At 43.7% G+C, this 109632-nt stretch overlaps 1 protein-coding gene and 1 long non-coding RNA gene across 2 annotated transcripts; one reads left to right on the top strand and one right to left on the bottom strand.

Annotated features, from left to right (window-relative positions):
- Positions 1 to 814: 814 nt before the first annotated feature.
- Positions 815 to 90986, bottom strand: cachd1 (cache domain containing 1). The gene is made up of 27 exons (XM_030434205.1): positions 90314 to 90986; positions 56538 to 56600; positions 49167 to 49315; positions 41372 to 41478; positions 35145 to 35271; positions 33568 to 33712; positions 33248 to 33464; positions 32962 to 33111; positions 29892 to 30176; positions 28999 to 29148; positions 25536 to 25659; positions 25278 to 25395; positions 23261 to 23429; positions 22968 to 23110; positions 21942 to 22123; positions 20974 to 21084; positions 18966 to 19088; positions 18198 to 18297; positions 17972 to 18088; positions 16831 to 16991; positions 16401 to 16487; positions 14647 to 14763; positions 13639 to 13790; positions 12988 to 13149; positions 12132 to 12209; positions 11172 to 11273; positions 815 to 4651 (listed from the first exon to the last, which is right to left on the bottom strand). Exons 1-27 carry the CDS (start codon positions 90563 to 90565, stop codon positions 4401 to 4403), a joined length of 3942 nt encoding a protein of 1313 aa, XP_030290065.1. The 5' UTR covers positions 90566 to 90986; the 3' UTR covers positions 815 to 4400.
- Positions 90987 to 101999: 11013 nt separating this feature from the next.
- LOC115591045 (uncharacterized) lies at positions 102000 to 108923 on the top strand. Its single transcript, XR_003985887.1, has 3 exons — positions 102000 to 102149; positions 102750 to 102970; positions 107295 to 108923. It is a non-coding gene; the product is annotated as an uncharacterized LOC115591045 (long non-coding RNA).
- The last annotated feature ends 709 nt before the right edge of the window (positions 108924 to 109632 follow it).

The raw sequence follows: 109632 nt of genomic DNA on the forward strand, positions 1-109632 counted from the left end.
AGAAAATGAGTGTTAAAGAACTTTCTTTTTTGACAGTCAGTCATAACGGAAAATATCACAAATATCAACCACTGTAAGTGTGCTGGCAAGCGTGAGGTTGACTAAAGCTGCTTGCCATTTATGGATACCTCATTGGCTACTTGGGCAGGAAAAAAGAAATCTGCTAAATTGCAGACAGGTGTACACAGTAGGCAATATGAAAAGGGGTGCAATCATCCCCTCTTAACAAAATGACCAAAATGCATCCCCCCCTTGTTAACCTTCCTTTGCTCTTCTTCACTGCCTTGTAGCTGAGAGAGAGTAGGTACAGAGGAGTTCTTTATTTGGAAATGTTAGTAAAGTCTGGCTGACTCATTTACCCTTCATCTGACTCTATTTGTTGGTTTGTGCAAATGGATTCTGTAGCCAACCAGTAAAACCCCAAGAGCAAGTCGGGTAAATTAAACAAACCAGGTCAACCCCTTCTGTTTAAGTCTGATCACCTGTCTACTTGGTGTACACCATGCTGCTGGGAAACAGCTTGGTTTTGTTATGGGACTCATATAATATGAGGGATAAATAAGGTGGTATAGCACTTCAGGCTGTATTGGAGGTTTTTCTGATGCTGGTATTGGTGTCAGAACAATCGGAATTACACCTGCGACTTTAATGCTATGACAACTACGTCCACATCTCTGTAGTGACCTGAAGTGCATATTTCTTTTAAATGTAAACCCCCAGTGAGCTTTGCAGAAGCAGTTTGAAGCGCAGCGTCAGTGCAGAGTCACCCTTCGAAAATGACAAAACTAAATGACAGTGAATAAAAGACAGACAGTTTAAGTGTAAAATGGACTTTATCACATTCACATTGCAATAAATCTCAATCTGATAACTTTATATGATACATGAGGGGGGTTGATGTACACATGTTCCTTCAGTATATTAATTAATGCGATTCAGAGTGTTCTGTACACACACACACACACGCACACACAGACAGACACACGCACACACATATACCTGTTTACAACAGCTGGTAAATACTGTTTCAAAGTTCTCCAGAAAAAAAAAAAGGCTTTTACCAACAAAGTCAACTTGGGGAAAAATAAAAAATCTGCCCAAACACACACATCGAAAAAGTACTCACTAGACTGCATTTGATTTTTTTAAATTGCCCTGAAATGCTACAAGACTGCTTCGATGTGGAACTGAACCAAAATGATGCACCATGTGGGGGGAAAACAGGAAACCTTTGATTTGTTTGTGCTACAGATGACTGCAGGTAAAAAAATCTTCCAGCAGAAAAAAGGTCTGATTGCATAATGATGGTGATAAACCTGAATCCACTGCAGTGGTGCCGTTCTGGTCATTACTGAAAATAATGCTTGTAGTACTGTTTGTTTTAAAAATCGAGAAATGGTTCGTGGAGAAATAAGCTTCCTTTTAACATTGTGAAGACACGAGATAAAACTTTAAAAAACTAGAAGTCTCTCAAAAAAAAGTGTGTATTAGTTTTTCCAAGTACTGACTTCCATCCAATATGGACCTAAAACAAAACAAAACAAAAAATCATGTGAACAAACAAAACATCCAAGGCATCAGAAATATAGTGAGACACCGTGAACAGACAATTCAAAAATATCAACCCAAATATCTGAGCATCATGTCTTAGCAACATAAAAAAATATGGAGTGTACAGGACATTAATAGCTATGGTTGATTCTGTATTTACACTTCATAAAGAATTGCCGGAAAACACAATAAAACATTTTCTGCACCCAGAGACAAATGGGTGCCACACGGAAGTGAACAATCAGACGCACGCAGCACGGATCGGGTCGAGCGACTCTTCATCAGAATAAAAATAAGTGGATTTCATCGATCATAATAATTTCACCTATAATTCTCTAATACTATCTTTAAAAAAAATACAATAATGCATTCAATGAAAGGTGGATAATCATTCTCTCTTCACACACACACACACTCTCTCACTCCACACACACACACACACACACACACACACACACACACACACACACACACATTACAGTTAAAGGGTAACTCCACCAGTGTTCACAATAAAGTGTGTTTACAGGTCTTGAGGAGTACTACTGCATATGTAGAGAAACTAGTAGTAGTAGTAGTAGTAGCTCCAGAGGAGGCTATAATAAATTGCCTCCCATTGATGTCAATCCATTGCTAAGTTGCACTGTGGGTAATGTAGGCACCATCTTTTGAAAGGGAAGAAAGAAAGGCGCTATGTCTGCTTCTGCTGTATTAATTCTGATCATTTGTTTTTTGGAGTTTAGGTGTTACAGGACTACAAAACCTCGTGTCTACATTACCCACAATGCAACGTGACCACAAAGTGCCATCACTGAAGGCAATTTATCAGATTTACATGCAGCTACCTCCGGTGATGCCATAAGCCTCGTACTACTTTTTCACAGGAGTACTCCCCCATGACCTGTAAACACACTTTAATGTGTAAAATTGGTGGAGTTCCCTTTTAAACCAGACACATTTGTAGAAAAAGACATTTCGAGTGGTTAACCACAGAGGAGCCGACAGATGGGTGTAACCTCTGTACAACAACAGCAGCATCTCTCCCTCGTTGACTCTCTTTAATGAGAGGGAGACTCCATCTTGGGCATCACTGGAAATTCAGCTCGTTTTGCACCAAATCCAGCACACAACCACAACACACACACACAGTATCTGCTTGGCCTCAGAGGCAAAAAGTTAGGGTAAAAATGTCTCAGATTACGGGGACAACTTTTAGTCTTTGAGAATCTCCCAGGACCTCTGTGAGGGTCCCCAATTATCCTCACACACCAAATCCCCAGCAGGGCCTAAAGCTGGGAATGTGTTGCTGGTGTTAGACTCCTCCATCCCCAGGAGGCCGCCTCCATGTCCAGAGTGAGGACGTTCTGCACAGCAGTTCTTACAAGAACACACAGACCTGAGTGATCAGAACCGTGACAACTTCTTCGTCCGAACTGCTCCGACACAGGATGTGATTAAGGCTCATCTTTTTTGTTTTTTTTTACCGATATTCACCGAAAGATACCTGGATTTCTTTTGAAGGAGCGGATCTGATTTTGACTTTGATTTTCAGGTCTCTGCTCAGACAGCAGTGTTTCCTGCTTGAAGAAGAAACGCTGTCCACCTCACTATACGATAAAAACTCTCTGACGGACAAGATAGCTCTGGTGGTAGAAAACGAAGAAAAAAATGGAAAGAAAATGAGCCGCTGATTATGCACCCAAGTCCTTTATACTTAAACTCTTAAAAATCTTAATAAACACAAGCAGTCACAGACTTCACGGAAACAAAAAACTGAAAATAATGAGCCCTGTGACGCATTAGTTACAGGAAGTTGGTCTGTGTGTTTCATTTATCTTAACTACTTTCTTATTTATGTTAGCTGCAGCTGCTTGCCCGAAAATCTACCTCTTTTAATAAATAGTAGAAAAATAATCTTTTCCTCTTTGAAGTGTGTCTTTCAAGATTTATGCGACTGCTTTGAAGTTCGCAGACACTCGTGAAAATGTCCAAATATTTTCCCAAAACCATGTTGTGTGTAAGGCCAGTAACTACTTTCAGAGAAAACCAACTGTGGATTCTCAGTCTGCAGAACCATGGAGAGTAAAGCTCTGACAGAATCCGTGATAGACTCCAACATTAGACCGCGGCCTGTGTGGAAATACAGCACAGCACTCCTCATCAGAGACCTCACTTCCCCTCGTGCCCCTCCCCATAAGTGGGCTTTAAGAGGTAACGACTTGTGCGAAGGCTGGGAGGAAGCGGCGGAGCTAAAAGGGGGTCTAATCAGCATCTAGATTTCTATGTTAATTGATTATCCTCCGGTCCTATGAAGTGTTTGCTTCGGCCTTCCACATGGAAATGAAGACGTTTGTCCTTTCACAACGCTTATGGGTTCCAGTTGTATCCTGTCTTCGATGAATCGGCTCAAACAGTTTGCTCCCAAAGGTTGATGTGTGCTCTTACAAAAGTTCCTTCAGAAAACAAACAAAATAATCCCATTAGATTTTTTTTTTTTTGGGCCCAGTTCAGGCAATTCTGGTAAAAAAAAAAAAAAAAAAAAAAAAAAACTGTGTACACCTGCCAGATTTTGGACTGGGTTTGGGGAAAAAAGGGGTCGAGATGGAGATGTTGGCACAATGAGACCGTGAGGCTAATACCCATTTTAAGCTAAACATCCATTCATGGCGGAGGTCCCAGCCATGACGCTGTGGGCTTGAGTCCAGCTGGGGCTTCTCCCTCCCTACGTCCATACTCACAGTACCTATGGTGTGCTCTCTAATCCAGCACAAATGTTTATTTTTTTTTAAAAATAGTCTTTGATCAAAAAAAAGCGTCATCCCTGGCAGGAGGGTGAATGTCTGCGCCAGAGATCAGCACTCTGCGTCCACACTGTGCACGGTGACCGCAGCCTGCAGGTGGTGCGAGTGCGTGTGCAGCGGGTGGTGGTGTGTGTGCGTGTGCCGGTAGGGGTGAAACTTGTGGCTGAGCAACGCGGCCGTCTGGGGAGGCGTGTCCAGGTCGAGGTCGTCATCGTGGTTGCCGACGTCGACGCCGGCCGAGAGCGGGTCGTTGTTCCCGGGCGGATTCTCGCTGTCCTCCTGCGGACTCATGGTGCTGTAGCCTGGAGACAAAACAAACACATGCAGAGGTTTGTATCACTGCACTCGCTGTTACTCTTACAACTCAATTCATAAAATGTTCTCATGTTTGATGTACTTCTGTGTCCCCGCAAAGCACTTTGAGTGTGTCTGAATGGTTCTGTATGAATAAAATCACCAACACTTCAGTTGTTAATGCTGCAAGTAGGTTAAGATTATTTTAATTACCAAGTGCCGACTGAATAAGCTCAAAACGTGATAGCCCAATTAAATGTAGAATCTTTCAGTTTATATGATGTGAAAGAAGAGAGTAGAAGATAACTATCACAATAACAAAATACAGCTTCACATTTAAGAGGCTGGAACCAGTGACAGTTTTGCATTTAAGCTTGACAAAACCCTCCATCAATTAACAGTCTATTAACTATGGCTTGAGAGCTGAATCACAAGAAAGAGATTATAGAAACGTCTTATAGTTGAGCTTTCTCCAAACTGAACTGTTAACAAAACATTCTTGATTTACAGATTTCCACTGAAAGCCTACGCCATCGGTGAAAGTGAAAAATGAAAGCGTGACATATTACAACATCATTTTATACACTGTTTTTAAACCGTTATTCTGTCAGCACAGCATCGCTGCGGAACATTTTAAAGAGACGGGATGACACCATGAAAGAAACTGCTCAGCAAATGACGCCTTCCAGTCATACACGTTCAACACAGAGACATCCATGTGAATACAGGCTAACACAATGTTGCTGAAAGCGGTCCAGGTTCTTTGATGGCACATCGACAACTGAATATCCCTACTGGGCATTTTTTCGGCTTTCTCATCAGATATTGAAAAAGAAAAAAAAAAGAGAGCATGCATATTTATGACCGCGTCCCTACACATCCTGCACATACGTTTAGCCCGAGGAGACAGAAACATAAGCCAACACGGCAGTTTGGATACATTGGTAAGTGGAGCAGTGGGAGGGCAGTACTGCTGGCGTAGAGAAAAGGAATTACTGGGTCAGAGAATAAATCAATAAGATGAACATAAAGACACCAATATGTTATGATATTCTACCGATGAAAGACTATTTTAAATGTATACATGGCTGGATTTCCCTCCAGGCTTGTGATGATTAAGCTACACTGGCTTAATTCACTTAATGTATTCACTTGAACCCGAGTTCGACATAAACCATCACCTACTGAGTGGGCCGGGTCACCTTCAGGGCCATGAAATCCATCTGAAGCACACGGTCTCACTATGAAAAAAACATTTGGGTGTTGATCTGGAAATAAGCTCATTTTCTTTAATTCCTTGAGTGCCGTCTTCTTCATAATTCTGAAGTGACACCAGCAACGCGCCTCACGACTGGAACATCAATCTGGTATTACAGTTGAACAAATAAAGCCTGCGAGCCTGAGTGCCTCAATGACTGTGTTTATAGAAAAATCACTGCCATTAAGGATGATGAAACATTAAAAGCTCCACAGATACTCAACCGAGTGGTTTGTGAGTAGGTGTGTGTGTCAGCGGGGGTTCGTGTGTCTGTGGCATGTAGGAAGAAGGTGTCAGGTTGAAGCATGTGCGTACGTTTGTGTCGAATTGATCTCCAACAACCTTTCCCCGACCTCAACATTGAAAAGTTAAACATCTAAACAAGGGACGCAGCGATTAAACGGATTTCATTACTAACTGCGGTTTAAATCATCGCTGATTTGTAACTGTGAAGGCTCAGCTATGTCCCATCACGTCTCGACATATAATAGAGGGTTGAGTATATGTAGTGCAGTGCAAAAGTAGTAAATGTCCTGTATGTCTAACTGAGAAGTTTGCTCGGAAGTCTCCCCTCGCCGATTCTCAGAAGATTAGCCGGGCTTTGATATCGACTGAAATAAAGCTTACAAAGAACAGGAGAGACAGACGAATGAGCAGAGGGGGTGACAGAGAGAGGAAAAGATGGGGGTGGCTGAGGGATGGAGAGGGGAGGAAGGGAGGGATTAAAGGAAAAGGAGGGATGGAGACTTCAAAGAAGTTCCAGACATGGAAGGTGCCGACTTCAGCACAGTTTATCCCCTTTCCCCCCCGCGGACAGCAAGAGCCGGAGTGTGAGGCAGGACTACAGCCAGCCGTGTCCTGTTCCCAGTGTTCACCTGCACCAGGTGAGGAGAGAAAATCCCTCTTAATGTTAAGAGATGCGTAAAGACAGCGTAAACTACCGTGTTGTTGCACCTCGGAGACACTCACTCCCAATTCCCTTATCATGATTGGACCTGTGAGATTTCTGAGACTTTTCATTTTTAACAGCTGGAGACAAAAGACAGAAGTCTACATCCTGGAAACAAATCCCGGACAGTCTGTGAAGCTACAAGACAGAGCAATCGACTGAATGACTTGTTGACTAATATGTCTGTACTTCAAGGAATAGGTTCAACAATTTAAATACACTTACTGGCCTTCTTGTCAAGACTAAGATGAGAAGATCAATGTCAACCTCATGCCTCTGCACTGAGTACCACCAACAGCCAGTTGGCTAATCTAACATAAAGCCCAGAAACAGGCTCTCTAATTAACACGATACATCTCATTTGTTCAACCTGAACAAAAACTTGTGCATGAAAACGTCTGTTTAACGGGTGCTTTGTCCCAGATTACAGCATTTCTTGGCCGGGGGGAGTAACTATATTATCTAAACTAATTGGCTTCTGGCTGTAGCTTCAGATTCTGCATTGAGACCAAGGACACGGGAACTAGAGGGGTGCTGAGGGTGCTGCAGCGATAAATGATAAATGATAAATTATGTGATAAAGACATGTGGACGAGCGAGACGCGTCTGTGTCTTCACGGCGCTGCATCATAAAAAAAACGTTGAAGGCGTCTATCCTTGACACTAACATCCGTCTCCAGCGATCCGATCACAAGGCGACAGCTCAGCATTTCACGCCTGCCACGCCGGGCGTCTTGACACAATGTTTTAACGCGAAGAAAGAAAGAACTTAATGTATAAAATATGCCGAATTTACGAGAAGGCCCACATAATCAAGAATTTGTTGTAGACTGCATTTCCCAACATTTATAAAGTGTCTTCTATCTCAACAACTCACGAAATTGAGCAATTTCATAAGGGAGTCTGGGGAGTTTCTCTCCCTCTTCATCTCCTTGCTGTTGTTGACTGTAGCCGACGTGGCCGCTTTGACTAGCCATGGTAAAATGTAACATCTTGCTGTGTTGTTCTTACTCTATACAAAGTAAATGTTATCTGTGAGGTCTCTAACAGAGTGCCTGAATCACAAACGATACACAATGCCCTATTAACTATCGATTTCCCTTCATATCGATATCATTTGGTGTCAAGATTAACTTTGCTGACTTGGTGCATGTGACTCCTAAACATGAATATGATTTGAAAGCATGAAAGATGAAAGATGGAAATAATTATAATCTTCATGTTCTTCTGCTAACCCCCATCTGCTGCTTCCTGTCTCTAGATGTCAATTACACTGTACACGGCAGTCACAAGTCGAAGCACAAACTGTATAATGTTAGGGTCTGTGCTGATTACATGTATTCGCTGCGTACAGCATTCATCATTAAATGGATACTTTTGGCCACTTCCTGTCATTTAACAGCGCTGCCGAACAGCTCTCTGCAGTGCGTGTGCGTCACTTAACAGATCTGATGTTCTCATCTTCTGCGACCTGCATGCAGCCCGTGTGTGTGTGTGTGTGTGTGTGTGTGTATCATCACCCCCTTCAGCAGCGGTGTGAGTGAGTGCTTTGTGGTAGTAGGAGGCCACCTCTGACCGCGCAGAGAGGAGCAGCAACTTTGAAGCCTCAACTCGGTGATGAATTTGTTTAAATCCCTGACGTACGAACACCCCCTCGCTCCATTATTTCAGACTCGTCTTCCTCCCCGTCCCTGTCCTCTTGGCCTTACATTTCGCTCTCATTTCCCCTCTTTCATCATTTTTGCATCTCTACATCTCTCCACTTGTTCTCGCTTTTTTTTTTTCCTCCCTCGCCGTCCCCAGTTATACAACGCGTGAAACATCTTTCCTGTTCATTTCTCCAGACTGCCCCGATGATTCACCGTGTTTTTTGCGCTTTTAAAAAAAATATATATATTATATCACACCTGAGTGGTGTCCTTCATGATTGATGGACGTAGGGCCTGAAAAAAAGCAACTTATCTGTTTGACACTTTTCCTTGACAAAATTTAGTTGCATAAAATCATTTCTTTGATATCAAGGATCATTTCTAATCACTCTGGATGAGTGCAACTCAATTATTTTCATTGCTGATTGAGCTTTTGAGTACTGTCTCGATTCACTGATTGTTTTGTCTAGAAAAAAATTAAGTGTTTCCCAAACCCGACAACCCGAAAATATTCAGTTTTTTTTTTATCACGGAAGAGTAATGAAACCAGAAAAATATTCATAACTAGGAGCCCGGATGAGAGAATTTTGACTTTTCCTCTTGACAAAAACATCATCACTCAAACTAATTGATTATCAAAATAGTTGGAGATTCTAAGCTAATTGATTAATACTCGCAACTCTGTGGTAAAAAAAAAATATGTTATGCAGGACAGATGGATTACAGAGAACATAACACTAGAGTCATTAAAGATGAACTCTAATTAAAACTCATTTTCCACACAGCTCCATCTCAACTTCCCTGATTTAACGGCTTCACTGTACGCGGCACGCAGCTGACAAGCTCTCGCTCGTGTCTTTGTTTCACTTTAGCCCACTCTCCTCTCTTCGTCCTTGTTTTCCCTGTCATCATCAGTTATGCAACTAGTATTGGGAGGCACTCATTGCCAGGAAGTGGAGTGATGCCATATGTAGGTGGTAAGAGCCCGTGTGGGTGCAAAGCTGTCCGTCCACGCTCGTCGAGTGTCAGACGCACAAGTTCTACAAACGGTTACAGCGAGCATGAGCAACTCTCCCGGAGCTGGAGAGGAGAGGAAACAACGTACTGAGCTGTGATATAATGACACGAACGAGCCAGGAGCTGGAGCCCTGCCAAAGAACTGAGAGAGAACTGGATCGTAAAAAGATGATTCCTACGCTTCAAATATGATTTTTGAACAGCTAAATTAAATGAATAAGGTTTTGTGTTCTGTAATGTAGTCAGCAGATGAGGAAATTAACTTTATTTCATGTCATTTCCTGGATCTGGCGCACTGAGGAAAGACGCTAACAGAGAGTAAAACAGCCGTCTTCCTACATCCAGCAGTTACATCAGGTCCAACATGTACACTTTCCTGGAGGGCTTTTCCATTGGCGCCAGCTGAAACCATGCTGCGCTGATCTGGGTTTCCATTACCAGCTTAAATGTGGCGAGTTGTGCCGAGTCACACCAGAGACGGACCATCTCTGGAGTGTGTCTGACTGCCCCCAAGCGGGTCGAGATGATGTCGGAAAGGCTTCATCATCAATAAGAGGCTAATGGTGGCTTCCTCTCCCCTTTTTTAGATCCACTTTGTCGCCATGTCTTCACCAATAAGTAGCTACAGTAGGGAGCAACTGTAGTGAATAACTACAGGCAGGTAGCCGCGTTGTAATGGAGATGTAAAATCCCTGCCGTGCCGGGCTGACACATCAAGTTGAAACCGGTATGAAATAACTCTACGTTATTGTCTCCTCCTCAGCTTGTCGTGTTATTAAAGCTTTCTGATCTGATGCTGATCGCTTGTTTGCACATGATGTCACGTTTTCAGTTGCTATGACCCAAACAGCAGATGAAGGGCAGGAAGTGTTTTGTGCATGTAACACACAAGGTTCCTCGGTGACACGGATGAAGAAGATCACAAGCTCTCAAACCGCAGATGGCTCGTGTCGTTCGTTTGCTCTGATGTCCGCCATCACGGGCAGCAGAGTCCAATCAGTCTCGTTTGTGCAGTCAACACTTTGTCAAAGAACAAATTGTTTTTATTGTTTTTATTCTTTCCTTAGCTGGAGTTTGTATCTCTGTAACTGATCAACAATATGTAGCGACGATACATAACTAACTTTATTCCTCCTGTCTGATGAGCCCCGTCTGTTACAATGAGCCCCGGCGACCTGCACCTCTCTCCCTGAGAAACTTACTAGGGTAGTGGATAGATTTACATCGTCATTATTTTATTCACAGCAAAGGAGCCATCTTTATGCTGCCCAAGGCTACATTTCAACAGATCTCATGTGGCACATACTTTTATTTTATAGAATGCAAGATGGGGCAGTTTTGTAACCAGCGAATGATTCATTTACAGATTATTTTAGTCTGAACTCTCTGTTGTGTAAGAATGACACAACACAGGGGGAAATAACTGGTCCGTTGTTCTCAACCTACAGAGAAACCACTGCTGAGAAAGAAGCATGTTATAAATAGTTTTTGACACATTATTAGTGACATTTCCGATGCAACCTACTCACTTCCTCATTCCGTCAGAGCTGATTGGCACGTTGGTTGTCAGTATCATCACACTCGTGCTTTTTTTGGCAGCATTTCCGCTATTACTGATCTAAGTGTGCGACACAATTAACGTTATTACTTCTTACCATGGTCACTCTCTGTCCCAGATCGTCCCCAGTACCTCCGTCTCCGCTCGGGAGTGTGAGTGTGCCTCTCAATCACCGCAGCAATAAATCGAGTGTTACTGACTGAGGGGGGGAGAGAACACAAAGAGGCTGCGTTTAGTAATTAGATACGTGCACTGTCACACTGTAAATAAAGACACTTTAATTCAAACGCTTTATTTAAAGCTACAACAAGGAACTTTCATTTTTTGTTTGATTCAGGTGGCTGACATTGGAGAAAAGATGACGAGGCTGAAACAAAAAGTACGTTTCTTCTGCTGTACTGTACCAACAGACTACAGAGCAGCTTCTCTACACGGAGTGTGAGACAGCTTAACCCAGTAAGACCTGTGGTCTGAGGGTGCCCATTAAAATGCACTCCAAGTCACTGTTTGAAAACACCTCCTAAAACCTGAGGGGTTTTCTGACAAACTTGACAGAGTTGTCAACACTCACTAAAACCATTCATTTCTCGGCCTTTCTCGGAACTTGAACTAAAAACATTCAAGGGCTCGAGACATCGGCTTGAATTGGAAATTATCGCCTTTGCTCTGACGGTCATTACAGGATTACTTTTTCTATAGTCACATCACGCAAAACAGGCTCATGTGGCATCAGACTCTGAAGGGGGAACCACACAAATGTTGCATCTGGTCTTAACGGGTTGAATCATCCTCAGCACTCTACCACAAAAAAACTTTTTTTTTTTTTTTTTTTTTGAATTGCGTGACTTATCCAACCTGAAAAAGTCAGAATCAGCCCCTGCCACATTGCATTAAGAGTAACTCCAATAACTGTACAGTCACAGCCACTCAGGATCTTGCCTATTTGTGTGTCATACAGAGGCACCAGTATTAGACTGAGACTGTTTCATAACCAGTTAAAAGTTCCTTGTTGTTGGTTTAAACGTTCCGTGGCGATGAGATATCAAACGACACTCACTGATTCCTCTGTCCTCGTGGCTGTCCTCGTCTCTCTCGTCTCTCTCGTTATCCAGGTTGGACATCCTCACCGACATTTCTGGAGCAGCACGGAGGTAAAGGGAATGAGAAAAAAGGCCAAGATGAGGAATAATATGTGGACAGGGTTTCTCTATCCAAAACCGGGACTTTCTTATGGATTTGAGATCTGTATCAGGGTGACAGCTGAAATTGCCTTTTGCCCAGATAATCATAATAAGTGTGAGTGCATGGGTTCAATTTGTAAAACAGTGCAGAAGAGACTGAACATGCCACACGCACGCACACACACACACACTGCAGTGACTTCTTATGAGCCAATTCCTCAGCCTAATGCCTTGTGATAACGCAGCCACGCTCGCCGCCATCAATCCCAAGTTGTTTACCAAACGATCAGACCGAAAGTGACTTGGTCTAGAGAGCTTTAATGAGGTTGTAATCTTGTTTGATGTTTTTGTCAATACCGCTGAGTGATTACACAAATCACGCAGCAGAAGCAGCCGCCACGTGATGCTAATGTCAGCTGTTTAGCTCAAGCAGCACTTGACACGGCGCTCGCTCATCGCGCCGCTTTAAAAACTTTGTGTCTACTTTTGATATTTAAAGAAATGTCAGCGTGTTCAGATGTGAAGGTTAATACAAGCAGCTGGCTTTTTACAGAGTTACTCCTGTAGTTTACTTGAGGCCAACCAGTGGGAAAATGACTAAATAATCCACCACGAATGCAGAAAACGATGCTCTCGGGTTCCTTTTGAACATGGCGAGGACGTGTGTTACTGTCAAAAATGACTTAATTAGGTGATCAATTAATAAAATTAGCGTCCATCCATCAGTCCTACCCTGTGCTGCCAGCGGTGACATGTGCTGGTGCGATCGCCTGTGGATCTGGTGTCTGTATGCGTACACAGCCAGCACCAACACCATGATGCATCCCATAATGCCCCCAGCGACTGGACCCACAGGGGCGCTCTTGATCATGTTCAGAGACGCCACCTCTTCATCTGTGGAGGAAAGACAGAGGAAGAAAAAAAAAAGAGGCGAAAGGATGGGCAGAAGGTTGTTTAGAGTACAAAGGATTTCAGACCGCTCAAGATGTGACAAGCAAGCTAACATGAGACAGCTCGGACTCTGATCCTAAATCATGCAGCTACTTCACATCTTCTCTTTCATCAGTGTGAAATGCCGAAGAAAAATGATTCAACGGCGGGCGGACGGCCAATTCTCCGTTTGCAAAAGCAGATAACAGAAGCAAAGGAAAGGCAGCAGAAAAGTTTCAATCAATCTGAAATGCTGGTTATCTGTGATCTGCAAAACAGAGCATTTCTACTGCCCCAAAGACCCTAGAAATCTTTTTCCTTCTGCTGCTGGTTTGTTTTACTTTACTCTCGGGCTGATGAGATCCAATAAAGCCACCAAATAAAGGATCTAGTTGTTCCATGTCTTTACAGCGAGCACTTCTGTAGAGCTTGACTAAATCCACAGTCACTCACCCAGCAGTCCCATGCCGTCTGCATAGGGACTCTTGGCGCCGACGATGCCCCCGAAACACTCCTTCTGCAGGGCACAGTACGGCTTGTCCAGATGAGTCTTACCATCGCTGTCCACCATGCACCACTCACAGTCCAACACGCCGAAACAGTCACTGAAACGGATCACAGAATGTAGTGATCAGTATTACATTGATTGCTTTCTTTTATAGTCTAAACAGCATTTAATGGGAAGCTATTTATTTGCTTGTTTTGATTTTGTTCTTATTGAGTTTTTTTGTTATCTTAAATCTTATCTAAAATCTATCTCAAATGGGAACCAACTCTGTGTCAGGATAGTTTTGGAAGTACGTGCAAATGAAAGCGCCCTTTTTCAATGTCCTACTGCAGAAACATCTCAGTTTCATGCAAAAGGCCATCTGTAAAGTACTTCTTTAATGTCTTTTCTTCAGTTTTGATGTATTTGAAGTGCCTTGCGGCTGAATGATGCTTTATACATTCAACCTGCCTTGCCATGTTGAACAGCAAGCTTACACTTAAAGGAACTTTCATTTTCAACATGAGCCAGGTGGTAACAAATCTTTCTGAGACAGAGGGGCACATTTTCATATCAAACTTTCCAACACTGTTTATTTACATGTAAAGGAGAGCATGTGATATCAAAAGCTCGTTAAAGTGAAGTACGGTAGATTTGCCTTCACTCGCAAAAAGCAAATGTGAATTAGCAATAAAAAAAAATGAAATAGGATTTATTCCGACAGTGACCTACAAATAAAAAGATGTGAAGGATGGAAGACTTTTCCCGTTTGTTGCCACTGGGTGGAGCTGTGCTGTTTATAACATCCTCGTGGTTGGCCCTATGACTTATTTGTAAATAGAACCCACACACCTCATGATAGATTCATGTGTGAGTTGTAAACGTCTGTGGTGTACATAAACGTCACACGTGTTGTTTTTATTCATCACACCCGTTAACGTGCACTTTACAGGTGTGTAGTTCAGCGTGGTTACCTGCTGGTGTATCTCTGACTGCAGCGGGTGTTGATGCACTGGGGCAGGGTCTCGTGCAGAGCGGGATCGATCACGTTCAGACTGACGGGTTCCTGATGCACCTCGCAGCTGGGATTCCTGTACGCAACGCACAGAAGGTGAAAGTGCAGCAAGGTGCAGGCACAGTTCATTGCTTTGGTCAGAAACTATTCAGTGGCCGACAACCTCCATCCAGGCCATCCAATCAAACGCAAATACAGCGGAACCGACTTAAAAAAGGAAATCAAAGCACGAGCCCTCAAAAGGAATGTCATCAGCACGTCAATTTATGCAAAGCACCTCTTAAAGGACAAACACCAATGCTGCTTGACACAAAGCACAGAGGAGAAATCTGACAGGGAGGAATGATAATTGCACGTCTTCCTGAAATAAAGAAGAAACTGGCATTTGAAACATTGCCGTGCTGTCAAAGGCTGCTGACGGCTGATGAAAGGAGATGGGAGAGACAAGAGAGAGAGACGCGAGAGACAAGATCAGGACGGGAAGGACAAAAGAGATAGTATGAAAGGAAAAGACGATATGGAAACACCCACAAACATTTACACAGCAGAAAGTGTCTGCAGGAGCAGGAACACATCCGCAGTTAAAATGATAACAACAGGACTGTAACAGGGACTGTTGTCAGCCTGGGCATCTGAATACACTACTATCGTGCTCAAGAGCTAAAGAAAAGAATTTGGCAAATGTGTCATCTGACATTGAATGATGAGTGTTAAATACTGCTGACAGCAAGTTTCAAAAAAACATTTTTTAGAATTTATATTGGAGATATTTCACATATTAACGATGCAAAAGGTAAAAACAGAAATAGTGCTGCATCTTCCTGGGCTGTGACTGATGCTGGTAAGTTATGGCATTATAGTGAACTTTTTGTAATTCAAGTTTTTCCTTTTTTTTTTTGACATGCAGTCTAATTCAGTACGTTATAATAAGTGACCGAGGGACAGGTTTGGACACTAGAGAAAGAAAAAAGAGAAAGGGGGAAAAATAGGGAATAAAGTTCTTCTACAGATAAAAAGGGCAGAATGAGATACAAAGTGTAAATTAACTGAAATATGACATCAGTGCAGGATAAACAAAGTAGCACATGTTCCTAAAGACAGCTGAAAACTTTCCTTTATGTTTCTATCTTTATATACATTTGAAACGAAGAGACCAGACTTTTTATAACCTCCCTTGGTAATCATTAGTCATGGTGATTGATGATTTGAATGAACAAAGATCACTCATCAACTCTAACCATTAATCAAAACAGTGCACTCTTCCACTGGCGGACATCAGTCCTTGAGGCACCAATAAAGACTGCCGGCACCAGTCCAACTTCTTTAAATACACCTGGAGGAAGCACAGACCTGTCTGCCTGTCCGCTAATAAGCTCAGGAGATTCTGACAATCATTTAAGCGACCACTCTCCAGTACGTTTGACTACTTCTTTACAGAAAGAGGAAAACATTATTATTCACATTTAGGCAACAAGCTTAAGCCATTTTTCATTTCACACGGAGTTTGAGCCATTTTAATTGAATCCATTTAAATCCTGATGGATTTCTTCTGGTCTCTGTTATCATATGCAGTGGCGCTATGTGATATGACTACTCTTCACACCAACACTTGGATCAGGCATCAGCTGACTCACTTATATTCAAAAACAATGTAGACTTTGTGGACATAAATGTTATTCATTTACTGCGGCTCAGGTGCGTCTTTGCACTGACCTGTTTTCAGCGTTGGTGAGGTTGCCGGTGCACTCGTTGACCTCCAGGGGGCACTCACATGGACACTCACATTCATTCTGCTCCATCCTGGGAGAAAAAAAACACACAGAGAGTGACGAGAGAGTGAGAAACATTTCTCATGATGACACATAGCGAGCTACATTTAATTTGTTTTCTGATGAAGTAATAACTGTTTTTGCACGTCCACATAATCAGTGTTTCATTGGCTGAGCATTTTTCGGATCAGGATGTGATTGTCAATAAGGTACACACAGCCTGTTATGACTCTGCTGCAGCATTGTAGGTTCAGATCGTAATCTTTTCTGAACAAGTCTGTTCTTCCATTACAGTAGGATCGTGTCATGTTAGATCGCAACACCTCAAAGTAATAACAGTGAATCCCTCATGAGTGTATGGGCGAATGAGAGACCTGTGGCAGTTGAGACAGAGCCGGTCCACGGTGCTGCAGGCGCAGAACGCCAGAGAGTCACACGTCTCGTTGACGATACCAGCGAAGGCGTTGGTGCCGGGGATTCGGGTCAGACGGTACTTAGAACAATGGCTCCCATGGACCAGGTTGGTTAGGTCCCCCTGAAAGAGAGAAAGAGAGAGAGAGAGAGAGAGAGAGGGAGCGTGAGAGAGAGAGAGAGAGAGAGAGAGAGAGAGAGAGAGAGAGAGAGAGAGATCATTAAAAACTTTTTTTTTCCCAACAGAACTTTCTACCAGCCAAGTATTCATACACATAAAAGTATTTTGACTCTTGTTTACATTGCTCTCTGTGTGCTACACAGAAACAGACATACAGCTAGAATCATGTAGTGGAAAACAGAACAAGAACCCAATTTTAGTTGGAATGGTGAATTTTGTGTTTGATTTTCACAGTTTTATTCTTTTTGAGATTATGATGATGTGTTTTTTTCTGGGTACAGTGCCAAACATGCATGTTTCCATCATTTATAGCTTTATCTATATAAAATGTATGTTGTGACACATTTTATCTTTATTTTAAAAAATGCAGCCCTGCTGTTGGGTCTTTTATCAAATATTGCAATGTGATCATAGTTGTAGTGCAACGCTAGTGACCAGCAAGGGCAGGATGTACTTAAACAGATTCGATTTATTGACATTAAACTAAATCTGCTCCTTTTTAAACTAAACGTAGGCACCAATTAAATAGTATGAACATGTTATAAAGTTTACTGTAATAATTTAAAAGCTAATGGGATTTGTATAGGAACAGTTCATGGCTGCAACACCACAGATCACCACAAGGTGGCAGTGTCACCCTGTCACATACTCGTCACTGCTCAGGAAGGCCCTCAGGAGTGTGTTACTTAGTATAACTGTCAGAGTCTGAGTGTCTGTGCAGTCATTCATAAATCCACTTAGTCACATCACAGATCACACTGCCTCGCTGGGCTTTACAATCTGTACAGTGAAGAGCCACAGAGGACAGACATGGAATAAATATCCCGACTACAGAACACCTCAGACTATTACAGATTACATGACAAAATATCTGATGCAAACAGACCATAAAGACATCAGCTATCTGAGTTTTTCCGACTCACCATTATGCTGGTGTTGAACTTGTAGAAGCGCTGCACGGTGCGATCACTGAAGCTGTTGCACAGATTCTTCTTGACAAAGTTGGGATGGTTTAGGATGTCATTGGCCACCAGTGGCTCCTGCCGTCAAAAGAATGGGGAGACGGTGTGAGAAAAAAAGCAAAACAAACGCGACAAAGAGAAGAATGAAGCTCAATTCAATTTTGTATATTCGTTCCTGGTCCTTTACCTTGTGTGTGATGTGCTGCTGCTCTGCAGGGGCATGACCTTTGGGGTCAATCAGAGTAGGGTGAGCGACCAGATACCCTCTGTCCTCCATGATGAAGCACCTGCAATGCGCACACACAAGTATATGTAAAGACAGCAGACACAGAGAGTGAATACATGGAAATTTACATTAGTCATACCAGTTATATCTTATCTACCTTTTTTTTAATCCCTCTTTTTCCCATAGTGCTTAATTCAACTTCACCCTGCATAGCCCTGCATGGCTCCCTTCTACTTCCCTCCATTCCTCAAACACTCTGCCAAATAGTGCTCCTCTCTTCCCCCACACCCACTTTGGGCTAATCCTGTTTCATATGGCTCCTGAGCACCGACAGAGAGAGCATGAAGGAAATGAAGAGAAAGAAAGAGCGAGGGAGAGAGCAAGGGGAGAGAGACGGCGGACTGGGGGGGGGGGGGGGGGGGGAGCAGAAAAAAAGGATGAAGAAAAAAACAAAAAAGGGAGACAAAAAACTGGAGAAGGTATGTAGGACTGAGACAGCAGCGACGTCACATCTCCGGCAGGAATGCCGTGATAATCCTCTTATCTCTCCTTCCCCTTTCATTTTTTTCTTGCATCTCTGCACAAGTTCAAGTCTCGCTCAGTAATACGGAAGTTCATCCGCTCTCCGAATATACCCAAGAGAAAAGGCGAAGGAAGGAAAAGAATAAAGTGGAAGGGAGCGAGAGGTTCAGAAGATTGAAACGGGTCAGCCAACCACCCTCCTCCTACCTGATCTTGTCGCCCTTGTCCTGGTTGCAGATGGGAAGCAGATCCAGCAGGACCTTGTAGAAGTAGCGTAAGGTGAAGTCGATGCCCATCACTGCGATAGCATAACCAGGGGCCATCTGAGAGCTACAGAGAGAGGGGCGAAGAAAAGGAGCGGACAAAAACAAACACAAAGGATTATCTTAAATGACGGAAAATGTTAAACTTTCCTGTTAAACTGTTTGCTGCGACTGTGTGCTAAGCTGTGCGCGGGGAGACGTCACCGTCTTAGAGAGAGCATAAATATTTAGCAATAGCCGTCCAAATAAAAAAAAAATCCCCTTTAAACGCGCAGACAAAATACATCACACACACCGTCTTTGAACCTGTGTTTACACAGGATACAGCCTGCGCAATGTTATGCTCACTGAGCCAGTCATCAACACGCTAATCCAGACTGATACTGACTGTTTATACTGTACATTTGGTAAACAGCTCCCATTGTATTTGTGCAGGCAGCGTTGTGGCGCTAGGTTGCATTTTAAGCTCGCAGAACTACAAACATAAACACGTAGATCGCAGCCATAGTAACTTCTTAAAGCCTTCCGACTCAACGAGGCTGTGTCCAAAACATTCTGCCTGAACGTCCGCGACAATTAACCAAAGCACAGGAGTACAGTGGCTTGCTCAAGGGCACTTCTGACGAGCAGACACTTGAAGATAACCAACACCGTTTGGTTGAGGGAGATTATGTCACTGGCTAGACGGCCCTAAAGTCTCCCGTTAGCCTCCTTTCAAATTATCTCCTGTCTACAGAGACTGCATGCTCTGCTCAAATGACTGCCGGGGCTGACAGCCTAACAGCCCACACTGATGTCTTGGCTCGTGGCTGAATCTGTTGATTAGCAATATCTACAGAGAGCTGATCACTTTATTGTGTTTCTGAACGCTTGGCAAATTACTGCCCATTATTCATTCTGTGTTTTCTTGGTGACTATCAACTCGTGAGGGAAATATCTGGCTCTTTAGCCGCTCGATGTTCCACTGTGTTCACCAGCCGGCCTCCAACTGTGTGAGCCTGCTGTTCGGTGTTGAGAGGGAAGTGTACAGTGGTATTATTGCTCAAATGCGAAATCGTGGCACAAACATTGTTCCTTTTTTTCCTGGGACTCTCTTGAGTCAGCTGCTTTATCCCGAGACAACCTGGCTGCTAATCAAAATCAGCTATCCATTTGTGAGTGGACAATCATGTCATTTCTTCCTTTACAAGTCATATTGCTCTCTTTAAATTAGTACTTTTATTGAAGCTAAATTATGTAGGAGATGGCATTTTGTGGGACTTGGTGCCCCCCGCAGTTTCCGAGTGCAACACCACAGAAGAAGAAGACTCTTTAATTGATCACACAACATACGACATGGTGCAACTGGTACTCCGCAGTTAACAAGGGAGCAGTGGGCGCGGGTTAACCTCAGCACCCGGGGAATGATTCCAGATATTAGCCAGTGCCTTTGGTCAATGACACTGATGGGAGGATCTACCCATTTGTGCAAGTTTCGACGGAGGGAAACACCAGGAGTACCTGGAGGAAAGCCTCGCAAGCACAGAGAGAACATGCACACTTCGCACAGAGAGGTCCCAGGTTGTTTCGATCCCGGGACTTCTTGCTATGAGGCAAGACTGCTAAACACTGCGCCATCACGCTGCACTGTCGCAAATAAAAATCTCAGGTCTGTAACAGTTTGTCAGATGTAATGTAGGTGCTGACTACAAACAAAACTCATTACATCATTACAATGTTAAATGTTGAAAAGCACGTTGCAGTAAACATGTATGGAACACTGTGATCCTGCCAGGAGGGCGGAGTGGCTGAGACAGAAACACCACAAGACAGCCAACCACCAACATGATTCTGAAGCTGATATTCTAAGCTAAAAAAAAAATAAATTACACAGTTTTGATTAAAGATATTTTAGATAGATATAGATAGCAGAGCCGTTTACTCAGATGAAAACACAGTCGTCTTCTTCTTACCTGGATGCGTGGATGGTGTGGCTGATGGTCACAACGTAGCCCGCGCCGCCCACATCCAGGTAGGGACCTGTAAAGGTGATGAGACCAGGGTTTGCCACAGCATGCTGGTACCTGCACAAAACAACAGTCAGTTCACAAAGTTAAGTTTTGATCCATAACAAAGTGAATGAGATGTTTTTTCCAAACAGTCATTACAGAGAGAGAGAGGGGACATAACAACATGGATTATATCGTCACAATAATTAATGATCATGATTAAACTTTACTTTAGAAAAAGGTATTGATTGGACTCTCTGCATATGACCTGAACTCGTGATTTTACTTGGTTATTTTATAGATTTCTTATACATTTATAGATAGATTTTCTGATTTGATTTTATGTGTGAAACGACACATTTCATTTATAGCTGAATGTACCAAATGAAAAAAGCTGTAAGCTCTACAAAGTTTACATACAATCATCATTTCTTTTCTTTTATTATTCTAGTCAGCCTGGCATGTTTGCAGTGTTGCAAATAAGCACCAGTACTGGTAAATAAGTAAAGGTTGCAATCCTTCTTTTTTTTTTTTTTTAATCCAACTGTAAATTACATAAAATAATTGAAAAACTAAAGTTATCAATATCACAAAAACTAGGAAAAACACAAAACCTTCCAGAAGAATATGAGGCTGCTGGAAACTTTTTTTTAATGTTGCGTTTAAGTAAAAAAAAAAAAAAAGTTTAACCTCTGAGTAAACTGTGGGGAGAGAGGTGTTTTTCATAACATTTTATGAGCTCATTAAAATCCCCCAAAAAGTTTGATGAGAAAATCTTCACTTAAATCAGCTCAGAAATGGCTGCAGACCGGTTCAAGCACAGAAATGAACTGCAGTTCGCACATACTCATTACCTTTAAACTCCTACCCACACACACACATCTTCACTCCTGGACCCTCCCCCCCCCCTCCTTCACACCCTCAAGCCTCACCATTGTCGGCGGGTCGGGTCGAAGGCTTTGTCCATCAGTGATCCTGGATAAATCCGGAGCACCCCACTGGGCGTTGCTATGTAACGCCGCACAATGTAGCAGTTGAGGCTACTCATTTCCATTAGTGTCATCCACTCATCCGTGACGTGACTGGTCGCCATAACCTCGTTCCTGACAGAGGACTGCAGAGGGGAGAGAACGAAGGGAAGCAAAGAGAGAGAGAGAGAGGAGAGAGGAGAGGGACGGTGAGGGAAGAGGAGGTAAAAAGAGTTGAGGAAGGAGTGGAGGAGAAGGAGAGAAGAGTCTTAATCTGCGGTTGGGCTGAAATGTGAGTTGGCGAAAACTTTTGGCAAGTTTGCCTCCAGTTTCAATCAACCAAAATCCTCCCTCCACCTCAGCCTGAAGGCTAATTATCATCCTACTGTATCGCTGCTAAAGAAAGTAATTCTTACTTTTTAAGATTTACCATTAAAGTATCTTCAAGAAATCAAAAATAGCACAGCTCAGAACACCATTTTTTTTTTAGGATTGAACGGGACCCGATTAGCCCTGAAGCTCTGAAAAACACCCTGAAAAATCACATCTCAGTACGATTTTTCAGAGAGGCTTCAAAGTTTGAAAGGGGTGATGAGGTCACTGGAGGGGGCCTTTAAGACTAGCCTGGGAATCAGAGCTGGGACCGAGGCTTAGAGTTCAAACTCTAACCCCCTGCTCCCCCCAGGACAGGAATGCACACACACTGCCAAAACCACATTGGGGTTTGTTCCCTTCTTAAAGATGCAGAGCTTCATTCTAAATCTGTGAATTTTAGCTGTTTTGTAAAGCAGCCTGACAAGACGTTTGCCAGATATCACAACTGATAGGTTTTAAATTGCATTTTACACTTCTTCCATCTTGGGACCCATTAAGAGTGTGAATGTGTGTGTACAGGAGGGCTGGATGTGGGCCATGTGTTTGTCAGGTAAACAGCTCCGACTCTGTGTGTCTGCAGGCTGGTCTTAGCCGTGAGTTCCCATGCTTGTGTACCTTGAGGCCGGGGTTGGCGATGAGCCGGGTGTTATCGCTCAGGTAGGCGGTGTAGTGCTCCACCATGCGCTTTGTCTCTGGCTGGCTGAGGTGCTCGTAGGGAGAGGAGAAGCTACCAGCTGCCAACATCACAGTGGGGGACTCTGGGAAAGAGACAGAAAGGGGAGAAAGGGACGGTCAGAGATGCTAATCAATCAATCCGACTCTGGATGAAAATCAAAGTTTGTGGACTGATCTATTTCCTAGATGTATTGTCTTTTACTCCACTGCTGTGGATTTGGTGCGTGTCTTACCAACTGTGGCGAGCTGTTTGAAGTGCAGGCAGGAGCTGGGCTGACCCAGCAGGTCCAAACGATGGTACAGTAGCTTAGAGCTGGGAGCTGTGTTCAGGTTCTTCAGCTGCTTCACCGGGATCTCCGGCTGCACGTACACGATGCACAGGATGAACGACGTGTCCTGAACCTGGAGGACAAGATGGGAGTGGGGGACAAGGCTCATAGATTCAATATTTCATCACTGTTCATGCAATGATGTAAGGAAGGATTGCTAACCGCATAATAGACAGGAAGTTAGCTTAAATGCTCACAGCAGCTTTAACGCTTCTTTTAATTTCGATTTCGAGGGATTATGTTGATGAAAACACCAGAATGTGCTGAAAATACAGCATTTTTCAGATATTATATCTAAAGTCAAGCATATTCCTGACCTTGAAAATATAGCACTTAAATCTAAGCATTTCCCAGTCTTTCAAGACTTTGTGCATATTAGTGGAATCAATTCACCGTAGGCTGAAGTATTTTAATGGAATACTCCAGAGAATGCCGCAGAAAGCAAAGGGGGTCGCTGAGAAAGATGCAAAGTGAGCTTATGAATAAAATACTGGTAGCTGATTTATTAATTTATACACTCCGCTGCTACATACTATTTACAAACTGGAAGCCAGAGTCACTGTGACATTACACACGCTCCCCATTCCTACCAGCCCTCTTGTTCAGTGTTCAGTGTTTTCAAGGGCTGCAGGCGTCTCCCCGAGAAGATAAATGTGTCCGGCCCAACATCTGCTTCCACACCACTGATTCTAAATAAACCACGCAGGGTTAGAGATTTCATTGTTAAATCATGTTACGTGTCAAACAGCTTTCAGAAGGACCCCGGAGCTTCTCGTGACTATTTTCTTACTTCTGGTCACAACCACAAACTTATTAACAGTGTGCGATGGTCACAATGAAGTCCTGGACATTATCTGGGTGTACGAGAAGACAGAATGGTTGTGGGAAAGTAGAAGACTCTTCTCAGTTTTTCTTTCTAGGTCAATTTGCCATTTTTCTGGCTCTGTGGAGTTCATATTAAAAAACAGACAGCTGCCAAACTCATGGCAAAGGTGACGTGTTGGAACTCCTGTGTGAAAAAAAAACAACCCAACCTCAAAATGTCAAAAGCTTTTAAAAAAAGGCAAAAAGTGAAAAGCCTGAATTAAGTGTGATATTTTTGCTCCTGCCAAGAGCCTAAATGTCAGAAGGCTAAAAAGACTCAATACGGCGTGATGTTATTGCTGCTCTGCTGCCATCCGGTCCCTGAACACGACATTTCTGGGCCGCAGAGGAAAAGCAGATTCGAGGGACGGGGATGGTTTCTGGGTGTGGGAGCGCTCGGTTTTTATTACACCGACTAAATTTAAGGTGGCGGAGGTTTGGGGAAGACACAGAGGCCGGGCGCATAAATCTCTGTACTGCTTTCAGACAGCGGCACAGTAATGATAAAGAGTTGGAGACCGAAATGGAATAGATAAAGAGGAGGTATATGTGCTGGTTATCCTCCCACCGCGACAATGGCTGGTGGGCCTGCAGCCAAAGATCACTGTAAGTCTCTGCTCCGACTCAGTGCTTCGCTGTGCTTTAAATACACAATGCCTTCACTTACAGTTACTCTGGACAACTGGCAGTCAAATGAGGGGACAACGAAGCTAGTATTCTGTAGCAACAAATGATTGCAAATCACTCTTGATCAGACCTTAACATTATAGTCATTCATATTCTGCTTACATGTTCTTTTTTTGGTGCATCTCCTAACATATGTCTGTTCATTTTAGATTCATATACTTTATACGTATACTGTGCAATTATCTAATGATGGTGAAAGGTGTATAAACATGTTTTTCTATATATCACTCAACCGCTCTTTTCCTCAGCTTTTGTATCTTGGGCTGCTGTAATAACACATCTGGGGTGGAATCAACAAAGTTTATCTGATGTCATCTGAGGGTGTCCGCATTGTGAAGGTAAATGTCCCCAGTGAACACGTGCCACCTACCAGTTTCCAGGCGTAGCTGACGTTGTATGCGTCTTTGCTGTTGTCTCTGAGCCTGTTGGTGTGCCAGGACAGAGAGGAGTTGACGGGCACGCCAATGACCTGACTGCCCAGAGGGAGGCTGCAAGAAATACACACAATCAAACAAAACAAAATAGACACACTGCACTCAACTACAAGAGTATCCACGGCTGGAGGAATCCTGGTTTAAAACGCTTTTTGAACCCGACAGTTATTTAGGCGTTCCTCATCCTTTCTTACTTGAGAATGTTCTGTCTGACAACAGGGAATCCCGGGATGTTCTCGTAGTGGATGATGTCAGTGTGCAGGGGGGGTTCGGTCATCAGGTAGGGCCGTGTCAGTGACGGATGCATCAGGGTGTAACCTGGAAAATCAGACAAGGGGTTGACAAAAGCAATATCATCAATCAGTGCTTGTGAATATAAAGAAATACGGAGACATCAATCACGGAAAACTGAATCTGCAGAGAGCAACATGAATACAACTGTTACAGACCGACCGGGAACCCTTTGGTCACGAAGTCATGTTGCACATTTAACTCAAGCTGTCATTATCATCACATCACATCAGGTCTGTCATTGTTTTATGCGAGCAAGACACAAAGCTGTAAAAGTTCTGAAATTGTAAATTAACAGTCAATAAACGCAACACAGAATAAGATGATGTTTAATTCCGGGGGACGTCTACTTATGTAGCTGTACGAGCCCACATTTACTAAAAATGCAGGCCTGTGAAATCCTTGTCTCGTCATGGCTGGTATACGCCCCCAATGACATCATGGTATAATGACTTACTGCTACCAATAAGTTAATCATTGTGTCTGAATGTGGCTGAGTCTAAATGCCACTTCATATCCCATTCACCTATTCAGGCAACTAGTGCAGCAACTGCTCTGAAGTTAGTCCAACAGAAAGTCTAGCCAAGACACAGCCGCCTCCTTATCAAACCCTGTTCGGGGAAGCATGAAGGAAAGATAAACAGATTTAAAGTTAGGAAAACACCTCCTGCTTGTGTGCTGCTCTGCAGCATAGAATTGCAAATTTTATCGGCTGTTTGTCAAACTTAAAACATTTGGAATTTTTATGCTTGTAGCCCTTCCAAAAAAACAGCTGAGGGTGGCAGACTCCGCTCACTACCCGAAATCTTCACTTCCGCTGAGAAAGACAACTGCATCGACGGAGGCTCGGTATCAAACAGTATCTGGCGGTGCAGAGGAGTGTGGTGCTGTGATAAATGCAGCTTCTAACAGCAGCGGTAATCATTCCGGGGAGATACTAAAAGCCCTCGGGACGCAGGATTGGGACTGAAAGCCCATTTGTTTTGAAAGAAAGAAAAAAAAAAGAAATAGTGTTTTTTATTTTTACATTGTTCTAGACCTCAAGGAGTGAGTGTGCTGGTTCTGTCAGAGGAGCAGCAGGCGGGAATGTCTCACACTCTTTATTAAGGATCCATCTGCTGTATTACACAAGGCATCGCTGTCCTCATAAAGTGCACAGGGAGGGGACCACAACACTCAGATAAATATTTTCACTTGGCTCATCTGCTGTTTTTAGCTGCAGGTCCAGAAGGCTCTTGCCGTCAGGGTACTCGCCTAATCATATTTACCTACACTCTCATCGGCAGCAGACGATTTAAACGCCAGGTAATAACCTTAATTGGACCCATTTGTCAATGTTGGCCGAGCTGCAGCACTAATAAGCGTGCCGCAGTAATAAGCTGTAATTTGATGGCATATTTATTACAATAACAAACATTTCAGACGCAAGAAAAAGAGACTCATTGAGTGGCGGCGCAGAAGAGCAGAACTCACGCAGCTGCAAAAATTCACGTGGAATAATTAAGTTTAATAGTGAAAATTTCTGATGCGGAAAACTTATCCAAGTAAATATCTGACTCTGTTCTCTGTTTTGCTCCACTGCTCTTCGCCTCACCTCTCACCTCCGTCCTTAAATATTTCCCCTCTCCTCCAGACATCACGCAGACTTTCATTTAGATTTTATCTTGTTCCAGCTTGTTTTAATTATGCCTTCTTCTTGCCTCATGTCAGCATGGCGCTGCCTCCCAGGCCTCCCAATCACAAACAAACCCAGTCTGGTTATTGTGTTGTTTGTTGGCAGTCATGATAGACATACCTGTCTCTCTTAGATTAGACTTAACTTTTTTAGATAAGACTTAAAACTTGAAGGGTTTTCTTTTAAGTTGATGCCGATTACGATATTTGTGTTCCTTTGTTGGAATGATCAAACACTTGATAAAAAACAGATATGGAACAGAGGCAGGATATTTGGCTTTTTCTTTCAATATCTTCCAGGTCATGTGACCCATTGACAGAACTTAAGTGCAGAAATGTCTTTTTATACTGGATGAATTAGACACACCCATTTTAGGGGGATTTTAGTGGAACTTCTATTTTTCATGAATATTTTAAACAAAATCTGGATATTATCATGAAAATCTGATCTTTTTTTCCATTACTTCCAGGTCATGTGACCTTTGTATCAAATTTAATACAGAAATGTCTTCCTATACTGCTCAAACGAGACACGCCTCTTTTTATTGGATTTTAACATCAGAATATTTCTTTTGATACTTAGTTATATTTACCATCAGACAGGTAATATGGTAAAGTGAGACCTTTACTTTGACTCAAGTATGACTGAGTACCACTCAAATGTCTGTGATAGAAAGATGTTAATTTTACCATCATAAAGGAGCAAAGAAACCAGAATGTATTCACATTAAAGAGGCAGGAATCAGAGTATTCTGACTTATTTTCTTAAAAAAACTATTCAATAATAATTGATCAGTACATTCTGCGATTAATTCAATAGTTGACAACTCATGTTGCAGCTCTATTGTAGTTTTCAAGTACTGACAAACGCCACGTTACCCGGTGTAACCTTAAAACATAGCATTAGTGCATTCTAGCAAAACCCAGTTGATGAAAGTCGCTGCTCTCTGGGCCTACAGAGCACAACTTACCTGCTGCACCGCACCAGTGGTTTGAGTCAAGACCCCCTCAGCTCAGGCCAAAACAAACCCAGACCGGACATGAGCACTACCGCCCTGCGCTGTGGCAACGCACTGAGGCATGGCTCAACAGAGGATGAAATGCCAAAGAAGTGCCAGTGCTACCAAGAAGATGTCAATTAAGTCTAATGTGGGATAATGGCTGTGGAGGAAGTTGAGACAGACAAAATAAAGTGGTACTCCGCTCGTCTGTGAAACAAGAACAGCAAAATACTCTTTAGTGCAACCATTTGGTGTGTTGCTCCACAGCCGTGACTAATAAAGACTGATACCCCGAATGTGCAGAGGAATGTTTTGTGGACCACTGGAGTCTGTTTGACCTGCAGCATAATTTTGATTCCTGATTGTTGCTTGTTTTGTTACTGGCTTGGAAATTTAAGCAACAAGGCAATGAGCGACTGATTTGTTCTGCTGTATTTGTTGTCTTACCCAGACGACCTGTTATTACTGAACATGGATTACTGAATTCGGAGAACAGGCCGTCACGGTTTTTAAGACTTGTTTGGTTGTAAACCTGCAAACACTGCTCATGTGGCTGACCACAAGTTGGAACAGGCACCACATCCTGCACTGCTGTTGATATTCCTGCAAATTCCTACGTGATGAACTTGTGGGAAAGTCAGGGGCCCAGCAGAAAACGTTCCAACACCTCGCTTGTCTCTGTGTCACTGACCTTTGTTGTCAATGAGGAATGTGTATGAAGCCAGCGAGTCTTGGTAGTAGGTGACATCCTCCAGGATGTAGGCCAGGTTCACGTCCACCCCGACCACGCCCAGGAGCAGGTTCCCGAAGTAACACGGCCGGCTCACAGTCATGATAAAGCCTGGAGAAAGAAAAAACAAATACATCTAAATTGAGTTCATGCAACATCTCTCTAACCTCTCCGTGTCTCACTGTGCGATTGTAGTTTAGTTCTGTTGAGATGGATCCCTTCATTTTAGTGCAAACTGAACGGTTTTAATAGTCAAAAGAGTTCATCAAAAGGAAGCGTTGGGGAAGATTTGGAGAACTTGGTATTTTTCTCTATAAACTTGGTATTGTGTCTCTGATGGCTGCTTGCATTTTAATCCCATCTGTGATCGTTTCCCAAACCGAACCAAATGCGACTGGAAAATACTCCATAAGCATGAAGACTTGAATCAGGGGGACACAGGTTGCCTGACTCTGTTCAAAGGTAATCTGGTCCTAATTTGACTCAAGATGTTCCTGACACATCGTGTTCACCAGAGAGGGATGGACAGACATCCCAAAAAACTAAATGCTTCTGGCCATGGCTACTGCCGGCACTGAGGCTCAAAAATGTAACAAACAAGGAAGGAAATATTAAAAAGCCTTCATTAAAATGGCTAAATCATTTTTTTAAAGTGTGCATGGATTGCCTTCTTGTTTTGAAGTACTATTTTTTCTGCCAACAGCATCTGACACATTTGATCTACACAGGATTACGCAGAGTTATACATTCATCTGAAACTTCCTCTGGTTGAGCTCCTTCGTTGTTCTGGTCAAAAACGAAAATGTAATTTCATATCCTGCCAGACTCTCTCCAGTTACATCCAAACCACTCACCATCTCCCATGGGGTCAGAGTAGGGCAGGCTGAAGCGGGCCAGGTCGATCATGCGGTTGGGCAGGTTGATGTAGAAGCGGCCCACCGTTGTCTCCAGGTTGCTCAGCTGGTTCAGTACCATCATGCTTCCCTTCACCACCGGCATCATGGAAGCTCCTGCTGATCCGGACGCCGCCGCCGCGAAGGAGCGGTCTCGGTCGGACATTCGGTCGACACCGTATTTCACCGAATTCTGCTCAGCGAGATCCCTCAGGAAGGCCAGCTCCTTCAGGCCCGTCACTCCCTCTGGAAGAAGGAGGGGAAGGGATAGAGAGGGAGTTTAGGACATGATGGAATATGTTTGATTTAATCAAGCAGGGATATTAGAAACAAATCCATGACTGACGGCCTGGCTTAACGGCCTATTGAATAGGGTGACTGTGCAACTGGAAAGAGGAGGGAGCGGTTGAAAGGAGGTAAAAAGAGTAAACAGCTCTTCAGCAAAGAGCACATGACTTAAATTCCTATTATAAAAGGCAACGAACTGCTCTCTTTCCCCTCTAGCTGTAAAAGAAAAACAAAACAATTCCTTCAAGGAGCCGGAAAATAAAAGATCTGCCACCAAACAGGGGCTGAATTCATCAAGCGTCTCTGAAATGAGAGATGTGTTCAAGCTCCCGCAGCTCACACAGTAAAGCACTAAGAGGCTTGCATTAAAGGGGATCATTAATCAAAGTATATTCTATACGTTGCCACATGGATTACTCAATCTTTTATTGCCATCATCAGCAGAGATATTTACTACATGCAGGTCCCGACTTGGGATCCTGCGTCATGATCTCTGTGAGCTTTATTCGCACAATCCCGTGCATCTGCCAAACCCAACTGTCGACCGTGGAGCTCAGAGATCACAACGCAAATAAATCCTTCATTACTTTAAAGAAAATATGCAGCTGAGACATTAATGCACAGCTCAGACTCTATCTTTCCGAGCCTCGTAAGGTCACTTAGAGGAGAATGGATAACCACGGCTCTGCAGCTGTCACCTGGAACATTTGGCATCCAACGACCTATTGGGGAGGCTAGCGCACAGAATGTCTGCCAGCATCCACTCATTGACTGGATTACGGCTGAATCCCGTTTTAATGCCAGGGTCTCACTCTGCTGAACATCACGCTGGGCGACTGACGGGGAGGCAGAGTCGTCATGGGTGGCAATGTCAAACGAGCACAAAGGAGAAATCTTGCCGACGGAACAGGTTCCTGTGCGCTTTCATTTAGGAGGGAGTGTCAATTAGGAAAGGTAAGACGATCCTGGGATATCTAGCTCTCAAAAAGATACAGGTAGTCTTTCTCACTAAAATGTTATATATGTAATATACTTTTGGCTATTTTGTGGTAATTGTGCTGATCTTTGTCATCTTTCCTCATCTCTCCTTACAGCAGCAGGTCATCAAGCATGCGAGGTAATCAGTCCATCATCGACCACTTACTCAATCTTTGCGAGTCTGTGCAGCTACCTTGCCAAGATGACTTCCATTATTATAATAACACAAATGTCTTGATCTACTCCCACCATCGGAGGAAGTGAATAGTCAGTGGATTTGCTTTATTTTAGATGGAAATGCCAATTCAATTAACCACAGTAGCAGGTGACACGTGGGGTTTCTTCAGATTTTAATACTGCAACTCAAGCTCAGCTGGCTCTGTTGTTAAAAGGTCCTTCTGCTCTGTGATCCTCACCAGTATGTGTCTGTTGGTGACATGTATAAATGTACTTGATAGACAGTCTGTGCCACACTGACTATTGTAGTCTATACATGTAATTGTAGCCATAAATAAGTTCATATAAAAACATTTCATAAATGTTTTTCTTTATTAAGTTGTAGAGGCAAAATCATGTTTTAGTATAATATCCCTTAATTTTCTAATACTGTGATTTAATACTCTGACTGTATAAAGAAACAAAACACCGTGATATCGATTTCAAGTCACATCACCCGTACCTAGAGCCCAAGCTTTGTTTCAGCCGCGCATTACATTGCCAAGGGACTGCTGATCTCCTCCAACAATCGGCACTTCACATTTGGCAGGGGATGCAGGGAATAAGACGCACACACCATCAGTGGGCCTTTCAGCTGTGTGCACCAGCATCCGCAAACAAAACAAATGTCTTTTTGGATATGCAATGCTAATACAACTCAGAGGACGGCAGATTTCTGCATCCTTTTCATCATGGGGCTCTTTAATAATAAACAGCCAAGGTCCTCTGTCAGTCACACACACCGAGTGAGCAGTGCAGCCTTTGAAGTCTCACTCTGCCCTCTCTTAGATGTACCTCATTTCCATTCTCAGATGCAAAAATGATTTGTAATAATGGTGGACTAATGCATGCACAGCAGGCGTGAGTGTATGCGTGTGTGTTGCAGAGGGAGGTGGGATTTAGATGGGGCAGATGGATGGACAATGAAAGAAGAAAAGGAAGCATACACACCACAACACACGCGCGCACACGCACACACACGCACGAACGCACACACACACACAAACACACACACGCACACACACACAAAGCCTTTGAGGTTTCTGAGCACCTCTCAACCTTCAGTCTTCTCCTGGGCACATTGTACCCAAGAACATAGAGGAGATGTATCAAAAACACAGAAACAGCAGAGCAAAAAAAGAGAAGCTCTACTACATGTGTGCAAAACTCATAAAAAAATTAATAAATAAAACGTTAACATGGAGAACGAGTGACTCATAAAAGGTTAGAACGGTCCATGTCCGATGGTTTTGTGCTCAACTTCTAAAAGATCTGATTTTTCAGCTGTGATTCTGTTCAAATAATGTTGAAATAACCTGGAAGGCTATAGCTCTTTATTCAGTTTATTTAAAGGGTGACTCCACCAATTTCACACTGTAAAGTGTATGTAGAGGTCTTGGGGTGAAGCCTTTTGTGGCTCCAGAAGATGCTGCATTTAATCTGATGTATTGCCTCCTGTGATGTCCCTCAATGGCGAAGTTGCATTGTGGGTAATGTGGGTGCAAACAAACAAAAACAAAAGGTTTAGTCTTAATGACTAGTGACCTACCATTCATGAGAGCGTAGGTGAGGATCATGACAGAGTTGTTGAGGTGTCGGTTCTCCTCTCTGACCACACTGAGCGTCGCTCTCTTCTCCTGCTCCGACGACTCTCGAGTTGTGATACCAGAGGACAGGTAGATGATCACCATGTCTGTGGCTATAAGAAGACAGAAACAAAAACATTGTTTACATCAATCCATTTAAAGCAAAATATCCCCATAAAACCTTTTTTCACATGAGCTGGAACTGATCACTGAGGCGGGACACATTCCAAATCTGCAGCGTTTTCTTACTGATGCTCTGTTTGCAGAGACTGCTGGTGTTCCGGAGCAGCTGGAAGGCCTTCTGGAAGCCCGCTGCGTGCTGTGTGGCTCCATCGGACGCCTTGATGTTGGAGATGAAGGTGCTCATCTTCCTCTTGGTCTCACTGGTGGCTGGAGAGAGCAGACTCTTATAGCACTGGTCCAGAGAACAGGAGCGAACCGTCTCCGCCACGGACAGGATGGAGATCTGGAGGAGTGACAATGACATTAAATGAGAGAGCGATGAAAGCGTTGAATATGCATTCTTCTTAATAAAGCAAAGAGAGAGAGGAATTGTCCCTTTCACTAACCTTGTCATGTTCATCTACGGCGTTGAGGATGACCAGTGCCGAGTCCCTGGCGATCTGAAGCTGGGTGTCGGTGACAGATGCACCGTGGTCGACCATCACCACGATGTGTTTAGACTGAGGACGTACCGCAGACACATACACAGGCCTGCAGCAACACAAACATGCACGTCGACATCAGACACTTGTTTTTACTGCTCAGTGAATTACGTACATCCTCAACCCACTACAAACACATACTGTGAGAGCGTTCCTACACTGAAAATAAATATAATACAGCGGTTCACATCAGATCTAGGTGAATTAACTGTGGAAACACACAGTTTCCTTTGAGCAAGAGAAAATGGTAACCAAAGCCACAACATCTTTCTTTTGTCACAGTTTCTGTTCGTCCAGTCTGCACGCAGTTAGTCTGCATAAGAGATCTCCTTCCTTTTACTGTAATTTTTGATGGATGTTCAACATTTTCTGCTCCTCACGCCGTCACTGCAGAGTAATTTCAAGAGAATCGTGTGCACAGGGCTTCCTACAGCTATACTGGAAACCTTTAAGTTTCCCTGTTTGTCCTGATTACTGACATGTACAGTGTAGATGATGATAAGGCCATGTTTTATGCACATAGATAGAAAACTATAAATACATTGATGGTTACGCACATCAATGTTTGCCTATTTTCGCACTGTATTTTGTACTAAAGGAAGAAAAAGCAACGTGTCAATTGATGTAACCAAACCCAATCTGAACCCGGAGATCATTTCTAAAACCCAAAGACTGGTTTACTTTTATAAATGACAAAGGAAAGCAGAGAATCCTCACAGATCAGAGTTCGGAACCAGCAAATGTTTGACAAGTTTGCTTAAAAAATGACTGAAACATTTCACCCGTTATCAAAACAAATTGGTGATTAATCTGAATTTGATTCCACTAATCAATTCAATCGACTAATCACGTCAGCTCTAGTGTTCACATACGTATACTATCAGCTTAATGGGGCACTAAGGGGTGCAGAGGGTGGTCCGGGCAGTGCCAGTATGTGTGTGGTCTGCTGGACAAGGAGACACTAACACAAGGCGGAGAAGGGGAGTGATGTACTCACAAAGCCTCATTCACACTCGAAGCGAGCCAAGAAGCGTAATTTCTCTCATGGCTGTGTGCTCGCGCACCGACTTGAACGGCAAGGAGGAAAAAAAATCCCAAATACGTGATAAAAAAAAAAAAAAGCACCGCATTCTCCACAAAAGAATATAGAAAGAGCGGACGGGAGAGAAAGATTTCTGTCAGTCGTGGCCGCAGAAAAAAAAATAAAACCCACAACACTGAAGGTGTGAAATTCCAACGGGCTTTAGTGGTACAGAGCCACATTCCTGCCACGGGCATGTGTGGTCAGGGTGTGTGAGGGCGGCATGCCATCAGCGCCCTCTGAGCCACCCCACAGCAACTGACAGAGGAGGAGGGGTGACGGAGAGGAGCGGGGCAGAGGGGGGGGGGGGGGGAGAGTGTGAGGACAGAGTGAGTCCTATCTGTTGAGAAACTGTGTGTTTGAGCTCGATGATAAAAGAAAACCAAAAGCTGGTCCGTACCTGCTGCGGTGCTCGTAACTGCCCTTGCACTGGAACTTGTGGGCAGGGAAGACTGTGAAGATGCCCTCCTCCGAGCTGAAGTACTGCCACTTTATCCCCGGGTTGGACTTCAGGTTGTCTGCCAACACTGCAGAGGGAAGAGACGGAGAGGGAACAGCAAATATGTTGAAAATGAGGGGAGGATGAAGAGAGAGAGAGGGGGGGGGAAGATCGAGGGAGGCAAAAACAAATGGGGATAGGCAGGAGGGAGAGAAAGGAGGTAAAATGCACGAGTACAGAAAAAGTTCAGCACTTTTGGAGAGTTTCTCTATTTTTAAGATTCAAACTTTAATGTTACCGAGCACCACAATCTCCTCCAGGAGGGAGACCTTTCAAGTTCAGGGGTTAACCGCGATTCATGTTTGAATCAGAGGTGGTGAGAAAAACCTCATGCTCGACAAGATCGGTCCAAAAAACACACTGTCAGTTCGTGCATCATGCTGAGGACGACTGACTCTTTCATTTGACTCTTTCCCTGTTTGCCAAGTTGTATTCAGCAATATGTAACTCTTTTTTTGGGCTATACATATACACATATTACAGTATTAATATCATTATCATTGTCATAGCTTACACCTGACACACTGGCATTTTAACAGTAACATCCGACCACTAATCATGCACTTTCAAGGTACCTATCAACTGTTTATTGCACATGTTGTAGTGAAACAGCAGATTCATTTCAAGCATTTTTCCAGGATGTACATTCAAATTCTAGCATAATCCTAACCTCGAAGTCATAAGGGTTAAAACTAAGCATTTTCTAAACTTTCGAGACTTTTTATGGACACTGTTTTCAGTTTGGTGCCTGATTGGAAATAAAGATAAACTGTTAAAATGTGTCGATTTTGCAAGAAGTTGTCGCAAATCCTGAACCCCGTCCTAAATGTCCCGAAAATTTGACACAACCAGAGTTTTGATTAGTTACAGCCCACTGATCATCGAGAAACACATATTTGCCCTGGCTACACTAGTACATAGCAGTACCAGTGTAGTATTGGAGGGAGCGGGGAGAGAAACACCAGTGGATCGCTGCTATCTAACGCAATGCAAACAAATTGTTTTGCAAAGTCTGCAGGAAAGAATTTGGCATTTCATCGTGGACGCGCCCAACTCCCTTGTCCGGAATTTCATCCAATCGAAAAAAACATGTTTCACTGACATGAATGTCTGCTGCTTACATTGCCGGCTCTCAATCAATCCTGTTTGCGAGCGGCTGCACACAAACTTATGTAACTTCTCCTCTGCTGAACATTAGTGCATTGTTTTCTGTTACTGGCCTGTTAACGCGCACTTCAGCTCTATTCAGGCGTGACAATCACATTCCGAGTGGACATTTACTATACGCATGTAAATCCTTTACCCATTCACACCTCCGGCTGATTAAATGAACTCAGTGGAGAAGAAGAAGAAGTTGGAGCTGTTGGGTGACTGCAGAGCACAGCGCTTTTCTTTCATGTGGATGCCGGATGCAGATCGGTGTGTCACAACTGTGACTGCAGGACAAGCTGAAATAACAGCCTTCGCTGCAGCCTTCTGCAGAGACACTGAGTATTTGCTCAACACTAGCAGAGATTTTTTTTTTCCTCCTTTTAAAAGGGTCGACAGTATCTTCACAGAGATCCCATCACAAAGCCGGCAACTTCCTTTCCGCTCACTGCAACACAAAACGGCCTTTCACAAAGAGATGGGGGGAAGGAGGAGGAGGAGGAGGGAGGAGGGGGTGAGAGGGACACAAATAGAAAGTTTGGGCCCTTTACCAGGTGGAAAACAGAGGAAAGAAACAGAGCGTAGCCTTCCGAGTAGGCTTCATTAGAACACCATGAAGCAATCCATCGATTTTCTATAGGCCTCTCAAACTACATGACCACAACATTCTTCTGGCTTGAATTGAATCCTTATATTCAGCCCCAATATCAGATGTTCTGAGAGGAAGCGTGGTTTGATGTTACCAGGTATTTCAATGTTTAATTCCTTACAGTTAATACATGTTCACTGTGGTTTCCACAGGTCATTAGCAGCTGTACACATCCACCAACTATATTGCCATTTGGCTGACTATTTGTTATTCTTCAGAGGGAGGTTCCCATTGACTAATATCTTGTTAATTAAGTCGACGGTCCTTGCCAGACATGCTAACCGCCATTCTTGCGTGTCAGCTGGGTCTCGAAAGTCCTCAAATGTGGTTTTTGGCTTGTGATCACGTTGAATGAATCGCCTGCTAACGAGAACCTGTTCTGAGCTTTTCCAACCCTCCAGCGATATTACGAGCCACAGACATAGTTCTTCTATGAGAAGGGTAAAAAAAAAAAAACCCCAACAAATTAAATCAAGTGTTATATCATCCAACTGCCAAACATTATAAACAGCTCCGAAATGCCTACGTTTACTTGGCAAACAACCCTGTTGAGACACGACAGGTCCTTCCATCATCCCTGTCCCGTCACTCTATCCGTCCCTGATGCTCACATAAACAGGAAACACTCACTCGTGTTGACAGTGGAAGAAGGGCTCTATATACATCTGTCAGGCTACAGCGCTCCACTCTGCCAACGATGTTTAGACCTCCCCAGAAACAGATGGACAAGCCGAGGAATAGGATCCAAATGACACCCATTTCCTACCACTGTGCTGCTGTGGACTCGTAAATGACCTGCACTGATACATCTGCATCTCCATCCTTATATAAACAAACCATATGTACGGCCGTAAGTACCACACACTGAGACAGAATGATACAGATAATGCAAAGAAACACCAGACAGTATGAATAGACTGTCATTTATAGGGAGTTATGAATCAGTTCTACTTTCAAATATGGTGACATCACGGCATAGTTTTCTTTTTGTTTATCTATTTGGCGGATAAATAGAGGTCTGAGACAAATTTAGTCCCAGTTGGTGCAGTAGATGTCAGCAGATTAGGCAAAAAAATTGACCTGCTGGTGGTTTCACAGCAATCAATAAATCATAGTTGGAATAGTTAGTGTGGATGACAGTGGTGGGCCGAAAGCCAGAGCGACAGACCAATCGACCTGGTCACCCACAGAGTCCCGTTGCTAGCACAAAGATAAAAGTAGACCGCACTTCATAATGAGCATCTGTATTCTGTGTCCCGTGCTTGATTTGTACTTCTATTCACAACACCATTCACTGCCCCAGTCTGTTTGGGTTCAGTCCCTCTCTCACTTCAAGGTCTGTTAGCCTTGCGCAAACGAAGGCGAGGTCTTGTAGTGGTGACAAATCAACTGACTGGACAATAAAAGATTCGGTTTGTTCTTCCGGCCACTCAATTTCAATTTTGTTTCCAAGTTTATCAAGCAAATAACCGAACAGCTTGGCGCGTTGGACGCGAGTCAGCGTGTTCCAACCTGCAAGTGGAGGGGAACTTAAAATATATGTACATTCTTGCTGAATAAAAAAAATGCACCTTTTCGCATCCATCCAAGAAGTGAGGGTTACAGGCGACAAGGACGGAGAGAGTGTCGGAGGAACGACAGCAAATTGTGGGAGACATAAAATCAGAGGGCCAGAGAAATGGTTGAAAATTGCAGGAAAGAGGGCTGCAACTGGAATAAAAATGAATGGAAGAAGGGAGATGGATCAAACCGGTCCTCCAATCACACAGCACTCCAACCAGCTCCCGTCTCATCTATCTGTCTTTCCACTCCCACCTGCTGGTATCGCTACTGAAGCCTCCCACATCCACTATCTCCCCCCCCCCCCACCCCCCACCCAAAAAAATAAATAAATAAAATGGAAGATGAGAGGGGCACAATACAGTCTTGATACAATTACCCCATTTCAATCAGCTCTCACCCCTCCTTTCTTCCTCTTCATTCATCTTTCTCTCCCTCTCAATTATCCCTCCCTCGCTCACCCGCTCGCCCCCCCCCCCCCCCTCTGTAGCTGCTTGTTTAGACTGGGCTGAGACAAATGGGAGAGAATGAATACGCTGGGAACGCAGGGGTCAAGGAGGGCTGAGTGTGAGGGACAGGGAGAGGCGAGGGGAGGCGGTGGGGTAACTTGAACTCGCCGTGACTGGCCTGCAAGGAAAATAAAACCCAGCCGATGGTGACGTGTTATGAATGGCAGTCATTATGAATGGTTTGGAGAGAGAGGAGCAGGCGGGGAAGAGGTTTGGAAGGGGGGCAGCAGCGATGGGATGGCAGAAGAAGAACAAATGATGTTGGACGTTTCCTGTAAAAAAAAAATCAAAAAAAAAGGAGGAAAAAAGGGGCCTTTTGCAATATCCAGGCTGCAATGGAAGAGTAAAGGGTTCAGCACGCTCAAAATAAATTTGTTCGTATCAAATGTCCTCAGTACGCAAGTAAAAAGTGCTGATCTCTATTTTTGAAAGGCCAGACTTGAAAAATGGACACAAATAAAAGTCTAAGAGAGGGACGCATTTCCTAAAAGGCCGTCGTGGTCTCGGAGAAAGAAAGCTTGAAAGCAGGACTTTCAAGAGCTTCACTGGAGCATACTGAGGTCTTCAAGCAGTTGCTCAAGGATTTTTGCAGGGTTTCTTTGTGGCCATTGTTTCCAACATAATCTCATCTGCAGAAATGTTTCTAAACTCGTGAGTTTAAACTCAAAATTTTCAATATTCTTTAGTTTTTTTTGATAATACACTGTGGTAAGTAAGCTAGTCAGATAATTGAGCATGCTGGTGTAACTTATTATTCCCTGAAATCAGTCTATAAGTCAACCTTAATGCTTTCTACCATACCATACAGGACTGACAACAAGCTCTGCAAATCAAATTAGGTTTGGTTTTGGTATAATATATTAGTTCTGTACTTGGAGAAGTTTGCTTAGAGAAATTAGCAAGGGGGGTAAGCACTTTGTGACATGACAAGCTATTGGGAAACCGCCCCCACTATGTAAGAATCTGGATTTTTATTTGACTTTGGTAAAAGTGGTTATGCAATGTTTTTCTTTTGGGCAGAGCACTGCAGTGCCTGGATTCTATTTTGAACTATTTGTTCGAAACATCTTACCTACGACAGTCTTACTTGCAAATCTGTCAGAGTTTGGTAGAAAATTGCTCTAAAAAGGTTGAGTGTGCAAGATTTAGGGGTAAAAATGGAATACAATTGACATAGTAATGCTTTCTTTATCTTATAATAACCTAGAATTAACATCGTAATCTCATTTCTTACCTTACAAAGTTCCTTGAGAAACTGAGGATTTTACAACGCGCTACTGAAACCGGAGGGTCAGAAGACACAGGGAAAGTGTTTCCAATATTCTGGGAACTACAGCTTGTAAGCATCACAAATGCAGACGGAACATACCATGAAGCAAGCAATGGCAACAGAACAGAAGAACCAGCGGGGGAAAGCTGGCCTTTGCCCGGTTTTTGGGCAACTTGGTCCATTTTCTTCCTAATCAGATGCAGACCGACATATGCGGTGCAGGCACATGTGGGTTTTTGCATCGCAATGTCGTGCAATGTGCTGACACAATGTGAAGCAGGGAGCAGCGAGAACACCATCGAACTGTTCTCCAATGTTGTCTCCCGTATGACTTTCGAGGCTGAGGTTGGATGTATGTGCCACAACAACACCGACACACGCCTGGTTTTTGTGACGGCTGATGCGATTTCCATCTGAGGTGACGTGAGGACAGAACTGACAGAGCCCTCCAACAACAAGACGATAAAAAACACATCCCGCCGATTGCAGAAAGGAGTTCAAAGTCAACCGAGCGCATTTGATCTCCGGCTATAAAAATCATTTTGAAATCAAAGGGAGGGAAGAGAGAAAAAACACACGGATGAGAGCCGGAAAGAGAGAGGGAAGAAAGTGTGAGCGAGGAAGCGCAGAAGAGACTGGAAAATCATCTTGTCTAGAAGTGCACAGCTAATTATTTCTATCTCAGATCAGTGTCCTCTCTTTTTTTTTCTTTTTTTTTAAAACATTTCAGATGACGAAGAATAGAAAAGATAACAAAACTTCTAAATTAAAAACTGTTTCCATGGCAAACGCTGGTAAGTTATTCAGCATTTGGCATGCAGTCCACAGATTCCAAAGTTTAAATACCTTTAGCTTTGTGTAGCATGTTACATTTGTTAAACCAGGTCAGTTTGTGTGCCTCATCTGGTGTGTGTGTGTGTGTGTGTGTGTGTGTGTGTGTGTGTGTGTGTGTGTGTGTGTGTGTGTGTGTGTGTGTGTGCGCCTAACAAACCTGAGTTGAGGTCCCGTCCAGGGTTGAACGCTCGGCTGTTGACGGTGGGGGAAAGTCTGTCGCAGCAGATGGTCTTGGAGACGTTGGTATTGAAGTTTCCATCAAACCTACACACACACACACACACACACACACACACACACACACACACACACAACACACAACACACAAACACACAAACAGGCAACATTTGAGAAATTTATAGAGCGTGTCCGGCTCATTTGTTGGTGGAGCGGCGCTGACGTTTCTCTCAGCACTAAACAGGTTTACTATTCCACCGCTTTGTTTCCAATAAAAACCAAAACTGGAATACCTCTGACGTCGTGTTTCTCTTGACTGAGAATGCGATTTACACAACCGTTGAATAAATCTACGTGAAACCGCGAAGCTAATCCAATTACGTGAAACATCTGTTGAAACTAATAGCCCCTGCTTGTTTCATTTGAGCTGAATTGTAATGGCGGCTGTATCATCTGTTGCCCAGACCTCATATAAAAGTCGAAGTTAGGGCAAATGAATAATATTTTCCACAGAAAGCTGCTGGAATTCTGTTTTTCTCCCAGTGAAGCTCATACCCAGTTCCCGGAATACATCTGAATGTGATTGTAGGAAAGGCTGCCTGCTCAATCTCTTAATACACCTATAGTCCAGTTCAGGGTTGTGTCATTCGAGGATGAAATCGGGACCTGGCGACTATGATCAGAGAAAAATTCTAAAAGAGTTGATTTAGACATTTGAATCAGTCACGTCAGCTTCAAAATGATACAACAGGGCTGATGCAGTCAGTCGGATTGCTCATGCTTCATGACTCCCAAGCTTTGTGGCATTGTGATTTATTAAGTATTAATGAGCCATGAAATGTAAATCTTTCACCAAACCTCTTCGTCAACCACACTGTCTCTGTGGTGTGATTATCATAATTCTTAATTTGATTTTGCACTAAACAGCAATACTTTCTAGCACACTCTCTCTTTCATGTAATAAATAATGGGACTGTTAGCACCGAGGAAACGTCTCTGATGGCTGGCAAAGCTTTGACAGAGACAGAGAGGGGATCGGCATCACTCCCTTTATCTGCAATCTGAATGAGCTCGTAATCAACAACGGAATTGTTCAAAAGTGTCATGTTAGTCGTTATCGCAGCAGGGCTGCTTACTTGCACTCCAAGTGGCCCCTGTAAAGAGCCTCTGCCGTGGTGTAGAAGATGCTGCCCAGTAAAGCCCTGCTGTCCTTCAGCACACACACACACACACAAATGTGTTAAAGAGGGGTCAGGAGAACGAGACCAGTGTTGCAATCAGCACATCTTAAAATGCATGGTTTTTACACATGACGTCTCCACACATCTCATCTTGCAGTCAGTTGTTTTAGCGTTAAGGTATTTTAAAATGTCTCGTCTCTTGTGTGCGTGTGTGTGTGCGCATTGATGGTAAAGCCCAGTTTCCTGAGAGCACATATCTCTGGAGTTAAGAGCGGACAAAAGGGGAGGCATGCAGAGGAGCAGCCCGCTCTGCACTGCACCAAGCCTGGGTGCTTTGATCCTTCCATCCCTCCAACTACAGCACCCACCCCTCCCTTCCTCCGGCTAAGCAAAGTACAGACACACATGTGCACGTTTGAACACACACACACACACACACACACACACACACACACACTCGGCACACACTCTTTGGCTCCCTATGCTTGCAGACCTGGCAGTGGGCTGGTTTGATTGACAGGTGCTCTGATGTACAGGCTCCATTTGAACTTCACTCATTTCGAGTCCCATAAGGCCAAAGTCATTACCATTCTCCTTCAACCCGCTTTGCATAGAGGGGCTGGGCAGGACGCTCAGCAAAATGTGTGCCAGATAAAAAATACATTTGCAGCCGCTTTGAATTCCACATCAAAAAAACATATGAGAGAGCGGGAGAGGGGAAGACAGAGAGAGAGAGAGAGAGAGGGAGGGGGGGGAGCAGGGAGGAGGCTGAGGCTGATCAGACATCTTAATGAGGGTGAACAAAAAAAAAGAGACAGACGCATGCAAAATAAACCAACAACACCAGCCTGATCTGATTTACAGAATATAAACTAATAATCGTGTAAATCCAAACTCCTCTCCATAAATGTTCCAACAGGAAAGCTCGCTGCTTTAAATAATTCTCCCAACGAACACGCATATTAATAATGCATTGTAGGAATGATTGCTTGATTACCATACCTCCCAAAAGGGATATTCCTCTATGCAGTGACGATAAAATGATCCTGAAGACAATTGAGCATGCATCATAATTAGGTCTGTGAGTGTCCTTGAGAAAGATACAAATGGCAAATGACTGATGTTTCTATGAATTCTGACTGAAACCTGACATTTTCTCTCTGCTTTTTAACCCAACATGAGACTGAAAAATATACAATTCATCCATTCTTGAGAAACCAAAGGAGGTCTTGCGAGTTTTTTTTTTACAATTCTGCAAATACAAATCTTCAGTCAGACACAGGAGGAAAAACATGACGGCCAGTGTCTTATAGCCCTCTGAATAAGGCAACACCTGCTGTGCTCAGCAGCACCAGCCGTCCACTGTTTATATAAATCCATTATAGTAAGCTGTAACCTGCAGCAGGAGCCATGTATATCCAACTGAGGAGGCAATCATACGCCATTCAAAAAAGCCCACTGTGCACAATTACCTTGAAGAGGCTGGCTGTTGTGCGAGCGCCGACGTCAAGAGTAATACCCTTTCTAAATGTGTTTGCGATCCCTCAGTGAACAGCAGCGGTGCAGCAGGCAGCATGCTAGCGGCAGAATGGAGAGTGCTTAAAGACAGTGCTGTCCAAACAGATTTCATTGTGATATCAACATGCAAAGTGGACTTTATAATCGACACCGGATAAAAAAAAGCTCCACTTGATTCTGATCCTGACTGAACTGAACTGAACTGAACCGAGGGGGGGTTTCTGATATTTTGGCTTCCCTTATCTGCGGAAATGGAGGCAGATGAAATATTAGCAACACCTTTCAATATCATACAATTTAAAACAATGATTTAGCAAGTAACGCAAAATCATGTGGAAGTCAAGGAATAAGTAAGGAATATTATGACGGCTTTTTGTTGTATCAAGGTCCCATAATCACTCAGTGCTCCGTCATCAACAGTCTGTTGCTATTAGCAACCTCTACTAACAGGGTCCAACAGCAGTCAAAGTGACGTTGGGACGACCGCCATTTTGTCAGATTTGTGGCTCAACAAATATTGAAGGACGTATTTTATCTGCTGCCCAAAACGCCATTGTTGGAATTCTGTCTGTAGATAGAGTCTAAAGCTCTACACCGAGAGAGTGTTTGTGGCCGAGTACGCACTGGCACTTGAAGTAACCATCTATGAATGAACCCGTTGTCTTTCTTTGTTCATTTTACTGCTAACCATCAAGTAACAGTTGATTGAACTGTTTATTCCTGTGCACTCTATGTGCATGTTTAGCAGGTTACCTATGTTTCTAGATGTTTTTAGAAAGACTTAATAATGATGTTTAATGGTGATAGCCTGCTGGTTTTCTTCCCGGCATTACTGAAAACGCGACTAGATTTTAAAGCGATCTCGCTGCATAACTGCATGTATGTGCTGAGGGATAATTATACTAGAGACACTATTGAAAATGTATGTATAAGCTTGAATAGAATTGCAAGTACTGAAGACAGGCCAGATAGTGGACACCTGAAGCCCTCCTCACTGCTTATTCTGTCCTTGAATATTAAATCAGGGGGAATAAAGACAGGGAAGGGAGTTTTTCAAGGAGTAAAAAAGCTAGATGCAGGACTAAAGAAATGGAGGCATGGAAGAAAGGGAACAGTTTGAGGGAGGCAAGGAAGGAGCAACAAAAAAAGAGAAGAGTGAACAAGGTAAGAGGAAGAGGTTGACATTAACAGAGGCATGTGGGGAAAGAAAAGAAGGTCTGATCGTGGCAGGACATTTACACCTGCTGAGGTCACTTAAACAAACCCCCCCCCCCCCCCCCCCCCCCCCACCACCCCCAACGCAACCTGCCTGGTATTCTGCCATCTCCATCTCTAATGTGCAAAGAGCGGTATCATCCCCGTGCTGAATGAGCAACCGGAACATCAGCTCGATCTTGAAGCTCTTAACTCTGAGAGGCTGCTCGCTGGTGCCACATATACTCTTGATCTGGACCGTAAATCTGCCAGGAGCTCAGATGGTGAGAATTCCTCCGAAGTAACGGGAGCTCTGCATTAGCACTATGTTGTCTTTAATCTTTATGTTTAATTTACAAGTCAATGCACTGGAACTTCTGCAATATCATCCCTCATATGATATTACCACAGAGCACTCCTGCCGCGCACCGGAGTAGTTAGGCATCTGGTGTTCTGTTTAGCAGCCCGGACGCTTGGAAAATGTTGGCGACTCTGCTGTGTTGGGACACAGCAATGTCGTGCGTCGTGCCGGGCTGCCATCTCAGTCGTCTCAAATACAAACCGTAGTTTTAGTTTATATTTGTAGTTTATATGTAGTTTCATGACGTTGCATCTCGGATGTCTATGGGGTTGGAAAGTCAAGTCCTGATTCATGGAGAGAGATCAGCATCTGCCACAAAAAGGAACGTGGTTGCAATTACTATTTCTTTAAACTGTTCTAGACACAGTAACTGAGGTAGTTATGGCACCGACTGTACGTAAAGCAGCACCATGAGGTTAGTTTTGAGTAAATATTTTAATAACTGTTATATTTCTTCAGGATAATCAGTAACCGTCACAATGGGTCACTTTTCATCTACATCTTGACCTAAAAATGTAAAAATACTGAGGATTTGTTTGAGACCACAGGTGCTATTTGAGACTCACTCATAGGGAAAAACACTGAGGTTTAACAAACTTTGGGTCAAACCCTGTGATGTGGGCTCGCCCGCAGGCGGCTGGACAGGCCCGGTCGTCTTCAGGGACACCTTGCCATGTTTTGTTTCCCACCACATTTCTCGTTTTCTATTTCGGCAGGTGGCTGTGTGTTTGCCTCTCCAGAGGACTCAGGATCGTTTGAATGGCATTTTCCTTGCGCAGTCCATTTACAGTTTATCTCCTCTTGAACTACTGTTGAAATGAGACCGTTAAATGCCATCTGGGCTGCTCCCAAGCACACTTCTCACTTTTACAACTGCATATCAGTGGAACTGTTGAAACGAGCACCTGGAGCATGTTAAAAATATAAACATACAAACACACATGCACAGACACCAACTCTCCCAGTCACATACATTTGCTATTTTCAGGCACAGCCTGTCGTTGAGAGCAGGCAGTGATTAAAGCATACCACCGGGCACTAAGCACTGCCCTCTGTGGCCTCCCTGTGAAATGATAGCCTGCTAGCTTGACAGCTAACAGACATAGACACCCTGTGAACCACCTGATCCCCCTCTAAACTGGCTGACCTGACTGAGACCCCCAGAAGCAGCTGATGCCCGAGACTAATGAAGGACACTCTGAAGAGGACCACAGGGAGGGAAATCCTGTCCCGATTCAGGCATGGATTCCTGATCAACCAGGAACAGGAGGCCTTCCATGTCCATTTTCCTTCGTCTTCTATTCAAACCTTTTTGTTCTGCATGTTATTTCTTTATTAAAGGAACAGATCGCACCAAAACTTGTTCAGGAGAGTGCTGCAGCGCCGTTCTACCGTGAAGCTCTAGAAATGTTTTCATGACAACTAAACTTTGCTCTATTTCTTGTCGCCATGGGGATGAGTAGATGATGACTGGATTTTAATTTTTGGGGTGAGCTGTTCTTTTAACTGCCTTGCAAGCGAGACTGGGAACGTATTCAAAAGAAATCCTTGGGAGGAAATGAACTAGTTACACTGCAGTTGATCACAGCTGTATTGAACTTGACCCATTTGCTCAAAATGTTTAATCATATACAGCACGGCCGATACTGGATGGTTGAGGCTATTACCAGTACTTGCATTTGAGAGTTTAAAAAAATCCGATAATCAAACATCAGCAAACAGCCTTTTTCCCCTCATAACGCACATAATAGAGGATATCTGTGATAAGGATCTCCTGATTTCTGGCCGGGACATGTAAAGAGCAGGGCATCTTACTGCTGAAAGATAAACCTGTCTGTTCTCTCTGGCAGACAAAGTACGTACCAGATTTACTTACAGCCTAGGCATGCCAAAGATGTGCTTTAAGTTCTTATTGTGTGCCAGCCAGCATATTCACAGATGCTGATGGATGTGCAAAAAGCTAAACAATCTGCTGGTAATCAATTGTTCAAGAATTACTGATAATTTTATGTACAGCAACGCTTTTGTTAGCGTTCAATAACTTAAGCAGTTTTAGACATTCGGTCGGAATATATCGAACCCTGTGCATGTTCCTTCAGCTAACTTTCATGATGTGCAGCACTCGGGAAGAGAGAGAGCTGAAATATTCTACATACTGCTCCTGAAAGTTTCTCACTACCCCACATAAACCCAAAAAAATGAAAGCAGGAGAGCTCCGTGTCTTTTTCCTCCCCTGAGGAAGATCCTTTGAAGTTCAGGGATCTGTCAGACTCAGCTTCAGTTTGGTATGTCCATGATCTCCCCACCACCACCCACCACCACCACCACCACTACCCATGCGACTCCCTCTGCATCTTTCCATCCTTCCTTCCACAGTCTTATATAATATCTCTCTTATATAAACTGTCTCTCAAAGCTGTCAATCCAGGGTTTAGACTGCATATGTCTGGGTGTTAAAACAACATGTTTGCGCGTGAACAACTGCTGAACTCATGTACAGTATGTCATGTGCATGATTCGGCTACAGGTGGCCGGTGGCCCCGAGCCAGGCGGCCTCCTCTCTGCTCGACTGGAGAAAGGGCAGGTGACCTTGCAGCCTGTGAAGTCTGCGGCGCCAAAACTTCAGAGAGCAATAACTGGTTACATCGGTTGATAAAGGGGAGGGAGATAGACAGAAATGGAAGGGGGGGGGGTAGAGACAGCTGTGGCTCTGTAGATTAGAACTGAAAGCAGCTCTCTCTCTCTCTGAGCTCAGCTTTGAACTGTGTTTTTGCCTGCTGGAGTTGGCGATTGGCTGAAAAGCTGGGTGTACAGGATGGGGAAATTTTAAACTCTTACAGCATGTGGGCACCCTTTCCACAAAGCCTCATGGAAGGAGAAGGAGAAGGAGAAGAAGAAGAAGAAGAAGAAGAAGAAGAAGAAGAAGAAGAAGAAGAAGAAACAAAACCAGGATAACACGCTAAAATTGAATTTTGTTCATATTGTCATTAGCAACAATGACAAGTTTCATGATGAAATCGAAAAATCTAGTTAATACAAGTGGATGCAGACAGTCATCAAATCCTCCAGGCATCAAAAGACCTCATTATAAACAAAGCCCCAACATCTCCCTGCCTCCCTGGGCTCCAAGCACCATAAAACTTTTTAATATCAAGGGTACACTGCAGCAAAGCAACAACTGGCACGACTACTGACTGCTTGAATAGGTTCTGAAATTAAGGTAGCTGCCAAATATCAGAGCGTGCCAGCACTGCTCAAGGCTGTAAATTACGTGATGTAATCCAATGGTGATCAAAACGTGTTGAAACAAAGGGGAGACGGGGATTTGTGTGTGTGTGCAGTTGAAGCATAAAGCGACGTATGGAGAGCTGGGTGCAGGTGCTAACAGTGGGAGGTGGGCTTACAGAGAGGGAACCTCCAGCAGAGACCATTGTGAGAGTGTTATGAGAGAGACAGAGCGCAAGAGAAGTGTGTGCGTGTGTGTGTGTGTGTGTGTGTGCGTTGAGGAGAAAGGTACTCACTCCATCATGGATGCAGGTATGGAGCAGCAGTCCTGTATGGCAGTGAGCGGAGAGGTGAGGTGGGCGGTGTACGAGGCCTCCACCACCTGTTTGTTCCTGTTCACCACATCCAGGTAGCGGTTGAACTTTTCACGGATCTTCTTGGCCAGCTGCACAAAAGAAACACAAACACAGACTGTTATTAGTGGTGACGCCTAAATGGAAGTCCCGTTTCCTTTTTTTTAGCATCTGCAAGACTGATCAAGAACCCTTTCGCTCTCCAGGCTAGATGGGATATTATCCAGCCCCCACTGAGACCTGACAAACTTTAAAGCTCCAAGGAGACAGTATTTTGTTTTTCCTCTGCTTCTGTGTTTTATACGTGTTCTTGCGCACGTAAAATACAGTTTAAAAAGGTCAACGTCCGCACCAAGAGAAGCCCCTCTCTCCCACAGAAAACATTGCTCCTGAAACGCCTCGTCAGTAGCCCCAGTTTAATCCTGTGACTTTGTGACATCACACAACGCCACCATGTGACCTCTCTTCTGGCGTGTGTGAGCTGACCAATTAGAGCAGACTGGGTATAATAAGTCTCCCAATTATTACTGTTATCTCACACACACACACACACACACACACACCCACACACACACACACACACACACACACACAAAATGTGTGATCATTCTGTGTATTCACTGGTTGCTTCTGTGTCTGCAGTAAAGTGACATTTCTCTCCACCACTGACAGCACGTAACACTGTTTTCTTTTTATCGATCTTGTTCTGCCTGGACCCCCAGAAAGACGAGCTAACACTTTGTGGAAGCTAATGGGGATCGGCTTAAAGAATAAAGTATCTACGCGAGTGAGCGCACACACATCCAAACAAAGGCAGGCGGGTCAATGTTGCTGAAACTTTCATAAGCCTCTTCAAAGACGGCTCATTTGGTATTGTCACCTCGTAAAAGCAGTGATTACAAGTTGGGTTTTGTTAACCGAGGCTGCGAGGTGTTGCACATTAATAGCACATGTTTGTGGGAATAACGCGACCCTGAAGAACAAACACAAACCCACCCCACTGTCTTCCTAACTTTGGTGTGTTATGGGGCTACAATTATGCTTTGTGCAGACAGTAGTACAAGTTTTAAAATTCCCGCTATTGTTTTGTTTGTATTTTTTTGCTGTACGGTTTATCTCCACATCATTTTTTAAAGGTCAAACATCTCAGGAACAATGCTTCACACACTACTGTCACCAATCGCTTCGATATGGAGACGTAACCTCATACACACAAACATTTGTACAGTTCATCACAATGTCAGAATATTTCGGCTGCTTTCATTTGTTCCCCCCCCCCCCCCGTCTTCCCTCCTCTGTTTGCTGGTTTTTAATTGGCTATATGCATAAAAATTGTAAACACAGCTGAATAAATAAAGCTGACCGGGACCTGCTCGTCTCTTACCACATAAAAGCTTTTTCTGTCGCTCCTCTTTACTGTATCTTACTTTCTGCTTATTCAAGTTCTGGTTTTCTCAAACATTTCGCTCAATTTATTTTCTTCGCTGCAGAGAGCTCCCCCCCCCCCCCCCCCCCCCCCCCTCCCCCGTCTATGTTTTATCCTTCCACTGTGATCTCTGCTTTCTCCTCTGTATTTATGTTTTGAATATAAATAGCGAACTTCTAATTTTAGCCCTCTTTTAGCAACAATGACAGCATGGACGTTTACCCCGGGAAGACCAGCTGGACTTCAATGTGTTCCTAAAGGCGGACCCTTAAAATAAACACAAACACGAGACTTCTACATGGGTGCAGGCAGAGCCACCTACGACACCTTCATTACATCTACACTTATACATTTCCCGGCAGCTCTGGTTGAAAAGGTGACTGCAGACACAGGTAGGTGTGAGCCGGATATTTTCATATGCACATTCACTCAGCTCTGAACATCCAGACGAACAAACACAACTTAATAACCACAAATGAAGCAAAGCAAAATCAAAGATGCCCAGAAGTCAGGCTGTACTAAGTGTGAAATCAATCACTGTTAAAGGCACGGCCGAGTGATGGATGCCTGCGGCTGGAAAAACAAACAACAACTCTGCATTTCCACACCGCAGCACGCCCTTCATCGTTCGGCGAGAAGAAGAGACAATAATCGGGTGTGAGGTCCGTGCTTGCTCCTACTGAGCATACGTTGTACTTTGCCATTAAAATGCATGAAAACCAGATCGCCGGAAGGAGAAAGTAAGTGTTTCTAAACAAAGGCAAAACAGCCAATTCAATCAGTGTTTGCTGGGGCCCTTAATGCAGTCGCTGGACATGCATACATTACACTTTGTCTTTCTTCCTCTGGTTCTGGTCGAGCACACGTCTCACAGTGCTCTTTCAAAACAGGGTTCCAGCTCCTCCGGGGAAACCAATAACCAGCTCTGCAGCCGCCTCCCGGGGGGGGGGGGGGGACATTAATAACCAGCGCACCACCACTGGCTCTTCACAACAGGTTCCTGTTCTTGCTTTCTTTTGCCAAAACGCGTCGCATAAAGGAGGTGTTGGAATATAGTGAGGAACTGATATCCACTTAATCTTCAACGTCACGTGCATGTGATCTGTTACGGATTATCCTCTTAACTTGAAAACTGTCACATGATCCACAGGTTTACTCACAATCTGTTAGAGAACCAAACTCTTGCAGTTACTGATTTGTTTTTGGTTTAATGGAGCTTTCAGTCCCCCACTTAGTCTGATCTGTGACCACATAAATATTGAGAAGCAAAGCATATGTTATTAACTCAACAAGAAGACCTTTTCAGTGTGCACAGGTGAGAAAGTAGACAGGGCTTGAACTCTTTCGGTAATATTGGTTATACAGCTGGATGTCTGGGCATTTAACTATCATCACAAAATAATTTTTTTACTCAGACAAAACTTTAGTAAATTGTTTCAGTGAATCTATAAAAGTAGCAGTATTTTCTCTCTGTGCGTTAACGAGTTACACTGTGTGTTTCATGACGTTATCTGATTGGATTCAGGCCGTACAGACCGTTTGTTCAGCAAAACTTATTGGCTTTATTCAACAGTTTCTTGGGGGCAGAAACCAACACTGTTTAAATCGGTCTGACACTCTAAGCTCGCAGGCAAATCAAATTGATTTAAGTTTATAAAAAGAGAGCTTGCAATCATGACCATTCAGCAGATTTTGACACGGGTGAGGTCCGATCAAATTCCTCTTCGTTTCAGATTAGAAAATTCACAGAAATCATCGTTGTGTATTGTGTGTGTGTGTGTGTGTGTGTGTGTGCATCGACGACACAAATAGCACAAAAAAAACCAACCTGTCTATAAATGGCTGCGCTCTGAACACTTTTCCCAAAGCCATTGTAAGTTACCTACCGAGCCTGGTTGAATACAGGAAAAGGCTTCTTTCCACAGTAACTGGACTCCCTTTGTTCTCGTCCCATAATTACCGGTGCCTGCAAAAGGGCCGTGATTCAAGGCAGGAACAGGGAAGCGTACCGCGACCCACTGACCGCCTGTACACCTAATCAGCCGGCCGCTATTCATATTAGGGGTTTTAACAGGGGCCTGAAGCACAGCCCACAATTACTCCTACTCCACCACAAGGAACACACACACACACACACACAAACACACTCACATGCCTAGACACCAACATGCGCGCTCTCACACACGTACATAAAGTTAAACACACAAACGTAGTACTCCCCCCACACACAGTAAAGTCCATGCATTGCAGCGTGGCAATTAGCTGCAGAGGACTTTGCATTAAAAAGGGGAAAATGGGCCAGTGTTCAGCTGAGGAGTGTTTCCATAGCTGGGGGGTGAGGGAGAGAGAGGGAGAGAAAGTAAGCCTCGACTTTTAACAGAGTGACTTAAGAGAAACCAGAAACTTCGAGCCGCGCAAGTTAAAGCTTCAGTTACAGTGCTGCCACAGTGCAGCCAAAGCAAACCTGCGCTCTGCAGATTAACCACACTCTCCAAAACACAGGGCTCCTCTCTCCACCCTCCGACCCATCCAGCCGGCTTTTTAGGGTTTGCAGCACCCAGTGGGATTGGTTTTTCGACCGCATATCTGGAGTGAGCGGAACGGGTGCACCCTGAAATCTTGTGTTTGAGGTTTGCCAGTCAGCCTTCCACCACAGTCACTGCTGGCAGTGGTGATTATGGGAAGACCAACCCTACTTTAGAATTCAGGGTTAAGGTTAGTTTGGGGATACTACACATAACGCACTTCTCCTTAAACTAACTGAATTTATTTGCATTTTCACCAGTGTGTGAAGGTAACGCATTGCTTCCAATGATTGCCTTAAAGGTCTGTTGAACTTCCACAATTCTGACTTTGTTCGCCTCATGCTTACTTCTCTGCTGTGGAAGGCAAAACCTCTATAATGATGCTCAGAGGCGGGATACAGTCAGGGGAAATTACCACTTTTGAAGAGTTGTATTTACAGCCACTATCTTGTGGAATGAACCAAAAAAATGTATCTTGCAGCAAGATAAACTGTCATAGCTAAATGCCTATCTTCTTGTATTTGATGTCAAGCTGAGGCTGTTTACTGACTGTTTATATGCTTTAAATGGCAAGATCTGAAATGGCAAAGACGATTGGCATGTTGGAAGGAGCGATGGTCTTATGCCTGTGAGTGATGTCGTCGATGCAGGAGTAAATGTAGGAACATAATAAAAATGGTTAACACAAACATGTCAGCAGCGTGGAGCTGAAAAGGGGTGAAATCTCATTTTTCACTTGAATGGAAGCATTTCGGGATGTCCTCTCCCCCCCCTATTACTTAAATGTCACTGTTGGAGTGCTACGTCTACCTGGGCTGTAGCTGATAACCTTAACACTGTCAACACACAATGCACAAACTGTGTACCGCTCTGTCAACACCTAATGTGGGGACATGCTTTAATAAACATAGTTGTGTTAAAGCTTTGGCAGATGATGAAATTAAAGGCCACTGAGCCGTGTGAATGGTGGACCAGTGTAAAAACACTGGCCGCCAGTAGTTCCACTCTGACAGCACATGTCAACGAGTAAAACAAGCAGAATAAATTCTTGGTTCTGTCTGGATTGAGAGAATACACAGGAACCGACTCAACACCAGAGAGAGGGGGGAGCTGGTGTCATTACAAAGGGACAGATGTCTGCGTGTCTCCCTGAATAATGTATTTCCAGAGGAGGAACTTGTCTCAGAGGCCGGTGGCTCCTCTCTGCAGCCCCTTGCCCTCTCTTCCTCTGCAGATCCACTCCTAATTGAGCCTCAACTTTGGCTCCGAGATACAGCCCCTCTGCCCGGAGAGAGCACACGAGCCAACTCTGTCAGAGCTGTCATCTGCATCAGTTGGCGTCTGCTTTAGAAGGGTCCCAGCTAGAATGTATGGGTTCTCTATGAACTGGCCTTCAATATAAAATGGTTAAAACTATTCAAACAAAGACCCAAAAATGAGTCAAAGTGGGAGCTGCTCCGTGACCGCTGGTAATTAACATCCACTGAATCCATGTGACACTAATAGAAAACCTAAGACTCAGTAGGCCCTGCGTATTGCAGAGGAGCTTCTTGCCTTATTACAGAAACTGAAAATCCAAACTTATGTCTCTTTTGGGTGACATTTAGTACATTTGATATTACAGAAAGTGATCCTGTGATAAGATGATATACAGCATTTCCCCAATTCAATCATAAATGTCAAAAATGGCTGCACAACTGTTGATGCATGGAAATAACAATGAAGATGACAGACCTACTCAAACAGGTTTAAAAACATTGATGTTAGCACAATTGGTAACTTAACATCAATGTTAGCCTGCTGGGAAGACCGAAACTTAGGTTAGCCTTTTGGAGAAGCTAACAGCGATGTTAGCATGTTGGAGAAGCTAATAACGATGTTAGCATGTTGGAGAAGCTAATAACGATGTTAGCATGTTGGAGAAGCTAATAACGATGTTAGCATGTTGGAGAAGTTAAGAATGATTTTAGCATGTTGGAGAAGCTAAGAATGATTTTAGCATGTTGGAGAAGCTAACACTGGAGAAGCAGTTGGAGAAGCTAACAAAAATGTTAGCCTGCTGGATAAGCTTACAGAATTGCTAGCATGTTGAAGAAGAAAATTACCCAGACACTGTATTAAAGAGTATATATGCTCTTGTCCACCAACAATATTAACTTCTCCGAAAGACTAAAGCTCCAACACCCACCTTTTCTTGTCCATTAAAGTTAGCTGTTGTCATGGATACAGGCAGTCTTGACAAAGATACAGACGTGACAGAGTGCTGATTAACAAATCTAGTTTACAGATGTAGTCAGGATCTCTTGAGTTAAGATACTGGGTCTTTGATATGATACAGTTATGAATTCATGACTGGCTTCAGTAACAGGAAAGCAGGAATTTTCAGATCTCTGTAGGTTAAGGCAAGCCGTGGGGAGATGTTTTTGTAGCGTGGCCCCTGGGCAAAAGGTTACAATTATCGTGACTCTCCATAGCCCTGAAACAATAGGAGTTGTATGCATACTATTTTTTCCATCGAGACAAAGAAACAGCAATGCCTCAGGGCCAATTTGAGCTGTCTCTGGAAGGTGAGCGGTACTATACCTTTCTCACACACACAGTGACACGGATTGATTTACTAGTGCACACACAGAAATACTGTCACAGGAGAAATACAAACAATCATCCGCCTGTCTGTTCTTGCTGGTGGCTGTTTACCAGCCTCGTGTTTATTGTCAGTCTTCCAAGATCCCCGACGCACAAGTGCAAATACACACACACACACACACACACACACACACACACACACAGAGCATGCCTGCATACAATCATGTTTTTGACTCGACGCCGGACGCCAGAAATTCTGTGCATAGTTTTCCTAAGATAGGACCAAAATAATAAAAAAAAAAAAAAGGCGCGCAGACATTTTGACTCGTGGTTTTAAGGTCATATGAAACAAATCTGCCGAATTTTAAAAGATGGCACTCTCTCCTTCGAGCCCTCTTGTTCTTTCTGCCTGCAGCTCTGCACTCACATTACGAGCGGAGAGAGAGAGAGAGAGAGAGAGAGAGAGAGAGAGAGAGAGAGAGACGGCAGACAGACAAGTGGAAAAACAGAAAGAGAACTTCAAAGCCGATGAGACAGCAGCCCTAGAATTTTAATAAACCCCCTCTTTCCCTCTGATGGCGAGTGGATGTGTGAGCGCGTCTGTGGTCCTGCGTTCAATTGAACAGACACCATCCACAGCACATGCATGCACAAGCAGGCACGCGCACACACACACACACACACACACACACACACACACACACACACACACACACACACACACACACACACACACACACACACACACACAGGAAAGGAGAAGCCTTTGTTACTCACCTGCTGCACTTCCGTCTCTCCGTTTGATGTCTTCTCGGTGTACACAAACGAGTTGAAAATCCTCTGCAGGGAGACAAGAGAGAAGAAGGAAGCAGGGACAGTTAGGTTGGATCAGGAGGAATGCTGAAGATTCGGATCCAATAACTGAAAACCATCATCCGAGGATAAGTATTGGCAGACTTTCTTCACAGATAGATTTTGGTTTCAGGTGTTGCCGAGCGGGGACGTTTGTTATCAGCACTCCGGGAGAACATTTGCAGTAACTGTCCAAACCGCAGATTGGTGGAAAAAAGATTTAACAGCGAATGTTCTCTCCCTGTAGAGTCTGCAAAATGTGGCATCATTATCGCAGGTAACCAAAAAAGTTCGAGCATTAAGGCCTTTTTATGTTCAGTGTCACAACTGCGCTTCGCCACATTTGTAAAGAATCCAAACAGGACCTTTATCTTGCCGCTGTGCCATTTGTGCTCATTACCTACACCAGCTATAATGAAGCCGCCGCCGGAGCTGGGGACTGAACTTTGAGTGCAGATCAAAATGTGCTCTGGTAATGGCCGTCGCAAAGACCAAGAGCTAGAAATGAAAGCTTCAGACTCTCAGCCTTCTCTGCCCATTCTTTGCCGTTTGGTTTCCTGATGATTTTCAGCCTGTATGTGATTAGGGGTTTATTATTCTCAGTTCTTTTACAGCCATCAATATCACTCTGAACCATTAGGACATTGACACAGGGCCTCTCTGGTGGTGTCCTGTGGGGTCGGGCACCAGGACGGGATGCTTGAGTCCCGTGGGCTTTGAGGTGGGACCTCTATGGGTTGAATTTGTTCTGGAAGTCCAATGGGTGCTGGATTCATCTGGAGAATTTGGAGGCCTTTAGATCTTTGTCACTTTCCCTAAGGCCATTATTTATCTGTCTCTGCGGTGTGGTGCAGGTGCCGCACTTGCTCTACAACGGTGTTTGGGTGTGTCTTGTGTATCAAGTGGCATCCGCATGAATGACAGTTCCCAAGGTTTCCTGGCAGAGCACTGCAACTACATGATACATATTATTCTCTTCACCTCTTAGTCTTCTCAATGTTGTGGCTTACAGGCACATACGAAACTGGCAACAGGAACCTTAAACCTGTTACACTGACATGTACATCAACACTTGCTTCATAAACACTTGACGGATTTCTAAGTGATTTGGCACGACACAATTAAAGAAACTGTCTTGTCAGCCTCGTCTGCCTTGTTATTGACGTTGAAACAGCTTCTCACGCAAATAAAGGAAGTCTCGACTTTTAAAATTGTGCCCTATTTGTGAGCACTGTCCGTCGTCAAGGTCACAGAATATCAAGAGGTGCTGCAGGCAACAGCAACTCGAAAGACGTGGCTAAATGTCTCCGCGAATCTGGAGAGAGGGCTGCTAATTTTAATAAACTAGCACCATTATTCAGTGGAAAAACATCCAAAATTCACATCATTCAGATAATCCTACTGCAGAATAATCTATGCCAAGTGGTATTAAATATGTAAAAGCAGGTTTTTAGTATTTTCTAATGGCACTGACAGGGCCTTGGTTTTGTGTACTTTGACTCACTGGCGCATCTAAATAAATAAATGTTATATGTGACACCTGCAACCCCTCCTGCTATAACAAGTCAAAATGCAGAGACATCAAACATATATTATTACAAAACACACAGGATATTAATGGTTAATTGCTTGGTGATGTATTTACAGGTTCCCACAGCCGTGGGTGGTGTTGTATCATGATAGCCTGTCAAAATATTGCGTGACTACAGCTGAGAAACACCCAAACCGACTGCAGTGAATGAGGTGGGAAAGGCTCCAAGTCAGCGTCTTGATTCTTGATCCGGAGTGAGACAGACATTAGCATTAGCAGAGATGGATCCCTCTGCTCGAGCAGGTGCATCTGGAGCGAGTTTATTACCAGTCCGGAGAGAAACGATAAACTTGGTTTTCTGCCAAAACAACCAAACCCCTCAGACCCAGACAGCACCGTCCTGTCATTTACATCAGCCTCTGGGTCGGGGAGGAAAATGCGTCACCTGCCGAAGTCTGGAGGTCAGCCACGAGACAAAATGAAGGGTTTCATGAGCCCGGATCACAAGGTGATGTTAAGTTTCCCCCTTCACCTTCCAGACTGAAAACATTTTAATGGCCCCTGATTTATATTGTTAAGTGGATTGGGAGGCGGAGCGCTACATTAAGGCATGGAGAAAATGAGTCCTGGTGTGACCTCAGCCTGAACACACGCTAACAGAGCCCCAGGAAAACATTGTAAGAGCTGCCCAAAAGACACACCCACACACACACACACACACACACACACATACACACACACTATTCAGAGGGTCTCCTGGGTCCCATCAGCCAAACATTCTCTTTCTCTGGCTTCCTGACACACACACGCACACACACTTCCCAAACATAGGCAGCAGGACTATGTGGCAGCTACAAACAAAGTAAAACTAATGTTTGTGTTGAGGCAGCAGGTAGGCAGGTGTTTCACTGTAAGCCACCGCGCTGAGCACAAAGCCTTAAATCACCTGGTTCCACACCGCAACCGTTTCCTGCCGCCTGTCCGCACCTTTTGTTCGACACATTCCAGAGGACGCCAATTACCCACAATGCACCACATCAAAACCAACCTGGATCTGAGCCACTATAGGCCATTGTTGCCCAACCATGGTTACACCTTGACACCTTTCGACAGATCTTTGCGCAGCATAAGAAAGCAAAATGTCACCGGCTTCATACGGTCAAAGGGAAAAGGTGGGCGGTTTCTTCAGGATATTGTTGCCTTTGACACATCGGCACAACTTGACTTTTACCACTGGCTCTCGCAGGGAAATGTAATTTGACAGCACGCTGTTGAAGGCAGGGTGGCACAAATTCTGATTGTAGATACATCCTCGCTGGTTTTTCAAGGTAAAATAAACCCTAATAGAGCCGACAAATATTTCGACACATTTTTGGGGCAGTTTTAATGAAGATATTGGTGGCAGGATATTTTACTGTCGGCAAATATGACATTCAGTAAATGCACTGAAACTGGGAATTTAATTATTATTCTTATAATTTTTTCTATATTGGGATCTCTTAAAAATACATTTTCATATCAGTGTCTATCTGACAACATATGTGCCTACACCGATACATCTGTCAGAAGCCTAAATCAGCCAATAACACTGGCCAACTGATCCATTTTTTATAATAATTATAATGATAATAATATGAATGTGAATATGTTTATTTGTATGGCACTTACTAAAACCAGTGTTACAAAGTGCTTCACATTAAACACAGAAAAACAATAATAAAATAAAAACAAATAAAAGAGAAAAAAAAAAGTACCAAGAATGTGACTGATGATTAAAACCGTCAAAACACCAAAGATAAAAAGTTTAAAAAGCAATGGATGCTTTCAAATAGAGCTGAGCAAGATTTAACTGCAATGACAAGAATAAAGCACAGTGTGATTAAAAAGAAAAAAATGAACCTAATGATGTAAACACCTTTGTAGGAAAGCCTTAGATACAAATAAGTGATTTAAAAAATGACACTGATGTATCGCTAGAGCTACTAGATACTAGATTCATGGAGTTATCCAATGAAACATAAAAAAATGGTGGAAACCATACATCACGTCACGTTCTTGTGTCCGTTTGTGTACAAACCACACAAATGTCCAGTTTCATAATGTAAGTACAGTTGCTAATTTTGACACACAAACAGCCAAATCAGAAACGTCTTTCTGTTATTTTCACTTGGAAATCGACTTAAACACTGATCTGATTATCAAAGAAGTTGTCGGTCAATTTTCTGTTGATCAATTAATGCATTAAGCAACTAAGTGTGTCGCTCTAATTGAAAAAAACCTTCGTACAATAGTCAGGCTGAGACGGACGCAAATAAACAGACGCTGCTACACGCCGACGTCTCCTCACAATGCCGTCTTCTGGACCATAAACGGGCCATTCAGTTGACGCTCTTGTTGATTAAGTATCAAATGTAATTTCTGAAAACTCAATTATGCCTCATACAGCCTATAAAGCAGTCTGGCACAAACAGAAACACTGCCGACTGTCAATCCGTCTTCAACAGAACTTCAACAAAGCGCTCCGTTTTAGTCCTGATTGTCTAAACGGAGTCAGCAGTTCTCGTTACCAATGTTTTTCAGCATATTCTTTTCATTTTACAGTGGCATGAGACTAACAGACAAGTGCTATACAAACAGTGTTGTTATGTTATTATTACACACACACACACACACACGCAGCTGCATACTTCACTACAGAGTTATTTACAAAGTGCAAAACCAAGCCCAGACAGTCTACTGTTCCACACCCTTCTTGGTGGAAAAAAAAAAAAAAGAGAAAGTCCAAGACGTTGAACTGTCAAATAAACACGAACAGGCACACACAAACAGAGCTGCCACTTCTTAGCAGGAAGCATGTGCTCTCAAAACACGACTCCAAAAGAATAGAAGGAAAACGGGGGGAGAAGCGGGCACCGGGACAGACTTTCCATTAAGACGTCAATTCGGGAAAAAAGAGAAAAGACTGGGAACAAATCCTGCGGAGAGAGAGAGAGAAAACTCCTGTTGTTGATTAGCCCACAGGTTAGCCGTCTTTCCCCCAGTGCCTCGAGTGTTTGTTGTTAGAGCTGCTTTGCGGTTTTCACAGCTATGTAGCAGCCAGCGAGGAATGCTCAGCTCTGAAACCTGAGAGGCCTGAGGCCGCCTAGGCCACCGTGGGCCCGTGGCCTCCCCTGACCCATAATCAAACACCGAAATGTACACAGACACGTACACACCAGCGCAAAGTCACACGTGGAGGCGACTACGCAGTGTCAGGGTCATACTCACACTTCACCAGACACCTTACTGGGCTGGGCAGGACAGGAAAAACAAAAGGAGAGCAAAGGAAGAGAAGAATCAACAATAATATTATCAAGAGGATGTCCCGCACACCGATGGGAAGTCAGACGGGGATTGTTCTGGAAGCTTAAAGATTCAAGTTTCTAAAAAAGTGTGATTCACAGCCATCAATGAAATCCCTCATGACATTAAACACAATATGATATACAGTACGTACATGCACACATCCTCCATCTGTGCTGCTGGGAAGAGCAGCAGGAAACAGCCATATTTTCCAGAAGACACTTCATCTTATATGGCGACATAATGAACCGTTTTGGCCTCATTTATCAAGCTGTGGAATAATGCACATACAGCACCAATCCATCTGAATGACGAATGAGATCCAAGCTGCTTTTTTTGTTTTTTTTTAGAATATCCGAAATGCGTGTTTTGTCCAATGCCGAGTCAAAGGGAGGACCTCACAGGTTGAGTTTTAGACTTTGATGCACTATTCCACTGATACAAGATCTATCGATGTCTGCGTATACATGCACAACAATATCCTGGTTGTTTTTTATGTATGTTATCCCAGTTTAGAAAATCCCGAATATTCCAAATGAAGCATGCTCAACATACCCATTAAATGTTTTTTTCCGTCACCTGGCTTCACTAACCCCAACCATCACGATCAGGCCAAGCGGTCACGTGAATGAGCTTAGCGAGTCGTTAAGTCGACCCAGGTTTTCCGCAGATAGCCATGAGCGCACAGAGCGGAATATGTTACAAACTGACAAAGCCCCGAAATCCCCAAAGTAATCGCGCTGACCCCAAATCCTGCTTTAAAGTACAGGCCTGTGGAGTTATCTGATAGAAACCAGACTCCTGGTTTATGAACATGCGGAACAAAGTGGCCAAGGCGTCACGAGACACCTGCAGGCAGACAATCAGAAAACTGGATACTGTTATGATCACATACACAGGGATATGTTCCATGTAAACTCCATATATTTATATTTATGTATATATATATATATATATGAGATCAAAACATGTGTGTTGACTCAATGAGCAAACAAAGGCGGGGAAGAAGAGGACTGACAGGCTGGTAAACATGGACGTAAACACTACAGGATTTAAAGTACTTTTTAAAGAATAAGCTTTGCAAATGTTTTATGAGGAGTCAAATGCACTTGTCGTGTTTGTTGGACCTCGAGTACACACACACACACACACACACACACACACACACACACACCGAGTGCTTTGGTGAGTAACACTGAATGTAAACGCAACTTTTGTTTGTTAACGGGAAAACTGAAGAGGGACATTTAACAGACGCCGGGTCCAAACAGGCAGCTCGCTCGGCACTAATCTCACAAGAAATGCATTCAGACTCGTCTCTCCATTGATCACAGGGCACCGAGCGCTCTCCCATTAGGCCCGTTTTTAAATCCACCCACCTCGGGGATAATCCTAAGCACGGTCGACTGGTTCACATGAATGACTCAACCTCGGTGGCAGGAGATAAACACCAGAACCTGTGTGTTGTTCCATTCCTGTAGCATGTTCGTTATAAAAGACACAGGACTGCTGGCCCGTTGCGGCGGAATCGGTCGGCGTGTGAGACTAAGCAGATTTACAGATAACAAGAAAACGTTTGCAGTCCTGTCCGATTTAGGGTCGACCGTGGGCTTTAGTACCTGCTGCTGTTGTGTTGAGTTCCAGGCTAAACCACACAGCCTTTTCCATTTTGTTTCTCTTTCTTTCTCCTTCCCCAGTCCTCCTTCTCTTATAGCTGCTTAAGTGGAACCTTCCATCTATATGGCATCCATTTAATTAGGCCTGCCTCTTCAGCTCCTCGGTCAGGCTCTCTTGAGGGCGCCATAAACTTCCCCAAGAGGTTCTTCTCTCTTTTGTTCTCAGTGGAGGCAGACAACTGATGATACCAGGCCAAACACTGTGACTTTGAGAGACACCCCTTTATGTTTTGGGGGGAAAGACAGGCTCAGATATACAGATCGGGGGGAAAAAAGTCAACTATTGTGAGAATCGATTGATCATTTCAGTTGTTTTTCAAAATGTCAAACATTCGATGGTTCAATCTTCTTGAATGAGAGATTGAACTTCTTCTCTTTATTTGACAGCACATGAGCAGTCTCTGGGTTTTGGACTGTTGGTTAGGGACAAAAGAAGAAATTTTGAAAACATAACTTTGGGCTCTGGTAAAATTGTGATGAGCAATTTTTCCAAATATGTAGTTATTTTGCCATTTTACAGACTAAATCAGACCTGGTCAACTGGTGGCACATAGGCCCAATGTGCCTCTTTAACGACCTCAGTCTGGCCCTTTGATCGTTTTATTAGTCAGCTAATTGGCCCATCTATTATTTTTGTCTGTTGCCAAGCACAGAAAAACTCTTCTATCATTAAACACTTTTTACCCAGGCTGTTTATTAGAGGGGATTTAGGAAAGTCAAACTGGCAACCTACTTCTAAGATTAAAAACGAGCATTGTTTACTGCACTTTGGTAAATGATGTTTTTGCTTTAGTAGTGAAAACTAATTAATAAAATATGTTAATGCTCATATAAATGAACTTTAGAGGTCAGACATAAGGAAAGTCAATGTCCAGCTCCTTGGCATAATAGTCAGACTAACTGACAACAAAACACAGCGCTAATGCAGAGTAAAAGAGAAGTTAAGGAAAGATGGCACCGACTCTTGAGAGGCGAAGGTATGAGTGAGGAAGGAGAGAAAAAAGGAAGGCAAGGAAAGAGGAGGAGAGGAAGTGGAGGCCAAATGCGGAGGTAGGGCTGAACAGGGAATACACCTATTAACAATTCCCCCGTCTTCAAAGGCCCGCGTGGAGCTGTAAGCCACAGTCATTTGAACTGTTGAGCGTGCACACGAAAAAAAAAACAAAAAAAAAAAAACCCTGAACACAACACCCATTAATCGTGTCCTCAGGGGTTGTTGATCACTGGTGCTAGGTTCAGCGGTGAACACACCGGAGGGAAAGACGGGAGCATGGTTTGGGCGGGGCGCATCTCGAATATGTGTGAACAAGTCGAAGTGACTAAGCGCCGGCGTGCAGAGTGTGTACGCACGCCATCGACCCGCCTTCACTACAGGCTTCTCGTTGTGGGAAAATTTCTGTGAATGTGGACGTGTCGCGCGCGAACAAACGCACGCATTTCACATCCACACACGAGGCTGCAGTGTAGTTGTTTCTGGAGCTGTAGGGCCTGAGAGATTGGTTTCCATACAACTGACAGATAAAAGCCCAAAGCCCCTGGGAGAATAACTGCTGCTTCCTTCATGCTGCTGCTATACAGCTCAGCCTCCTCCTTCCTTCAGTGCTTCATCCCCCCCCCCCCCTTGGCTTTTCCTCTCTCCCTCCCTCCCTGCCCCCAGTCAACTCTCCGCTCATTGCACTACAAAGGGCTGGAGCCAGGGATGCGGCATCAGAGCTTCGCCTCTGATGTCCATGTGTGTTGATTTGTTTTTCTTTCCCATCTTTTTTTTTTTTTTCACTTTATTCTAGACTCTTTGCCATGTCTCCACAACCTCGCCCTCCCATCTCCATTTTTTTTCCCGAACACTACAAAGCAGAGTCAGGAAACAGGCACCTGGGAGGTGGAGGAGTGAGGGAGAGAGAGAGGGGAGAGAGAGCACCGTTTCTGTTTTTTTCCGCAATACATCACAAAAAGTCTGAAATAATTGCACCTGCAGCTCACAGCTCCACAACACACGGGCCAGAACAACAGACGAAAAGAGCATTTGTATTCATCCATTTGTCTGTGGGGAGATGCCTGGTGAACTAAACTCGAAATGCTTTGAACGGCTTCGCCGTGTTTCCTATCAATTATAACTATGCACAGCACAACCTCAGCTCAGTTAGAAACCAGATAACAGAAGCAGTTCTGGTTCTGGGTGAATCTATTCACTGGTCTCAAACGCAACGGTTCTTTTGACTTGTAATTTTTCTTGTAAGATGTGTGATAGGAGGTTGATCATACTTTTTAAAAGGCCTGATTGGCTTCAACATGTCACTGTTCAGTGCTCGTTAGAGGCCTCAGCATAATTTTAAACACTGATCGATATTGTATATGAACTATGGTCAAATGGTTTTATTCAATAAGACACATGTTGCTACTAGTGATGAACCACGACAGAAATGTTAGCTCCACTGAGAGTTTGTTCATCTTTCAGCTTTTCTCTCCTCTCTTGTCATTGTTGTTTCCACATGATACATAAAATGGCAGAGCAACAGGGTTAGAGGGTAGGTAGTTACAGTCAAGCATTCATCAGCTAAAGAGCAATAACAGTTTTATAAGGTGATGATACATGATGTAAACATTAGGAGTGTCAGTTATAGCATACTTAACCAAAGATCTGTTGATCTTTTGGAATCAAGCGGTAAAAGTCAAATTCTCAATCGAAACGTGAACTTATGAACCAAAGTCAAATCAAATCGTGACTGCCCCAGTAAAGGCTGAGTTTAAAGCTGGCTGTGATGAAACCAAGTGGTGAAAAAAAATCAATTAATGCAGCTTTTTATTACTCAAAATTTAAGCTACCAGTCTTTGAAACAACCGACATGGCAAATGACATGGCTTTTCTGCGCTGAGGCCTTTGTTGCTCACATTTACTGTTAGCTACGGATTTGATGGAAACTATACGGAATCTATAACGTTTCCTCCCACGATTTCTGGAAATCTCACCAAAGCTCAATCGCCTGCTCGATGGTCAACACATGGTAAGCAAGATTTCACATCACGCCTTAGTGACAGAGAAACCAAACCGTTGCTAATTAAGAGCGTCTCCATTTCAGCGAAGCCGGGTGGGTTCGCCAATTAAATGACGAGCCGTACGCCAACCGCTGGCTGCTGCGTTCAGAGGGTGCTGGGGGTCAATTAAATTTGCTTGAATCTAACTAACGGACAACCTGAGGCGACGTCTCCAAGGCCCCGGCCCACACACTGTGTTAGTTAGTGTGAGGGGTGCATGCATCAGTGCAGCCTGCTAGTCAAAGGAATACCATGGATCGCTCTGATTTACTGTGCTCCACTCTTAATCCTCTAGACATGTATCTGTGTGCTTTCGACGTTCATGTGCACTTAAAACCTTGGTGAAAATAGGGAGGATTGCTTCTACATTTAGGAGTGACTCCTAGCCTCTATATCTTCACAAAAACATAGCTTGGTTGTCATAGTAACGTGACTTTAGGCCATAATGGATAAAACAGTTCATGGTTCTTTCTAAGGCAGGGTCTAAATCCCAGCATGCACTGGGTGCTTCACAGGAACACTGAGTGTTTAAGCTTTTCCTCCCTCATCCTACTTTTTCTTTTTTTTTTTTTACCGCACTCCCATACTGCTCCGGCTGGACCACGAGTGATGTTGATTTCAGTCATAGTCACACTGAGAATGTTTGGATCGTCTGTAAGCAATCAAAGAATCTGGTGCAGGAATATAAACTCTGGATGTAAGATTTGTAAATTAAAAATAAATAAATAAATAAATCAAAACACAGAAAACTGTGCACATTACAGTTCAGCGGGCCCTGGTCCAAGCACTTAGGGTGTGGTGGTGATCCCAGCCTGCTGTTGTGGTATCCAACTCTGGTCTAGAAATCTTGGACAAAGGTTCCCGGTCTTAACTCATGTCCCAGTGTGTCACGCCGACCACATACATGATGGCTTTTCAATGCGGGGCAACATATAACATTTGATTTCGAACATTTTCCACCACAGTCCCTTATTTCATTTCTCAAAAACAGCCATGATCCAAAGAGGTTGACGACCTCTTGATGAGGCAATAGTTTGTACATTTAGACCTGAACAGTGCGTCTTTAACTATGGTCAACAATATATTGATCAGTATGAGCAATTAATAGTCAATTGGTGTATTAAAAAACAAGGAAAATGTCTTTTGTTGTGTGTCCAACAGTCCAAAATCCCAAAAAACCATAATACCATCATGCAAAGACCACGAAAAGAAAAGATTCTTACATTTGAGAACCTTTGAAACCAACAACTACCAATACCAATCAAAGGCCAAACCGACGTTCTCTTGCTTTACGATCAACTGATTAATCAATTAAAGGTTGCAGCCTTACTCTGTATAGCTCAGTTTTTGCATTTGTTTGGCTTGGCTGAAGATATTTTTTCGCCACTATAAATATTTCCGTTCTGTTCGTCAGATGTTTTGGTTAAAAAACCCCGACAGTGGCCGTGCTCTCAAAGTAGGTCTGAGCAGAACAGATCAGGTGAGTGGTCACAGCACTACCACATGTGACCAGCTGCAATCAGCTCGCTAATGAGACCTACAAGAGTTCTAAACTCACGTCCACAGATGCTGCAGGAATTATTCATGAGAAAAAAATACTAGAGCGCAAAGACCTCTAACTGGGCCTTCCTTTATCTCCCTCTCCCCCATTCAACCGGGGTCCTGTCCAGTCCAATGCGGTGGGAGGGTGAAGCCTGTCAGCTATCGGGTGCTGCGGTTCTGAAATAACAAGACCCCCTTTTGTCCAAACAGCATCAGGGCCAAGAGAGAGAGCGAGAGAGAGAGTCACCGCCATGCAGTTTCCCAACTGCCGCCCCGCCGCCCCCCTACACCTACCCGAGAGGCTCTCGGTGTCGGCCTGGGATGTTTGCTCTCCCTCTCCACCAGACAGGATATAATGCTTTCCACATGTGGGAGAAAAAAGGGAGGGAATGGAGGGTGGAGGAGAGAAAAAAAGGGGGTAGAGGGCGGACTGTGGAAAAGCGGGCGGGGTCAGACAAGAGCCATGAAGAGAAGCAAAAGATAGCAGAACTGTGGTTTGATAACAACTTCTCAAAACCAAATCCAGACATCTTGTTTATTTGAAACTACGGCTGTGTACATTTTTGAAGATCCATCTGTATTTCACCTTTAATTTGATGGCTGGTAATAAAGAAGGGCAGTAAAATCTGAGAGGACAGAGATATAAACCATTAATTATAGCCGATATGACGACTGGCATGGATCCCATATACATTTGGTTGATGCAGCCACACAGCTTTGCCTCGATAAAGAATATTTCGTACTTCCCTTTCTTTATCCATCCCCTTTTCCATACATTCGCAAAAATACATTTAAAACACTATTCTGCAGCCAACTCTTGAAAGAAAAACTGGAATTTAAGTATAAAAGCTGAGTCAAATCGACATAACATGACGGCAGAGGAGCCACACTGGAGGCGTTTCACCCTCTTGCCTCCGGGAAACGAAACGTACTTTCAGCGTGTCGTGTGTTGCCCTAATTTAGCTCTCCTGCAAGACAAAGGATGGTAATGAACCAGCAGAACTGTGGCTTGGCGACAGTCTGAAAATAAGGCATTGGGACTCAAATGAGAGACATAATCTTGCGGCTTAGCGAGAGCAAATGAGGTTTCCGCCTTCCCCTTTCTTCTCTGGGTGTTAAGAAACAATGAGTGTTGTGGGCACTCATCATCAAACGGTCTTAACTGAGGCTAGAAAAGGAGAGCGAAGGACGGGATAACACCACTATGTTAGCTTGCATAGTATAATATGATTAATCTTAGCACAGTATATAGTATGTGTGTGTGTGTGTCCATGAGAGCATGTAGAGGGCATGTGTTTCCGGGCATGGGGTGCAGGTTGTTTTCTCCACACGAGGCCTCTTTGATGTCGAAGCAGTCGAGTCATTAAAACGGGGCTGCAGGCCACAGTAACCGTGCGCTAATCAGACCTGACTAATTAGAAATACTGAAACTCAGTTCTTGATGGCGGCATTCCTAATTCTTTAATGAGAATTTACACAACCTGGTCAGCACTATGGCACACTCACGACAGAGCGGAATTTTACGTGACGGACTGCAACGCTTCACGGCTAATGAGATATCAGACGCCACGTGGACTTTCCCCCGCGTTCTGGATTGAAGCCCGAGAGCAGCAGCTCATTCAGCGTGGCGCGGCAGCAGCGCCAAGCCGGCAGTGCATTATGGGAGTAGCATCTTGCTGTTAAAGTGGAGCCAATGTGAAAACTTTCCAAGGACAGATCAAAGCCGCATACCTGAGCGCCTCCATTAAGCTGATAAAATCTAGTGAGCGAAGTGGGACCAAAAAACAAAACCTCACGCGCTGCCTTGATATGTCCGACGCAGGAATGCGCGATAATGAGAAAATTCTGTGCTTTACGGGCGCTTTGAATGTTGCCGCATATCAAGGAGTCCATAAATCATGGTGTTCGGTTCACACACACAACGTGACGAGGAGCCAAAGGATGAATGTGGTCGAATCGTCATGCGCTGCGTGCAGCCGTGCACTTCTGGGTCATCGATGGTGTGTAAATCTTGCGAATAACTGGGGTGAACAGCAATTAGTTGAGAGAACTGTGCTCATTTCATATGACCAGCTTCACATCAAGGAGGCTTGTAAATGACTGTGAGGATCGAGGGGTCGGAGAGTTCAAACCAGAAAAGAATCTCTGCTGCAAATCAGGGTCGGCTAATGTCTACTACACTTGCCTTAAACTATTACTTTAGGCCTACAGTGGGGTCATGTTCACAATGGATACCGACTCTGACACTGACACTCTGACACTTCGGGCTGAATTTCAAAAAGCGCTGCTCCGACTTTGCTGCTCCTCGCACTAAGAACAGGATTGGTATTTTATCGCAAAATAAATAATACGACTCGGCTTCAAATCAGATGACAAACAACGTGACCGAGGCAAACAGGCGGCACAGCGGTGGAAACTAAACAAGCGTCTCGCAAACATTTAACCTCTGTGCTGGGCTTCAGCCATCTCAGGGCCCGATGCCAGCCTGCCAGCAGCCTCTGGCACCGCGAGTCCCAGTCATACCCTGGTGGTGCACCCTGCCAAGGCCAAAACTTCACACTGACCCCTTAGAAAAGTCAAAAAGATCAGAAAGAGGGTGCGAAAGAACTGAGACTGATAAACTGCGAGCAGAGGGGCAGAGGGCTCATCGCCGCGCACCAATAAATTCAGAAACTTTGAGATGCGCTTCCTGCCAGCAGAGGCCCGCTCGCAGCCAAGTGAGAGGATGTTCAGATGGGGCGCCTGCACTGTCTGCACAAAGTACCCTGGATTATCTTCACATTCCTGCGCCGTGGACTCATTTGTAAGGGTTTCACTTGCAGCCTACAAGCATCCGCACATGTACACAAGAGCCACACGATGGATGAACTGGCACAAGTCTTGTCACCATACTAAAAAGAATAAAAGACAGAGATGATGCATTTTTCAGGATAAAAAAAATAATAAGAAGAACACGGATAGTCAAACAATGGCCACAACAAATACAATGTGTGTCTTTTGGTCTGAGGCAGGTGATTGTGAAGGAGCAGTAGGGTGAAAAAGGCAGACAAAAAGACGAAGAGATAGGAGGGACGTGGAGGAGATAAAGAAGAGTATAGACATAGGGTAGAGCGGAGGAAAAGAAAATCTCCCGGGGTGGTCTCCTTCTCGGGTTTCTGAGCACGATGTGAGATCATGTCTGGCCACTGTTAGAAGGTCTCTGTACAGACAGGGCGCTTTGTTCTACTTCATGTACTCTTAGGGCAGTTACACGCGCTGATTAATAGAGGCACGGGTCGCTCCGGTGACAAGCCGAAAGCCACATGTGATACTGGTTTGTGCCTTTGCCGAGCCAAAAAACAGTGCAGCCTGGTCCTGCTGAGCATCATGTTTACACCTCTAACCTTGAATTAACCATTATAAGCAGTCTGGGAGGAATAGGCTACATGTTGGCGGATGCATGATCATTATCATGTGTTGAGCATGACACTGAACACTTAAAAGGTGGGTTAAGTTGATTGTGGGGAAAGATGGTTGACTGTTGAGTCTCATTCCCGTTTGGTCGACTCAACGATCAACTATTTTCTGCAATCGTACAACCCACCTTTAACGTTTGCTGACCAATGGTGCCTTGGCTGCAACCCCACCCTACCACTCAAATCAAGGAAATTGGATACAACAGGCTTGAGAGCACTGCTGGGTACCAAACCGTACTTTTACCACATTAACTAAATTGGTATCACCGGTCACGTTGAATCAGTCAGTGTGAAATTGCAGTACCTGGAACAAGCCCCAGTGAGTCAGGGCGACACTCACTGCAATATCTGTAACATTTTTGCTAAGCACCAAGCTGACCAGGGCAACACGTGGCCGAATATTGAATACATCTAATTAGCCAATGAGTGAATCCTGATCGATGAGCCTGAAGGCAAGAGCCCTCTACAGGCCGCAGCTGGCATCAGTAAGCCGGCAATCAATGCTGTGCACGTTCTTGAAGAGCTGAACCCTCCAACACGTACAATGAGGCATCAACATCTTCATCTTCATGTAATTAGCTAGTTGGAAACACTGTTGTTGAGCTTTTTCCATTGTTTTGGTTGATTGCCCTCATGTTTTTACCAGCTAGAACTCAGTCGCTGGCTGCATCTGTGTTCTGAAATCCCCAACCAACATGGTCTTTGGTACATTTAAACAGACTTTTAGACATTTTAGTGTGCCAGAAACCTTGGTATGAAGCTAGCAGTTCATGAACTGCACACTGTTTACAAGGGGAAAACTGTGGTGTAGTGAAGACAATATAACAAACAGTGCCGGTGTTTCAGCTTCTTTGAATCAGGATGACTAGATGCTGCAACGGCGTGCTGTTTTAAATGTTCCTTCTGAGCGTTTAAAAAAAATATTTTTTAACATGGACGATATATGGCAGTGAAATTGTTTCTCCAGCTGCATCCAGATCTTCAAAAGAAGGTCATACAGTATCTAGCATAATTTATTGGGGGAAAAAATGACCTGCTCCAAATGCTTGTGTGATTTGATTGTAAGTGTCCAGAAAAACCCAAAAGAAACCTCTTGTATTTGGGGATATTATGGGTTTTACCCGGACGCCAAAAGGTGAGCTTGATGATTGCAAGCTACAGGATGTAAAAGACGTGTGCCTGTAAAAGGACATGCAGATTCTGAATAATCATCTTGTGCGTAGAGTAGACTAATGCATGCCGCAGCTTAACACAGCACAGCACCAATCTTCATGACACGAGATGATTAACTGGACGCAGGATTTGTGTTGGCTACTCAGTGTGCTGAGGGAGGCAACCTGGGAGCTGTGGTGAGGAAGGAAAACATCGGCCCATGCTTGGCTAAATTACGGATATACAAGCACATTTATGCGCACTCATATTGACTCACATAAAAATGACCAACTCGCCAAGATGCATCATGCATCTACGGGCAAATAACAGCTTTTAACGTGACACTCTGAAAACTTCTTCATTCTAATTTCACATCTGTCTCGTCTACACAGCCGGCGCAGCTGCACACACACACACACACACACACACACACACACACACATGCGCAGACACAAGCGAATTAAAGGGAGGACAGTTTATGAGTTGTGACCCTGACTTGCGGCAGGAAACCACAATGCCAAAGTACACACATAAAATACACGCATACACACAAATCTCTTTTTTCTCAGTGCTATCGTGACAGGGGGTAATGCGCGAGCACAATCTGTATCAGAGAGCCGTCTCACAAGTCAGCACAATGTCCACAAGCACAAAGAGAAGCGAGAAAGTCAATAAAGAATGAAGGAAAAGAGGAAATACAATGACAGATATTTACCTATCGAAAAAATGGATGGTGATGAAAAGGACGGCAGTAAAAACTAGCACGCTTGGAGACATGTTTGATGAAAGCAGAGTCAGGATGATGTTTGTGTGGCGGTATTAAAAGAGAAGGGGGGTAGAGAAATACAAACAAAGACAGATTATAAATGTCCACCTGTTGGTTTTGGCTCAGGTGAGGCACGGTCGGCCAGCACTCACACCTTGAGCTTTTGCAGACACGGACAGAAAAGGCTCTCAGATAAACGTCTGCTCAACGATTCAATCTCAGACGGCTAATTCATGCAGAAAAACTATTAGATGAAATCATTGCTACTCTGGCAGCAAGTGGGACGCACACACACAAACATAAATATCTACTTTATCCACAGTGCAGGTGTTTCCATCTGTGGCAAACAAATAGTGCATCAGAGAAACACTCCACAGATTCTCCACCGAAACGGATATCTGGAAACGCCGTCGACGGGCAACCAAATGTAGCGCACCGTTGCCTTGAATCCAAATGATGTCTTTGTTTGGGTTTAAACGTTGTGGGAAACATTCGGGATGACGTTAAGTAGGCTAGGTCATGGTCAAGTCATTGCTTTAGAATTTAATGTGGAAACATATGCCTTTTAATTTTCCAATGAAATCCAGGATTTACGGTCTTTTACGCTGACGAGCTTTAAAGTTAAAACCGATGCGCTGGTCAGTTTTAATCATCGGAAAAAAGCTAAATTAAAAACACACCAAGCGCCCCCGGCTAGGCTATCTGACCAAAAATGAGCTAACTAGCGTTCATTCTAAATTTAGCCTTGGTGGCTAGCAGCTTACTGAACAGAAAAGACAGAATCACCCGGGCTAAATCTAAACTGCTTTCATAGAAATGCGGCGACTGTTATATCGTATGAACTTGGGGTAAAGCTGTTATTTTTGAGTAAAGCCAGAGATTTTCCATCACACCTTCGTCGCAGGAGGCTAGGAGAACGTCCATGCTGACTCAGTGCGTTCGGGCTGTGGTTTGCCGGGGGAAGCCCCATAAATACAGTCGTGTCACTTCTTCATTTTTTTTCCGCCCTCACACCTCTTGTGGGCTGACAGGGTTCTATACACAAGCCTGCTAGAAGGATTTCTTCAAATTTATAGCCACATTTCAGCTCAGTTCGAAGTTACACTGGGAAGTGACATATGGTAAAAACAAATCCCCGGAGGACGGGTGGAGCCGTGCGAGTGACTGCCAGCGAGGGCTACTACAGCCCTGAAGGCAAACAAGCCATCTTCCCCCTGCTAGGAAAAACTTGTGCGCGCTGGACCGGCTGAGTGAAGACAAACTCAAGCCACTGGCAGATTCTGAGGTTTCTTGTCAAGTACGAAATGTCCTCATTACGACCTAAAAACACGACTTTTTTTTTCCGAGCGCGCTGTGCATGGCAACTTAAGGAGACGTTAATTAGACGGTGTTTCTGGGTGCATTATGCAGCGCGCACACATCAAGTTCACAGAAAAAGAAGGAGCCAGATGTTTTGATGGGTTTTAGAATTCCCTGAGTAATAAGTGTCACTCCCCGTCCCTCATTAAAGCCATGACATGAAGTGCAGGGTGTAAGAGGGCACAGAACCTCGAGCGCCGTCAGTAACTGGAACAGCTTCTGAGTGAAAACGTTCAATAAAAAAGGGGCCTAAATGTATGACAAATTACAATTAATTGCCGTGTTAGCAAAGGGGCCCAAATCCCAGGCATTTCATTCCTATCCGCAAATCTCATATATGCAAAAATATGTAGGAAAAATACATTGTTTGCGATCATTACCCATCGCGAACACCGGGCACACACACACATACGCACAACGGCGCCTGTGTTCCACAAACGTGTCAAGCGGAGCTCTCAGACAGCAGGCAGGCCTATAGGGGGTGTCGTCTGAATATGCATCAGGTTTCTTCCCTGTGCTGTCTAAACATCGGAAACCTCTCCCATTCAGATTCATGAGTCGATCATCGCTGTGTGCAGAAGCTCAAGTGCGAGCGCTTTCAAAAGAGAGACGGAGAGACGGGGGAGGGAGAGAGTTCCCCAAGGACATTCACAAGTTTGTGGTATGTAAATGATGAGTGGCTCCGCTGCTGTGGATACAGGGAGAGGGAGAGCACCGACGCCGTTTTTAGGCGTGTTTAGGAGACGTATGACAGCGCCTGTCAAAGCAGAATCTTCCAGAAACGGTCAAATGACCTGGTTTGGGACCTCATTAAAAACTTGACAATACTCCTATTTTGCACATTCTAAATGTGTCTCGTTTTCTATATTGACACGATATATATTAATAACGTTATCCGGCTCCTTATTTTGTCATGAAGTGAAATGTCTTGGTGTACAGACAATCAAAACGGATACTTTCACTCTGTTGTGTTTAGTTTGCAAATGTCTCAAAAGTAAGAAAATAAGGCCAAAACGGACAGAACCGATATTTTGTCTGATTTTTAATACATGTTTATACACTACAGTTGCTGTTTTGCCGATGATTGGTGAATTCCACTGTAGACAATCAAAGGTCTGAAGATTTGATGGTGAAAGCTACATTTGGTTTTCCATTTTTGGACTTTTAAATGGTTTTGTTTGAAAATGTACACAGCACTCTGGTTCATGCTTAAATGAATTTATGATGAGTTTACCAGCAAGCATGGCAACAATAAGACATTCTTTTTGGACAGTGTACATTGTGATTTGATTATATTTCAATGTGCAGACCAAGTCAATTCTGGTGGATTTCGACAAAGAAACCATTCAGAGATACAATCAGAATGGCTTTGTAAATGAATGCACTTCATCACATGGCTGCAAAACTCCTGTACATCTCATCCTACCAGGCCTGATCTTTGGTTTGTAACATTTCCTGCAATGGATGCTGAAGACTCTTCAACACAATCACTGCGAGCCATCATCTCATATCACTCAACCTTATTGAAAGGAATGAAAAACAACTCACTACTAACCTGTACACACACACACCGACCAGCGCAACACAAAACACAAACACACACACACACAGGTCCGTGTTCCCACAGAGCTCAGTATCAGTCCGAGAGCCCTTTCACACACGGACCGTGTAACACTGACGGATTAACGTTCCTGGAGAAGGTGAGAGATCTGACTTGTTCACCATCAACTGAACTTCTCGATCACACAGAGCAGGTCTGAGGCTGCTGCGCGCTTCACTTAAAGGACTGTTCAGAAAGCGAGACAGTCTCAGATAACACCAGACACAGCGGTACAATCACGTTTCACTTTGAGCACCTCTTCATGAGGTGACTAACGCTCGCTGTGCTTTCGTGATAATTAGAGCAGCTGACCTAGGATTTCCTCACTGAGCAACTCACAGAGTTTGTACTTTGCGATGCAGCAGTGGAATAAAAAAGGACGAGGTTGGATGGGATGGGTTTTTTTGTTTTGTTTTTTGCAGAGAAGTGTTCAAAATTGTCTGTAAATAGCACAGATGTAACGATTATCTAACAAAAACAGTGACATCTTCAGCGACGTGTCTCTACCTTCACTCACAAGTCCCCCCCCCCCAAAAAAAAAAACATTGACGAAGTTTTGATGCATTCTGCTGCCAGAGCACATTTCCTGCATTTCTTCACTGTAACATTTATCCACATACGAATTAGCAAGTTCCATAAAATGTCAAACGGGAAGACGGCATTTGTTCCTCCTGTTCAGCTGCCAAGAGATACCAGCAGACACCCCAGCTGGCTGACAGTGCTAACACCAGGACTAGACAGACCGAGAGAAAGCTGGCATGGCACCAGGCAGCCAAACCTGGCAACAAGCGGGGCCTCTGGAGAGAGAAGAGAAAAAAAAAAAGTCTTGGAGATGGAAGTTTGGAAGGAGAGGAGAGAATGGACGATACTGGATAAAGTGAGGAATCAAGTTTAAAAAAGTTAACTTCGCAAATAAATGCTTATGTCGTGAGACGGACCGGCTTGCTATACAATTGGCTGGACATGAGACCTCTCAGCTGGCCCACCAGGACTGATTTCAGTCTGCACAGGGCACGCCACATACTGACAGTGGGGTTTCTTTTGGACCGGGGACAGGAGGATGAAACCGGTGCCGCTGCCAGAAACACAAAAAAGCACATGACGTCCGTGGCGTTGGAGCATTTTCCGTGCAAAATCTGCAATTAAATCACTTGATTTAAGGGACAGACACAAAGGATTAATTGCCGTCGGCCTCCGCAGGGAGCCCAGCTTGTGAACAAACACAGAGGACAGACGATCCGATCTGCCTATTCAACCGAACAATCGGTCGTTTTTATTTTTTCTTAGCTTAGCAGTGAAATCAAACCATAACGGGAACCTGCGCACTCAGTGAGGAAACACCATGAGAACACTGGCAGAGGACAGAAACCAGAGGACAATATGCAGCAAGATGAATTCAAGACGGCCCCTGCACAACAAGAGCAATATGTTTTTATGAGTGTGGTCCCCGGCGTGACACATTATGGTTATCATTTGGGCACTGAGCTGAATACATTAAAGAACTGAGGACTCGGCTATCATGTCTAACCTAAATGAGCTCTCTTCCCTGCGTGGCTGACATTCCGATGATGAGGAACTGTCTCGAGCTTGAGACTCGAGGGTGACGCGGTGCAACAGTTTGCTCGTTCCTCCGCATTGAAATAATTATGTTGAAACAGCGCCGAAGTTCTGAATCAACTCAGATTGAAAGCAGAGCGTGCTGAGAGAGGATTTCTTCGCCGCAGCTCATTTTTTCCTGGCCGTCTTCTTTTGTGATCCGGAGTCACGTTGGCACGCCGGCAGGAGGAAAACATCCATTTCGGCGTTAAAGCACCAAAAACCTGTTTGGCTTTCCTAATGCTCGTCTTCCATTACCTGTGAGTCAGTCCAGATCAAATAAGCCAGTCGCTCGACAAACACATAACTGCTCTCGGAGACAGCGATAGCTAAACACAGCTGCAGCCGCTCCGAACACGCAGCTTCAAACGAGTCTTGTTTATGTGAGGTGTGAGTGTGTGTGCGCCGGTCGAGGTACAGATAGTGTTAGACCGTGACTTCAGGTGTTTACACGTGTTTGGAACGCTGGAAGTGTCTGACGCCGTCTACCCGTTTCTCATCTCCACACTCAAAGCCCCGAAACTCTTCCCTGCCTCCTAATTAGCGAGCTACATCACATTTTCCACCTTGCCATTTTCTCTGCGAGAATAAAAAAAAAACACAGACACACACACACAAAAAAAAAACAAAACACTGCACTTCTTTTCATCTTCCGACCAGCTTTGTCTTACGGAGACGGGGGCAAGAAAAGTTCAACTCATTAGCCCAGGTCACTTCCTGACTTTTCTTCAAAAGGCGGCGGAGACAAAAAGGCACAGGAGAGCCTCACGTGCCAACGCCCACGGACACCGTCGCACCGAGAGACGGGAGCGGGGAAGATGAGAGGATGGTGGAGAAGATGGAAAGGGCAGAGCAGGAAGTGTAGTGCGGACAGCGTCTCGTCAGGCTGAGGAGAAGACCTCGAGCCACAAAAGGAAAAACCAAAAGAAACACAGAAAAGGCCGACAAAAAGGGTTCAGTCGTCAACGTCCTTTTGATATTATATCACAAAATATTTGGTCAAAAAGGATGTGAACGACGGAACTCACAAGGCCAGGCTAGCTGCCTCCCACTGCTCACAGTCTCTACGCTAATCTATGCTAATCACCTCTAGGCTTCAGCGCCATGTTTTACCCTTTCACACTTGACAATAACCCCCATTAGCAGCAGAGATCAGGCTTTTGTCTTCAACAGGGTAAGGACCCGGGTGAAATGACTCTGGCTTCAGCTCAGACCGGCACTGATGGGACATGACACCCGGGGTGGACACGTTAACACAAAAACAAGAACAGTAGATGACCTGTTTTGGTGGCATAACCCATAATTTCATATTTCTACATTTCAAAAAGAAGTGCGGGACCTCTGGTTTATTTGCACCTGAGGGTAGAAATGGCTCGGATGAAGTGCGCGAGTCAGGTGCAGCAGTTTGACGCCACAATCGTGACCGAGTGCTGTTTTCTAAAGGTCCCTGTTTTCCGGTGCGTTCGCGTCGCCAGAGGTCACACGCATCAGTCAGTGGGAAAAGAGTGAATCGCCTATTTTTTACAGAGTTTAGACGGCATTTAAAAAAAACCTGCGTTTACAAGAGGAGACATGTGTTGTCAATCTTCCCGTCTCACTCTTAGCAGGAAAGCGAATGGCAAACTGCTGCCTTCAGCTCTTCACCGTCATTACTTTTAACATCCTTCATCCTTAGTAAGTTCACATACAATAAAAGAGAATCCACAATTACTAATGTACCCATTAGTAAAGGATTTACGTGTTTAACCCGAGAGCCCTCAAGTGTTTTCAATAAACATTTGCAAACCTACGCTTTCTGGCCTATAAGACCAATGTTGACTACACGATGGGCTGCAGCTCTACATCTGTGTTAGAGGGTGCCGAGTTCAAAGCTTGCCTGCTTCTAATTTGGTGCACCAATGTTCTCCCTGGGTTTTAAGACAATAATCCACAATTGAGAGTGCGTGTAAAGTACTGCAAAGCATCAGGGGATGTTTCCCAGCAAATAAGCCTGTCGATTAAAGGCGCACTATGTAGTTTTGGGGAAGAAAAATCTTAGCCAGAGGAGAGCGATCTTCACTGATAAACAAATAAACAAACTGACATCAAAGGACAACAGTGTTTCATATGGTTTTACTTTGTTTACATGTGGCGGACCCTGCCACCTTTCCAGCTTTCAAACAGTGTTATAGGGACCTTATCTTCCTCTGAAGACAACTTTTTATTAACTTCTGGAAAAGATTTAGGTTTGTATCATCACCTCATCAAAATTCCGAGCTTGCATTTATCCTGCAAAAACTACATAGTGCACCTTTAAATGTGAAATCTCAGCAGCTATTGAAGTGACATGGAAACAGTGACTATGCATGCCGTGTTAATCAACACTGAGTGCACCTTTAACTCGCAGAAGTCATAATGTATATGAATGGCCGCGAGGAGAGAAGTTAGACTAACTGAGCCGACCTCCACGACCCCGTGACCCCGAGTCGAACAGTTCCTCGCCATGAGAGAGAGCGATGCAAGCGGCGGTGACGGTGTCCGTGACAGCGAGGCCTTCCTTTGGCTGCCATCACTGCACGAGCTCTCTTCAAGTCTTCTTTTAAAACCCACCCTCAGCATCTGTTTTAGCATTCTGCACTCTTAACAGCGCTCTGCCTCGAGGAAGAACCCCCGAAGCCCACCGCTTCATATTCACTGTCGGATTTTCAAAAAATGCGCCTATTAAAAACACAAAAACTCTGCAGACAGGCATACAGAAACGGATGGAATCTGAGGCGACTTGGGAAACACTGCTTCTCCGAAACTGTGAAGTTTGGGTTTACGGCGAGTTTATGTATGCAGCACAGAGCCCTGAGAGAGAGAGAGCGAGGCATCAACACAGAGAGAGAGAGAGAGAGAGAGAGAGAGAGAGAGAGAGAGAGAGAAAAGAGGCATGAAAAACAGTCTGATCTGCTTCTCCACAGTAGAAGCTCCAACTCTCTCCTCATCGAGAATGCAAAGCCTCTTCTGCAGGAGGGTATGTAGATGTGTGTGTGTGTGTGTGTGTGTGTGTGTGTGTGTGTGTGTGTGTGTGTGTGTGTGTGTGTGTGTGTGTGTGTGTGTGTGTGTGTGTGCATTGTGAGGGGGGATGGGGGCCTCACAAATGCATGTTGTCTAGGGGGGAGGGAACCGGTCCCTCTACTCCCCTTGCCCTCCCAATCGGGTATTTTGCTCGCTGCCCCCTTGCCTTCACCAGAGGCCCCCGCCCCCTTCCTTTCCCCCTCTTTCTCTCTTTTCAGGGAGAGTTCATTTTGAGCCTTGCCCATTGTGGCAAGTGAAGGGACTGACTTGCTAAGGGGTGGCCTGGGGTCCCTCGGCTCACACTGCCAGGTCAGCCCTGTTGGAGCTAACTGAGTAACACTGGCAGGAATCTGGAGAAGAAAAACACAAAGCCCGGATCACCAGTGAAGATCCTTCTCTCTCTCTCTCCCATTGAGTGCATTTGTTATCGCTCATTGCTGTGTGTGTGTGTGTGTGTGTGTGTGTGTGTGTGTGTGTGTGTGTGTGTGTGTGTGTGTGTGTGCGCGCGAGGACCAGGCAGCCGGGGTGACAGTGTATGGGAGATAAAGAGTGAGAGAGGCAATAAAGAAAGGGGGAATCATTAAAAAAAAAGTGAGAATGAGCTGATTAAACACAGCCAGTTAATTAGCGCTCCTGTTTAATAAGCAGAGGAAAGCGTGAGCGACTTTCACTGAAAAACCTGGAGGGCCTGGCTGCGCACACATCTCAGTTCAACACACAGCAAATTAGCGTTGTTCGGCAGGGAGGAAATGAATCGAAAACTGTTGTGATAACTGATTTCTCACTGAGCCCATTATTACACTCAAAATATCTGCAGTAAGCATGATCTGCTTCTCATTCCTCTTATGGCATCAAAGTACAGAGAGTATATGTGACGGCATGCTTCACTAGTTTCTCGACATTTTAGTAATCCTGATAAATTATTTGTGGGAATCAAAACCTGCATCTGTGAGTCAAGACTGAACTGGTCTGGATCCAGGTACCAAACATGTTAAATGATATCTGTATCTGTGTTATTGTGTAACGGTTGTGTAACTGTTCCAAATATTATTGGTCTCCTGCATTACTTATAATCAGAATCAGCCCTGCGGTCCCTCCCTGCGACTTACCACTAATTAGTTAATCTATGAAATATGAAAAAATAAATAATCATAATGTGAAAGTGCCCTCAGAGCACCAAATGATTTCCTCAAATGTCTTCTTCTTTGGTCTCGGCTACTTTTCAAAACATTAAACTTTCCAAGAATTTCAGCCTACGATGACTCAAAACAGATCAAATCGGCAAATACTTATATTTCACAAACTAGACGTGGTAAGCAGGGCGTCTGTATTTTGGTTGCACATACAAAGGGCGACTAAACTGTTTCACTGGTCGGTGCACCTGAGATTTCGGGGTTGATTTCAACAATTGATATCAGCGCAATTTCTTGTTGCATGTGATTAAACTGAAGAAAAAACATGTTAGTAGTTCCACCTTCTTTCCTGTTTACAATCGTTAACATAACGTGATGAGAAGTTAAGTTAAAATGTATTACTGTGTGCTCCTTAATCATGAGCTGGTGCGCTTGAATGAAAAACGTGGGCGCACAAATGTGAAATAGCAGTCTTGTCAGTATTTCACATTTTGGCTCGATTCATCTGTATCAAATAACCTTCTCAGCTCTTATCATTAAGTACGACACAATACACAGACACGTGAATGTGCGCGTGCACGCCCGGCATCCTGATGTTCATCTCAGGTCAGACTGATAACCAAAGGATGCTTGCAACCGGAAAAATATGTTATTTCTCTCTGATCTGACCGCGTTAAATGACACCGCGCTTAGATAGCAGCCGCGGAAATCGCGGTCTAGATTCTTAACGGGAGCTTAGCCATCACGGGGCATGTCAAAACTGGATACAAGTGAGGAGAGAGCGAGAGAAGGCAGACAAAAAAAAAAGGCCAAGGCCGATTTTCAGCCAAGGCCGAAGAGGAAGAGAGAGAGAGAAAGAGAGAGAGAGAGAGAGGGGCCCCTCTTCAACTGGGAGATGCGGGAAACAGATCAAAAAGCGGTCAGATAAATGATCTGGCCGCGACAGTACAGACAGATTTAAACCACAACAGCTGGTGCAGAGGGGGAAGAACATCAGTTTTCTGCTCCGTCCTGACCGCAGTCCAGCAGGAGCCAAGAGACGGTGCACTAGGCTGTACTTACACAGGCAGGGGGAAAAAAAAATTAAAGGGATCTGATTGAAATGAATGGGAGTCATGTTGTCCAAAATCTCAAGAGGGGGGAAAAAAAAAGAAAACACGTCCCTGAAAATGTTTTTTTCTCTCCTCGGATCTTTTCCTCCAGCGGGCTTCAAAGCACAGATGAAGATATGGAAGTGGGCTGCAGGTAGATTCAGATGGAGATGAAGCCAGACTCCGAATGATACATGATGTCTGTCTGCGTCTCTGTGGAGGTGGTTTGGCAGCCGCTCAACATGTTCATGGCCGGGTCAGAAGACAGAATGGGACACTTTACAAAATGAACTGTGACTTGTGACCAGAAAACCAGAACAACAATCAAGTCCTGATGCCCCAAATGTAACTTTTGCTGTTGACCATTAGGATTAAGCCTTTAAAATCAGGGGCTGGGTGGTGTGGCCAAAGGCTAAATTGCAATGTTGGGTTGATTTGTGAACTTATTAGATGTTTTCTTCAAGAAAACTGCAACACCGACACATCTTTCTGCGTCCCCCTGGATGAATTCAAATATCTAAGATTGACGGCTACATGAGGTTGTTTTTCTTGAATCCAGGAGCGACATGGTTTTCCGCCTAACAGCCCAACTTAAATCCCAGTTTTGTCCGACATGTCTGGGGACTTCATGGTTTCTGATATGTGTTCAGCGTGGAGGTTGGAGACAGTTTGAAGCAGAGCAGTTGGAAACAAGGGGCGCCAGAGCCTCTCGGTGCTTGGACTCGGGCCAAAACATACAAATGGCTCCACATTTAATGAAAACGCGGCCGGGCCGCTCTGTTCTCTCCTGCATTGTGACGGGATGATAAAGGTAAAAGTTGACAGAACTAGGTTGTTTCCCGGGTTTTGGACAGGCCAAGAATTTTGAAGACTGATGTCCAAGTCATTCCAAGTTTTAAAACAGCGCAGATGTCCCCGCGGGCTTTTTGCAGCTGCTGGCCGAGAGCCTTGTTTCTCCATGAAAAATGGACTCAAGAAATACAATTCCTCATTTTAATGAATCAGTTTAAATTCTGAATGATAGAAACATTTAGTTGGGAATAGGGTCATGTATACCCAACAGCTTATCACACCAGCTACCATGTTCATTTCCAATTTAATGTAACCACATCATACTAAAGCACGCACAAGCAGAACAAAACAACTTGGAGTGATAAAGTATTCATGTATCAGCATTAACTTGGGACCATAACTCCAAAAAAAAAAAAAAAAAAGGAAAAGAAACACTCCCTGCAATAACAGTTTGGGGGGAAAAAAAAAAGCGACAGTCAAAATGGAAAAAGAAGAGAGGAGCAGATAGTTCAGCCGAGCCTCGAAGGCTCATAAACCGCCGAGGCACATCACGATTTATGGTCGGGGGGGAAAAACGTGGAATTGTGCCGTGCAGTGCAAGTCTGACTAATGCAAAGCACCTGTTGGTCCGACAACCTGAACATCCCATGAGAGAGAGAGAGAGTGTGAGAGAGAGAGTGTGAGAGAGAGAGAGAGAGAAAGAGAGAGAGAGAGAGAAGGGGGGGCTCAGACGAATGGTGACAGAGGAAGAGAAGAAAATTCCTACAGCTTCCAAAAGATCTGGCAGACGTTTATGCGAGTGTGGCGAGACAACACGAGAGCTGGAGGTAAATCACATCAACCAGGCTCGTCTTATGTGTGACATTGTAAAATCCATTTACACGTTTTTGAATTAAAACCGCTTAAAGTTCTTCTTTTTTCCCAGCAAAGGGGCTGAAAACCAAAACGCGTCCTACCCAGCAAAACACCCGACATGTAAAGTGAACAATTAGCTGACGAATTTAGAATGTTCATTTTTGTATTTTCAACTTCTGAGCAAAAACAAGCGTGTACATGGAGCACATACTTCCACCGAGGCCCAACAGTCCCCCTTTAATTCAATCAAGCTTAATCCAATATCAAACTCCATAGCCCCGTATGCTTCTTAATCTTAAAACCACCCACAGCTGCTTAACCATAATTCAAGACCACCAGATCGAAAATCTGCATCAATCTCGCAACAAAGGTGTGAAAATAAAAAGGCACACTGGCCTAACTGGCTGGAGTAGTTGGTTATATTATGGGACCTCAGTGCCCTGAGGGGCGGGCAACAAAGAGAGCCCCATCACATCCCCAACAAGACACGCGCAGGAATGTGCTTAGGGATAGATCTGACAGCTAAGTGTCTGTTTGTCCTTTCGAATGAGTGTTATTGTGAAGAGGAATGTTCTACACGCAGCCTCCTTTAAAAAGACCCTGGCTCACGCACACACTTCAAACCCTCGCACAGTTTAACATGCAGTCGACGTGTACGAGCCGGGCGTGGAGAGCAGCAGCGCGTCCAACTGGAGGTACACAGTCGTTCATACAGAATTCAGCTTCGTATTATTAATTGAAGAACAAAAAAAAACAAAAAAAACGCCCGGATAGGCCTGATGCTGGCCCGCGAAACAGAGAGAAACGCGGACTCAAAGTCAAAAGAGAGAATGGATGAGGGGTCGTAATAGTCCCACATGTAGCAGAGGGCCTGTGAGGCTCTCGGTAACCTTGACTGTTTGAGCACACAGCCGGGCAGGCGATGCAGTAAGAGGCGAGGAGGCTTTGAAGCTTTACTGCAGAGAACCTAGCAGGAATTCTGATGTCCTGCTGTATATCCTCTAACCCTCCTCCCTCCCTCCCTCCCCCTCCTCCTCCTCCTCATCCTGATCTCTGCAACTCATCCAATATAAAGTGAGAAGAAACACGGCATAAGCTAGCGAGAGACAAGAGAGGGAGAAGAGAGACAAGCCTGTGAAAAAAAAAAAAAATTCAGGTGGATTCAAAGCGAGTGAGAGGAGAGAGAGGATTCTTTTTTTTTTTAAATGTGAAAGAGGCCTAAATCAAAACTTAGTAGTCCACGTGAAGAAACACAACAAAGCAGGGATTGGGGGGGCTGGTGTTGCCTTTGGACCAAACCCAACCCAGAAGATCACAACCTAACGACGGTGGTGGAGCTACCCCAGTTTTTCCCTTTTGCTGCACAAACCTCCACCGCCCTCAAATTACTATCAATATTCAATTAGGGGGTCGGGGATACTGGACGAGCCGGCCGCAATAACAAACCGCACTTCTCTGTGGATTAAGGCCCTGAAAAACTAACACAGTGAAACGTCTTTTGTAAATAATCACCCGATACTTTCCGAGTAACACCGAGTGAACTGGACCTCTCGCACAGCGATGAGTGATCTCCTCGTGGACTTCGCCACCAGCGACAGACCTACACTCGCCGGCTCAGTTCGCCTTTAGGTTTCCTACAGCAATCAAGCGTGTGTTTCTATATCTGCGGCTGGAAACGCACTGTGGTCCTGGCTCGAGCAGGCGGCCACGCGACCAGAGCAGCACCAGGCCCGTTGTTTCGATAACGCGGAAAAGGGAAAGGGGATCAGATTTCATATTTACATCCGAGGCAAAGTCCAAATCGTGGAGCGCTCATTCGTTACCTGGATCGGAGAGGGCTGTCCGCTTTCACAAAAATTCATTCATTAATCACTTCATCATCAGAACATTTCACTCCCTGATGTTGGTGTCTGTACCAGTGCGAAAATAAGTTGGGCTCTGGTAACATCCACAACTCAGCACGAGAGTTTTAAAATAATCAACACACCAGGTACAGAGACAGGTAGAATGTATACGATGTCAAAACGACTAACCGGGCCACCTCATATGTCGGGAAGACTGACATATGACTCAAACGCCGATCTTAATACTCTCATCATAATCATCATAATTACCCTGTTATTAAACCTGTCAGAAAACCAGAGCTAATAAAAAGGAGTCGTTACGCAAGTGAGGAGACGACGAAGATTTATTGGCAACAATTCTGACACTTGATTAATTGATTCAATCAACTTCCTCATTCACGGAGCACAACTTCTGAGCAGCTGCCAACAGGTGCGTAAGAGAAGACCGAAGGCAGACAAACACTCCTGCACACTGTTCACCTCAGCGGAGACGGGGAATATATTTTCATAGCAACGATTCGGCACAAAGACCTCCATCGGGTTTGCTTCCTGATGAAAACATTCACCGGTTCCTTTGTGTCATAAATGACAGTTTAATAAATCCATTTGGAGTGTGTAATCAATAAAAATGATTAATAAAGCATTCCAAGACATCATCTTTGGTTCTAAGAAATTACTGATGGGCACAACTGATGTTCTATAGACTAAACCAATGAATAAATAAATAATCAGGGGGAACTGTAAATTAATCCATAAAGACAGCAACACTGAGCTGCAGCCCGACATCAAACTTTGCGGTCCGTAGTTACAATATTCAGACTGAATTTAACTGATTTCAATCCAATAAAATAAACTAAATGTCGTACTTTGCGACAGAATGCTTAAAAAAAACGACTGAAACTTCACGGGGCATTGCTTTAACAATATAAATCCAACAAAACATCCTGTGAAAAGTTGACCTATCAAACTTCAAACGTCGCACTGTACGCCCTCACGTCCCCTGACAATGGAGTAACTCAATGACAGATCGAACAAGGTTGACCCAGTGACTCAGACGCACTGACAAGGGGGGCCTCAGATTACACATCTGCCGGAGAATGAGGGGTGGAGCGGAGAGGGCTAGAGTTACGCTTTAAATGGAGATGCCGGGGACGCTCACTTGATAAGGAAACCCTCAGATCTTCTCCCGCATAACTTTGCTGGTCGATGTCGCTGTGCCAAAAAAAAGGAAAAGACACAAATGAATGTTGGCAACGACTCCAGAAATCAGACCCGGTGTTGGAGTCGATACAAACTCATTTTGGGGGGGGGGGGGGATGAATGCCTCCTTCACTGCGCAGGGGAAAGAGGGAGAGAGATGAAGAGACTGTGGTTCAACAGACACACCTGCAGGCTGAGAGTCAGGACACATCCGAGCCTCAGAGCAGGTGTCCACACAGACGGCACGTTCGTACTGGATGCACATCGCATCACATTCGTTGAGAAAACCGCTCTGACAAATCCACGAAATGTGCCGCTTCGATCTAACTCGCATCAGCGCCGCGCCAGGTCGGATTTCTCACAGCTTGCACAACAACGCGGATGGCCTCCAAAGTGTTTTCCCACGACACACGGGGATGACGCGCATTTTTCATAAATAATCTGAACAGGGCCATAAGAAATCAGAATCAGTCATTAAAAAAAATGCTGTGGGAGACGAAGAGAACTAAAGACAGAACCACACAGTAAAAGAGAGAGACTCATTTTAAAAGGTATGCACCAGCATGAGCAGAAAACAAGACTAACACAATGTTTAAAAATAATAATAAAAGACGGAGTGCACAGACAGCAGAGACAATGATGTAAAGAGCAGGAAAGACAGACACCGAGCACAAACTGGAGCTCAGGGAGGGATGAGCGGTGACAAAGGCAGATCCAGAGGGATCAGAGGAAGCCCTCAAAGCCGACTCCCAGAGCCGGGATGAAGGCGGCTCAGTGTGGAAGCAGAGAAGATGAAACACCATTTGGGGTCAGGGCCCCCCCGCTGCCTCGCCTCTGTGTTCGGGGCCTGTGAGCGCCTCTGCCTCTGAAGTGCTAAACAACCCCCCTGCACACACACACACACACACCCTGCAGCACCAGGCGCTGCACCCTGCACCCTCCTGCCATTTGGTGACTCAACACAGCCCCGCACAGACGGATACGGCAAACTAGTGATTCTGCCGTGGTCACACCGTTCACCGTGTGTTTAAACTCATTTAGGGCTGCACAAAACGTCACGGCCGACTCCCCTGCTGATTATTTTCTCGATCAATCGGCTCCGATTGATCAGATTTGGTCTATGAAACAGCAGGAAACAGTGAGAGGTGCTGGTTACAGTTTCCCCAAAGCTCAGGGCGACGGGCTCAAATTTCTTGACCTACAGCGGAAAAGACAAAGCGTGCCATCTAACAAATACCAATAATTACCCTCACAATAAACACGGTCGGACCAATGCACGTTTTATATGTTTGCTTGAAAATGTACTTAAAATTTTTAAAAATAGGTGTCAGTCCATTTTCTGTTGCCTGACTAAACGACTCACTGACAAATTGTTTCAGCTCCAAATCAAATTTTGTCAAACACCCAGCTGATGATCCACATAACAGCTACAGCTCTAGAATTAAAGGATCAATCGAGGTTTGTATAGTTTCATATGAGCCAAAAAAAACACAAAAATCACGTCAGTCGGAGATGCAACGACCAGGAAAAATTTATTGCCAAGTCATTTTTTCAAGGAGAAATATCACAAACATTTGCTGGTTCCAGCTTCTTAAACGGAAACACGTGCCGCTTCTCTTTGTCATCTCTGACAGTAAATGTCAGCGACCTTCTCGGGGATCTGGACTGTCGCTGGGACAAAAAGAGCAAAATTCCCCACATTCTCACTCTCTGTAGACTAAACGATTAATCGGTGTATCGTGAAGAAACCCTGGATGAATCCATGGTGACAGCAATTGTTAAACTGAAGCCCTGATTCAGAATTAATCAGAAGATATTGTTGACAGCAGGGTGATCGTTCCCCTCATCTCTGGGGACATGTGATGTGATGTGATGTGATGTGATGGGCATTTAATTAACCACCACTGAACCAAATGCCACAAAAAACATCACGACAGATGAACTGATCATGACAACAATGCTGCAGCCCTGATTCAAAACTGCTGCTGATGGTCTGAAGATTAAAATCTGATATCTTGTATTGGATCATGAGCAGATTTTCAGATCAGGCCTGTGAGCTGCAGCCTGCTTAGATATCTTATAACAATGGATTCATCCTTGTGATTTGATGTTCACGTACGTACCAACTGACTGTCCACCTTCATGTGCAGTCTCATGACCTCGCACATGTCACGGTTAAACACGCTGAGCTGATCTCGTTTCACTACGAGGATGAATCAGGCCAGCCCTCTGATGAGACGACACAATGAGATGTGGCTTCAGGGCTTCATCGCTGTGGGTGACAGGAACTATTCTGCTGTTTATTTGGATTTATCAGCTCGCAAATGTTCAAATGACTGATCAAAAAAAAAAAAACAAGGCGTCTATGGAAGCAGCTTTGGGGGATAAAGAGCTCCAGCGTGCTCATGTCCCACATTCATGCGTCCTAACTTCACAGCGCCTGTTGTTGAGCCACCACACGTCCATCCGAGCAGAGGACTGTCTCCCCCCCCCCCCCCCTCAACAACAACTCTGTCCACTAAAGTTGTCCTCTGTGGTCATTACTTGCCAACACTTCCAACAATCCCGTCAACGCCACACTTCGGCTCTTTAAACCAGATCTCGGTTGTTTTGTTTTTTTACGCAGAGTCGCCACACGGACACAGCTCCAGAACATTTCACCCCCTCCCTCCTCCTACTCCTCCTCCACGTTTACCTGCATGGTGAAGACTCCCAGCTCCTGAGAGGACAGCTTCTTCATCTGATCGGCCAGAACTTGCGCCTCTTCCAGGATGGAAAACTCCGTCTCGGCTCCGCAATATCCACAAGAAAGAGCCGCGCACATTAGGACGAAGCTCCGCGCAAAGAAAGCCGAGAAGCCCCCGCGAACGCGACGGTGTGTATCCCCGAGAGCGGCGCGCGTATTCGGCGTGAAAGGCGGAGGTTTGTCCCCCGGCCGCCTCGCCATGATGGCTGTGGGTCTGCAGGCTGGAGGAACGCGGAGTCTGAGCTGGTGGCGGAAAGGAGAGAAAAAAAAAAAAAAAAAAAACTTCAAGGGGAAACTACTTTTACAACTTTGCAGCCTGGAGTTCGTGTGCCCCTGCTCTCCGGTACGAGTCTCCACTATTTCCAGCGGCGCAGACCATCGCAGCTCCGTGAAATCCCCCGAGAGAACAAAGTAGATCCATGCGCGACACGGCACAGTTTCTCTTTTTCACGAAAACCTCGTCGCCGTTCCGTCCTCGGTCAGTCGCTCCAACTCCTGGAAGTCTGGCAAAGTGTGTGTGAGCCGGAGATTCACCACAATGGGGGTGAAAGTGGGAGGCGTGGAAACACAGGAGTCCTACCGGCGCCTGGATCTCCGGATCTGTGGATCAGGGTTTGGTGAGGCGTTCAACTGCTGCTGGGAAAAGAAACCAAGGCGGGCGTAGAGTGACCCTTAAATAGACAAAAACATCGAGGATCGTTTTTAATTTTTCAACAACCCGTTAAGTCTTTGCTGGTATATGAAGCACATATGTATGGAGTAGTTCACAGGACTGTAGCAAGGATTTAAGAAATGCCGCAGAAAATGTCCAGGTTGCCCTCAATGCATCCGTCCACTGCCTCCTCTGGGGTTGCAAAACGATTATGCTCATTATTGATTAATCTGACGATTATTTTCATGATTAATCGATTCATGACGTCTTCAAATTGCTTCTTTTGTCCGACCAACAGTTCAAAATCCAAAGTCACTTTGTTTGCTGTCAAAAATGACAAAGAAAAGCAGGAAATCTTCACATTTAAGAAGCTGGAACCAGAAAATGTTTGACATCGTTGCTTGAAAAATGGAACAGTTCTCAACTAATTTTCTTTCCATCGCCTAATCATTGTAACTCAAATCTCTGCCCGCTTCAACCATTCGTGACCTGACACCAGAAAGAAAGTCTCCAAAATATTTATAAATATTAAGATATTTCCAGACTTCATTAATGATGCTAACTATATTTTATTCCTTAACATGAAGATCTAAACAGAGCTACACATCTTAAACACTGCCAGGAATTAAATGTTGTTGAATAATGTTTTTAAGTGTTGGCTTAAAAGTTAAGTCAATTTCATTCATACAGCCAAAAACACCCTCTAGAGCCGCAGCGTTTAACTGATTAGTCGTTAACTATTTAATCAGTCGTCAACTATTTTGACAATCAATTAACTGATTTGAGTACATTCTTAAAGAATAGAGCCAAAGCTCTCTGACTCCAGCTTCTTTAATGTGCATACATTCTGCTCTCTTTACTCCCTTTATTACAGTAAACTGAATATTTGTGAGTTGTGGACAAAACAGGACCTTTGAGGACGTCCCCTCTGGCTTTGGGAAACACTGGTGACATTTTTCACCATTTTTTGACTCTTTATTGACCAAACAACTTATTGACTAATCGAGAAAATGATCCTCAAAACAAAACGAGATGAGTTGACAATGACATCATTTAATGATCCAAGACAGAAAACCTCCTCCAGGACAGTTAGACACGTAATTAATATTTTACCATATTGAGTCTAAAAATGCTTGAATTGAACAAGAAAATGCCCACCATGTCTAAGATTCTTCTCCCAGGTTACTATAATACCTTCACTTCCCACAGGACATGACCCCTGTCCATTATCATCGATTAATGACACCGATGACTTTCATTGCAGACATTTCATTCTTTACCGTTTTGTGAGGCCTCATTTTCAATATAGGACCATGTGGACTCCACTCTCCACTAACTACCAGATGAGTTATGTTCTTTTTGCAAGCCTTACTCACATTTCTTACTTTCTCACAGGCTCCATGTTGTGATGATTTACTGAACAATGCCACCTTGGATGCTTGTAGAGAAGTGGCTTACTGATCAATGCAGCGGCCAAACTGCCCTCAAAGTATTTTATTCATTCCAGTCACTCTATGCTGTTTGTGTTTTCTTTTATCTTGAAGTGTTTTTAATGAGGAATTACATTTTTTTACGAGGTGTAAGGATCATTATAGATCTTTTCCGCGAGTAATCTGGTGACATACGTGAGATTGTGAAATCACATCTCTGTCAAAATCACGTCTCTTGCAGGTGTGATCGGGGTGAGTAAAACTGCATCATTTGGATGAAGATGAATGAGAGCGGCACTCAGAGACTCCGCTCCTGTTGTCTCCACTTCTTGTTTTCGCTGCAGCCTCAATTTCACTTGGCTCTGACAGAGATCAGAGGCTTGTGTATTTGGGCAAATCACATCTTGATTGCAACATTAAAAGAAAAGCCCTGACAGATAACTAATTTATTAAAGGATCTTGTCATCAAGGCCGATGATGTGAGGCTTTGAAGTATAACAGCACTTCAACCCATCCAACAGCTGACCTCCAATCAGAGCTCTCTCTCTCTCTCTCTGCCTGTCTCTATACAGCCTATTTCACTGCAGAGTGAATCTGATTTGCAGCTGCGCAACCAGCCACCTCACCTATTGTCACTTCTTGGGAGATGTTCTGGTTAACCAGTGTCGCATTCAAGTTTGTTTGGAGGGAATAAACGGCTCACTTGTTTGTTTGTTTTTCCCATTTTATGATGATCCAGATTCACTTAGTGGGCTTGTTTCAAAGATTAGGTATTTGTTTGTTTCTTTGATTTGGATTTAATTTGACTTAAGAAATCCTGTGAAGGTGCAAACTTTCCACCAATATTAAAACTCGATACTTTAAAAAATATGCCTTGCACACACACAGACACACACTCTGTGGTCTCTGCAGTGTTGTAAAAAAATGCCTAAAAGTCAGTCAAAAGTAAAGATAATGTTAAAATATTACTTAGTCTTACAGTGTTGGTAAGTAAAAGTAAATTACTTAGCAGTGACCGCGGTTTGAGTCTATGATTCTACATTTGGAAGTGTGAAACAAGCCACCAGAAATGTCATACCTCAGGACAATTACAAGCCGTCTTTTATGGCGACCAAAGCAGGTATTTCAGGCGAAATCATGATGTTTACCTAACCCTAACCAAGTGGGTATGGTGCCCCAATGTAGCCATAATGTAAAGTTTCAACATAAGAAGAAAAAAAGAAAGAAAGAAACATGAAGTTTGAACTAATCTGTGGTTCTGCAGAAACGTAATTTGCCATGCTTTACTCTGGTGATTGGGTTTATTTTTACCTCTGATACTGAACCAAGTGGCAACTACAATTATCAAATACATGTAGTGGACTAATAAGCACAATATTTGCTTCCGAGGTGTTGTTGAGTGGAAGTAAAGGCAACTCTAATTGGCACTTAAATACAAGTGAATGTACTTAGTTACTTTCCATAAGTGGTGAAAACCCATAAACCCGTAAAACTTGCATCTTATCATCACAGACAGCCATGGGAAGCTACAGAAGTGACTTTCCAAATGTTTATCACTGATGTCGTCGTGCTTGTGCTGGAATAACCGACCTCACCTCTGTTAGTGAGTCACTTTCGCATTAGCTGTGCGATGATCACTTTTCATTTTCTTGCCGTCGTGATGCGTCATGTGCTGGAGCATCAAAACCGTGTATATGAATATATAATTTGCATGTTTTAGTCAGTCAGTCAACCATGTTTAGTTATGGTCTTGATCACTGTGAGTGCCGAGCAGCCTGCTCGCCATGGTAGTTTCAAACCGGAGCCAAAATAACTTCAGTGCCTTTTAACTGAAGTAACATCTGTCAAATGAAGAGGTATTTTTGGTTTTTGGTATTTAGAGAGTTAAGTCCGACCTGCCATTGTGACGTGGGCTGTGAGATTAATGTTGCGGTGGAACAAGTCAGATGTGGATTTTATAGCTACTGAAAACTCCTAATTTGGACCTCTTCTTTCTTTTACCAAACTTGTCATTTGTTCCTTATTGTCCTCTCATGATTTTAATTCACGTGGATGGCTCTGTTTGTGAAATACAAGTGTGATTGATGCAGCTGGGAAGCACTTTGCAAACCATGGATCTGCAGCAGGAGCCGTTTCACCACTCCAGCCTCCTGAATGGCTCGTCTGTCCGTGTCTTTGGCTGCAGACGCCCTCAGATGTTTGCGTGGCCATCAGATTCTTTTAGACACTTACAAACACAAGGATGTTTGTCGAGTGGTTACATGCAGTGTGTGCGCAGCATACATTATCAGAAAATCCCTGTTTTTTTCAGAGGTTGTTTCACCTTCAAGTGTCAGTTCAACAAGCAAAAGTGACATTTATTCGCCGGACATTTTTTATTTATAACAGCACAAAAACTGTTTGTGAAGGGAAATAATTTCCTGAATTGGCTGCAATATTTGCCAAGGAGAATATATATAAGGATCCTTGCGCAAACGTTTGAAAGTATGAATACATTTGCATAATTTGAAGCAGACTAAAATAACACAAAGTGAAATTTCAATGCCACAACTTTTTTAAATCGTGTGGTCAGCTTCTCCTCTTCACTCAGCCACAGAGGCAGAGCTGACCTCATCAAAGCTCTCATGTCGGTGAGAGAAGTGTTTGTGAGTTTTTTAGAGGATTTTAGAAAACCTACTCAACTCTCTCTGCTCTGCACCTGTGTGTGTGTGTGTGTGTGTGTGTGGTGCCACCACAGGTGTATTCTGTTCTCACTGATGCACAGATGTTCAGAGGAAGAGGTCAGGGACAGAAGAAGACTCCACATGTGGTCTTTTTGCATCATAAATTTCTATTAAGAAGAGGGACTGATTGTTTAAGGACTTGGTCTGTTATGTGATTAAAATGCAGATCACTGAATTTCCAAAGATTCACCGAAGATTTTTTTAAGGTACAGTCATATGTCTGTGCAACCACTTCCTTTGTACCTGTTCGAAGTGATGTCATATTTCTGACACCGATAATGAACGACCAGAATGCAAACGGTGTGTGACGCTTCAGCCAAACAGGAAACACAGGTTTGAACTCCTCCATCGAACTTCAACAGACTGTGACTGTAAAACTCATCCGTGGTGCCAGTTTATTGTCACCCTGTCCCAACGTCACACGCTCCTTGTACCCAGAGCGACCAGTAACATTTAGTAGTGCAGCGACAGGCGCCTGATCCCTCGCCGGCTTCCCACCAGCAAACAAACTGCGTGCTGCGAGAAGCACGACCAAGCTCTGAGGTTCCATCACTGGCAAACTGGTTTGGTCCTACACCACCCGAGTGCCATGTTTGAAATATTACTTTATTACTTACCAATATAAGCATGACAATACAGACGTTTTTCGTTTTAATGTATTATCAGGGCGTAAATGTTGACTGCACAATATAATGTCTATCAAATAATGAGACCATCTGTGTTTAGAGGGGTGGCCTATTAAACTCACTTTCACAATGCAGTTTTGTTTGTCACTAGGCAAAAACAATTTGATGATCGAGATCCAGATGTTTTCACGTCTCCATTGTAGACTAAATGACTGAATAAACAGTTTATGTCCTGTGTATTTGTCATTTGTGTCTCAGGGAAACAGAGAACGATCCAGCTGTTTTCATGAGAGCAGCATCGACAATACCACTTGAGTAAGTGCTACAGGAGGGAAAGTTGTCTGTAACAACTTTATCAATTGTTAAAAAAGGCACAAAACCGTACCGGTGGATTTGTCTAATAAATAACCAGTTTATACTAGCAGCATCGCAAACTACAGCCTCCAAAATTCCAATTAAGTGAAATCAAACAGTCTCAGGGAGAGTCTGAAAAACCTGAACATGATAAGCTTCATCAGTGTAGGAATCATTGCAGCGCTGTTGTACCGAACTGTGTCAGCTTCTTTAGCTACAAGTACACAATAAAGTGGAAACACAATGTTGGAATGAGACGACAGAGAGGGCGATCATTATCAAAATCTGCGGTTGCATTTTAACCTGGATAGTTAATTGTAGCCTTTACTGCTGCATCCAGTGGCCACAACAATGGCGCTGATTGCAGCTCATGAAAGAACTCATTGTTTGATTTCTGAAAGAGCAACACCAGGTACACAGATCACTCCTGCATGACACAGACTGTCGGCTTGTCAAGCCATAAAATACGGCACCATTTATGTGCTAACAGCACTGTGGGTTCGTGCTGTAAAAACCACAACACCAGTTTGACTTGCTCTCATGTTTTGTTTTTTATTTCATTTTATCTCTTGGATCATTTTCACTGTGCTAACCCAGCCAAAGGAGATGGCCGTCTGTAAAAACTGCTGATCCTGACTGGCTGTCTGACTGCTACATCTCTGTGGAGAGAGCGCTGCTGGTACATTCGGAGTAAAATAATTCATTACACAAGAAAGCGGGTCGGGGTCTTCATTAACAGAGACAGAAGGATTTGTTTTACAGGATTTACCTCATTTGCATTATTTTAATTACAGCACAGACCAACAAAGCCACCTGGCTGGGGAAGATAAAGGGGGAGCAGGGGGAGAAAGTGAGGCTGATTAGTCCAGAATTCCGGATTTGGTGAATATTTTAAATGAGATGCAGAGTGGGTCTGTTCTAAGCAGGACAGGAAGACTCTGGGGTTTCACATTTGGCAATAAAGGCGGCTCTGACTGAGAGAGATTCTTTTATTACATCTGAACAGGAAAGTTTTGGCTCAGGATCTAATAATACTTGTTACCTGAGGAAGTCGAGACTGGATTTGACGCCAAGTTCAGCGAATGAGACACAGCTTCTAAAATTAGAATACTGTTGTGTGCGTCTGTGTGTGGGAAGGAGACAACGCTACCACTGGATTTTCTTATGCCGTGTGAATAAAAAGCTAAACTGTCTGAGCATGGCAGTTCCCCCACTGCAATAATCAGTAAACACAGGGGTTGATAGTGCAACAGAAGCTTGTTAGATTTTTCGCAGCAACCCTCGTCTTGGCACAACAAAGCCCTTACATAACATGATGAAGCACGGCACAGAAGTAGGATATGACAGGTAGAAGATTATTTACAGGGGAAGAGAGAGGATTAACGCAAAATCTAGACAGCTGTATAGTTTTACGAAGATGCTCACATAGGAGGCAGTATCATTTAAATCAGGCCCGTATAGGACATGCATGCAAATCAAAATGGCTTGTTTAATCACATCTTTTGACAGAGGCAACCCGTGAAAAAACAGGAGAGGGTTGTGGGTTGGTTGACACAGCAGGCACCCGTATGTATGTGCAAAGGGACTGAAAAGCTGAATTTCGATCGAAATTTAGATGCTTAGCAAGAATCTTTCGACGTTTCCATAAATATTCTTATTTGTCGACCGACACCACTCTCATGTCTGCATGTTAACTGTGGAAGCTAAAGAACCACTTTGCCGAGCACAAAAGGCTGGAAGCTGTCTAAAGCTGACTGATTAATGATTTATATTGCATTCGACTAGTTCTGAGGAGGTTTGTGCAGTATGTAAGAGCCCTGTTATTCGCCTGTTTTCATGCACATTTCCAATTTGTTCATAAAAACATTTTCTTTTGCAGATTTTCTGTACATTTGATTATATATTCACTGTATCTATGGAAACCTGACATTGATTGATTGTTTCCTAGTAAATAGAACAAATAACGCAGCATAAAGTCACACATCGTTACATTTGCATGTCGCCTTTTTTTATTACGTATTAAACTAACATAGTCCAGTTGCCAGATTAAAATGGTGGCATTATATGTTTCTGCAAACTACAGATATGTCCAATTTATTAGTTTGCTACATATTACATCGACATTTCTACAATACGTGTTCCATCCCGTCCGACGTATTGACGAGCGTATGAATCTTAATATCAGGAGGGACTAAGGATGGCGGTAGCCTGACCGCGAAACTATTTTTGGAGACAATGTTTTTTGTCATTTGTAAGTCTGAAATTTTTTCCCATCGTGTTTGAGCAACAACACTTCAACTAACCGTCGGGACGATATCCAGCTCTGAAGCAACAGAACCAGGTAGGCCAAAACGTAATCTTTTGTTTACCCTTATCACGTAGGTGCTGTGTCCAAACCTAACCAGACCAGAAGCACAGCGATGTCACAACATGAAACTGAAAACATATACAAATGTAAAGACACAACAGATCAGTGATCTGCAGAAATGTACATTGCAAATAATTACTCTGGCAATTGTTTTGACCAATAATAGTTATGTGCATTATATGCATACATAAACACATGAACTTTAGACGTCCTGGTAGGCAGGTATTTTAACAGACCCTGGCTAGCTGTTTTGACACAGCCTCCAGTATTTTATTCTATGCTATGCTAAAATAAGCTAATTTCTTTACTTTTGCTCTGGATTGACTTATTTTGATCTTGTAGTCGTGTTTCCTACTACGTGTACTGCATCTTGACTACAACCTCACAGATATCCCTTTGAGCATCACACCTCATGGCAGTAGAAAATAATACAAAGCGCCGCCTGTTCAGAGAATGAACGATATTCATTGGCATGGAAATCAATCTGCTTTCATTTGGTCAGTTGACTGACTGGAGGTATGAGGTTGCATGACATTGATTCCGAGCCACTGCATGAGCGTCCTTACCGCAGCTCTCTGCCATCTCTTTCTTCCCAGCTGGTACTGGATCGGCCTCAAACCACGTAGAGGAAGTGTTTTGGGTCCAGCTGCTCCCAATACTCTTTGGTTTAGACAACAGCATCAACATGTTGAGGAAAATCATCCGTCATCCTCTGTAAATGTCTTCAAAGAGAGCACAACAAACAGAGCAATAAACTGGTCAGTTAGAGAGCGAATTCATGGACTACTGTGACTTATCTGTGGCATGTTATCGTACCCTGAGTTATCCACATGTCTGCGGTTAGCTGTTAACATAATGAACAGTCAATAATCGGTTCAATAGAACCGTTACCTGACATTATGTGACCCTAACAAGAACTGTAGAACCTCTAATAAAAGTACAGAGAAGAGACCCAGACTGACTAACCTGATTGTCTCTCTTCATGATCATGGCGCCTTGGTGATCACCCCGTGGTAAAAACAGAAATCATTTTAGACGTAAACAACCTCTCAGTTCCCAGCTGACTTGAACTCACGGCAGAATTGGAGCTTCAGTTTCAGAGTCTCTTGGCGTCCATCCATCCATCCATCCAACCATCTGCAGACAGGAAACGCTCCAGGGACAAACGAGTGAGACCCAGTTCTTCCTAATGCATGACAGACTCCAGTGCTTCGCGTGGTCATGAGGGAAGGACGGAGGAAAACTGAAAGAAATGGATCGAGAGGCTCATGTTGCTCCGTGGTTACAGACAGGCATGGAGACACAACTATACATGTCTGTTGACCTGTGTGACCTCGACACGTTTAAAGCATTATTAGCAATGGCTTCTATAATAACAATTACAGTAATAATGATACATTTGTTTTCATCCACTGGCGTCGCGGCTTGTGCGATTCTTTGCACGACGGTCTTTAGATGTACCCAAAATCTTAGGCTGAACGTGAACGACTGGAACCCTTTTCCACTGTCTTAGCCATCACTTTCATCTCAACAACACACCTGTAAAGATTCATCACTGCATCTGTGGCGCCGTGGTTCAGGAGAGAGAGAGGGTGCTCCACTAATCAGAGGGTCGGTGGTTATACTGTATGTGCCCTTGGGCAAAACACTGAACACCAACTTGCTCAACGGGCCACTTTGGTTCGGATTGGATTTCCGATTGGTTTGTTTGTATAGCAGCCTCTTCACGAGTTCACCAACGTGTGCATGTGAACACGACAAGTGCTGTAAAGCGCCTTGGGTGGTTGGTAGACCAGAAAAAAGGTGATAGAAATGCGAATTGCATTTACGATCTTGCACGACAGACAGACATGTGGGATTTATAAAACACCTGGCAAAGTGCTCACAACTGCTTCTGTGGTAGTTCTCGCTACTATAGATGTCCGCAGGGACACACTTTTCATTTCAAAACATTGCTAATCGATGCTGTTGTGGCTGGAAACGAGACATCAGCCCTGAGAAAACAAAGAATAGAGAGTAGTATTGCATTGGGTAGTACTGGATAAATTACATTTTGACCTGAGGTGAATATGAATGTGGGTACCAAATTTAACAGAAAGTTGCCATCCAAGATTTGTTAAGCATCGAACTGACCAACTCACAGACAGACACACAGACATTGCCAGAAAGCTACGCTGCTTAAAACGTGACCATGATCAAATCAAAGCTGCTCGAGTAAACTAGAATAACAGAAAGGAACTTCTCTCTCTGGGCACTTAATCTTCAGAGGGACGAAGGTTTAGCTTGTGATTAAAAAATCCAATCAACAGTCATTGAAAGAGCGGCAACACAGGCAAATATAGTCTGCACAAACACGTAAAGAAACAGTAAAAAAACAGAGCGGGAGATGGATCTGATTACAACTGGAATTCAGATCCACTGGCTATGAAGTGATACCACGTCATAATTACAGGGAACAAGCCCCAAACATCAATACAGAAGAAAAAAAAAAAAAAAAAAAAACATGAAGAAACTCCTTCACAGAGCCAGATAAAACTAAACCAATCATTTCACACTGGGGGAACTGTGCTGCTAACCCTACTGGGTTTTAATTAGCTGCAGCGGTGCCCGTCACTACACACATCAATACCATCTCTGCTGGTGAGTGAGAGCAGCGCGAGAACAGAAGAGAAGAGAAGAGGACGGAGACGGAAAAACAAAGTATGAAGGACGCATGCTCCTCTCCTCAGCTGCCATCATTTTTTTATGAATACATTTGCTACATGTATGTCAATCTGAGCGGGGCGGGGCTTAAAGGCAGGCACCATACAGTTACCATGGCAACGTGAGTCTTTGAAGTTTTTGCCCCCTTTTTTTACAGCTGGATGTAACAACCCGATCTGCTCGCCTCTCCCCTCAGTTTCCCCCCCCCCAGCTTCCCTTCTCTCCATCTCTCACCCCTCTCGCTCTTTCGCTCCCTTTGCAACATCACATTTTTTTTCTCTTTGAAGACTTAAGCCGATTCCAAGTCAAACCCAACGCTATTTCTGGCTCCATTCAACGCCGGGGCTGTGGCTTTGTGCTGTGCTGTGTTTGACATCTGTGTGTGTGTGTGTGTGTGAGAGAGAGAAAAAATATGAGTCAGGGTGCGTGTGGAAAACCAGAAGCGATAGGTATAGGTGTGTGTGAGTGTGTGTGTGTGTGTGTGTGTGTGTGTGTGTGTTTGTTTGCAGGATAACAAACATAAACAAACAGCCTGATTACAAAGCCGCCTGCTGGCCGGGGCTGATAATGAGAAGTGTTGTTTCATGTGTTTCAATGTGTGTGTGTGTGTGTGCGTGTGTGTGTTGCATGCAAGTACAGACACGGACCTTGGAAAAAAAAAAAAAAAACATATCAAAAGAGAAGGAGGGGAGAGAGGGGGGAGGAAAAGAGAGGGGGGATGCAGAGAGAAGAGGAGATAAAAGGAGTGGGGGGGGAGATGGAGAGGAAGAGGAGTGAGACAGGAAGAGGAAGACAGGGGGAGGCGAAGCACTGAAAGATGCCAACCTTGTGTCATCATGTTTCCAATTCTGTGTCACACACAGATGAAGATACAATATTAATTTGAACAGCCCCATGCAGCTCTGACCGAACTCTACACCCACAGATCTGTGAGTTTTTCAAAGCTCGGTGTCTATCCTAGATGTTCAAATAGGGCCATTTTTAATTAGGAAAGTGGTTTGATGTACACAGTATGACAAGGCTAATATACATCTGAAGCCTCCAGTTCATAAAATGAAGGGTTTAATGAGCTTAAGGTCAGGCATGTTAAGTTTTTCTAGAAGCATTTTTTGTTATATTTGAAGAAAATCTCTTCACATCCCAACAATGATCATAGGGCAAATTCTCTGACGGACAAAATAAAAAGTCCAATATCTTTGGCCATCACATGCCTCTAATAAGCCCATCAAATCGTTGAACAATAATTTAACAGGCTATCTGTCTGTATGCCTATGTACGGTGCACGACAGGAGTCTTTCTTGAGGCTAAGAGGATGTTTTGCTAAAGCTGGCAAGATAGTCACATATGAATGAAGAGAAAGTGTGGCCAATATTTCCCGATACCAACATGCTAGCTTGTGAGCACTAACAATAGCCATGTTTATGGTTTACATTAATTATGTAAATACTGATAGATAATTTTCCTACATGTGAGACACAATGTGATGCTAGTTGGATAAGGTTAGCGATGACGATGCGCTGTGCTCCCAGGACACAGCCCCTAAGCCTGTTGTTCAGCAACCATAGAGACACAGCCCCTGAGCCAAAGAACAGCAGCAGCAACAGCCAACTTCAGTGGGCTAACTTGTTCAGCAGCTAACCCAGTGAGCACAAAGTACACAGCCCAAGGAGCCACGCTAACCCAGTTCGTATGAAGCATTCACTTATGGCAAAGATGTACTTGTCAAGCCAGGTTGCCTTTTCGGACTGAGGTAAGTTTGTGACGCCTATTTTGCTTCTGTTTATATAGACTGTTTATTCATGTATTTATCAGTTTGAAAAAGCTAAGAGAACTGGTGGAACGTAGCGAAACACATTATCTCCAAGCTAACCAGTGAGGTCGGTGGAGTCAGGCAATGTAGGTTCATGTGGTTTGGAGGACGGCCTGGATGGAGTAGCTGGGCCTTTTTCCAGGTGTATGCTTTCAAAATGTAGCCAGATTCGGACAATCTCACCCCCAACAGCTTTAAGTAGCACACAAACAGCCATGAATCTGATTAAAAGAATACTTCAGTAATTTGGGAATACTCAAAGAGAAAACAAGATTGATATCACCATCATTTCCCTACAATTAAGATGAAGTTACCAGTTGGTTAGCTTTGCTTTAACAGTTGGCCCAGCTATGTCCAAAGATAACAAAATGGATTTACCTCTTAACTAATTAATATTATGATCTGTATGTTTCATCTGTACAACTAAAAAGTATTCTTAAAAAAAATTACTTGTTAGTTACTTGTGAGCTTCAGAGGAACTGTAGGCAGGTTTTATAACTTTAAACAGAGGGAGGCTAGCTGTTTCCTGTCCTTGTGTTTAGCTAAGCTAACTGGACTTTGACTTTTTGCTTGCTAATGTACGAACAATCCAGTCCACCCATCTAAATCTAAGAAAGTAAACATATTTCTCCAAACTATTCTTTAAACTGTATTAAATTCATTATATGGGCTTTCTTCCAGGCTGTTCATGGATGTTTTTGTCTAAAAGTGTAAACTGCAGGCTTCAGATACATAGTAGCCTATTGTCTGCACAGTAAATACGAAACTACAGCCAACAGCCAGTTAGCTTAGCGTTACATTAAGACTGTATGGAGGAGGAGACAGCTAGCCTGGGTCTGTCCAGAGGTGAAAAGGATCTTCCAGTAGGCCTACATACAACTTATTTTCACAGTTTGCAATTTGTACCGAAGAGATGGGACCTAAACAGGTAAGCTAACTATATACTGGCTGCAGCTTCTTAGTGTACAGGCAACGGATTTGAACAGATTCTCTCATCTAACCCTGAGTGAAAGCCAATAAGCCTATTTCCCAAGACGTCGACCCTACTCCTTTTATGATACGCAGGCCTGTACTGCTGCAAAGACATCCATTCACACCTTTATCACCAGGAAATGGGAGAGCGATCACAATCGCACATCTGATCTCAACAGTGATTCTGCACAGAGGAGTTGAAAGAGACCTTGAGCCTAATGTGCACAACACAGTCACCGCCTTTAATCCAAATCAGGACTTTTCCACAAAGGCGGTTCTGTTGAAGCTGCAGTATTGCATCGGTCACACTGTAAGAGGGAAGATAAAAGGAGCATTTCTCAGAGCACAGTACTGTATTAATGTCAGACTGCCAGCCATACATCTCCCTCAAACCAGTTCGTCCATTAATTTGATAAAATGGATGACTTTTGTTGCCACAGAGTTACTGCAGATTTCCACCCTAATCTAGAATCCCCGTGTCATATTTTTCTTGAAAAATGAAAGGAAATCTGATGTTGGAGTCCAGCTATAGTTTCATCATCATCACACCCTCAAGTCCTAAGCCTTTTGTGTCCGGCTTTCAGGGTCAGTTTACATCATGTTCAAAACTCTGATTAAAGCGTTCAAAGATCAGAGGAAAAACATTGAGTTTTAGGGTGGACGTTCCCTTTGATGGCACTGGTACATTCCTCCACAATGACACGATGCATTATATTATTAAATCTCATGCAGAGTCCGGGCTAACCTCTAAACAATTAGTCTTTATTTAAACATCAAAATCACTGTCATAGTCCGCATGCCACATGAAGCCTAACTGGGTGGTCTGTATCGTACTTACATTTATTGTAAAGTAGGAGCAGATTTTTGACCCTGACAGTGAAATAGAATTTGCTTTTTTTGATGCAACATGCTCAAAGTAATAGAAAAAAAAAAAGCATTCGAAACAGCATGCTAGTTACTCAGTATATAGTGTTAAATATTCATTATGCAGATAAGGGCATTAAACAGTTGTATCACCCTTTTTTTTCTTTTTTATTTATCACTTGATGGTTTATTCTATAAAAAGTGGAATCCCATTTAGACAATCCTAATTGTTCAACCAGTTAGCAGACTGAAAACTCAAAGTTATTCATTTGTCTGTAATGCAAAATTGAGAAAATAAGCAAATTGAAATATTTGTGAAGCTGGAAACAGAGGATATTTGTCATTTCTACTTATCATAATATCAGTTTACCTATAAAGACCGCTGTTTAAGCAAAGAGCACAAAATGTATTTAGAAGATAATGATTGGATATGAGCTGCATTTGTTCACAGCTGCATGAGGTAAAAGTAGCAAACAGTTGTATGACATTGAAATATTAAAAGAATACTCACAAAAAACGTACAATTTAATAAGTAAAACAAACATGAACACATAGATTTGCAAAGAAAAATCGAGAAGATTAAAATGTGCTATGAAAAACATTCTGTAAAAAGTTTTTTAAGACTTAAATGATAAATTAGTTGAGAATGATTAGTTACAAAATCATTTTCAGTGAACCAAATGGTTTCTCAGGTGTGGCACCAAAAAAAAACAAGAAGTGCAAATATCAAAAATACAAAGTACAAACAAAAGCAAAGTACAGATCAGGAGAAACACAAGGAACAAAGCCAGAAACAACAACCAGAAACACGCCACTGGGAGACACAGGAAGACACGGGAACAGGCTCAGGGGAACTGTTAAAGACAGCAGGGAGCACACACACTATATACACAAGGGCTGATTGACAAACAAGACACAGGTAAACACAGAAAAATGGTGGGAAATCACACAAAAGGAGGAACTGTAAAGCAACACTCCACACATGAGGGCAAAACTTCTAGATAAAACAGGAAATCGCAGCCGTGACACAGTTCTGCATTGCAATAGATGCAGGACTTCATAAACAAAGTGTCACTCTTCTTACGTTTCTGTATTTTTGGCTTTTCTGTTGCCTGACGTGTGATTAATTTATTCAGTCATTCATACAGGTAAATGAGAACATCAGTCGAAAAATACAATCTTGTCAAATTCACCCTGTATCACCCTGAACAGCACTGGAACCAGGACAACTTGTGTCACAATGAGTAATATCTGTCATGAAAAGTTTCAGAGTCCTGAAACAAGACAGAAAGTGTCTGAATGAAGCACGGTTTGTCATGAGTTGTGCTTATTCATATGATATGAGATGAATGTCGTGACTGATTCCTTGGTCTAGTGCCTTTCAGTCACATATAAGCATTCTGTATTTTATTTAAATCAAACAAATCAGCATCAACTCAATTTCAAGTCGAAAGTATTTAAGTCTTGTGTTTGAGCAACTAAACAGCTCTCTTGCCAGTCCTCCACAGTAGTCACACAATTCAAGCCTTGTACTTTCTGAAAAAACTTGAGAGGTGTCCACATGCTGCAAGAATGGGAAACTTCTCCACCTATGTGTCTAAAATATCTGACTTGTAATCTGCAAATACACTGCTCGAAAAGCAAATCAAGAGAACACTTAATCATCACAGTATAACACCAAGTCAGTTCAGGGATATCAATCGGTCCATTTAGGAGGCACGAGTGATTGAGAATCAGTTTCACCTCCTTTGGTGCGAATGAAAGTGACAACACGTGGCATGAGGGCCCAACGTCCTCTAGTGGGACCTGTGCTCACAGCTCAGCACCGTTCAGCTTCTCTTCACTTTAGAGAACAGGTTCACACTGAGCAAATGTGACAGGCCTGAAAGAGTCTGGAGATGCTGTGATGAACATTATGCTGCCTGTAACATCATCCAGCCTGACCGGTTTGGTGTTGGGTCAGTGATGGTGTGGGGAGATTTATCCTTGGAGGGCCACACAGACCTCCATGTCATAGCCTGCGGTACCCTGACTGCTGCTCATTAGGGGCATGCCTAGACGTTGTCAGGAGTGATTACAGGCACTCAGGGGTCATACACACTTCTGAGTCACATTATGATTTGCTGAAAAATTCACACGAGCTGGATCTGTGATTTGAATTTTGACTTTAATTTTCAGTGTGATTTTGAATCCAGCCCTCAGTGGGTTCATGATGATGGTTTCCACTGACCGTTGTTACCTCATTTTGTTCACAACAAATAATACAATGTGCATCAGTAAAGATTTTCAACTTGAATAATTTGTTCATCAAGATCTGATGTGTGATTAAAATGTTCTCTGAATTTCTTGGAGCAGTGTGCAGAATATGCCGTGATGTTGGCTTGGAAACTTTACACATGTGATTAATTGACACGTTCATTCATTTCAGAGTGACCCAGAATCTCCAGGATCCAGCGTCCAACAGATCCAGGGACCTGGCCGACCTCCCCTGCTGCCTCAGGCCAGGAGGGGCCCCAGCTTGGAGAGAGATCTTAGACTTTAAGGCTGAGTGGAACCAGATTCAGGGTTTTGTTGGAGAGGAGTTGAAGTGGAGAGGGGGAGTGAATAAAGAGTGGCAGGCCTTGCCCTTGGAGCCCCAACAGTGACGCACACAGATGGAAAGAATTAGAACTCCATTCCAGCACAAAGATGGATGGATTATTAGATAGTCTGTGGAGTGGAAGGGGAAGGGTAAGAGACTGAGAGGCGAATGACGGGAGTGTACACAGCACTCTGTTGCATGTATGCAGTTGCTCAAATGGAATATCTCAAAAACTGTTTGATAGATTGCCCTGAAACTTTTCACATATATTCATAGTCCACAGAGGATGAACCATAATCATTTAGCTGATTTCCTCCTGCTTCACCAATAAGCTTCACATTTGGTTTTGACTGAAATGTCTCAACAACTTTTGGATTGATTGCCATGAAATTCAGTATACTTATTTAAATGCTCTTCAAGATGAATTACAAAAATTTTTTGATCCCTAATTCCTCACCCACCCTCAAAATGTCAAAACGTCAATTTGGCTATTTTCATCAACCTCAGCCCTACTTTGTGTTAGCCTAATTAGCAAATGTTAGCATGCTAACATTTTAAACGTAGATTGTGAACAAGGCCAACATACATGCTTATTTAATATTATTCATAAATACATACATTTGTATTCATATATTGATAGCTTGTTGTTTCAAATTAGAGTTTAAATGTTCTACAGCGCTTTTCAGCAAGTTTCAGGCCTTTGTTTAACTGTTCTGCCACAACTTATTTACCTGTTGTTTTTGTTTACTCTCACAGCTCTCAAAGCTCTTGTTAACTCAACAGTAGGCAGCTGTTTTCAGCGAAAAGGCTCTAAAAACCCATTGTACACTACCTACTCAGCACAAAACTATAAAGTGAACTTAACGGAGCATTTGGCAGCTACTGAGTCAGATATTTGCCTCAACAGTTGGTGGAGACCAAAACAGAGCAAAAAGAAAATGTGAATATTGGACCAACATCCATCAGGACACAAACACAACTCCACATGAGTGATAATGTTGCCTCCTAACTGCTGGATTTGTGCATAATCAAATGTTTGCTAACAAGTTTGCCAGATCAACTTAAAGGTGATGTTATGTCAGTTGTGTTGACAGCTTGCATCTGCCGCCCCCAAGTGGTCAAATAAAATCAGCTACTGTAGGTTTAAGTGTCCAAAACATATCTGCGATAAACTGCATACATGTTCTTTAGGAGAGGACTTATCAATATACATTTATTCAGCAAGATCCTCTAAGGTACAGTATACGCACATTATTGAAAGCATGTGGTGATGTTTGCTTTTTTGAAACCTTGTGGAGGAATATACATACACATCCTTCTTTGTGGACATGCACCATTTATAGGTACGGTACTTGCTGTGGGCTATTTATGTCCTTAATCCCTAAACTATGTATACACACCCAGTCTGTACATGAATACATACACTTTACTACCAAATGCACCATGTCTCAAGATATCTATCTCTCAACCCTCTACAGAGGTTTGTTCACTGAATCTGGAGTGCTGCATTTAGAGCACACCCAACGTAACAATCACAGGCAGCGGTCTCTCAAGTCATTTAAATCTCATTAACTTCTGTTTGGTCTGGAGGCTGACGTCTATTTAGAGATTATGCCCAAACAAATCATACTTACTGAGAACATTAATGTCCAGTTGGTGCCATTACAGGTTAAATGGTTTTATTATTGTGATAATACTGGAATGAATTAATGAATACCTTCAGTATGAAAACTTAAAATTTAGCTTCATATTTGGTTCTTGTCTGAAGGTTTTACACTACAGACACTTGTCTTATTCATTGAATGTTAGATATCGACAATGTAACAGCAAGTCAGATCTGTTCAACGAGGGGTTCATTGAATCTCACATCAACTAAACTAGAACGACTTTAATATTGGCATTTTTGAAAGAGATAATTTGATCAGTTTGAAGTATCACTTATCATTTTGTGACTCATTATTAAACTGTTGGCGCACTTTCTGTGCTTGAAATGACCCTTGTGACTGGTAATATAATAAAGTATATTATTAACAGGCATCAAGCCTTAGTGTGTAAGCAGCATTTGGCTGTTGTAGCAGGGCAAGATAGTTTTACCCACTTTATACACAGTTAGGTAATTTCATGTAAACTACTGGTTCCCAAACTAAAAGCAGCGTTCCCTCAAGATTTACCAGGTAAAGCTAAG

Source organism: Sparus aurata, chromosome 11, assembly GCF_900880675.1.
Source record: "Sparus aurata chromosome 11, fSpaAur1.1, whole genome shotgun sequence".
NCBI classification, from domain to species: domain Eukaryota; kingdom Metazoa; phylum Chordata; class Actinopteri; order Spariformes; family Sparidae; genus Sparus; species Sparus aurata.

Excerpts from the sequence above, each read along its gene's own strand:
- cachd1 (XM_030434205.1), bottom strand. The coding sequence starts at position 90,565 with ATGGCGAGGCGGCCGGGGGACAAACCTCCGCCTTTCACGCCGAATACG. Across the intron at positions 23,430-25,277 it reads TCAGCTACGCCTGGAAACTG|GTTCAGGACACGTCGTTCAT; the intron begins GTAGGTGGCACG and ends CTTGTCCTCCAG. Across the intron at positions 21,085-21,941 it reads GACCCGACCCGCCGACAATG|GTACCAGCATGCTGTGGCAA; the intron begins GTGAGGCTTGAG and ends TGTTTTGTGCAG.